Genomic DNA, 113,122 nt, shown 5'->3' with positions numbered 1-113,122 from the left:
TTTATAGTCAAATTAAAAGGTCGTACAAAGTTTCTTTGTACCACTGATAAACTACATAAGATTCAATTCAAAAATTTATTTTAGTTTCAAAAATTTTTATCATTGTAAGTCAACTAAATAGAGACTGAGTCGCAACACAACAAAAGAATGGTCACCGCTACATTTCATTATTTCTGGAAGTGAAAAAAGATAAGTACCCCATCATGGTGATCCTTTATGCCATATCTACTATGTCATTGAACTCGCCGAAGAGATCTAACCCGTCAAACAATGAGGAAAATCATTGAGAGGCTACTTCAGGTATAGATCATGGATAAAATGATGTCATAGGAGGCAAAGTGCGCATCATGAATCGACTCTTAGGTTGTAGGAGGATAGTTGATCTCACTGTATATGTTGGTACTCTCCCACCTTTACCATTTTTTGGTTTTTGCTTAGATGCCTCAAACTCATTGTTATCATATTGTACTTTTTGGTGTTTTATTTTAAATGCTTTTGTTTATTATGTTGCTCTTTCATTAAGGTCTTTGTTGTTGTTGTTATTGCATTTGTTTAGAGATGCTTCTTCTTCTTTTTTTTTTGAAATTATTTTGTTAAATTTAAATTTGTAGTTGTAGATGTTCAAAGATAAAGAATTTTGGATTATCAATTTTATAGGATTTGAGATATTCTATAACAAAAAAAAAAAAAACTTTAAAAATCTCCTATTAAACACACATGTAATTTCTTATTTAAAACATCCAAAAGTCCTAAACACATTTTTAAATAACTTTGAATAGACCATTTACTTCTTGCTACAAATCTATTGTCTTTTTTTATTTTGTCAATTTAAATTTTTAATTTAAATATTTTAACAAAATGACCTTCAGATATTCTAAAATATGAATTTGTTGATGTTTGAAATATAGTTTTTTGGATTTTTTTTTTGTTTCTTTAAAAATTTCGGTTTTTGTAGAGTCACTGCTAGTGATGATCAATAATGATGGCTAGTGAAAGGGTGTAATAAGAGTTAGATGTCGATTTAGAATTTTCACAAATGATGAAATTCAATTTCGTCAATTAAATAATAGATTATCACAATTCAAATTAAATAATCGAGAGTTTTAAATTTTAGGTCGTTCTCCCATAAAATTACAAGCGGGTGTACATATCTTTGACTATAAAGGAAGTTGATAACAATAAACGGAATTAAATGACAAAAAATTAAAAAAGTAATGCAATAACTAAATATCAAGGACAATTAAACTCAAAGCAATTAAAACAAAGGAAAGAAAATTAAAATGTTAAAAAGATCTTGGTAAGGGTTAATAGTCAATGATCACTATCCTTCTCATTGATCACAAACATGACAATCATGAAGAGTTATTCCCACTTCTTCAACTTCTAAACATCGGAGAAAAATCAAGCAGGCATAATTGATCTCAATTCACAAATTCTAACCAACTTACCAATTAAAATAAGATTAAAACCTAAAACTAGAAAGAAATTAAATTAAGAAACTCTAAAAATCCTAAAATTCTATAGAGAAGTTGGAGCTTCTCTCTCTAGGATCATATAAATTATAATAAAAACCTAAACTAAGACTACTTCTACACTACTTGCTTGATCTCTCTTAAATTCTTGATTCAAATGCTTCAGAAATGAGTTGGATTGGAACAAAATTGGATCTGAAATTGCGATCTACGTGTTAACTTAAGTAAGTCACGTGCTGCGAGTCGTGCGTACGCACAACTACCAGATTTTCAAAAATTCAATTTCTTCATTAACTTTCTATTTTTCCATGCTTTCTCTTTACTTCTTCAAGTCATTCTTGTCTTCTAACCCTTAAATCACTCAAACAAACATATCAAGATATCGAATGAACTAAAAGTGAATTAAATTTGACAATTTAAGAAATAAAAAGCATGTTTTTAATAATTAAGCATAATTATGAAAAAATTCATGCAAACATGCAATTTCAATAAATAAAATGCAAGGTAAGTTCATAAAATCTACTCTTTTCAAGCAAAAAATACTCATAAAATATGAATTTATCAATTCTTCCATACTTAAACAATAGCATGTTCTCATGCTAAGCATCAAGAAAGACAAGATCAAGAAATGACATACTTATTAAAAGTAAATTATCTATATATATTTTATCTATTTCTGTCTATCTATCTACTTGTATCTATTTATATCTACTTGGTCAAAATAAATTTATTTTCAAGGAAACATATAAAAATAAAGGGATCAAACAATATAGCAATGAATGCAATTCCATGAATCAATTTGGGTTGTAAAAAAAGAATATGACAATTTACAAGATAATAGATCACAAATAAGTAGAAACATAGAATTGAGCAATCGAACTCCTCATCGAATATATATACTCTCTAATCGCTCAAATGTATAGGATTGATTTACTCAATTCTCTTCTAATCTTGTTAATTTTTATCTTGTTGTACCTTTTAATTTATTTAATTTTTCTGTATTTTATTTTGTAATTATATTATTATTTTTTTGTTTTACTTTATTAATAGTTATTGTACAATAAGATTTTATTAGTGTTTTTCTCATGATTAGATTGTTGAGTATTTTGTATTCATACTTTACTTTTATATTTTTTGGGGTGAATAATATTTTTATAATAATATTATATTTAATATAAATTTATTTTTTTAGTAATAAAAAAATATTTTAAAAGAATATTATTATTGGAGGTTGGATCACAAAACAATTCATCAACCTCTTCTAATAACAAAAACTTTTTAACATTTAAGATAGAAAATTTTATAGACAATGACTAAAAATTTTAAATTATCCCCCGAATGAAAAAGATAAAGTTAAACTTGCATACTTATAAAAAGGTCATTGTCAATTAACAAATCATGATTTTTCTTAAACTGCTTGTGGATCTTCCGTTTAAAGATTTTATCCTAATGGATTTGATAATTATGGCAATTGATTCAAGTATGGTATATCGAAAGATACTCCTTTTTTTTATTTGTGTTGTTATATTATGAAACATGAGATTAAAAGTGGTGATGCTTTTGTAGCTAATGTATTTTTAAATTGGAAAAAAAAGTTACAAACTCATGTTAAATGTCATAATAGCACTCATAATCAAGTTTGGAAATCATGTAAAACACTTATGAAGCCATTCGAGGAAATTAGAAGAAATTATCATATTCACTTTACGACAACAATTAATTACATTAGATTTCTCTTGCAATAAGAATTGATCTTTCGTAGTAACGATGTATTAGATAGTTCAGTTAATCAAAAGAATTTTTTGAAATTTCTAAACTTTTTTACACAACATAATAAAGAGATTGACCGTATTTTTAAAAATTTTAATGAAAATCTTAAACTAATGACGCCCTCAATTCAAAAGTACATTGTAAAGGCTACTGCAAGTGAAACAACAAAAATTATTGTTTAGGATCTTGGGATGAAATGTTTGCTGTTTTGATTGATAAAGCCCGCGACGTCTCTATCCTTAAACAAATGACAAAGAAGGGCATGTTGGAGAGCATTTTTTTGGCCTTGTTTATGTTTCTAATACCGGGTTAAGTACCATTTTCGTCCCTAATGTCTTGGATTAAAATTAAAATTGTCCTCGACTTTTTTTTATTAATATCATCTTCAACGTTAGAAATCATTTTAAAATCATCCTTTTTACATTATATGGCAATTTTGCCCCTCACCATCGCTCTCACGAACATCGCCGGCTACTTCATCCTTTCAGGCCTTCGAAGCCATTTTTCCAAAGCTACTCTCCCTCACACCCCACCGCTGCATCATCTTCTTCCTCCTTTCTTCCCTACCAATATCCCTCCTCTGACTCAACGTCTTCGCCATCCTCCTCTCCCTCCACCAGCACCTTGGCATTGCCATCATGGCACGTACCTACCTCATCTTCTCCCTCCACTTCTCCCTCTACCCAATTCGCATTTACTTTCGCGCACAGGGCATCACACACTCTCTCACGCAAGCCTTTTTCACTGGCACCCTTCTCCATCTACCCTTCAACTACATCCCCGTCACGCACCTCCGCCTTGGTATTGTCTGTGTCGTCACTTTCGCAACCTCCTCTAACCCCTCTATCCTTCTCTCCCTTGTCAGACGCATCTGGATCACCAGCCTCTATTGGCGCACGTGATCCCCACAATGACTGCCTCGCCGGCTGGAAGCCCTTCCTCTGCCTCGCCACTCTTAGCTACCCCTACGCCTTAAGTGGTGGTGGTACAAGATAATATTCCTCCTCTGTGAGATTCTCATAGACCATTTATCTACGTGTTTCCAGCATTTGGTTTGAGTTGTTCCAATTAGTGAGTGAGTGTGAGAAAGGAGGCAGATTAGGGACTTGGACAATACTTTGTGCAGAGGCGGTCAAGTGATATGAGAGAGAGAGAGAGAGAGAGAGAGAGAGAGAGAGAGAGAGAGAGAGAGAGAGAGAGAGAGAGAGAGAGAGAGAGAGAGAGAGAGCAAAATCATCATATAATTAATATTTTATGTGAAAAATATGATTTTAAACATTCAAAATGATATTAATAAAAAAAAGTTGATTTTGACCCAAGACGTTAGGGACCAAAAAAAAGTGTACTTAACTCTTTCTAATACTAGTGGTTTATCTCTATTAGCATTGTAGTCAGTAGTCACTATTGAAAACATATAATTTAAGTTTATCAAGAGTCTCTTAGCAAGGATATAATGGGCAAGTAATAAGCAAAAAGAATTTAATGGCTTAAAAAGTTTAATCTTAAAAGAAAATTTTTATGCTTTTTTGTTTATTATTTTGCCCGTCAACTTCAATTAATTCTAGTCAATGTTGCAAAAAATAAGTTAAAATTATTTTACTTTTCAACTTATTAACTATTTTGTGCTATATTGTTAGAATTTTTTGGAAATACAAAAATATAATTTGTGAAATTTATACTATAAAATTAAATTTAAATTAATTTTTGTGTTTTTTCTATAATTAATTTTCTTGAATATGTTAAAAAAGATGAGAATAATTAAATAAATAGCCGAAATATATAATGTATTGAATACCATTCAATCTTTTAAATTCATTTTTAACTTACACTTAATCAAAATAATATTAGGAGTTATTAATAAATTATCTCAAGCACTAAAAAAAAAATAATTATTAAAATATTATAAATGCTATAGTATGTCTACTGCAATCTTTAGTACGATGTGTGTTGACCCTTGATACCTTCTGTCCTGGAAATTAAAAAAAAGGATATCGATTAAAATTAATAATATTAGGTCATACCTCTACTAAAATTGTTATTAAGTTTGAAGTGAAGTAAATTTTTTTCAAATTTACCATTTTTATCATTTTAGTTTTTTAAATTTAAAATATATTATATTAGTCTTTAAAATTTAACTTTAGAAATTATATTAGTCTTTGAACTATTTTTAATATTGAATTAGCAAATAAAGTATTGAATTAGTTTTGACTTACTACTTTAGATGCATAGTTAAATGATATCATTTTATTTTAATGCTTAAATAAGATCAAATAAAAAGACAAAGATAAATTTATATGGTGTAAGAATTGTTTTATCTCACCTCATTCTTTAAAATAATTTGATTTTGTCTTATTTAAACATTAAAACAAACAAATATCATTTAGTTTCAGAGGCGGATTTAGAGGAACCAACATGGGTTATGGTCCCCTTAAATTTTTAAAACTTAAAATATATTTAATATAATGTCTACAACCTTTAACAATATACCTTCTAGTTTAATTGTTAAAGAAAGAAATTTTATACTCCAAAATATGAGTTCAAATTCCATTTCATGCATTTTAAATTTATTTTCTTTCTTTTGTTTTTTCAATTTTTTTATAATTTTTTATCTGTTATCGTATAAAAATACTTTAATTTTTATAATAATTTCTAATTGAATGTAATACATAAAAGTAAATTAGATTAAATTTTATTTTTTATGATATTAAAATCAAAATATATTAAATAAATTATTTATTAATATGAATATATCTTATATATTATATTTATTAATTTATTTTAAATACATGTATTAAAAGTATTAGAGAAATAATTTTATATTATTTATATTATATCTTTTATAATAAAGATAAAAATTAGAATTTTATGAAAAAAATTTAATATAAATAATTTTTTTAAAATTAATTTTCTTAATAATTATTTTTTTATTAAACCTTTCAATTTTAATATGACACTTTTAATTTTTTGTTTTTGACTCCCTCTTTATAAAATTTCTGGATCTGCTATTATTTAATTTTATGTCTAACATAATAAATCAAAGCTAATTCTAGAGATCAATATAGTACATGAAACTAAATTTTATGGAGTATTATAATAAAATTTGGATTTTACAGTCTTAAATAATAAAAGGCAAAAATCTCAGAGACTATAGAAATTATTTTTTTCAATTTAGACAGCAAAGAAGTCCGTTCTGATTCGCAACGTGTCGCACACCCATTGGTGCAGATGACGAACACAGGGTGCTACCATATAAAACGACAGCTCCCGCTGCGTATTATTCCCAACACCCAAACAGAAAACAGTCACTCTCCAAAGACGAAACATAGCAGCTGCGAAGCTGAGATCGTAGAAGAAACAGAAAGAAGCCTCAGATGGCGAAAACGACGTCGTTACTCCTCTGCTCTCTTCTCCTCTTTGGAACCCTAGCTCTAATCCAGGTTTCATCTCTCTCGTTTTTTTATTACTTTCCTTTTTTCTTCGGATTTCTATTACTTTATTGGATCGTGGAATTGCTGAGTGATTGAGCTTGATATTCTAGATCGAACTTCATTTCAATTTTCTATGTGAACAAAGAAGTCACTATTATTAAACTATGTTAATTGGAAAATCAGTCCAAAAATAAAACGAAATGATAGAAATTAGAATCAGAAATAGTTTACCTTGCAATTATTTAGCTCAGGATTCGATTTTTCAAATCAGTAAATTTAATTTTATGATCAATGTCTGGGTTACAGGCGAAGAAGGATTTGAAAGAAGTCACACACAAGGTTTACTTTGATGTTGAGATTGACGGAGAGCCTGCAGGTTTTTTATTTTTTATTTTTGTTTTTGTTTTTGTTATATATGAAATTCTAAGGTAGCTTAAGAAACGACTCTCTTATTGATTATGATTTGAATAAAAAAGTATGATCATAAATCTTGTATTGTAATCTTCTCTGTTCTTTTCCTTTGATGCTGCGATTCAAAGTCAAATAGTCAAATTAGGTGCAAGATGAAATTATCTTTTTGTCTGTGAATAGTATGTTTTGGATTTCTGCCTACCATAGTTTTTACAACTCAAATTGAGTAATGCTCTTCCGGCTTTCACAATCATCACTTCACATGTTCATATTAATCAAATATCAAACTAAGTGGTTAAAATAACAGGGAAATTGTTGGATGAATTAAGTTTGGCATTTTGTTGATGTAGTGAATGTGTCTCGAAGTGCATCTTGACTTATTTGACTAATTAATGTATACATCTATAGCAATAATCAGAATCCTCAGTCTATATTTCAAGGGACTTTTTATATGTAGATTGCAGTCATATAAGAAGTGTAATTGATAGATGCGGTTTGTGTTTCCCTGACTTTGGGTATCAACGTTTGACATATTGATGCTTTGATCATTGACTTCTCAGGTCGAATTGTAATGGGCCTTTTTGGAAAGACAGTTCCTAAGACAGCAGGTTTGGTCATTAAATTCTTCATCTTTTAATTTCGGTGCTTATCATCTTTAAAGTTAGCTGAAACTATGTTTTGAAATTTTTTGATTTGCAGAAAACTTTCGAGCTCTTTGCACAGGTGCGCTGTTTTTGCTGCTGTTGTGCATAGTTATTTAATCTCAGAATCAGAGAACCCGCTCTTTGTAATTCTTCTTGCATTGATTTGAAGAAATGATTGAGTAAAAAATTTAATATTTATGTTTAAATATATTAGGTGAGAAGGGAACTGGAAAAAGTGGAAAGCCTCTTCATTTCAAAGGTAGCTCATTCCACAGGATCATACCTAGCTTTATGATCCAGGGAGGTGACTTTACACATGGGAATGGAATGGGTGGAGAATCAATTTATGGAGAGAAGTTTGCTGACGAGAACTTTAAGCTAAAGCACACTGGACCAGGTTAAATCCTTTATCCTTTTCTTCCCTTTTATTATTTTCATGCTTTTTGATGACCAAAATTCATATCTGAATGTATAATGCAGTTAACACGTTTTGTTACTTTCCTTGTGAACAGGACTTTTATCAATGGCAAACGCTGGTCCTGATACCAATGGTTCACAGTTCTTCATTACTACTGTTACAACTAGCTGGTAATTAATATCTAGCATCTATATTAAGAACTTATTATAGATGAAAACAGATAACTACTGCTTGCGGTCTGTTTTCCCTTAATTTTTTTAGTACATGTTCAAAGGGCATGAAATCACAAATTTTTTTGTGCCATAAACTAATGCGAATGGATGCTTTCCACCAATGACTAGTACACTTGTTTGAGCTATGCTGGGCCCACCTTGTCAATCAATGATGGAAATCTACACTTAATCCATTCAAGTGGATGTTTCAATGATCGATTCCCTTCTATGGTTATTCTATGATACACTCCTGCGTCAAAAAATATAGGTCACTTTTCACCAAAAAAAAAGAAGATAAAACACCAACACACGTATTAAGAAATCACCAACTTCAAGTATATTTGAAGTGCTTAGACTGAATTACCTTGTATTTTCTCACCTTAAATTAAAAGCTTAGTGCGCACTTATTAGGAGCAGTTTAACTATGAATATAGTATAAGGGGAAGAAAGTTATTAACATCCTTGAACCATTCAAATGACTTATGTTGCTGGACAAAATTTTGGATTAAAAAATGACTTATATCATTTGACAAAGGGAGTATGAATGAGTTTCTTGTTTGTTTCATTAGTAATGCATGCTTCATTGCCGTAAGACTGTAAGAAACAATACTAATTAACACATTGATCTATTTGATAGGTTGGATGGAAAGCATGTTGTTTTCGGAAAGGTGCTTTCGGGAATGGATGTTGTATACAAGATTGAAGCTGAAGGAAAACAAAGTGGCACTCCCAAGAGCAAGGTCACAATTGCTGACAGTGGTGAACTACCTCTATAAACAGCACTTCCAACACTTCTCAGTTCCCAAACCAGTGTTTTTTTATGGTAGTGTTCCTGTTTTCGTTTGCATTGTATACTGGACTTGTTATCTTTCCTAAGCATGTACTTAATTGTTAACTGTATCTTTTGTTATATTCAGTAGGACCAATCCTTTAATGCGAAGTATGTTGAGGTAAAAAATTAAATTAGGACCGCATCAATTTATGCTTTTGTACTATCACTGTATGGTTTTTCCTTATTTTGGCATCATCAATCAAGGACAAAAGATGGGAATGAATACTATCACTCTTATTTTAATAATGTTAAGTATTTTTTTTTTATAAATTCATATAAATATACAATGTAAAAAAATTATGTATGGTTACATGTGGAGTGACATTATAAAAAAGAAGTGTGATAATATCATTTTTCTGGAATGATAATAGATAAATATAATGAGGAAATCGGTGTTTGTTTCTGGTTGATAAGTTTTAGATCCTGCAGTTGCTCTAACAGATATAAATTCAGCTCAAAATTACTTACTTCTTTTCATGTAGTATTCGGTGATATTCATATTCAATGCTTGGTTTGATAATTTCCCTTGAATCTGCACTTCACCTGCCAGACTGTCCAAATTCTGAGTGACTTTTAAATGGTAGCGACCATTTTTTCCATTGATCTTTCTATTGTTATTTTTTGTCTTAAACATCATAATGGGTCAAAAAGTCAAAATCAAGTTAGAGATATTAGTAAAGGTTTGAGCTCTGTTTATTTATATTTTTCCAAATGGCGGGTGTTAAACCCATTGAATTCGAAGGATGCTTGTCAAATGAAATGAAGAATCTCTGCTGATGTTAATTAAAGGGTTGTAATCCATAACTTTGCTCTAATACTTCATCTAGAACTCGTCAACTTTATTTTAAAGCACTCCTAGTCCAAAAGGGGGCTTCTTTTTCTAAGAAAATCAAATAAAGATTTATATAAGTCTAATAAAATCGAAGAGGGAGCTTCATTTGTAGTTAGTGTAGAAACACAAAAAACATGGTAGGACAAAACGTTTGTTGCAAATGTGCATATATAAAATTTTAGGTAAAAATTCACATGCAGTTGTGATGACAATTTAGTCAAATCTATAAAATCATTTAACGGTTTTCAATTATCAACTTTTTATGCGAAGAAAATAGTCGAAAACCATTAGATGACAATTTAGTCAAATCTATCAAATCATTTAACGGTTTTCGATTATCAACTTCACATAAAGACAACTGTACTTAAGTTTTCACCTTAATTTTCTATCTCTGAATTCGCTGTGCGAGGACATGGTTTATTTGTTCTACCCCAGTTAAATTTTGGTGCTGCCAATTTCGTCCTTGTCACAATTAAACAAACTCAACCCATTCTCCTCTGTTCCCGTGCCCCTAAATCCTCATTGCCATACACCTTTGCCGTCCCCTCCATGCCCCTCTCCTTGCCACCACCACCTCCCCATTTCCCAAGACCACTAGTCCCCAGTTCTAGCACCCATGTCACTTCACTCTTTTCTTCCTACATCGATTTTGCTTTGTTGGTCATTCCTCAATCCTAGGGTTTTAATTTCTATCGCTCCTTTTCTTTGATGTGTTTTATGCTGGTTCTGTACTGGCAAATGTATGGATTTAATCTATGCATTTCTATGGTGGTGGATGGTTTTGTTTATCTCAATGATAGTTGGTGGTGGGTGGCCTTGGTGGTAGCAACTGTTGGTTTGAGTTGATGGCAGTAATTGCCTCAATGGAGGTTTTTTTTTTTAGTTTAGATCTTTTAAAATTAAAAAATAAAATTGGTAACGTAATAACGAGAAAAATTAATCACTATTGAATATATAACTCCTATCATAACTCCATTATCTTAATGTAAAAATGATTAATCCCTCACCTTACCACTTTAGAAGAGTTTAATACTTTTTTTTAATACTAAAATCTTAAAAATTGTTTTTCAAAGCCGAATAAACAAATCAATCTAAACAGCAATAATTTAAATCAGATTATATACTTCAAATCAAATTGACTTTTCTTTCAAAACCTCAATTTGATAAAAGCTGCACACAAAACACCCCTACTTAAGTGCAATGAACTTTTGTGACCAAATAAAAAAAATGAAAAACGATGACATTGCATTTGATCTTAATGCAACAACCATAGCACAACTGTTCTAGAAACATGAGCATTAAACATTATCTTTGCATATTAATATGTACAGCAGTGATAGCATCTGAGGTCATTAGCCTACTCTGGGAATGTAATTCTGGCTCAACTTAGAATTTTAGAGCTACATGTCCTGCTTCATCATATAACACTAAACATGCCAAGGATCTCTATGCCCTCACAAACTATGGGACACCTAATAATAATAATGTACATGTCAATGCACATCTATAATTTACTTAATTTTTGTTTGCCAGTGTACTTACCTAATATTGGTACAAAGTAAAAGTTGACGATAAGCCTCTGGTTAAAAGCTTTAAAGCTTATGCAACCATGCTGAAAATTAATTGCTATCGCTATCACTGTCAGTGTCCAGAAAGCTAAACTCTCTCCAACCATTAAGTTTAATCAACAAAGTTCCACGGTTCTCTTCACACCATTCCATTCTCTCGTTGTGTAAAAGGTTTACAACCTGCATTAAGCAAAATTGATGAGGAAAAACAACATAGAAAGAGTTCCTGTCCCCCCAAAGAGACAATTTCTTTTCTTTATTGATGAACATTACTTTAGGTGGGTTTGGCATCAATCAGCCTACTAGGGGTAGAACATGCCTCCAGGCACAGTGGTTTTTGTTCCTCCAAATGGACAAAATGATCATTTGTTTCAAGGTTAAATTGAAAATCATAACTTGGGTATACAAGTTTAAGGGCACATTTGTTTAAGGTTACTTTGATGAAAGAAGTGAGGTTTTTATCTTTAAAAAAATTACATAAGCTAATCATTTCATCTTTTATTTAAAAAAATACAAAAGGCTTTTAGATTCTTAGTATAACATGAGATGAATCGCTCCCATGAAAAATGATTTTGTTAAAAATTACTCCTCCATCCAAATAAGCTTAAACAAACACACCCAAAATCATGTTTCTCACAAGCTGCAACTGAGATGGTAAATTTAATCCGACATGTACCACTTTGTTTAAGATTGGATAGAAACAGATGGACAAACATACTGATTGTTTCAGCTTCGACTTTCCAACACCATGCGATCCACACCCCGTGATAACCCTTAGTGTTTGTACAGCTTAACAAATAATAATTGAAAAAAGCATCAGGTAAAGAAAACAAATGCAATGCAAATGCAAATATAATTCAATAGAACATGCCATTTTAGTCCTTGGAAAATGCTTACATGGAACGTACGATCCAAACAGAAGGTGAAGTTTCAGCATTCTCATTGCCGGTTTCACGTGCTGCCCATGCAAATCAATAGTTATAACATTCTCTATACCCTTGTTTCTGCACATCACTAACAATAGCTTAATACAAGCAAGAACACATATAGGGCTAATGTGAAAAAAGAGGTGCTTTATGAATTTGCTATTTACAGAAGTCCACCCACCTAGCTATAAATATGTCATGGCTTGCCTTAGTATCTGCTTTCTGAGCTATTTTAGTTTGTTCTTTACCCTGATGAGATGAAGAAACAGTTAGCATTGTATCATAAGGTGAATTCATACTATAAGGTTCCATTTGATAATTGTTTTAGGGCAGAAATACAGAGAACTGGAGATATAAACCTATTTGTAAAAGGAGACAAATACAAAAACAAGCAAAATATCTCTATTTTAAGAAAAACTGTCCAACTTACTATCCACACAAAAATTGCGGACAGTAGGGATAAAGATAGATATATATCTGTTCTAGCTTGTCCCTATCTCCTGTTTATTTATTTCTGTCATAAGACACTTGAACACAGCTGAAGATCCCTGAAAGATAGAGGTAGTCTATACATAAACCATAACACAATACAGCAATCCATAGTCTAAGCAAACCATAACACATTGAAGAAAAGATGCTTAAATAAGTTTTTGGTTCCTATAAAATTTAAAGGTCTCTAATTAGTTTGTTCTGATAAGAGTTGACGTGATAGGTTAAATGCTGACCTGACGAGCTAAAACGTTGACGTACACGACATGTCACATCAACATTTAACCAGTCACCTCAATACTTGATGGAACAAACTAATGATAGAGACTAAAATAGAGCTTTTAAGTTTTATTGGACCAAAACCAAAAGAAAATCTTTTAGGACCCAAAGAAATAGAGTGGTTTCTTCAGTAGCCCTTCAATTTTAAGTGATTTAAAGCCCCTCTTATGTCACCCAATATAGTCATCGTTAAAATCCTTTTGTAACAAGTCTTTTCCAAAATCTCAAAAAGAAACAAGAAAAGGGTCCTAAATGCCGAACATCAAGCCTATTTGATTATTCTTATTCCCAAACAGTGAACATTTCATTTGCCACTAATTCTTCGTAACAAGTGCCTAAAATTTTTAAAATCATAACTATTTCAACTAAATTCACAAACCCAAACTTGCCAATCTCAGCAAGAACACTTACCAGCCTTAACACCATCACCATCACAGCCTAAACCGAAAAAACCCTAATTTCCCATTCATTGCACCTTCAATAAAGGCCTCACAACCAGAACACCACCTAAACAAATTAGGTGCTCGAAATATTATACAATTTTAATTAACAGATTGGTTAACATCCAAATTTCATTCATCATTGAATGTAAAGATATGATTAAACCCTTCAAAATAATTAGAATGTCACAAAGTTTAGTTTTTCCCTTCTGCTGATCCAATATATTGAGACTGTTACCTTGTGTAGAAGACCCGAAAAAGCAAAAAAAATCTAGATCAGTGTTCTAGCTGCAATGGTAATTCAGTGGAGATTGAGAATTTAATGGTTAAGGCTCTTGAGTTTTTAGTTCTTTTAAAGAGATCGAAGAGAAACATTGTAAAAAAATTGTGTCGTATTGATATATAATTGTTCAAATGCACAATTAGTTACCACATTTTCAGATGTAGTTGGGTAACATAAGAAGAGTTTCAAACCTCCTTAATTGAAAGGATCAAAGGGTACCCAGGAAAGAACCAAAAATACAAGTAAATCATTATCATTTGCATATCGAGCAAGCAAGTATGTTACAACTTTAAGGGCATAAAACAATGGAAAAAGAAATATACAAAGGAGGCAAGGAAGCATCAGAGCAAAACATTTGAATAAAACCATCCAAGCAAGGCGGGTCAATATTTAGGAGAGGGAGAAGGGTGTTGGGAAAGAATATAACAACCTAGGTGATTTCAATTTTCATTTCCCACCATCGTTTTCAGAATTTTGAAAAGAAAAAAAAAATTGATAACAGTAAAAACAATAATCTTGTTTTTTACATGTGTTTTCAGTTTTTTCCTTAACAAAATACTGGAAACAGAATGACTAAAAATGATAACAAAAACCAGACAAGTTCTAAACTTATTGAATATATATCAATTATTGACCAGAATTAGCAGCCAAGCTTTGAGCTATATCAACAAAGATATAGCCTAAGAGAAGATGAAAAGATAATTAATTATAAACAACCATCACATAAATTGCATGCAAAACTAGTGTCATTGTCACAACAAAAATCATCGTCTACCCAAGTTACAAACCTGGTCAGAAAGATATGCAGCATATGATCGATCTCCTTTGGCATATGCTGTTGAAGCCTGCAGAAAATGTCACACCACCTTTCATGTTCTCATCCTCAAATCTCAATAGTAACAGGCTTTTGGAGATCAGAAATTTAAATACATCAAAGTAAGAGACAGTCTGAAAACTTACTTTCTGAAAATAAGATTTCACAGAATCCCAATGCTGCTTTGCACCTTCTCTAAACACATGATATTCAGCCCCTTTAGCTATATAGCAGGAAAATTAAAGTAAATGATTTATTATGATTTGACAGCATAACTAAAATGATCAAATTTAGACATTCATTTGAGAAAGATAATACACAAGACTAAACAAACAGGAAGATATAACTAAAAGCAAACTGAATGTTAGTGAGATCAATAGAACCACAGGATATAATAAAATGGAACCACAAGGCACAAACCACTGGATAGTATTTAAGAGGCAATAGATGTAAGCATAAGTATTTCAAATTAAGTACCAAAAGTAGGTTGCTGAGATTCTGAAACATGTGGAGAAACATCAAACTCAGGTCCCAAAGACTGCATTTTCTTTACTACATTTCTCCAATTCATGGTGCCTTTGTCATGTTCAGAGCTTTTGGGAATGTTAAATAACGACTCCAACACCTTTTGAGGAAGTTCTGACTTTGTAATTCCTGGGCTAATATGAGAATTAGCTTTAGAACTAGTGAGGGCGTCCGCATAATTCCTAAAACCAAGAAACAACTATGCTAGTGGAGTTAGGTTCCAAATACTACGATCCTTTTATTAAAGACAGTTGATATTCAAACAAACAGGCCATGCAAAATTAAAAACTTTTATATTAATGTCATTTCTATGAAATCAAAAGCACATATATGTTTAAATTTATTATGGCGTGTATATCTGGTCAGAACTCATTTTACTACAGAGCCAAGCTAGAGCCTAGAGCTAATAGTATAGCACAGGTTCAAGATTGAATGTGACAGTTTAATTTAATTATACAAGGTGTTGAGCTTAATACCATTTGGCTCATGTAGCTTGAATAGAACAATGACTAAGATGATTCTAATTGATTCCCACATTACTGAGGATTTCAACATGACAATATCCATTGATTTCTATGGAGTCACTTCTTTGAAACTTAAAGGATGCAAATGTTTATGTAAAATGCAATCTAAATATTTTGCACCAAAACATTCATATTTCATAGACAAAATTCAATTTGTAACTTCTAATTCCACCATCCATAACTCTGATTTTTCCCGCAGAGATTGGTAGGGATAACACAATGATGACCAAAACAGTTAGATTTATTACATCCATGACTCTGAGAACCTTTATCAAGCAGTTTCCTTTTGGGGGATCACCGGGTTTTTTTTGGGGGGGGGGGGGGGGGGGAGATGAGAATGCAAATAGACAAATCCATAAGTTGTAGATAATGGTGGACTATGACTTGGTAGAAAAACAAATCCATCAATATAATTTACCTGTTAAAAGATCCCAGAGACCAAAAATTATCAGAAACTTCACTTTCTGATGAAAGAGATGTGCACTCTGATCTCCTATCTATCAACTGTGACAAAATTTGTCAATGAATGAATGAATACAATGTACCGTAAGGTAGGATACACACTGAACAAGTTAGAAAACGATATTCTTAAAGGTATAATTCCAGTAAATAAAGTCGTATATTGTCACTCACATTGTCCTTGTGGCCAACAAGGAACCTCATGTCATAAATATTGTCATTGTCATTGTCATTCCTCGGTTGCTCATTCATGGATGCAGTTAAATCAAGCAATACATCCAATGCCTAGAAAATCATTTAAACAGTAAGTAATATAAAAACAAACATAAAATTTTATTGATTATTATAGCACTCCAAAAATTAATAAATAGATGCAAAAGAAGTTACCGCAACTTCAGTGCTATCCATTTGAATTAAATGTGTTGATGAAAATAGAAGTATAATATGAACAGATACACCAAATAACCAATTGAAACTGAATATTTCTCGCTCAATCCAGCATCCAATGCAAGAATAAACAATAAAAAGGAGAGAATTAAAACAGAAATATCGCATCTATATGTTCATACAGATTCTCCTTTAATCTGAGATAATAAGCAGAGTCAAGATTTTAATATGAATAAGAAAAAAAGTAATTTAAAATTTGAGTTCCTCTACAACCCCCAATTTGGTGGAATATAACATTGGATGAAGAGTGGTTTTAGGGTTGATCAAACCCTTCTATACCTCTGATCCGTTGCTGCTTTAAGAACCAAAAAAAAAAAAAAAAAAAACAGAAAAACAAAACAAGAGTTTGCCTCTAAACCCTGCCCATCCCCCTCAAAATGGAACTTGCAAGCATGATACAGATAAATAGGAGACATAATCCCTCAAAGAATCAGGGACAACCATCGTGGTCTAAATATGTGCACACTTACCATGAAAAAACAGCAAACGAGAATGATTTTAAATGAAGTCCAATTTCAGATTGTCATCGTACCTTTTCAATATCATATCCACATTGACCTGCAAGTGGGGAAAATGCTACAAGGTCAAGAGTTAAATTTACAACAGCATAAATAATAAGCATCTATATTTTATTTTATGCGTAACTTTAAAAACTATTTGAGGTAACCCCAACAAAAACACCAACAACAAACAATGATCAAATAGATGAAAAATTTAGAAACAACCGTTAAAGTTACAAAATTGTTTATATGTTCCTCTCTCCACCAAAACCCACTAACAAAAACAGACCAAACCAATGCATTTTTCTAGTATCTTAACAAACAAAGAAAAAGAAAACAAATAAGCTGAAAATAAAAAATCACAAATAAATAAAACAATGTACTCACAGAAAACATCCCTAACAACACCTAAGTTAAGGTCAGAATCATTTCCAAGCATTGAACAAAGGAACTGTTCTGCCTTGTCCTTATCAACAACACCGTTATTTTCAAACCCTTTGTTCTTATTCTTGTTCCTCCTCACATATTCCTTCCCTATAACCGTCGAAACCGTTCCAGTAGCAGCAATCACCTTCTTCTTCTGTCTACTATTTCCCTTGAAGCACCCCACATCTTCACCATAACCTACATCCACAAAACCTTCGGAGGAACCCGAAGTTGAACCCAAATCGGAAACACCACCTCCGCCACCGGAGGACGAAGACGAAGTTGATGAAGTGCACACCGAAGAAGGATCATACACCAAACCCTTCTTCCTTAAGATCTCCGAAGCCCTTTCGGGATCATCCTCCATGGATGATAAATTGAAAGAGTTAACGAGATCGTCCAAACCGGTGATCTGGTTGCCCTCTGGTTGTTGTGGCTGTTCCTCTTCTTCGGATTGAAGAGGTTCCTTCTTCTTCTCGTCGAGCTTCTTCGGCGAAGATTTCTTCTTCCTCCTCCTCGTGTTCTTCATGGGAGAAAAACAGATCTGGTGAGAAGCGAAAGGAGGAAGAAGGTTTTAGAAGAAGCTGAAAGGATTCAGGAGGGAGCTGAGATTTTGATGAACAAACGGTTGATTGTTTTCAATGGAGACTTTTGTTGGTTCGGCTTTGAAGAGAGAGAATCTGAGCTTTGAAACCAAATACCAATAATTATTGGAAGAAAAATAAATAAATAATTGGCATGCATTAATGGGCTATAAGATTTAGATATGGAAGTAGGATTAATAATATATCTTTAATATTGTAATTTATGTTGTTTTTTAAAATTATGGGAGGTATAAAAATCGGAGAGTTTGACTATAAAAATCGGACGATTCGATATGTTAACTCTTTAAATTAAATCGTCCCACATTTTAAAAAAATACCATCTTAAATCACAATTCAAAAAAATAACATTATTAATTCAATATTAAAAATAAAAATGTGGCTTTAATTACTAGGGACTAATTGTTTTTAATATTAGGATTTATTTGAGCGTTATTTTTGAAAAATATTTTTTAAATGATATTTTTTTAAAAGATTTTTTATAAAAATAAAAATTATTTTATATTTGAATATCTTATATAAAAATATCTTTTTATTTATTAATTATGTTTGAATAAAATAAAATAAAAATATTTTTTATTTATTTATTATGTAAAAAATCTTTTTTTTAAGAAAGAAATTTTTTAAAATATAAATTGTAATTTCTCAAAAAATATATTTTTTAAATATTTTTATTTTTATTATTAAAAATTTGTTAAATACACTTTAAAATAAAAAAATCTTTTTTATCAATTTAATATCTATTGTTGTGATATAACCGTGTGTTTTCCTGATATATTGAAGACATGAAAAAAACAAACATTGTGAACGATTTATGAAAGACAATGAAAAATCTTAACAATGCGAACAATAGATTGAATGTTTAACTCAATATATATATGAAAAACAAAAAACACTCTACAAATTACTTAAATAAAAAAGTTAATTCAATTATCTTAAAAAAATAATAATTTCAAACCCTAATTTACTAAAATATTTCACTCCAACATCCTTTTCTTTTCAAGCGGCTGTCATCTCATTTTCATTAATAATTATCCCATTCCACTATCACCGATTTGCTTGCCACACGCCGCCCCTGGCGTCGCTCACCTATAGTGAAAATAACCATCCACTTAAGGATAAAAATAATCATCTGAATATCTAATAAATTGAACATTTAACATATTTTAATTGTATGTAACTAACACAATTCAATCAAAATAATCATCCACGTAACAATTCTCTAGAGATGGCGTAGCATCATAGAAAGCAGGAAGGTGTTGGAAAAAAAGAATTCTCTGGAGAGTTGAAAATGGCAGATCAATTAGAATTAAGGAAGATTCTTTGGTCATGAACTTTGTGGCTATTACCCCTAATCCTACCCCAACCTCAGATCATGCTCCAAAATGGGTGTCTGAACTAATTCAATCAAATGGCCAGTGGAATCAATAAAAAATAACAGAGACATTCAGCCTAGCAGTAACAACAGCTATTTTACAAACAAATATCCAGGAAGGAGAAGATAAGGTTACCTGGATGATGAACCGAACTGGTGCATACACGGTTGCGTCTGGATACAGTATTGCTTTCCAATTCAATCATCCACCGCTTGAGTTTCTTCCGGAACAATGCCACTCGAAATCCCTTTGGTCTAGCATCTGGAATTTGAAAAGCCAACAAAAAATTAGAAGCTTTCTTTGGAAATTACTACATAATGCCTTACCGGTAAAGCTCAAAATTAGTGCCAGAATTGAAATAGTGAACTCGACCTGTCCTAGGTGTGGTTCGGTGGAAGAGTCAATCCACCATTGTCTGTGATTCTGCACTGATTCGTTGGAAGCTTGGCACCTAGTGGATTTCCCCATCCCAAACCCATATGAACACCCTTGGCGATGTTGGAAAGAAGTTACAGAGAAAATGGAAGCTTTCAGTGACAAATCAAATCGAATGGAGCTAGCAGCTAATCTTCTATGGCAGCTTTGGAAGGCCAGAAATCGCTTCATCTTCAATGGATACAGGAAACCTCCATCCCTTTGTGTTGAAGAAGCCTGTACTATGCAACAATAACGAATGGGATGAACTGACTTTACCTTTTCTTCATTCTTCTTTAATGTAATAAACTTTAACTAAATTCATTTGGTGGAACTTTTCCTTATGTATCATTTTAGTGCATGTAAGTCTTTATTGAACCTTTTTCTAGTAATGAAATCACTATCTTGGAGAAAAAAAATCATCCACGTAACAATTAAAATAACTATCTGTATACATACTAAAATGTTCATCCTAAACTGAATCATTGAAATAGTTTCACTGAAAAGTTATGTTGAAAATGACGCAACGACTATAGTTGATGAAGTGATAATGGAATTAAATTAATGAATAAATGGTATGTATGTAGTAAGATCTAATAATCAATATAGGAAGTAGTTGAATAATTCTATTGTTGGAATTTGTGGTGAAACATAGTTTAGTTTTGAAGGACTAGGCATGACGAAAATGGTACTGTTGTGAAGTATAGGGCTCAAATCATAAAAGAAGTTAATTATATCTGGATCCGAAAAAGAAGAAGAGCATGGTAATATTATCGGTGAGAATAAACTTGAAAGAATGGGAGAAAGCGAAGCTGGTTCGGAAGAGAGGTGCAAAAACAGCGGCAGTAGCGTTAGGCTAAGCGTCGGAGGGCGAGGCGCGTCGGACTGACCGACAGAGGTGAGGGTGGTGTCAGTGGGAGGATGGGGCAACATCGGTATGGCCGGCAAGAAATTTAGATGACGGCGAGTTTTGAAAGTGTATTGGAAGTTATAATAAGATTAGAAATAACTTTAAATGTTAATCTTAATTTTTTAAATTTTAAAATTTGAAATTAAATAATTAATTAATGATTAATTTTTAATTGTAAATTTACCCCTTTTTAATTTATTGTACAGATTGTACGCACAAAAAATTCTCAAAGATGCTATTATTATAAAGGGTAGTGCTAGGGAGCTAATGGTCTAAACGTACAATGTGTACAATAGGCTAAATCTTTGGTCTATGAATAAAATGAACATCACCCATACTATCCAGAATAACCATCCGGATACCATGGATAATAAACATCTCATGTCATAAAATTACTCATCCCAAAAACTTAAGTTGATTTTAAAGTTCACCAAGGATCGAACCTTTGACCTTTCGGATTTATAACTCTAATACCATGTCATGAACCCACTCATCCCAAAAACGTAATCTGACAGGACAATGTAACACTAATGGTCATATCTCTAATACTTCCTAAACCTCTATTGTACACATTGTATACTTAGACCATTAGTTCTCTATACTTTTTCTATTATAAAAGAGGAAAAACAAAAAAGCCTTAGGGATAGTAAATACAAATACTAGTAATTTTTATTTTGACAATGTTTAATTTGCTCTATTTAATATTCATTAATTGTTATAACAATTAATAAATACTAAATAAAATAAATTTTGCGTGTTTTTTTATTTCTCTAATATTATTATTTTTATGAGGCTTGCTATACATACAAGTCTTTTTGACTTACAAGTTTTACAAGTTGCTACACATTAGAGTCTTTTAATGCGTTATTTAATTTCCAAAGCGCTACACTCACCGTGAATTATGAACGACTCTTCTTCCTCTTCCTCTTCCTCTTCCTCTTCCTCACTCACCGTGAATTATGAACAACTCATCTTCATCTTCCTTTTTCTCTTCCTCTTCCTCTTCTTCTTCTTCTTCTTCTTCACTCACCGTGGATTATGAACAACTCATCTTCCTCTTCCTCTTCCTCTTCCTCTTCTTCTCCTTCTTCTTCTTCCTCCTCCTCCATGTATTTCTTCGTTATTCTCTTTGCCTTTTCATTAGTTGTTTTATTTGCGTTTATTACTGGTATTCTTGCTTCGTTTTTTTCGATTTTCATAGTTTTCTGAAATCAAGCTTTGAAACGTTTGAAGATAATGAAACTTCAGAAATACACCCAAACGATTACAGAAAATACACCCAAACGATTATAGAAATACACCCAAACGATATTTTCGTTATTTCTTTGTCTTTTCATTAGTTGTTTTACTTGCATTATTACTGGTATTCTTCTTCTTTTTTTCGATTTCATGGTTTCTGAAATCAAACTTTGAAATCGTTTTGAAAATAATAGAACTTCAGATCAAGCTTTGAAATCGTTTTGAAAATAATGAACTTCAGAAATACACCCAACGATTACAGAAAATACACCCAAACGATTATAGAAATACACCAAAGGACACTTTATGCATAATTCAGAACTCTTTCTCTTTCTCCTCCTCATATTCTGCTGCTTCTTCTTCTTCAAAATGATTTCAGAGCTTGATATCAAAAATAATGGAAATCAAGAATAACGAAAAAAGAAAACAAAAGAGAAAGCACGTAAATGAAGAAGGAGAAAGAGAAGGCAAAAAACGAAAAAAAAAGAAGAAGAGGAGGAGGAAGAGGAAGAAGAATGTGCAAGCAAGAAGAAGACGGTGCAGTGAAATCTTGTAAAGACTTGTATAAAAAAATGCTTGTATATGGAGAATTTCTCTATTTTTATTTATTGATTTATAGACACTTTTATGCAAAGCACAAGATCAAATTCCCAACACACAGAAGAGAAACGATTAAAATAGCTTGTTAAAATTTAATTATTAGTCAAATTAATTTTCTAAGTTTTCACTCAATTAAACTAGCTTTTAATTATTTATATTCCATTATTTTTCATTTAATTGTATTTATACTGGTTAAAAATTCTCATGAAACTATAAACTTGTTTAAATGATTTTTTTTTTTAAATATTTTTTTAGGTATTTTTAAATTAAAAAATAAAAGTAATTTAATGATTAGATATCTTATGAAGAAATATTTTTTATCAATTAATTATATTTGAGTATAATAATATAAAAATATTTATTTATTTATTATTTTAAAATATTTTCTTTTAAAAAACATAAAATTTGTTTTTTTAAATCTTTTTAATTTTTCTAATTTTTTATTTTATTTAAAAAATTTATCAAACACATTAAAATTAAAAAAATATATATTAAAAAATGATTTTTTTCTCTCTTAAAATTTGTTTGGATAAGCTTTAAAAAAAGATATTTTGTTGAATATTTTTTAAAGATTTTTTAAGAAAATAAAAGTAATTTTATATTTAAAAATCTCATGTAAATTTTTTTTATTTATCAATTATATTTGGTATAATAATATAAAAGTATTTTTATTTATTTATTATGTAAAATATATTTTTTAAATAAAAAAAATATTTTTAAAAAAGATATAAATTGTAGTTTTTAAAAAATTTTATTTTTTTAATATTTTTATTTTTACTATTAAAATTTATCGAACTCACTAAAAATAAAAAATTATAAAAAATTTTTTGTCAAAAACTTAACAATGCTCAAACAAACTCTTAATGATACACAACAAAGCACCAAGAATATTTTAAATCTTCTATCATAAGATTTTAAAAGATATTTTACACAACTAAATAATTTAAAGTTTAATATTACTCAAATGCAACAAATAAAAAATGATTATATTTAGGTCCTGTTTTTAATCTATAAAAACCGCTACAACTTGCTATTATGCATCGTGCCTTACCTAAAAAAATGAAGAAAATTCATGTACAAAATTCATGCATGAATAAACCGCTATAGCAAGTTATTTAATGAAAAAATGAAAATATATCACAAACTCGAATGGACATGTAGTTTACGCACAAAACCTAATCCTCTACTATGTACAGCGGTTTTATAAATATCAATTGCTCTATAAATACCAATAAACCAAGAATATGAAAAGTGATTCGTTTGTAAAAATTTATGTTCTATAGTTTGACCAGTAGATAATAAGGGTTTAGATCATGACAAATTGAAACTTAGTTCGTAAATTTTTGGAAGAGATTTTTTTAACCAAAATATAATGATATATAATACTTTAATTATGAAGAGAAGATAAACATTAAAAAAATCTTTTATAATTATATATACAGTGTAATTTTCAAAAATTTTGGTAATGACAATACTGGAGAGAATTTTAGAGAATTCTATCTTATTTTATTACCTTTTATGGTTTCCGATTGAAATTTAAAGATAAAAATTCTTATTTTTAACAATTATTAAAAACAACATTTTATAAAGAATGTATGATTATTTTTTTGTGCTTTGTACAATTTATAAAAAATGTGGACAAAATCTTAGATAATAATGTCAAAAGTGTATGAGTGAAGTGGTTGTATATTTTAATCAGGTTTGTATGAACTTGATATTAGTCTTTGTTTTTTTTTTTATTAAAAATACAAGTACACCTACTAAATTAAAGAATTTGTTTATTTGTGTAGTTGAAAGAAACACTTCTCCAAAAGCAAAAACAGTTGAAAAAGAATTATATTTAGATATATTTATATAAATACTTTTTATTTAACTACAGAATAGTTTATTGTTTTGATATGATAAATATATAAATATTTTTTATATATAAAACTATAATTATGGGCCGGGTATGTAGAAAAAAAAAAACTTATACAAATCACTTTTCATATTCTTATTCTATTGGTATTGTCATTAGTATTTAACTAGTATTTTTATTCATAATAATACTATTAAAATATAATTTTTTTAAATTACGGTCCACTTTATTCTAACAATATAAATTATGTATGACACAAAAATTTTATAGAATCAAACTATTTACAAAAAAAATTGTAAATTGACAAAAATTTTCAACTAAAAAGACTAAGATATCTGTAGATAAAAAATCAAATAATAAAATTTTTAATTATTATTTTTATATGAAAAAGTCTACCTTTTTATTAATAATTAATTTTAACATTCATTATCTAAAATTTGAAACAATTTAACACGCATACTTTTACATTTAATTATGTGCTAAGTCCGTTGCACAAATATAAATAATTAATTTTTATACTTACAATTTAAAAAATAATATTTTTTCTCTCTATGTATATAAAAATATAATTAGATATTAGCATAAAAAAATCATATTGATAGTTATAAAAGTAACTCAAAATTAATTTTTTTTAAACAATTGAATCTTGATTTCTAACTTTTAATTATAACATTAGTATTTTCTCTAAATTATATGTAATAAATATTTGAAAGAAGAGAAATAAAAATATAAATTAGAAAGATAAATGGTCAAAAATTTAAAACTAAATAAAAAACTAAAAAATATGTATATAATAGTATTATTTTTTATTTGAATATTATTTTGTTATTTTTGTTTTCTGTAGATAGAAAAAATAGAGAACAAGAGAAAATAGAGAGAAAGATACAGATGAAGAATAAGAGTGAGAGTTTGTTAATTTTTGGAAGAAAAAATTTTATTTTAATTGTAACAAAAAATATTGGATGATATATTTTGGTTTGTCAAATTACTAATATAAAATATAAATTATATATATAGAGTGAAAATGGTAGAGAGAAATAGAAAAATAGAAAGAGGTAGATGAGAGAATTTAGGAAGGGAGTTTATTAATTTTGGAGAAAAATGTTTTCTCTCAATTTTAATAAGAGAGTATCATGTGACATATTTAGTTATTAAATTAGATAGTAATATATGATATATAATACATAATATAGGTATATTTTAATTTTAATTTTAATATTTTAATTTTAACTTTAATACAATTAAAGAATGTCATGTTGCATATTTTAATTGTTAAATTCATAATTAGTCATTGATAATGATATATAAAAGAAATAGAATGGTTGAAGAAACGAAAAAGATAGAGAAAATAAGAGGGATGGGAAAATAATTTTTTAATTTTAAAAGAAAAAATTTAATTTTAATTATAATAAAGAAATGATATATGACATATTTTAATTATAAAATTAGTAAAAAAAAGAAAAAATTTCTTAATTTAAAAAAAATGTAATTTTAATTATAATAAAAAAATAATATATAATATATTTTAATTATAAAATTAGTAATATAATAAAATCATTAATGTTTATAAAATTGCTATACATAATAGAAGATTACGTTTTGTGCGTAAAATTTTATAAATTGCTATACATTAATGTTTATAAATTTTATAGAACCATTAATGTTGATGCATGTATTTGTTTTGTACATAAAATTTTGTTGACGACTATGAAGTATAAATATTTTGTTGAGTTATTATATTTGTGTATTGGATATATTTTAGATACGATATTAATTGACACACTTATTTGATATGCGTGTTTAACTGTGTTTTAATAAAAGATAAAAAAGTTTTTAGATACATTTAGACATATTTAAATACTATCATGTATTAACATATCTAATCTTATTTTTAATATATATATTTTTTAAATAAATTTAGATATAGTATATATATTATTTATTAAAATAAAAAATATTTTAAATACTTAATATAATTAAAATAAAACATTAAAAATGATTAAAAAATAATTTATATTTTAATATTAATAAAATATCAAAATATCATTATAATTATTTAAAAAATACTTTATATTTTATATGTATACATATCTCTATATCTTATAAAATTTTAAAATTTATGTATATAGACATATCTCGTGTCATATCTTATCCGTATGTATGTCAATATTCGTGCATCATGAATTAAAAATAACAATTTATGCTTTTCTTCATTCTTCGGGTAAATTGCGATCCAGAATAGCAGTTTACATACAATTTTTGAAAATTTTAAAGATTGTAGCAGTTTTTATAGATTAAAAGCATATTCAAGAATAATCATTTTTGCATTTGTTGTATTTGTATAATATTAAATTCTAAATTATTTAATTGCGTAAAGTATCTTTTTAAAACCCTTCACAAATTTGCAATAGACGTTTAACATAAATTAAAATCCTCACAAAATTAAATTGTTTAAATTTCTGAGAGTAGTATTTTGAAACCCCCACACTTAAATCAGAATTTAAATGAAAGAGGGAAAACAAAACCCATGCAATGGAAAAAGGAAGAAAATAAATGGTTAGTCATTAGTGGTTAGAGCGAGTATAATGGTGAAAAATATGAGAATAAGAATAGTCAAAAAACAAATAAAAATAAAACATTTTTCATTTATTGTAAACAAATTTTTCAAGAACTGTAAACACATTTTTTTAATAGGATTTTGACATTAATATTGTATAAAATAAAATATTTTTCAGATAAGAATTAAAGTCTTATTTCAATCTATTTTTTATTTTTATTTTAAAATAGATAATTTTTTATTTTATAAAAATAAACTCAGTAAATTAAAACTGCAGTGTTAGAAAAATTTAGAATATGCAATATTTTCTTTTGAACTTTTTTGTTATTTCATATAAATTAATATTATATATTAAATATATTTATTCAACTCAAAATTAATCTTGTATATTTTCTTTTGACTTTTGAGTTTTGACCCATTAATATTATATAATTTACTTTTGGTAACTAATCTCGTATAATTTTGAGATATCTGTGAAAATGATTAATTACCAAAAATAAATTATCGATGAGTTATTCATTTTTAGATTATTTTATGAGTAAAAAAATTATTTTTCAAATTTTACTTGTTAGTTAAACTAAATTTTAAATTTCCATTTAATTTAATTAATCTTCTATTTTTTCAATATCAATCATATTTGTTTTTAGAGTATTTTTAATGTTAATTCTAATTTTAATTTTATTTTAAATTTTATAAAATAATATATAAATATTTATGAGACCCTATCTCATAAATAATATTTTTTTTTGTTCTTAAAATAATTAAAATATTTATGTGAGTAATGTTTGATTAAGTTGTCTGTATAAGATTGTGTTTAAAAAAAAAAGAGAAAAAAAGAAGAGCAGAAATTCTTTAATAACTTTGTTTTATTTTTTTTTCCTTCAAATTTTCAACTCGGACACACAACTTAAAAAATTAGAAAAAACAATTTGCACAAAAAATTATTTAAAAATTCATTAAATCACAATAATGGTCACTTTTAAGCAAAAAAAATAACTCAAACAACAAATAAATTTGTGTAACTAATAAATTTAGAATAATTTTAAATTTGGGGACGACACAAATCTAAGGATCACTTTAAATATTAATTTTATAAATTAATTAAAAAAATTTAGAAAACCAACTACATTACGAATCAATTTAAATTATTTTTTATATTTTTAATTTTAAAATTCAAAAAATTAAAATTAATGTAATTGTTTTTTTAATAATAAATTTTTTATTTTAAAATTAGTTAACTCTAATTAAGTATAGCCCTAATTGGTTTTCTGACAGAACCGATTAATTAATTGTAAATTTTCTTAACTAATATATAAATGATTAACTTAACGGATATAAAAAAAATTCCATTGTTTCTATGGAATTTTCATGGCCACGAATTCCAAAAGGCTATTAATAATGTGGGACCAATTTGGAGACATTGGTGGGTGGTGCTGCCTCAGTGTATGGTGAATTGGTGATCATTTTGATTCTTGTCTTTTGTATGTCTCTTGTTCCTCTTTATTATTGGCTGAGGAAAGAGACCGCATAACTAACCTCAGCAAAAAATAAAGGATTTATCCATCTTTTATTTTAAGAGCATATTGTCACGGTAAAATTAAAAAGGTTGGATTTAATGGTATTTATATAATTTTTTGGAGTATCTAAAAATATTTTAAAAAAATTTAAAAAGTTATAAAGTATTCTATAAGAGTTTTAATGTATATAGGAAGTATGAAGAGTAGTATGGAATAATCTAAAAGTATTTAGAAAGTTGTGCTAGAATAAATATTTATAATAAAGATTCTGGATGATTAATCTAGACCGTTGATTATATTTAATTCTAACCATCTATTAAAGAAGTGGATGACTATAAATAGGAGGTGAGAATTAGAGTTTAAGTGTGTGAAATATTTGTAACAAACACTTGAATAATAAAGTGTTCTTTCCACCAAAACTTCATTTCTCTTGTGTTCTCTTCTGTTCTTAGTTTTCTTACTAAGTATTGAGGATTAGGCTGACTTGATCTTAACTCAAGACGTTGAGTAAGTTTGAGTGACAGCACGGTAGCGTTGGAGTATGTTTAAGGTTATGACAATTTGGCATCAGAGCAAGGTTCGAAAGAGAACACAAGTGATTTATGGGTGAGACTTCTAGTGTAACCATAGACCATGTTGAGTTTCAAAGAAAAAAGTGATGCTACTCCTTCTCAATGGAGGAGAGGCAAAAAGACCCGTTCTTCAAGTGAGCCTAGAGGTAAGGTAAGGACTATAACTTCTTAGAATAGAGAGTTTCTATGTTGGAGAATGTCCTATCCTCTATGGATGAGCGCTTCCAAAGGATAGAACATGACAAGGAGACCATCGAGACTCACGTATTAGGAGAACTAGATGCTTTTAAAGAAAGCATGCTCCAAATCGAAGAGAAGCTTGAGAATTCCTTGAAGTTATTTGAGGAAGTTTGAGTTTGGTTTGAGAAGGCGAAATCTCGACCAACCATTATAAGGGAGACGACAAAGATTGATCTCGCAAAGTCAAAGGAGTTCGAGGGCGTGAGGGACGCTCGAGAGGTGGAGAACTTCCTATGACATATGGAAAGGTACTTTAAAAGGCCAAGGGATGGTCGAAGAAGTAATAAAGATACGCACTACAGCTCTCTACTTTTTTGATAATGTTACTTTATGGTGGAGGAGAAAATGCGCAGATATAGAAAATGGTACTTGCAACATAGTCACATGGAAAGATTTCAAAAGAGAGTTGAAAAGACAATTCTTCTTTGAGAATGTGGTTTATGAAGCAAGGAAGAAGTTGAGGGTGTTAAAACACAAGAGTATGATTAACGACTATGTAAGGGAGTTTACTACTCTTACGCTTCAAATCCCCAACTTAGCATCAAAGAATGCATTGTTCTTCTTCATTAATGGACTCCAACCATGGACAAAGCAAGAACTACAAAGAAGAAATGTTAAGGATGTCGATGAAGCCATTGTGGTAGCCAAATCACTCACTGGGTATCATAGGAGAGACTCTAAACTCAAGTCTTCCTCCAAGTCTAGTTCTACTAAAGGTGGGAGAGACAAGGGAAAGAGTTTCTCAACAAAAAAGGAAAAAATACTCTTCAAATAAAGAGTACAAAAAAAGAAGGCTTTGGTGTCCAAAGACGGATGCTTCGTATGCAAAGGACTACACCTAATGAAGGACTATCCTAAGATAGGGACTCCGGCATCTATCGCCGAGGAACGAAAGGCTCAATCTCAAGTAACCGAGTGTGTTGTACAACTCGTGAATGTTGTGAAGGATAAAAACACAAGCACTACAGAAATAAAAGACTTGATGTATATCAAAGCCTTTTATCAATGAAAAATCTATCATGGCTATGATCGATACTGGTGCTACACACAACTTCATCACGCCTGACGAAGCAAAGAGGCCTGGATTGAAAATCACCGAAAAGAATGGCTGGTTCAAACCCGTGAATACCAAGGGTGAACCTCTTAAGGAAGTAGCAAAAGGGGTTGAAATGACTCTTGATTTTTAGAAGGGTCTTGTAGATTTCTCAATAGCACCAATGAACGATTTCAAAATAGTTATCGGGCTCGATTTGCAAAGGAATGCAAATATAATACATATGCCATACTATGACATAGTATGTGTCATGGAGAAAGTGTCTCCATGCATGGTTCATACAGTCTCTAAAGTTAAAGGACTACCGATGCTTTCTGCTATGCAACTCAAGAAAGGGTTCAAGAAGGGGGAGATGATATCTTTAGCTCTACTACAAGAGGAGTCAACATCCGAAGGAGAAGTTGTTTCCCCTAAAATCAAGGAAGTCCTTAAAAAAAAGGATGTGATGTCTCCCGAGTTGCCAAAATAACTACCACCTAGGAGGAAGGTGGACCACAAGATTGAATTAGAGTTAGGAGCGAAATCGCCTGTCTCAGCACCATACAGGATGGCAGCCATTTTTATGGTCGAAGGAGATATTTTGCATATCATTAAGGAAGGGTTGCATCATGATCCATTAGCCAAAAAATTGGTGAAATTAGCTAGAGAAGGTAAGACCAAACGATTTTGGCTAAAAGATGACCTTCTCTACACCAAAGAAAGAAGACTATACGTCCCTAAATGAAAAAATTTAAGGATAAAGCTAGTGAAGAAATGCCACGACACCAAATGGGTTGGTCATCAAGGCCACAGAGGACCTTGGCATTTATTGAATCTTCCTATTATTTGCCTCAAATGAGGGATGAAGTAGAGAGTTATGTGAAGACTTGTCTTGTGTGCCAACAAAATAAGATTGAAAACAAGACACCAAGTGGATTGTTGGAACTTCTGCCACCGCCAGAGCGACCATAAAAAAGTGTGTCTTTAGATTTCATCTCTGCCTTACCAAATTTCGAGGAGTTTGGATCTATTCTTGTGGTAGTGGATTGATTTTCAAAGTATGCTACCTTTATACCTGCCCCTACTGACTGCACTGCAGAGGAAGCAGCACGACTATTTTTCAAGAATGTGGTGAAATACTGGGGATTGTCTAAGAATATCATTAGTGATCGGGACCTACTCTTCACAGACGACTATGGGCAGAGTTGTTCAAATTCTTTAGGTCGGAGCTTCATTTCTCAACAAGCTTCCATTCTCAAACCAATGGGCAGATCGAGTGTTACTTGAGGAATTTCGTAAGCGCTAATTAGAAGGATTGGACAAAATTCCTAGACATTGCTCATTTCTCATACAATTTACAAAGGAGTGAGTCCACGGGAAAGAGTCCATTCGAGATCGTAACTGAACAACAGCTGCTTATACCTCACTCTCTTTTTTTCTCTTACTCAGGGAAGAGCCTTAAAGCTTATTATATGATCAAGTCATGGGAAAAATAAGTAGATGTCACTCGTTCTTACCTCGACAAAGCTGCAAAGAGGATGAAGAAATGAGTATATAAGAAGAGGAGGCAGGCAAGTTATCAAGTGGGAGATAAGGTAATGATTAGACTTCTTCCACAACAATCCAAAGCCTTTCACAAGGTTCATAAGGGCTTAATCTGCAAATACGAAAGGTCATTTAAGATCATTGGACGTGTTGGGGAGGTTGCTTACAAAGTACAACTCCCTCCCTCTATAAAGATCTACCCGGTCTTCCATGTAAATATGCTTAAACCATATCATGAAGACCAAGATGAATCGAGTAGATGTGACTCGAGTTGTGCTCCGCCTGTGGTGATTAGATCCTTTGATAAAAAAAATCGAAGAGATCTTAGCTAATCACATCATGCAATGAAAAGGAATGCCACCAAGTATCCAATACTTGATCAAATGGAAAGAACTCACGATAACCGAAACTAACTGGAAAGCTCGTGAAGATCTGTGATAATTTCAAGAACACTTAGAGCGCTATCATGAACAGAACGCAACGAGGACGCCTGCGCATTAAGTGGAGGAGAATGTCACGGTAAACTTGAGAAGGTTAGAGTTAACGGTATTTGTATAATTTTCTGGAGTATTTGAGAATGTTCTAAATGGTTCCGGAACGTTCTATAATGTCTTAGAAGGTCTCAGAATACCTTAGAAAGTTCTAGAAGACTCTAGAAGGTCATAGAGTATTCTAGAAGAGTCTTGATATATATAGAAGTATGAAAAGTAGTATGGAATAATCTAGAAGTATTTAGAAAGTTGTGATAGAATAGATATTTGCAATGAAGTTTCTAGATGATTAATCTGGACCGTTGATTAGATTTAATCCTAATCATCAATTAAGGAGGTGGATGGCTGTAAATAGGAGGTGAGAGTTATAGTTTGAGTGTATAAGTCATTTGTAACAAACATTTGAGTAATAAAGTATTCTTTCTACCAAAGCTTCATTTTTCTTGTGTTTTCTTTTGTTTTTAACTTTCTTGCTAGGTATTGAGGGTTAGGCTGACTTGCTCTTAACTCAAGAGTTTGAGTAAGTCCGAGTGCCGCCGACACGGTAGCATTGGAGTGTGTTCAGTGACGGATCCAGAAAATTTTGGTAGTGGGGGCAAAATTTATATAACATTATAATAATTTTTATAATAAAAATAATATGTGTATATAAAAAATTAAATATTAAATTATCTATTAACAATTATATATATGTATAAATATATGTATTGTTTAACTTATTTTTAATGTGTATTTTATATTTTAATATATATTTTATACAAATAATTATTTTTTATGTACATATAACATGATTATAATATGATTATATTTTATTATTGTAAAATATGATTAGCCTTCAAAATATCTAATATATAAATTACAATACTAAAATAGTAATTTAAATAATAATATATAATTTAAAATTATATTGTTTTAGGTTTTATATTTTAAAAAATTAAATAATTTTTCTCTTAACACTACCATCATAATTTCTCTCTTTTTATATATATTACTAAATAATTATTTAGAAATTCACTTCCCAACGCAATTAGAAGTCGACTCTTATTGATATTTATAGTTAAAAAAATTTCTTTCAATTTATACAGTTGCTATGCAAAAATTAAAGCTAATTTAAAAAGAAGATAAATAATATTCTTTTGAGTTGATTTTTAAAAAAGAACACTAATTTTGTTTAAATTTGAGAATTAATCATTCTAACAAATTTTTAGCATAAAATTTTTAAATTGACGATTAAGTACAAAAAATTGAGTACAAAATTATTGTGGGGTCAAATTTAATAATATAATGGAGCAAATAAATATTATTATCATATACTACTAAAAAAAATTTTAAATCGCAGTGGGGGTGCTTGCCCCCACACCACTGTACATAGAACCGTCCCTGAGTGTGTTCAAGGCCGTAACAACATGCTAATTACAAATTAATTTTTTTATTAAAAAACAAAAAATATAAAATTTTAATATATTTATTTACTTTTATTAAATAAAAAAATTTAAAATCTTTTACTACTAATAAATTTATCATATACTCTTAAAATACATATTAGCTAAATCCAAAAAAAAATAATAATAAAGATGCTCAAAATAAAAGATAATTCCGTTTAGATAAAACTACACTTGTAGTTTAAAAATAAATTGGATTGGATTAAATTTATTGATTTTTTTTAGTTAATCTAACATAATTCAAGTTATACCATTGCACCAAATACAAATATTATATTAGTATCCTTTTTATTAATATTAGTCACTCGCGGGGGAATTAGAAATGAGCGAAACTTCAATAAAAATAAGAATATAATTCAATTTTTTTTTAAATTAAGAAATTTAGTTTGGATGATTTTTTTTCTTTTTTATTGTGTAAAAGTAGATATATTAACTAAACTCAAAGAATTGTCAAAGATTCAAATGCGTGCGTGCAAACTCTTAAAAGTAATTATGAAATAACTACTGTCAAAACTAAAAAGTCAAACTTAATACTTTGAGATTATATTCCTTATCCGTTCCTTAATCATTCAGTTATAATATTTTTTGTATTTATTGTGTAATATATATAATGCAACTGGAGTGGAGTGGATCTGAACTCCTCCAAAAGCTTAGTGGCTGCATCAAAGTCCAAAGGTCTCTCGTGGGTTGATGAATTTTTTGCCTTCTAGAATCTGCTCCGTTCTACTTCTATGGATAAACTTCGACAAGTATAACACATTATTAAAAATCATTCAATAAAAAAACTCGCTTGTCATTCGTTTTGCATGAACATCCTTGATTAGCTATACATTCACGTAAAGATAGATATTCAGAAGCTAAGGCAACGCAGAAACTATGCATAGTATCTACAAACAAGTTACGTCTTTCTTAATGGAGAATCTGATCCAACCTTTGACACCAAAGAACATGATTTCTATTTTCCTCATGCAGCTCAAAATACTAAACAAAAAATTACCTTTCTTTCTTTTTATTCCTCTCTCTAACTACTTTTTGCCGCTAACACAAGAAGCGTACAAGGAGAGGGATCCAGAGAAGGCACAATTTCAAACTTAAAAACTTTTATTTCCCAAATATAGTTAACATAACCATTAAAAATATAACTAAAGTATCAGAGAATAAGAAACATAGCTAACCTAGCGGATTGCATGACATATATCCCTTGCCACTAGTTGGTTATTAATGTACAATCTACAAATCGACATTCCCTTAACAAATATCTTGTGCTGGTAAAAATTGAAGGGACTTGGATTTCCCACGCTTCAAATTCTTTAGAAGTTCTTATGAAGTAGATTATCCCCCAAAAAAAGTGATTCTTGGCATCAATGCATAATTTAGTTTTTCAAAATCATACCGCGAAAGGCTTGCCCTCTTTAGTTACAAGTCTTCAAACACTAGTTTCAGTTTTTTGAACTTGTGAGCAGCTCTTCGATACATGACTTAACAATTAATTGAGTTGGAAATTACATACTAGCCGTCGTAGCAGTGTTTAAGAAGTCAATTCACACACTATTCCCTATCCAAAATATCAATTGCAGCGGCAAAAATATCAAATCCAAAGTATTGTAGAAAGGATAAGGAGCTGCATTGAATATTTCTTTGCTAGAATGTTCAATAATTTATATGCACATATTTAATAACAGGCATTAGAAGATTGGCAAATGCCAAAATTATGTCATACAATCATTCAAACCATAGAGTGCATTAAGACTTGTCTTAAAGAAGTCTAACAAGAGGGAGACAAAGGGAGATTACATAGATTATTTACCATCTGATAATTATCTCAGAGAAGGTTCACGTAGATGATTCAACAGCAAAGATTATCAATCTGAACGGATTCCACCCATGAAAGTCCTTGGATCAGGACAATTTCCACTGAACTGAGCTTGCGAAAAATCAAAACCTGGGTTCTGCAAAAGGCACGACAATAATCATGAGGGTCTGAGGTAGCAATCATCCCACTAAATCCTAAACAATGTTATGGACATACCGGATTAATGATTATCATAAATTTATAAGCTGTCTTAACACAATTTCATTATCCATTTCCTTTTATCTTGGGTATGAATTTGGCCATAGATGGACAAACTCATAAAACATATTGTAATTCAATATATAATAGACCTTTTATTTTCATTTTGAAATCAATCCAACAGGCTGAACAATATGTATCCTTTTAATAATATCAACGCAAAGTTCCAGATACCAAGAACCTCGGAAATCATATCAATAATGCACAACAAAATCTTAATTAGTTCATGTATGAATTATCAGCCAAATTCAGAATATGTATCCTTCAAAAAGTCTCATTATATCGCAATACAAGTTCATTAACAGCTCAATGCAAGATAACCTTTAAAGGTTTTAGTTTGTGAGAATAAGATAAATCAGATTGCTGCCTCAACTTGCCATATAGCACCAGTGTGGAAAATAATCAAATACATCCCAAAAAGTAGAAAAGTCTTAAGAGGTAAGAAATTTCTATCATATTGTCAACTGTGTCTACCAAGTTCTTGCTCTTAAAGGCACAACTCTGTCACACATCTTATTCTACAACTCGCTAAAAGAAAGTTTGAAAGTCATCAGGTAGGTAACCAACCAAATTCCAGCACATGAAAAAGGAAGCTAACCTCTTCTTGAAATCTCTGCAGCATGAGACGCTTCTGTTCAAGATCGGTGGCGTAAGGGTCCAACTGACCCTGGCCAAGAATGGGGGAAGCCCATGTCTGCCCTTTATCTCTCTTCTGAAGTGTTATGTGCATTATGCCATCCTCTACACATCGAATTCCAAAAAGCATCATCAAAGAATAAACATCTCAGTTTCTTATATATGCAATTTCATTTCCTCAATTCTAATCCCAAGTTAACAATTAACATTGTTGGGAAAAGTAGGAAAAGCTAACCAAATTTTGAACCCTCCAAAACAGGATTAAGAAAATCAATAAAGGAAATCAATAAATCCATTTTAACCAAAAAAAGAAAGCAGTAATAACAACAGCAGAGGAAAGTTTAAACCTTTACCTAGTGTCCAAAATGAAGAATCTGTCTTCACTGGGCAGGTAAGATCGTGCTACAAAATGATCAATGGCAAAGATAAAAAATAGTGTGTGATGAATATAGAATAATAAAAGGATGAAAAAAGGGTGGGGAACTTTTGGATTACATTGAGATATGGTGGATTGCCTTTGATGCCAACTTCAACATGCTTGGATTGAATCTTGCAGTAGAATTGCTTAGAATGAACATTGGGAGGTAAACTGATGTAAATATTAACCTCTTCTAGCGTTTGATCCCACTCAAACACCTTTTGACCTAAATTGAAAAATGAGTTCGATTCATGCTAATTTAAAGAATACACAAGAAACAAATTGGTAAAAAGGGAGATGAAAGTTACCATCGTGGACGAAGTTGTGACGCTTCTCAGGGGCTAATTTCTCCGCCATCTTTTCCAAGGTTTCCAGGCACGCACCTTATTCTTCTTTTTGTTTGATCTGTGTGACAAAATCCCAACTCAAATTTCAGTGCAACTTAAAAAAATAAAACCAATTTTGTAACAAAGAGCAAACAAAAGGTGTGTTTGGTTCTGCTTTTCCCGAAAGAAAAACCAGCCTCACATATTTAAACAGAGTAGCTTCTGATTAAAATCCATTTGCATTTCTTTTTCAACTATATATAAAAGATAAGAGTAGTAAAAGCATTTTCCTGATACTCCAATCACACATTAAGAAGTCCGATTAATTAGTAATCACCATTCACCAACCAGCAACATATCAACAAACAATAACCCTTATACAACCAATTAAACCACTCAGTCAAAAGTCAGAACAACCAAAAAAATGATAATAATAATAATAATGAAGTATGAACATAATAGCTAATGAAATGAGCTCCTCCAGTTGCTATGAAAGTGAATATAGTGACAAAAGTGCCTTCTGCATAACCTCAATCATGAAAGAAAAGATGAACATGGATTATCTATCTAACCCAGCAGCAACACAAAACAAAATAGAAATGAGATGCAAGGAAAAGAAGCATAACCAAAATTCAAGAAGTAAGTGATAATCAAGTAAGTGTTCAGATCACAATTGGACGATTGGGAATTAGGAATTTTACGAACCGAACCCTAATTTGATAGAGAAATTCAGAATTTTCTAGTAAAAAAGAAGAAAAGGGATTTGGAAACTGAACAGAATGACAATGCAGCATCATACTCTTACGCGAATTCTGGCGAATATCGGCATTGAATGGGAATCCCCTCCCAACCAAGAATTGGATGATTTGATTTGACGCAAGGTTTTGAAACTCGGGCCGGTCATAAAACCCGGACCGGCCATCGAACTATTCTGGCTTACCATTAATTCCGAGGTTCAATCGACTCAATCAGAATTCAACCGGTTCAACTCTCACATATATCTCATGTAAATAAAAAGCAAGCCATAAGATTGAATAATTTGATCATAATTTAGAACAGCAACAACTCAAAAACACAGCAACAGCAAGGCAGAAAAATACAAACACCAACATGAATAACTCAAAAACAGAGAATGCAGCAGATTAAGGAAGCCAAAAACCAAAAAGAAATGGTTACTTGGGAAGTTTGGATATGAACCAGAAACCGAATGGAGGCAGGGAGGCGACGACGTGAGGAGGCCAAGACGGGAAGCAGGAGAGAGGGCGGAAGGGACGGCGGCGGCAGCGTCGGCGTCGGATCAGACCGCAGGAGCGCGAGAGGGCAGAGACAGAGATGTAAGGGGAGAAGAGGAGAAAGGGTTCACGGTTGGTGCGCTGGGTAAAGGATGCTTTTTGTACCCAACGACATCGTTTTGAGGTCCAACCGGTTTTCCATTTTGAAAAGCTTTCAAACACCGCCGGTTCTCGGGATCGGCTGGTTCTCCGTTCTCGGAAATTTTGCAACAAAGTCAGCAAGTCAGGGGTTAGGCAAATGGTCGAACCAGAGTGAGATCGGTTCAAGTTTTCCAGTTGGTCCAGTCCAGTAAACATTAATTTGAGCTTTTTTGTCTATTAGATACATCAAATCAAACGGCCTCCAATCCTATCCTAGTTATCACAAATTCGTCCACACTATGTACTCACATATATTTATGGGTTTTATCCACTTCACTATTGCTAAGATTTGAATTTTGAGTGTAATATATTAAAAAATATCATATATTGCCACTCAATTAAAATTTTTTTTTTAAATAAATTAGATAATCTCCAATCTTAAATGTTATATTATAAATTCACACCCACTATACAGTCACATATCTAATATTTTTAAAAAATTTTATTCACTATTTAACATTGCCAAAGTTTAATATCTATCTCAATTAGACCTCTACTCCCACTCAACCAAAGTCTTAGTTTAGTTGCTAATTTGAGTTGACCTCAGATGACGCAGAAGGTGAAGTGAGTAGTGACGCCCCAAATACATTAATGCAGTTGTGGTTTTCTTTTTGGACGGACAGAGGAGTGTATATAGGTTAGGTGAAATTAGATTTATTGTGATTGATTCGAAATATATGCTAAGTCTATTTGTCAAATTCGAACTCGATTATAGATTCGATAAAATCTATACATTTTTGGATCATGATTATACTGGGTAAAAATCTGAGTAAAAATTGGGTTAACATTACATTATCTTAATACCTTCTTGTAAGTTAGCATATGAAAATATCCAAAATTTTAATACTCAAATCATTATTTGACATGGTAAAATTCACTTAGAAAAATATAACAAGAACTAACTCTTTTCTAAAATTAAAGTATAACCATAATAAATACTAATATTGTCTAATAACACTCAAGTCACCAAATATTTAAATCAATACAAATAACACAGTATTATGCATTAGTCTAAAATCTTATGCATTTTAAACATAAAACATTAACTTATAGTCTTATAATGACTAATAACACAAAATATTAAAATTTACAATACTTAAATTCTACATAAAAATATTCATCATTTATCACTAATAACACAAAATATTATTTGTGTATGATGACTGGGTCACCGGGTCGAGTTCAGGCGACCCGAACTATGGTCCAAATCCGATCCAAAATAATAATCGAGTCTATTTTTAAGACTATTACTCAATCCTAAATTCGGTGAAATCACACCAAATTAGTCTTTAAAATATTCAGAATCAGACCAAAATTTCGAACCGAATCAGATCATGCACACCCCTAACTGACAGTAATGTTTGTGTGTTGTTTTTGGGCGAACTGGAACATTTTCTTGCTTTCACTTTTTGTCGTCATTCTAGCTGCACTCGTGTTTTTTTTTTCCTTGGGTCAATAGTTGTGTTGTTTTTTGGGTTCTTTACTTGTACGTTGTTGGGATTCAGATTCTCTCCCATATTCAAAAATAACAAGTGAAAAGACATGGATTTGCTGTGAAAATGGATAACGATACGACTATTGAAGCAGAGATTAATGCTATTTTTCAAGGCATGGAAATAGTTTGGAAGAAGAAGATCAAGAAGCTTATTGTTGAATCTGATTTTAAAAGTGCTATTGAGATGATTAAAAATCCATTGATAACCATCTTACTCTAACGCATATTATTAGATGGATATCTAATCTCCTTAACTATAACTAGAGAGTCGAACTAAAATATATCTAATGAGAAGCCAATCAAATAGTTGATGGACTAGCCAATTTCACTCTATACTTAAGTCAACATGAAACCTATTATGAACAACCCCCCAGCCAAATTGTCTTGCTGGTTTTAGCTAATTGTAATGGAACGTATTTTTTTAGATCTTGCTAATTTTTTACTTTTTCGACCTTAGGGCTTTCTTTGTATAAAAAAAAAAAGACAAAAATAAAAGAGTATATTTCAATTATTAACAAAAATCCTGATAAATGAAAATTATGAAAAAATTATAGGATTAGCTAACATGTGACTTTAGAAAAAGACATATAATAAATTTATCACTACTAAAAAATTTTAAATATTTTCATTTAATGAATACAAAGTAAATGCATTACTAAAAAATTTTAAATATTTTCATTTAATGAATACAAAGTAAATGCATTAAAAATTTAAATTTTTTATATTTTCAATAAAAAAAATTTTGTTTCATAATTTTAACATGTGTCTTAAGAATACATGATAGATAAACCTAAAATTATACAAGATATTTTTTATTAGAGAAAGTTCAATGACATCGTTTGATTCATGTAGCCGACTCTACTTAGTGGGACAAGGCTTCTTTGTTGTTGTTGTTTGTTGTAGTTTTTATTAGAGAAATTCTTAGGAGACAACAATTTTTAATATTTTTTGTTATTATTTGATCAGTACAAATACTAAATTATCTTTAACCAATAAATTTTACTAATTCATGTGTGTAAACTTCGAAAAATATAAATGCAAACTGTATTGATTCATGTGTGCGAACTCGTAAATATTGTGCTAACTCTGATAAATATAAGTACAAACTATATACTTCTTGTATGCAAAATCTCTATAAATAAAATATAAATATAAATTATTGTTGACTAAAAATAATAATATTTACTGGCAATACAATATTGGATTTTTTATTTTAATAAGTAAAATAAATGTAATATTTACCAAAATAAATAATTTTACGAGTATTTACTGATTTAAATTCTCTTGCCATATCTCGTTTACACTGTGAACGAGAAGATTTTTCACGTATCTCGTTTAGAGTGTAAACGAGATATAGCACGTCAGCGTGACACGTGTATATACATCTCGTTTACACTGTAAACGAGATAATAAAAGACAAATATTAAACATCTATAAAAGGATGTGTAACTCTTGGTATTCTCCACACACATTTCATATCCTTTCTCTGTCTCGTTTTTCTCACGAAAACAAAGCTGAATGACCAGTAACAATCCATTCATAGTTGTGCTTGTTTATCCCAATTGTTGTATGAGAAATGGCGACAACGGGGTGACATTTGAGTGTCAGGATCCGATATTGTTTCGTACTCAACGTGTGGAGACGTTGTCGGATTTGAAGAGTTTGATATTGAGCAAGTTCGGTGGTACACAAGCGAGGGAGATAGGTAGGGTGGGATATAGGTTGTTGGCACCCATAGGAAATGGAGTCTTCCAGTTTCAGGCGCTGCAGAGCTGTTTCCCTAGCACCATATGTGACCTACGCGTCAAACCGTACTACAATGGACATCTCATGGTGCGCGATTGCTACATGTTCGACAAAGTATTTTGAACTTTTCCATCATGTGTCGAGGCCTTCAAGCATTGCAAGCCGTTTGTATCCGTAGACGGCACGCATCTGTATGGCAAGTACGGTGGAGTGTTGCTTATTACGGTGGCGCAAGCGGGAATAGCAACATACTGACAATTACTTTTGCCATTGTTGAGTCTAAGAGCACCGAGTCATGGTCGTTCTCCCTTACTAATTTGAGGTGCCACGTCACCCCACAAGACGACTTGCTGGTTATATCCGACATATCTCTGGCCATCAAGGCCGCCCTAAACTACGATGATATTGGTTGGCATCTCCTAGGGCGTTCCATGCTTACTGTATCAGACACATGGCTGCGAATTTCATGAGCCGATTCAAGTCAGCCGAGAGCAAGCGATACCTCATAAACGCTGCTTACAGTCCAAGTCACTCCGGGTTTGAGTGGTACATGGATGCATTGAGAGGCATCTCCCCGGCGATGGCAGACTGGGCTGGTCGTTTCAGAAAGGAAATTTGGCTTTAGCATTGCGACAGTGGACAAAGGTTTGGACACATGACCACGAATCTGTCTGAGTGCATCAATGCTGTGTTGAAGGGGACACGCTACTTGTCCATTTCGGCCATTGTGCGGATAACGTACGAGAGACTGCAGAAGTTGTTTGTTACGAAGGGTAGGGAAGCGCAGAGCCAGTTGGCGGCCGGAAATTGCTTCTCACAGAGACTCTTGGCAGCCATTGAGAAGAATATGGAAGGCATTCCAAAGATGCGTGTGACCCATTGCGAGACGGGCCTCCATGTTTGTTGTGGAGGAACTAGAGCCATTCGAGGAATGGGGGCATGGTTCCTTTCGAGTTCGGCTTTCGAAGGGTACATGTGATTGCGGATTATCGTGTGCGCGTAGGCCTAGGTGGTATGCCACGTCCTGCAGGGTGATAGTGACCTCACCCCACGGGAGATGAAACATGTGCGTCTCTGGACGCCATCACTCCACCGGTGCCGAAATTTGGGAATTGTCAAAAGTAAAATTTCTTAGGGGCACCATGTCGCTGAATCTGGCCTCAGCCAGATACGGGACGATGGCTTCCGGTGGAGGTAAAGTATGGCTCACTCCTCGAGGGAGTAGGAGGCGAGGCCTCTGAAGAATGAAAAAAAATAGCCTTAAGAATACAATATTTCAACTTTCTGGCCTACACATACATGTCTCTACATTATATATTCGATAATAGGCAAATCCTAACTACAGTGTTATAAATACTAACAACGTAGCACAAGAATAACAAAGTTCCAAACTAATAATTATGTCATACTAACCTAGCACAAGCAAATATAGTTCTAAATTTCTCCTACAGACCTAACTCCTAATTCATATAACTACGCTCCAATTCTTCATGACTACCCTAACAATTGCCACATCCTTAAATTAAACAAACATAACAAAACTAACCTCGAAGTCGGCCGTCCCGGTGTAATGTGTCATCTCGTTCAGCCTGTTGATGGCTCCGTCATTTTTCGCTTGGCGCGCCATCACCGATTCGGTCAAAGATATTGTCAAAAAGGGTTAAAAGAGAGGAGAAAGGGGTTGACAAACTCAAATTGAAGCCCAAAACTAAGCTGTGAACGACTTTTATATATAGGCGCAGACAGGCCATATTTCGTTTACACTGTAAACGAGATACGTAAAAAATCATCTCGTTCACAGTGTAAACGAAATATAACAAAGGAATTTAAATCGGTAAATACTCGTAAAATTATTTATTAAAATAAAAAATTCATGTAATATTCCTCATCCCATTATTATATAAAAAGGTATATTTCCATTATATTATGCGATGTTTAAACTCAAACAAATCTAATAAAAAATGTTTTTTTAATTTAATTCAAATTGAAAATCAATCTATATATTGTTTGAAAGAGTGGAAGGAGCTTCCAAGCTTTATGAATTTGGGAGACTACTTTCTCAAATATCACGTATCAAGCCGCGAGAGCAATTTATAAAAACATTCTGATACTTATCTTAGTTGAGTGTCTCTAAATTTTTGTGTGTGATTGAACTTACTCTTGTTTTGAGATGCCTTTCTCTCTTTTACAGAGCTTTTTAGCTAGTTACTCATGTGGTGACATTAATCGCATGAATTGGTGCCGTAAGTTGGTTTGTTATGTCAATGTGTAACATAATGTTTTTGTTTCTACTAACCTTTATAAATCCTTTAATTGGAAGAAATTTGAGGTATTGCCTTTACTAGGATGTGAGGTTCTTTATTTCAGGTGGAATCTAACGTTGCTCGATCTTTTTTCCTTTTTCTCATGATTTGTTTGTTGGGATGATGGTGTTTTTAATGGGGTTTTTTATGAAACCATCTTAAAATCTCATAAAAGAAAAAAATTTAATCAACTAAGTAATTAATAGCAAAACAAACCTGCATCATTACTGCAATAATAATCAACAATGAACCAAATTTATAATCAGTAAAACCAATTTAATAATTCACAAAATTACTGCATAATCAACTATTAAATCCTAGGAAAAAATTTGGTAACCAAACTTTTTCAGCCATAATTAGCCAAAACTTTCCATAATTCACTTCATTTATATTATTTAATATCAGTTTTATTTTTTATCCCACTCTCTTATCATTCTACTTATCACCGTTCTTATCAAATCTACTTATTAATGATATTAATTATAAAATTATATCCGTTTTTATTAGGCATTATTATAATCAATACTTAATATTCCTTTTTATAATTTGATTTTTATATATAAAAACAATGGTTATAATATCAATTACATTAAATAATTACAATTGATTCTTTGTCCATTATGGTATTTATCCTCAATTATTGGAGATATGAAACATGAAACCTATCCTAATATATACTTTATGTTAATTCAATCATATTCATTCAAAAATCACAAGAATAGCACCATTACAAGCACGATAGTGTATCAACCAAGAAATTTTACATGAAATTGTTTTTATCATTGTAATTTGTATGGCAATTGATTTTGACCTTAATACAGTACCTATGGTAGAAGGTGCTCTGATGAGGTATGGTAATAGCCTGAATTATTTTTTATGTATTTTTTAGCACTTTAATTATATGCGTAACATTCTTGATCATTATTTGTTTGCTATTTATGTCTAGAAAAATAAATTTTTTTATTATTTTTGTTATATATTTTAATTTTTAAAAATAATTTTATGAAGATAGAAGCATTTAAAATTATTTTCGTAACATGTGAATGATATACTTTCACCTTTGATTTATTTTTACATCTTTTTTTCAAATTTTTATTTGTAGTATCCTTAATTATATTTTGGATCTCTTATTAGTAAAAACTTAATTTTTATAGAGACTAAAAACTGAAAAACCAATAACTATTTTAGAAGAATGTTTTATATACCATTTTATATATGTTTCAAATGTATACCTTCAATTTTTATATATGTTTAAAATGTATACCTTTAATTTTTTAAAATAGTTTTATGATGTTGATCGCTAAAATAAGAAGCTTTTTTTAATATTTAAACTTTCTTTTGGTAATTGGTATTTAAATATTTTGATTTTATTCACTACTTTTTTTAGTTATATACATAATATTTGTGTAAAGTTCATACTTTACACAATTAATTAGTTTATATGAATAACATCCATAATTACATGAAGTTAACATCCACGTTAACATACGTAATAAAACGAAATTAGCACTTAAAATTACGGAAAAAGTTTGGTAACCAAAATTTAACATCCATAAATTTATCCACATATATAACTTCTATAATTTCATATTAATAACATCCATAATTTATACTCATAATATTCATAATTTCATACCTTTAATGTCTATAGTTAATAAATTTTTATAATTAATATTATCAAATTTTAAACTATACGTCTTATTTTATTCTTCAAATTATCTCATATGTGAACTAGTAGGTCGTGATTTTAATTATTTTAATATTTTTTTAATATTCATATGTATGCTTATTTATTGATTTTAATATGACGAGTTAATATTATTTTTAAAAAATTATTTTTAAATTTTTGTTTATATTTTATATTTTATTTTTATTTTTTAATAGTCTATATGTAAAATATAAGTTGTATAGTAGAAGTTGTTAAAATTTTTTAATTATTTAACTTTTATAATTTTTGCAGAGAGTTATTACATTTAATGGATAATAATGTGATTGAAAGATATTAAAGATTTGATTTGAGAGAAACTGAAATTGATTTTGGAAAGAACATTAATGACTCTAAATATGTAGCAAAATGATAGGTGATAAGGAGGATAAGTGATAAGGAGGTGTATATCACTTGCTTATCAAGAGAATATAAATTTTTACATAAAATTTCTATATTGTAATTATTTTTTGGCTACCTAGCATTACCCTTCAAATCCTATTCATAATCAGTAAAATCCCTGCAAATTCATAAATCAACCTCGAACCCACGATTTTTAAATGAATATGGAGAGATTATATCATTTGAGTTATAACTCATGGATGAATTTAAAGTTTTTTATTTTATTTTATAGGAATATAAATCATTCTCTTTTTATTCATAAATGCACAAATTAATGATAAAATTATATAAATATTTGTGTATAGATACAGACTTTTTTAAAAAGAAGAATATTGTATGCATTAATTTTAATTTATATATTTTTGTTTTTAGTAATAAAAATGATTAATAAAAAATAAAAATTTGTCTATATATAAATAAAAATATATGATAAAAAGTGTACAGAAAAAATGTTGCAAGGATTTTTTTTTATTTGGATCCTCTAAAATTTAAATTTCATTTTAGAAAGTAAAATGTGATTTCTCACTATTTATTTTATAGGTAAGGCCAAGAATAAATATAAAATAAAAACTATTTAAAGGTAAAAAATCATATTTTACTCTTTAAAATAAAATTCAAATTTTAGAGAATTCAAATTTTTTTATCTTCGGAAAAGGGTAATCGTAAATGCCTTTAAATATAGAGTATGGACTAAAAATATAAAAAAACGAAATTGGATATTATATAAATATATACATATCATGTCATGTATGCCTATATAAAAACACCTTATTGAGTTGCTTGGGAATTGGGCAATGTTAGTGAAGTTAGTTATTTGGTGAAGCACGTTAATATATAATAATATTATTTAAACTTTTTGCAACGGGCATGGGGCACAACCTGCCGGCTTAGTTTGGAACTCAACACACCTTGATGCCTCCACCTATTTCCAATATCCAAGTGAATATATGGTCAAAATATATACCATGATTTAGAAGGGAAAAAGGGACATAATCTTCTAACAGAAATTATGATATTTGTTACATAAAATGGGGTACTAATATGATTTATTTAATTTATTCATTTTAGAGTTAATACCATGTTTTTTTTCAATTTTATTACAGTAGTTAGTATTGCAATTGTAGTAGACAAATTGTAGTGCAACGTAAATAATAAAATGGCTATATGATATATCATAATAAACTACAATAGACCCAAATTAAAATTGTAGAATAGATTAAAACGAATTTGGATCCTCTAAATTTTAGATTTTTATTTTAGAGGATTAAGTGAGATTTCTCATCATTTAATATTTTTTTTTATATTTTTTCTTGGTTCCACCTATAAAATAAGAGCAATACTAGGGACCAGTAATTTTTGTGATTAGTAGCCATCAAATAGTCATCAATAATGATTTAATGGTGTGAAATTTGTGTAAAATTTTATCCAATAACTCACTTTTCTCTGTTGATTACATGCTGGCCAAAATTTAATAAAATTGTTGGCCTCCTAAATTTTTCCATAAAATAAATAATAATAAATTATACTTTATTTTTTAAAATAAAATTTAAAATTTAACAGGATGTTTTCCGACGAAATGCTCTTGATTTTAGGAGGCAGAAGTTCCCGGGATCAGTAGATCTTCAGCTCAGGGTGATTGGAGGAAACCAAGAAAGATTGAATCTCCTAAACCCGGTGTCAAGCAGACTCAGGGTACCTCATGGGTTCGTAGGCAGGCAACAGATGTTCTCCCAAGTGATCCGCAATCGCACTGCCAATTCTCATAAAACGAAATTTGTCAAATCAAATAAAAACATTCTAGCAGCTTCTGAAATGAAAACCCGATCCAGTTGACCGGCAAAAAGCAGATCTTAGCTTAGGCTCGATTAAAACACACACCACAATGAATATATTACACATTACAACTGACGCAATAGTTAGTCTAACCTGTTTGAATTATTGGTTCATAAATTTAAATGTTGTTTTGTACCTATAGTAATCTGTTAAAACATAAAACATAAAATTATTGACTCATTAAATTTATAATATTAAAAAATTTTAAAAGTTAAAACTAAATTCTAACTACTATGTCTGTGTTTGGATTTCAGTTTGTAAACGGAAGTTTGCATAAAATTGATTTTGCAAACTTGATTTTGATGAAAAGTGAATTTGTGTTAAAGTGATTTATGTTTGGTAATCTTTTATCAAAATGGATTATAGTAAAGTAAATATTGTTTGAATTACACTACTCAAAATTACTTTTAGATAAAAAATTATTAAAATAGACATCAAGTTAAATAAATTTTTTATATTATTCTATCATTTTAATTTATATATTTAAATAAATATTATTAATTAATTTTATAATAAAATTAATATTTGCTTACTAAAATAAAAATAATATATAAAAATTGACAAAATATATTTTTATATCAAAAGCAAAAATAATATATGAAAAATATATCAAAATATACTTTATTAAATTATATTACTTATAATTTTTTTAATACTCTCAGTACTCTTTTATTTAATACTATTTTAAACTATAAATTTTAATTATTCATGACTTTATTCTTAGTTATAATTAATTTTTTATTTATTTTATTCTTTTTAATGGGATCAATAATTTATATTATAACAAAATTATAATAATAAATTAATATACAAAAATTACACTTACAAATTTTAACAAAGCCAAACAAAAATATTTTTTTTATACAAAGTCAAAAGTAAAAATTTAATAAAAAAATATAATTATATATTTGAAATATTTGAATACTAAAAGGACTACAAGCAAAGAAGTAAAGGGTAGAATTGATAAATCAAAATAGATCCAATCCTAACGTGATTATCTAAACGCAGAAGCTACAATTTCTAGCTTCTTATAAACGCACGTTAAGAACTTAAAATCACGTTGGCGTTTAAAGAAAAAAAGTATCTAAACAAAAAGAGGAAGCGTTCAATGCACTCAAACGTGCTTCTCTTCCTTCTAACGCAAAACCAAACACACCCTATATTGTTGGAATTCAACCAAGACGAAACACAAGCACATGTTATTATATTAGGGTAAAGGATGAAATTCGTCTTCAAAAAATTATTTTTTTAAATTTGTCCCTAAAAGATTTTTTAATCAAATTTATCCTTTAAAGATTTTAAATTAATCATATTAGTCTTTCTATTATTTTTTTTTATTGACGGCGCCAAAATTTGTTAATATGACACATTAAGTGATACTACAACACACATAGGAGTCTTAATTAACTATTAACATGATAAATTTATGAAATTAGATCAAATCAAAACCTAATTAAAGGGAGAACTTAAAACATCGAAATTTCTCAATTTGGGGTTGATTTGATCCTATTTCATAAATTTATCATATTAACTGCCAATTATGACTACTAGGTGTGTGTTATGGTGTCACTTAACAAATTTTGACGTCCTTAGCAACGAAAGTGACAAAATGACTAAAATGACTAATTTAAAATCTTTAAAAGATGAATTTGATTAAAAAAATCTTTTAAAGATTAATTTAGAGAATAAATATTTTGTCGAAAACTAATTTGACCATCCTCTATATATTATTTAGTTAAATGGTTTCTCAATCATAAAAGTAGTTATTTGTAGCGATCCTTGAAGAACTCAATAAAATAACAATGTGTCACACTCATGTCTCTTATCTTGTTAACAACCAGCATCTGAATTCTAATCTCACTTGAACCACAAGCATTATTACAATTTCAATTTCACAAACACCAATTGCCAGCCCAGAAACACTCCTCAAAAGAATAGCAATAGGGACACACCCAACTTGATAATCCTTATTGTTAGGACAGTTAGAGAAAGTCCACATCATTATTATTATTATTATTATTATGACCCCATTCACATTATTCATTCATTGCTATAAAGTGGTTGAGTTTGTATTGAAAATACACCACACTACCCTCTTCCAAATTATCCCAATCACAAAATATGGCAAATGATGGTGATGCTAATAGAAATGTTGCAATCATATTTGGGGTCACTGGGCTTGTTGGGAGGGAACTAGCTAGGAGATTGCTTCTAGAACCTTCTTCTTCTAATTGGAAGGTCTATGGCATAGCTAGAAACATTGTTCTTGATGAGTCACTTCCAAATTATCCCTCTTACCATTTCATTTCTTGCAATTTGTTGAACCCTTTGGAGACTCAAAAGAAGCTTTCATGTCTTCATGATGTGACTCATGTGTTTTGGGTCACATGGGCGAGTCAATTCCCATTAGAGACACAAGAGAGTTGTGAGATCAACAAGGTAATGATGTCAAATGCTTTGAGTTCTTTGTTCCCAAATGCAAAGAATCTAAAGCATGTTTCACTCCAAACAGGGACAAAGCACTATATTTCACTTCAGGGTCCATTTGATAATACTAATAATAATAAGAAGTTCTATTATTACCATGAAGAGTTTCCAAGAATTTGTAAAGGTTTTAACTTTTATTACACACTTGAGGATCTTCTTATGGAGAAATTGAATGGTACTAAGGTATCTTGGTCTGTTCATAGGCCTGGTTTATTGTTGGGGAGTTCTATTAGGTCATTTTACAATTTCATGGGTAGTTTATGTGTTTATGGTGCAGTTTGTAAGCATTTGAATCTCCCTTTTGTGTTTGGTGGGACCAAGAAATGTTGGGAGGAGAATTACATTGATGGGTCAGATGCTAGGCTTGTAGCTGATCAACACATTTGGGCAGCAACAAAATGTGAAGGCTTTTTCACAAATGGAGGAGAAGCTTTTAATTCCATTAATGGGTTTAGTTTCACTTGGAAAGAGATGTGGCCAATTATTGGTAAGAAGCTTGGTGTTTATGTTCCACAAGAGATGTTTGTTGAGAACTTCTTGTTTTCTAGGGCTATGGCTGAGAAGCAACATGTTTGGGAGGAGATTGTGATGGAAAATGGGTTGGTCCAAACAAGTATTGATAATTTGGCTAATTGGGAATTTCTTGATGCTTTGTTTAGGTTCCCTTTGAAACTTTTGGGGAGTAGAGATAAAGTTGATAGGCTTGGTTTTGGTGCAAGGTATAAGACATTGAATTCAATATTGTATTGGATCGATTGTATGAGAGATGAGAAGCTTATTCCCTAGGAATTAGTATAAGTGTTTATGGAGTAATTAAGTGGATTATGCTTATGTTATTATGAGTAATTAGTGAAATGTTATTTTTTTTAATGATAAAAATTCACATATTTTTATGTGAAATTAATAATTAAATATTATTAAATATTTTGTATATTTGACTAAATTATAATTTAATATGATTTTTAACTTTTCACATAAAAATAACTACATGCGAGTTATTACTTTTATTCTATGAAGCACGGACATTTTGCTGAGTTATCGTGTCCGCGTGTCGGACACATTTCGGATACGACACTAGTCCGACACACATGTCTATTATGTTCAACTGTGTCTTAATAAAAAATAAAAAATTATTCTTCGGACACGTCTGAACACATCTAAATACTATCACGTGTCATCGTGTGCAGTCTTATTCTTAACATATATTCTTAAAATAAATTTAGATATAGTATATATTATTATTTATTAAAATAAAAAATATTTTAAATACTTGATATAATTAAAATAAGATATTAAAAATAATTAAAATTTTTAATTTATATTTTAATATTAATAAAATATCAAAATATCATTACGATTTATCTAAAAAATACTTTATATTTTATATGTATATGTGCCCATGTCATATAAAATTTTAAATTCGCATATCGACATTTCTTATATCGTGTTGTGTCTCATGCATCATAGCTTTTATTAATACTATGAATTTAGGAGGAAATTGCAAATAATCCTCTTATACAATAGTTAATGTATAAAAATAATTATCCCTTTCATTAATGTGTTCTATTTGCAAATAATTTCTAATAGCAGAGTAACTTTAAAATATAAGTTGGTACAAAATCTTTTTTAAATAATTTGATATCATATGGTTGTTAGGAATAATACACCATTCTCTCTTGAGAAAATACCTTTGACAGAGAAATAAATGGACGCAATCACAACACAAGAATTTAACGTGGAAACTCCAATTACTGGAGAAAAAACTACGGCCGTTGTCAAATGACAACCAGAGAATATCACTATGTGAAAATTGTTACAACACATAGACTTCTTTTCTCTAACACCGGCACCCCAGTACACCCACACTCTCTCAAAGCAAATATCTAACTGCACCTCACAACACTCTCTAATCAAAGAGTACAGAGGAAAAGAAAAATCAGATACAAGCTTAAAGTGTTTCTGACTGGTGCAAAAACAAATGGAGAACTTAGCCTCATATTTATAGCCTAGGCCACCCACTCTATTTGCTAGCCTAGGCCACCCACTCCATTTGCTATTCTAAGCAATGTGGGACTAATTCAACCAAATTCTAACAATCTCCACCTTGATTGAAATAGTCACACATCTTCAGCTTCCATTGTCAACACCGACAATTATTTGCTGCCATTGTCTATACCGACAATCATAGTTCAGAGAACTATCATACTCCACCATGAAAGTATACTCACTTGGAATTAGACCACTCCAAGCATTTCGCCTTGGTACAGATCGAAACTTTGCTGAAAATTCATGGTGCAACTTCCAAATTGGCTTTTCCTGGAAGTTCTTCAGCGATCGACCTAACTCCGCCACACACCTTTCATCTCAACGCCAACCAATGCCCGTGTGCAATTGTGGACCCGATGCCACAACTTATCCTTATCCATGGCAGTGGGGTAATACCATGAGGATACTTCTTGTCTTCTAGAGAACATCATCTTCTCTCATAGAGAGAGCAACCAAAGATCTTCTCCTTCAACACCTTGTGCAAACCTGATTGTATCAACACATCCTTGACTTGTATTTGCCACAAGCCAAAATTGATTCTTCCATCAAATTTATCTATTTCAAGCTTCACAGCACTTGAATATCCTGACATTGTTGCAACCGTATACTGGAATAGTATAACTCAACTGTAGACCGTGCACTAGGAAGGATCCCCAGGAAAGAGAGGTGGGTCACAATGGACACACTTAAATACCAGGTCTTTCCTTAGCCAGAACCTTTCCAAACTGCACTCTCACAGTGTCACACTGCCTTCCAGCAACAACAACAACAACCAAAGATCAACCTCAAGCTACAGGACAATTTTTTTCTGATGTGGAAGGTCAGACTAGGCTGCAACCACAGAGCATACTAAGAATAAATCCCACCAAACCGAAGCTCTGATACCACTTGTTGGGAATAATACACCATTCCCCCTTGAGAAAATACCTTTGATAGAGAAATAAATAGACACAATCACAACACAAGAATTTAACGTGGAAACTCCAATTACCGGAGAAAAAACCACAGCCGTTGTCAAATGACAACCAGAGAATATCACTATGTGAAAATTGTTACAACACATAGACTTCTTTTCTCTAACACCGACACCCCAGTACACCCACACTCTCTCAAAGCAAATATCTAACTACACCTCACAACACTCTCTAATCAAAGAGTACAGAGGAAAAGAAAAATCAGATACAAGCTTAAAGTGTTTCTGACTGGTGCAAAAACAAATGGAGAACTTAGCCTCATATTTATAGCCTAGGCCACTCACTCCATTTGCTATCCTAAGCAATGTGGGACTAATTCAACCAAATTCTAACAATGGTGTGGAACATGTAAGCAAAAGTTTAATGGAATTATTTGCATTTTTTGTTTCTAGATACAATTCACATTGATACTTTCTAAATACTTTAGCTTTGACTTCAAAATTGGATATCTCTTTTGTGACGATGGAGACAATCACGTAGCACAACAAAATAGGTTTCCATTTTTTATTATTATTTAATAATGAGTGGCAGGGTGTTCTATCTTCTATGCATGTGATGGTGGAGTTTGACCACCACAATTCAATAATATATATATACCTTCTTTTGCACAACAATGTTCCCTGGCTGTGTTATTTTTTTATGGAGATAACCCTCCTCTTTATTTTTGGTGATATCCTACTAACATAATTAAAAGATAAATAAATGAATACTATAGAAGCACTTGAATCACAAGGTGCATTAGACTAATGAGATATACATACAAGTAGTATTTTATTTATTTTTATTTAGCCATTCTATTATTATAAGGCCAATGGCCAATTAAACCAACACGGCAGAAGATTTCCCACCAGCACTATCTCAACAATAATATAGGCAATCTACATCAAATCAATGAGACCTAATATCTACAAATTCAATATATAGTTTTGTGAGCTTATTAGTCCACTTAATTAAGAAGACAGGTATTTGTTTCTTAATTAAGAAGAAGGATATTAATATTATTTCTTAAATAAACAATTAGTAGTGTGTATATATATATTGACAAGTGCTCAAATTAAATTAGATTGGTTTAGTACTTAAGTATGTACCGAGAATTTGAATTTTACATTGTACATACAGCAACTTATTAACTAGCAACAAACTTTTAAATGGAGTTAGGCATGGATTAATTAAACAAAAAAAACCTAACTTATTTTTTTAATTTTTTAATTTTTCATCTTTTTAATGTGTTTTTTAATAATTTATATATTTGAAATTTTACTCTCAAGACTAGTTTCAAGGCTTGTTGTTTCTAGAGGGTAGAGCATACCTAGCACCTCATTATTCTCAGCATACCATCCAATTTACAACTCATTCAAAGTCAAACTTTGCTTAGCTTCGATTAGGAATGAAGGCATGATCTGTATTCTTTCTACCCTCATTGATCCTCTTCACTTCAAGTTAGGAGAATGATTTTCTACAATATTCTATCTTTGAGTGAAGTACCAATCCCTCAAAATAAAATTGATTCACTTTGGTCTGTGTTCCCTGATTCCGTCACACAACGCGGTCCTTGTGGGTATTTTTCCGTCAACTCTAAACGAAAAATGCTGACGTGTCAAGTTTAGAAATGGACAGGGTTCTAATTGTCTCTAAATTTAATTTGGTTAGGGGTTTATTTGTCTTTATAATTTTTTAAACAATATTTTTTAGATTATTTTTTTATTTATTATATTAATATTTTTTCCAATAAATTATTAAATATATAGTATAATAAGTACAAACTAATTAATAAATTATTCAAATTTAAAAATATCATTTATTATGAAACTAAATAAATAATTCTCAAATATAATTTTTAAATACATAAATAATAAATATTAAAATTTAGTTCATACATTAATAATAATAACCTTATGATATACCATTAGTATTATGATCTAGATAATTTTTCACAATAAAGTGAAAACTAATGAACACATTACTTGATATATAGTAAATACTAATTGAAATAATTCAGTTATTACTCAAAAATATTTTACTATATATCAAGTAATGTATTCATTAGTTTTCACTTTATTCTTAAAAATTATCTAAATCATAATACTAATAGTATATCATAGAGTTATTATTATTAATGTATTAACTGAATTTTAATGTTTATTATTTATGTATTTAAAAATTATATTTGAGAATGATTTATTTAGTTTCATAATAAATGATATTTTTAAATTTGAATAATTTATTAATTAGTTTGTACTTATTATACCATATATTTAATAATTTATTGAAAAAAGAATATTAATATAATAAATAAAAAAATAATCTAAAAAAATATTATTTAAAAAATTATAAGGACAAATAAATTTCTAACCAATTTAAATTTAGAGACAATTAGATCCCTGTCCATTTCTAAACCTGACACGTCAGCATTTTCCGTTCAGAGTTGACGGAAAAATATCCACAGAGACCGCGTTGTGTGATGGAATCAGGAGACAGAGACCGAAGTGGATCGATTTTATTTTAAGGAGTCGCGTTGTTATTCTTGAAAATAAACAGGGCCGGGTTGGTACTTCACTCCCTATCTTTAGCCCACACCGGAGTCTCTTCTCACGAGTCGTTATGGGCCTCCATTTATTGGGCTTCTTCTTCAGACTTCTTCCTCACTAATTGGGTTAGCAGCAATCTCTGCCTCTCCCATTGGGTTTTCGGGATTATTGGACAAGGTGACGAACGGTAAACTTTCAGGGGCTAAAATTGGGTAAAATTTGAATGATCAAATTGGTCCTTATATCAAGACAAAAAAAAAAAAAGTCCTTTCCATATATGTCAAATTTGAAATATAAAAAATTAAATTAAGTTAGTCTAATAGTTAGTTCATTAGTTCGTTTAAATAAATGTTGGGAGTTCAAATTCTGCTTCAAATTAGATTGGAAGATACGCGAAACACCAAAAAAAAAATTTTAAATCTTAAAATTTTGAAAAAAATTCAAGCGCAAACAAAATTTATTATTTTTAGCTAACATTTTTTTTATTAGCTCAATTTTTTTAATCTAATAATTCAACATTATAATTTTAGTCCACACTTTTAAATATTAAATATTACTGTTAATTGTGAGTAGGAGTGTTCATGGATCAGATCGTATCCGCAAATTCGAGGTAAATATTTGCATCCGATTCGAAAATTGCGGATACGATCCGATCCGCAGTCTGATCAGCTCGGATAGGATCCTATCCTCACTTTTTACGGATTGGATCACGAATATCAACTCTACATCCGTGTATCCACAAATTCGTACAATAATAATTAAAAAAGTAAATATATATATATATATGGTATTATATTTACTTGTTTGTATGTTTTAATTAGTAGTTATTATTCATATATTATTTTATTTTATTTTTTTATTTAAAAAATTAATTATATATATTTTAGGAATAAATAAGTTTAAAAGTGTGAAAGAAACATTTTTATTAAATTTCTTTTACATAAAAAATATGATTAAAAAGAGAATGTTGAATTATGCGAATATACTCGATATTCGATCCGATCCGATTCGCAAATATGTGGATAGGATCTGATACTAAAAAGTGCGAATACCATATCCGATCAGATCTGATTGAAATCGAACTTTCGGTCATATTCGATTTGCGTACACCCCTAACTATGAGTCAAAAATAATAAATTATACTGATATTTTAATATATTTATAAAATTTTCTTACAAACTAAGAAATTAATAGATAGTAGATACTTGATAACAAAGAAAAATCAAATTAACCGTATATTAAAAACCAAAATAGACTTGTTAAGAATTATTTATTTATGATGAAATTAATTGATTAAGGGAACAAGCAACTCTCGCCTTTATGATACGGATACATCATACATGTGACCTTCCTTTTTCGATACTTAATCAGTTCATTAAGCAACCCAAACTTAACAAAAAAAAAAAAAAGAGAGAATACATGTGAGATTATTCATTTTTAGCATATAATTTATATAAAAATATTATATGCATTCAAAAATTAATTATCAAATTAATTATTATATATTTATGTAATTGTAAAAAAGGAGATATATATAACATGGATAATCGGATATTTAATAAAAGATTCCTTTATGAGTAAAATTAAATTGAATGTATACGATATATTTTTAAATAAATAAATATAACAAAACCAGCGAGTGAAAAATGAAAAATCCGTCAAAGTTCAGTCATTACTCACAAGTCATATCAAATTCAAAAGTCAAAACATTATCGATAAGCAAATGTAGAAATATCTTCTCCCTTTTTTACCCTATATTTTTGGGATAAACACAAACACATCTAAGTTGATCTCCTAATCAATGCTGTTTAATTAACAAAAGAACAAATCGCTACGTCAAACAAGCAAAGCAAAGTACAAAAAGTCAAAAAGTCTCGAATGGATAAAGTTAGGGGCAAAATTGTCTTTTCCTGAATACCGAAATCCAGTTTAGCAAAACCATTAGCTACCGAGGCAGAGGCGGAAAGAGAAAACTGTGAAACTGTCACTGTCACACTCACTCTCATATTGCTTCATATATTCTCTCATATCAATTATTTTTCTCATGCAAAAAGATTTTCCGGGAAAAACATATCAAACAATTTTCTTATTATGGGAAAGTGCTCCTTTCAGGATTCCCTCAAAACTTTGGAAGCTGATATTCAGTATGCTAATACACTGTAAGTCTGTTTCTCTCAATTATTCAAATCTCCGTTTTTGTGTGATCCTAGTACTAAATTCTCTCTTCCATTGGTTTAAAGAAAAATCTTGTTTGAATGAAAATTTAGCTTTATACGGTGCTTCGTAATAATGCCGTGGTGATTGAGTCACCTACTTTTTGTCTAGAATTGAATGTTCGGTTCGCTTTTTGGCAATTTTTGTTATTTCAAATTTGAAACTGAAATTTTGTTTCCAGAAAGCTGCAAAAACAAGTGAAAATAAAAATTCTGCAGTTATCTGCTAGCCTACCATGTGTTTGATACATTACCTTTGTTGAAAATTCAGATAACATTCTTCAGTATATAATTTTTTCCTGAAAACTTTTTTGGGTTCTTCCTGCTACCATTCATGTTCTTTTTTAGCAGAGTTCTAGATTATTGTTTTCATGTGCTTTTTGTTCTTCTTTTCTTGTTTGAATTCAGGGCATTAAGTAATCCAAGGGATAAAGATGGAGGATGCTATCAGATGAGACTATCATACAGTCCAGCAGCCCCCATTTTTCTGTTTCTTGTTCAGTGGGCAGATTTTCGCCTTGCTGCTGCTCTTGGTCTCCTCAGAATCCTAATTTACGTGGTATACATTTATCATTTAATTTCTATGCATTTACTGTATAAAATAATTTCATTCTTTCAATCAATAATAGAAATTCATTAAATTTAGGGTTATAATATATAGGACAGGGTGTATACTTCATCTTAATCTTATATGCGGCTTTAAACCCTTCAATTCAAACTTTAATGGCATTCTAAACCTCTCAATTTGACTCTACTTAACCTTATTCGACTCACAAAAACAAATTTATTTTTCACTCAGATACCATATTTAGTGTTTTCACATTTCATAATATATTGTTAGTAAATTGAATTACTAGTTTAGTGTGCTAAGTACTTATACAAAATAGAGGAATCTGGATTCAAATATCTACTAGTTCATCATATGTATATTTCCTTTTATGAACATGTACATTATATATTAAGAGTGAAGATTGGGTGAGTAGGGTCGGGTTGCTAATTCGCTATGACTGGGTGGAAGCAGGTTGGATACCCACATGTGGGATCACAATCCCTAATAAAAGCTTCTATCATCCTAAATAATACTTGCTATTATAATTATCTACTATGTGTAAAAATATTTTAATTAAATCATGTATTTTCTACATTAGTGAAATATAATGCTACACAGCCAGAATAATAGCATAATTCATATACATTTATGCAGAACTGTGGAAGTGGGAAGAATACCATGTCAATATATGAAAGGAAAGCAAGTATTAGGCAATTTTACTGTAAGTAACTTGTGATAAATATTAGTGTGCTCGTTTATGATCTCGAAAATCAGAATATACTACATAGTACACACATATTTGCTGATTTTTTCTATTTGGATGTTCAAACAGCTGTGATATTCCCTGCTTTATTGCAACTCCAGAAAGGGATCACGGATTTGGAGGAAAGAAAACAGAAGGAAATGTATTTGCTTAGGTACCAAAGTAAAAGTGATTTTGAAGAGAAAGGAGGAGAATATGAAATTGACAATGAAAGAGAAGAGGAATGTGGTGTTTGCTTGGAGGTGAAAGGGAAAGTTGTGCTGCCTAATTGCTGCCACACTATGTGTTTGAATTGCTACAGATCTTGGTAAAAAATTCTTTTCTTGGTCTTCTATTGTTCATTTAATCTTCCTCAATATTGTTAGATTTTCTATAATAAAAGTCGAGAATTTTAACCGAACTAAGATTATCTCACCCAAATTATTTAACTCGAGCTTAATAATTATGTTTATATCTGAATTGTTAAAGTCACATTTGCTTGTTGGGGTTTAAATTTATCTATTTTTCTATGTTGCGTATTTATTCTCCATTCAACTTAAAAAAAAAAAAGAAATCAGAATAATCATTACCTTTACAAGCACTTCATAGCATCTTTGATATGAATGATAAAAATCTTTTTTGTGGCAAAATCTAGTAGGACTAGTCCTTTTTGGGGACCCTGAATTCCTTATGACCTTATCTATCTTTATTTCAAAGACATTGTAAGTGTCGATTTAGAAAATAATAAATGAAAAGTCAAGATAGTGATCTCTCAATACAATAAAGTCATGAATGTTATCTTATCTAATTGCTTCTTTATAAAAAGCATAAACCATTGACAAGAATGTTTGCTTTATTACTGCTTTCAGGTGCGTGAGGTCTGAGTCTTGCCCCTTCTGTAGGGATAGCCTAAAGAGAATGGACTCTGGTGACCTTTGGATTTACACAGACAAGAGTGACATTGTTGATCTTGGCACAATTTACAGAGAGAATTCCAAGATGCTATTTCTGTATATAGAGAAGTTGCCCCTTGTAATTCCTGACCCAAGACATGTATCCTATGATCCATTCCTAAGGTGAGAGGGCTGGCTAAAGAATTTTGGAAAAATGTGAATGTAACCTGAAATTTGTAGTTGTACATGTGTTTTAGTCTTTTAGACCATAATTTTATTTAATTGTATATAATTTTGATGGCTTGTTGCTATGTATTACCATATTCTGTTGTGCCAACTAAAGCTCTCAGTTGCTTAGGATAGGTTTGGTTTAAACTTTAAAATACAACTTTTATAGAAAAAAAAAAAGAAAAAGAATTTTGCTTCAAAATTTTCAATACATTTTAGATATTTGCTATTAATAGTAACAAAAACTTGAGAGTTGTGAAACTTTTAGGTGTAGAGAACAGAAGTGGGAAGATTTAAGAGAAAGGTTTTGTCTGTTGTATTAATTAGTTGATGTCATCCTAAAATTTTATTTGCAGACTATTGAACCTAAAGTTTTGTTAAAAGGGTTCTAAAAATACTAATTAAGATATTTAATGAAAATTTTTTACAGATAAATGAAATAGTTAGGATTTTAATATATTTATAAAAAATGTAAATTTTTTTATTAATGATAAATTTAACTAATACTCAAAGTAGTTGGCAAATTAAACTTTGGATTATTTAATAAAAGTAATTGTATATTGATGATAATTAGAATTAAAAATTGTGTATAATTTTTTAGCATTTTTTTTATCGCTCTTATTTTTAATTAAAAGTTAATGTATACATTATAGGGTTTAGTTAATATGTGTCCTAAAGACACATGATAAAATTACAAATTAAGAAAGTCTTTATAAAAAATGATGTAAAAATTAAATTTCTCAGTGAACTTTTTGTGTATTTTAAAATAAAAAATTTAAAACTTTCTATTACTATCAATTTTAATTTGTGAAACTGGTTAGCTAAATTCTAAATTATATATAAATACTATATATTACATTGATTTCTTAATAAAAATGGTAATTAATTTAAAATGTTATTAATACGGGAATAAGCTTATCTTCTTAGCACTAAAAGTTGGGTTGAGCTTGACCAAAGCACGGGTGAGTCTGACTGTCTGAGTCATATGGTTGGTTACATGCACAAAATTAAATGATATGAAAGATGTGTCATCCATTTATCCATAACGTGTACACAATGCATTGGATGGATAGGAAGGTGACATTTTAATGCTGTCACTTCTGCCAACCCCACTTGGCAAGATTCCATGCCATTCATGATAGTTTGGTGTGCGACTCAAGATAGGTTCATCTGCTTCTGAACCTTCATTTTTCAATGCTGTTTTCTTGTTTCAATTGACTAGGTAGCAATTAGCATCCTAATTATCTCAATGTTTTAAATTAGAAATATTAAGGTAAATGGGGAAAATGTTTTTGTACATCAAATGTAGACAAAATGGTTAGACATTTTTTTTGTTTATTCTTTGTTTTAATTTTGTTCTTAAAAATTAAAGTTAAAAAAATCCTAACTAAAGAATTTGCTTTGCTTCGAATTTGAGTGTCCATATAACAAATTCGGAATTAGCAATTCATTTAAGTTTTATGATAAAATTGGTATGTGGAATCATTCTAACAATTTAATATATTAATCAAATCAGGAAATTAAAATTAAAGAAGAAAAAAAATTTCAATCTCCGAATCCATACTCAATGCCAAATGTGACATATTAGTAACTAGAGATTCCAACTTTTGTGATTGTATTCTTAGATAAGGTTTTACACAACTATCACCCCCAAACAAAAACTATAGGGGCAATTCCTAAAACTAGTAGAATCATAAAATCAAACTTTGATTGGTCATCTTGAATATGCATATAATCTGCATGAGAATGAGGATCATTATTCTCTTGATGAGCATGATCATGAGCATAAGCATACCCTCCATGGCTTTAGATATCAAGGCCTAAATCTTCCTCATCAATGGAGATTCTCAGCAATTTAAGCTTGTTCAAGGCATAAAACATGGGCCACATTGTTGCACTAACCCGTACAAAGATTACAAAAATATCAATAATTTGGGCTCCAATCAATCCGAATCCACCTCCAAGTATTAGACCACAAGGTCTTACCACTCCTGTGGCACCTGAATTGTAGGCTTGGATTATTGGATCACAAATTTTTCTTTGGCAAACAACCCTGTAAACAAGAACCCCCTTGTGCCACACCCACCATGCAATTGGGCTACCTCTAATGGGTGGTCATAGTTCATTTTTAATGCCAAGATGTTTAGCCCAATTAAGATCGAGCCGAGACGAACCCACAAATAATGGCAGCCATGGCTCCACAACTAGGGATGTCAATGGGGCGGGGCGGGGGCGGAGGATGCTTCCCTACTCCCCGTCCCCGCCCCCAGAATTAATCTCCGTCCCCGCCCCATTCCCCGTCATGGGGGGATAATTGTCTCCATCCCCGTTCTCTGCATTCCCCGCGGGGCCCCATTCCCCATCTCCCTATGTTTAACATTCATATGAAAATTATAGTAAAAAATATCAAAAAAACAAAAAAATAAACTAAAAAATATTATTACAAACACACAAACATATCTTATCTAAGATTATAAGTCCAGAAATACAACATAGCAAATCATAGTCCATAAAATAAAATCTTAAAATACAACTTCCATTATAAAGAAAGCAATAAAACAAAGTCTTTAACATCAAATATTCTTTCATTGTCGGCATAAAACTTCCAACAAACATCTCCATGTTCTCTGTTAAAACAATAGAGACAAATATGTTAACATACAGTGACGAGAATGGAAGCAAACACGCAGACGCAGAAGTGGAGAGGAGAAGGACGCCATGCCTGAGGAGAGAGAACGACGCGGTGAAGCTGCTAGGGTGACGGCGCAAGAGTGGCCGGTGGCTAGCTGTGAGGGTTTTGAAGTTTGAACAAAGTGGAGAGTGAGTGAGTGACTGGAGTCTGGAGAGTTGGGGTTTGGATGGGAATAGAGAGTTAGAGAGGGCGCAGCAACAAAGGTGAGAAGGGAATATAGGGTTAAGGTTTTTTAATGGGTGAAATTACTAAAATACCCCCTATGTTGGAAATAAAGTAAGAGTATTTAAATAAGTTTAACAATTCGGGGAATTATCGGGGATGGGGCGGGGATCCCCGCTCCTGTCTCGGGGGAATTTTGCTCCCCATTCCCATCCCCACGGAAAAAATTCCCCACCATCGGGGCCCCATTTGGGGCGGTCCCCGCGGGGATCCCCACCTGGGTACACAAACCCACCAAGAAAGAATGAGAAAACAAGATATGCACTAAATTGGATTTTCTCAGCTAGCTATGGACCCACTTACGATCCCTGGCATATCTATAGCAAAAGCCCATTGGTAAAGGAAGAATCTATAAACCAAGTTGGATTAGTCTAACGGTTAGTTCATTAATCTGCTTAAATAAGTGTCTGAGATTAAAATTTTGTCTTGTATATACACAGTAACTCATTGACCAACAATAAACTCTTAAATAAAGCTCCAATCCAATGCATTAGTCTTTAGCTGGTTGGATTAGAGATACTGTGAACAATCCAAAAAAAAAAAAAAAAAACTATAATCACATGTGCCATTTGGAATGTTGGCTAGAGCAAACAAACTAGTTCCAATGAAAGGATTGGAATTTCCATATGCAAATGCAAATCCAAAAAGGTAGAATGAGATGCTACCAACCACAACATCAACCATATTGGTTAGCATTATGTTCATGGCATTCCTGGCACGTACGGATCCATCCAGTACATATCATTGCAAAACTAATTTGCATTAAAAGGAAAGGTGGGCAGAGAAAGTAGGTAGATTGTGTTGATAGAATATGTGACACTTTGTTCCCACGAAGCCTCCATGAAATTGTGTATTATTGAAAGATGATGAGTGAATGTGTGCATGTGAACTTTGAAATAGGAACTAATTAAGGAAATCGTAACACGTGTGTGATATAGAAATAAGATTTAACTTATGGAGAGGTCCTGAAAGAATATAAGGAATAGGTTGGATAATGAGTATTATGAATCAACGAGGACGTTTGAACAAAATATTGCGCAACGTCTATCATAAATTGATAAAGAGTATTGGAGGTGGTTTTTTGAATATTGCAATAAACTTGATACAAAGATAACTTATTTTAAATTTGTCAAAAACGGATACCATTTATGTTATATTGATATAGACAAATTTAGTGTGTAACCACTCTTATTTTTTAAGGCATAATAAGAGAAGTACAGAAAAAATACTATGAATCGATCAAAACAATTATACACTCATATTAGCAGTTCGAAAAGTTTGGTGAAGCAAAAAAAAAAGAAAAGGTAATTTATGTTTGATTTCACTTTGAACTGTATTTTTTACTACATTTTCTTTTTTAGGATAGAATATAGTGATGATATAAACTATATTGTTTTCATCGGAACTACAAGGAAGAAAAGATAGCAGAGAAGAGTTATGGAACTTAGTGCACAAATGAAGTGATGGCTCTTATATACATGAAAAAGTTTGAGCCATTGGTGTAAGTATTACGTTGAGATCTTTATGTTGTTTTTCGTTGGTTTTAATTATAAAATTGTGTTGAATATACTTTAGTTCGTAATTGTTTGTGTTTGCTTATTTATGCTTATAGAAAAAAATTGTGGAGATTGAACAGCCTGATAAATTCTCTAGAATGTTGTCTAAAAATGATTCGATTCTTCAAACTCTCGAAAAAGAACACTCGGGTAGAGTGTGTGACATGAGTTTCGTACCGACTTCGCATCTGTTGGGCGATGGAGCTCAAATAGAAAAGACCTAAATGGTGTTGTTTGAATTACAGGTAGAGGTGACAACCAAAAAATTAAGAAATTGAAAAAAAAAAGGTAGTGGAGGATGAAGTAGCAACAAAAAAGATAAAGAGAAAAGCAATAGAGAGTGTTCTAAGTTATCTAATTCAACGATAAAGTAGAAAACTACCACCAGACATTACTGTACATATGAATTTCTTAGAGGGATAAAACAGAAGATATATATTAAGAGTTGATGTTATTTTATTTGAAGTGCACATTTTTTTTAATTTAACTATGCAGCTTTATTAATTAGAGATATAATTTATTGATATTATTTTAAATATATTAGTTTGTGTAAGAATGATATTTTCATAAGTTTTCACCCTCAATTTAAATTTTTATTAAAAATTAATAAAATTTTTAATATTAAAAATAATTACTAACAAACAGAAAAAAATATACCTAAAATATCTAAAGAAAAATAAATTAATATATTTTAATTTAAAAATTAGCAGCACTAAATAGTGACGGTTTGTAACCAAAAAAAATAGACTAAAAAAATTGCACGATTTTTTGAATAGCGGTAGTTCATAATCACTGAAAATAAAAATTAAAAAAAATTAGCAATACCTAATAGCAGCGGTCTGTGTTTATCGTAAAACAATATTGTTATCCTGTTTAGACATATTGCGGCAGTTTAAAACCGCTTTTATACAATCCGACGCAAAATATCTTAATAGCGGTGATTATACCAGTAATTTCTGGAAACTACCGCAATAACTAACTCCGTGCGCTATATATTAAGATTTTACTCTGTTCATATATTAAAATGATTTGGATATGAAACTATTTATATATTTATCAATCATGCTACGTGTACACCAAAATCAACAATCGGTATAAAATATATGTTAAAATACAAATACATATTAAAAATAAATTAAACTACAAATGTATTTATATACAATACATTAGTGACTGATTTTGTTATACAAATAATATTTTTGTATATTTATTCTTAATCATTTAGATTAACTTTTTTACTTTAGACCCGCCAACTTTTTTTTTCATTTTATTACTTATTTTTTAGCATGTTATCATTTAATTTTCGACACAACATCAGCACATAACCCACTAGAGAAATAATAATATCACAATAGTAAAATAATATGCCCAGATTATCGTTCAGGAAGATCTTATTGAAATTAAAATCCCAAATATAGTGGAATTGTTACATCTTGTTTATGAAATATAAGATTCTCATCAACAAAACTTTCTTTTTAATATATATGGTTGAATATATTGTAAAGATCAGACTCCTAGCTTTGGTGGTGCGCAAATGCAACCGCAATGTCCACCAAGGCATCCAGGTACGCAAGGCCTTGGTGGAGAAGGTGGAACACTGTGACAAATCAAATGCTTGCAATCTCTATCGTTTCCACATTTCTGAGCCATACCTGACAAATCATTTTATCGTTAATATAAATTCTCAAATGTTAATGGGAGAGAGGGGGATAATAATATTTTATTTTAGTTTATTTCATATAAAATTTTAGTTACAGACAATAAATTAGCAAATTACACTCTTATAATATATATACTCACAGTATCCCTAATTTATATAAAATTAGAAAATAAAATAATAATTTAATCTCCAACCTAAGACAAAGACACATTTTATTTTAAAAGATTTAGTAGTTAATTTTTAGATATTTTTTATATATAAATCGTTCTTGAGTGGCATGGTTAACATATTATATAATCCTCATGTCCCTGGAACCATTTATATAATAGTAGAAAAAGAATATTTACGTTTTAAAATTTAATTTAGGAGAATCCAATAATTTTAATATTGGTTTATTTTATTTAAGTAAAAAATCCTATAACTAATAAGTTTCTAAAAAATTTTTTATTGAATATTTTTTCGCAACAAATTTTTTGTCACTAATAAGTTTCTAAAAAATTTTTTATTAAATATTTTTTCTCAACAAATTTTTTGTGAAATCAATCTCTAAACTTTTATTTTATTAGACAAGATAGTTTTCATACCAGGCTATTAGTACAAGGACGGATATGAGAATTTAAAAAATTCTTAATGTACTGTTATGTATTTATTAAATAATAACAATGATTGATTTGTTTAATATTTTTATCAAAATTAATATATTTAACAAACTAAAATATTTTACATTGATTTAATTGATGTTTAAAATTTTTTCAAAAATAAATTGTCTGACTAAAAATTTTTTGACAATGATTTAGGATATTATTCCATATATTATAAATGATACTTATTTTCAAATGGAAGAATTAATAGAAAAATACTAAAAAAGATACTGACATTGATATGATACGGAATATGACACATTAATTTCAATTTTTATAAGACATAAAACACGACTTATATATAAATTATAATAATATTATTGATATTAAAATAATTATTTTTTAATTATTTTTAAATTTATTTTTAAAATATATGTTAAGAATAAAATTAAATATATTAATTTATGATAATATTAAATGTGTTTAAATATATTTAATGATTTTTTTATTTTTTATTAAAATATGATTTGACTAAAAAAATGCATGTATTAAACAAGTATTAAATGAATATCATATTTAAAATATATGTACTTCGTAGGTAAGAACCAAAGAACGAAAAGTGAAAAATAAAAAAATTACTAGCCCTAACAAACTATTAATTCATAGCAATTTTCGAAACAATATGTATAATATTTTAATTTCAAGCATAAATTAGAGAGACAAACGGAAACACTATATTGAAGAAAAGAAAAATAGAGGATGGAAAATACCAGATTGAGATGCTAGGAGAAATAAGAAAAGCAAGCAAGGAAGCACCATTGAAGCTTTTGCCATTTTGAAAGTCTTTTTGAGAAATTTTTGTTTTAATTTAATTGACTATATGGCATGGTAGATATTAGAATAAAAAGCTTGATTGTATATTTATAAGGAAAACTGCATTGATTTTCATTGCAGCAAATGACGCTATGTCAAACGCATAGTCAAAATTTTTTTCACGTGTTACCCAAATTACCGTATTTAAAAAAAAAAGAATAATTTACTAATTAGATTTTTTATATGAGACATTTAGCCTTATTTAAATAGATATTACATGCAACTAACTTTTATGGAAAGAATCAAACATGAGATACACTTAGCTTTATTTAGACAGATATATTTGAAAAAAAAATTGAAATGTTGTTTTATAGAAATATTTGGTAACAAACAAAATTTAGCTAAAATTAGCCAGAATTTATTTTATTTAGCATTTATGAATTGCTGCAACAATTAATAAATACTAAATAAAATAAATTTTGACTATTTTTTTGTCTTCCTAATATTATTTGAGAGAATATATAGTTTATTCTTTAAAATTTTAAGCATTTATTAAAATAGTCTATAACACATACAAAAATTATCAAATGATCTCTAAATTTATTAATTTAATTTTTTAAATTTAATTATTATTAATACAGTACTAATATAAAATTTTACAATATCAATATAGCATCTCAGACAATAAAATGACTTAATTAAAATTTTAATATGATCAAATATGTTCTAAATTAATTAATTCACTCATACGTATTCTTTGCGAGTTCTTTTTGGTTTATAAAATTTAAACATAATTCATGACCACACTTAATATAAAATTGGTAATTATATGTATAAAAAAATTTCAAAATGACTAACGAAAAAGTACTATTAATAATACGAGAGAATTAGTAAAAAGATAATTGGAGAGTTTTCAAATTTCAAATCAAAAAATTGAATTAATTATTTTACCAGCTCAAATTATTTAATTGACATATCGTTCCATGAAAATTAATGTGTTACCACTTATCATACTTAAAAAAAATTAATTTAATAATTAACTTTTTTTAAAAGAGATGTCAGTTTTTCCAGTTTCCAATATAAAATTTGAGATCTCTGTATTGAAATTCCTTATTCAAATACAAATTATATTAAGATACATTAATTTGTTGATATATATGATAAGTTTGGAAAATTTTAAAATTAAATTAGTGATGATCGAATATTATTAATATAATTAATTGTAAAATTATTAATTTGATTTTAATTCATATAAGTTAATTAATAATTTTGTTTTGCAGATTCTACTATTGGGCCAAAAAAATAACAAGCCCAAGATGTTGGAAATAAATCAGCCTTGGTTATAAAAATAATGAATGTTGTGGCTGATTTGTTCTTATTTTTGTTGGGCAAAATTTGATTATTATTAGCCCAAATCAACTTTGATGGAGAGATCCACTAGTTTGGTCCATATTAAAAAAATTGAGAAAGAGAGAACCATGCATGCTTTCACGGATGTCATATTCATCTTTTGATAGATTTCAAATTATGTTTTAATACACTTAATGCAGACATTGGAAATAGGAAAGATAAAGTGAAAAAGTGATTTGATTACCTTAAATGTTCTACACGCTTCTAGACTTGGGTTTCGAAATAATTAATTCATTTCATTCTCTTTCTTAGTTTCACTAAAAGCATTTCTAAGTCTTCTCTCTTCTCCCTCATCTTTCTTCTTGCTTTCAGTCACTTCACAGCAACTATGGAAGAAATTTTAAGCTACTATCTGAAAGAAGAGGAAGCTAGAAGAAAGCTAAAGACCATTGTAATGATGGCAAGAAAAAAAAAAACAAAAAGTATGTTGTGGTTGAGATCTTCACTAAAAAGGGGTAAGATTTGGTGAAGTAATCTCAAGCTCTTCATACCAAAAATGGAAGAAGATGATCTCAGTCAGAGGAAGAAGATTCTTGGAGGTATGACTTGTCTCTGCTTTTGATCAACCATCACAGGAGGTAGCTACAGTAGCTACGTGATGGAGGATGCAGAAGTTAGAGCAGAAGAAACTGTCATCATCAAGAGTGCATCAAGGGCTAGGAATCTTTCTTGAAGTGCAAGTCAAGATGGAAGGCTCAGATTGATGAAGTTTGGTGTAAAAGAAAGATACAGAAGTAATTGCATGTTGGGTTTTACATTCGGTTATCTCTCCTCTCTCTCTGGCCGAACCGATTTTGCATGAAGAAGAATAAGTTTAGCTTGGTTCAACAGTTTCAACCGTGGAGGCTTCCCCCTCTATAAATAAGGGAGAACAGCCAGGACTTGAAGTAAGGAGAAAAGAGTGAAATCATAGAGTTCTCATAGCTACCCAAACGAACAGAAATTCTTCTCTTTCAATGCTCTTCATTTTGTATTTTTTCTGTTTAATTTTGTCTGTCTTGAGTCTCATAGAAAAAGGCAAACCGTGAGATTTGTAAGAAAAAGCCATAGAGCGAAAAAAGGTAGAGTGCACAAAATTAAAAGAAAAAGTCATAGATGTCCTTAGAGGTCCTTTGTACATCTGTGTTGTGTTTCATGATTCTGTGAGAATTTCCTTACAAGTTGGGTTAACACTTAGCAGTTGAAAGTTTGGTGGGATACCAAGTTAAGTTCAGTTTTAGGAATAGATTATGGATTTGTCCTAGATAGGAAGAGTAGTTTCTAAGGAGAATTGGTGTTTGTAATAAAAAATGATTATAGTGAAATTCCATCATTGTTGTGATGGAGACTGGATGTAGGTTACATTGTACTTAGCAGCTGAACCAGGATATATCTTGGTGTAATTTTCTCTCTTTTCTACTCCATTTATGATTCTGTTGCATATGAGACAAAACTGAAAAATATCTCTTGGCTGGTCACGAGACAAAACGAAAAAGTCTCTTGGCTAGGCACGAGACAAAAATAAAAATATCTCCTCAAGTGTTCTGAATGACAGCAAGAGTTACTAAGCGAAAAAGGGGCTAAGATTCAACCCCTCTTTCTCTTAGCCACTGATAAACCATCAATATATATATAATAATTATTAAAGAAAATATTAATTTAATTATTGAAAAATAAAATTATTAATTACTGAATTTTTTGTTATTGTTTTTAATATTAGTTCTAAGTACTATAGATAGGAATTAATCTATATATCATATAAAATACACAAACACTTAAGATTAATAATAGTTCAATTTTACGTCTTTTATTTTTTTATTGTTAAACTTCTTTTCCTGTTTTACTTTGTTCTTTGAGTTCCTGCACAAAATTCATTTTCCTTTCAATCATTATCATCATATTATATTATTATTCTAATAAAGCGGATAGATTATTGGTGGGAGATATGTTATAATGATATACTAGTGTATTTTTTATTTATATTTAAAACATGTTTTAAACAAAATTGATCATGAACATATTTAACTTAAACAAAATGATTTTATATATTTTTTTTGTCTTTTACACAAATACCAAATAATAATAATAATAATAATAATAATAATAATAATAATAATAATAATTGTATTTTCAATGTCTTGTATGTATTATACAAATTTATCCGAATTATTATAATTTAGCCAATATATGTTCTATTCAATGATTCTTTTATTTTTTTATTATTTGTTGTCAAAATGAGAAGTTATTCTATTTGCGATTTTGTATAAAATATTTGAAATAGTTAATATTATTAAAAATATTTCTTTTTCTCTTAATAATTATATGCTCCCAAAACACCCATGCACATGTAGAGAAAAAATAAAGAGCATCAAAATAAAAGAATACCTAATATCTTAGAAAACAAAATCTCAAAATACCTACAAAAGATAAACTAATAATGAGATTTTTAACAAAAAATAAATAGAACATATTATTTTTATTATCAAAATTTAATTTAAAATTTTGTTTAAAAGATTAACATATTTATCTCTTTAGGTAAGTCTATGCATTTAATTATAATACTTTTTAAATTAAGAAAAAAAATATTAATTAATGATATAATAATTTAATTTTTTAATTTAATAACAAATAATTATGTTTGATTGTATTATAATTTATATGATTTACTTTTACTGTAATTAATAATAAATTAGAATATTATGTTTCTCCTAATAACATAATCATATACATTATTCTTACCATTAATTGATTTAAAACATTATTACATCATGCATTTTAATTTGAATATTATATAAATATTTTCCTTCTCATTTATCATGTATTAATATACACGTTTCTTCCATAAAATCACACCAATATATCAAAAAACAAAATCTAAAAGTAACTACCTTAGCTTAAGCAAATTAGTTATGAAATTTTCAACGATAAAAAAATTTGAAATATTATTTATTCTCAAAATTCAATTTTCGTTTAATAGACTAATATATTTATCCCTTAATTAGAGTCTATGCATTTAATTATATTTCTTTTATAATTAGAAAATAAATTATTAATTAATAATATAATAATTTGATTCTCTAATTTAAGAACAAATAGTTTTGTAAGATTATAGTATACGCTAATGTTAGGGAGACAACAAAATCAGCCGAAACTTATCTTATTTAGTATTCATTAATTATCATAACAATTAATAAATACTAAATAAGGTAAGTTATGACTGTTTTTGGTTAATTTTCTTTGGTTACCAAACATTTTTGTATAATTTGTATAATTTATTTTTGACTTTTGATATAATTAACAATAAATTAAAATATTATCTTTCTTCTAATAATATAATCATATAAATTGCTATCGTTAATTGATTTAAAACATTAATACACAAATTTTAATTTTCATAATATATAAATATTATCTCTTATAATCATATATTAATATCTACGTTCTTTTCATAAGTATAATACTTTTAAAATTAGGAAAGAAATTGAGAAAATTCAATGAGATTATATGCTCCACTTCAAAGATTTTCTGAATGTAAAAAGCTAAGTATGGAGGGGATGAAATTTAAACTTAGCCTGTAAAACTCTTTGGATGTAATTGTTCAATAAAAAATCGAACTCCTCCTATGAAAGCTAACTTTATCCACATTTCATTAGATTTGTCATAATATATGAGTAGATCCAACTATTCTTCAATAAAATGGAATTTACTGCCTTTTCTTTGAACTCTTACATCTATATAATTAGAATCTGGATCAGTGAATACAATTGGAGGTGGTATTTAATGGATGCGGTACATTATAAACGATTGCGGCAAAGGACAATTTCGTTGTAACATTGGACGAAAAGAATAAGTTTGAGTAAGAACAACCATCAAATTATTAAAAAGAATAATAATAGAATGGCTACATAAAAAAGATATCATAAAAAATTATAACTTGTACCTTTAAAAGATCAATTTCGATAAAAAACGAAAAATACCTTCTTATTCTACAAAGTAATAAAAAAAAAAAACAAAATATAAGAATAATACAAATATTTTTTTTCTTAAATTTAAACTCATGAACTACAAAAAAAAATATTGTATATAATCTTTAGTAGCTTGAAATTAATTATTAGAATAAATATCAAAATTATATATAATTATGTGACACACGTGCATGAGTATGAATTTCAACAAATTTATTAATAATTTTAGGCACAGTTTGGATAAATAACTTAAATAAGTTCTTTTGGAAAAGGAGTTTAAAACATAAGGACTTTTATTAAAAGCAACTTATAAATAAGTTATTTTGTGTTTGGATTTTTAGTTATAAAAATACTTATTTTAAAGTTATAGCGTTTGGATAAATAACTCAAAAAATAAATTTTTTATAAAAGAGAATGAATATTAAAATAACCATGATAACAAATACTTTCCAATATTGAATGTTGATTTTACATAACCTAATCATTAATATTGTGTATGATATGATAGGTGAAAATAAAAAATAAATATAAAATGGGTATTAATGTATATTTTATTGCTGTTTTTTATTTTTTATTTTTACTCCTATTAGAACTCTCTTCTCCTTTATTGAGATCAAGAAGTTGTTATAATTAACTATGAAAATAATAATAAGCTATAAAATTACATATGAAAAAAATAAAATTAAAACTGAAATTTCATACCACACTTGAATACAAATTTAATAATAAAAAATAGTGATAAAATGATAAAAAAAATATTTAGAAGGAACATATGCAGTAAGTTGTTCAGATGTAATATTGTCTGAAAATGTGGAGTATCAATACTTTCATCAGATGTTAAGTAAAAATGGTGAGACTTGGAACATTGCGTGAGAATGATGGTGGAATGCCAGTGCTTCTAGCAGACCTTGTGTGAAAATGGTGATGAAGGGTCAGTATTTTTCATAGAGTCAAGAATGAAAGTAGATTTTTTTGTTTTAAAATTAATTTTTTTTAAGTAAGTGGTAGAATGACTTCTTCAGAAACAAGAAGTCATATATTTCTACTTTTTCAAAAAGCTACAAATTAACTTTTTGGGAAATTAAAAGTTTTTTTAAAATAGTACCAAACACATAGTTAATCTTATTTATTTATGGCTAATTATTATGATTGGTTAAAAATATAATTAGAATACGTGCATGAGTATGAATTTCAACAAATCTATTAACAATTTTGATCTTATTTATTTATGGCTAATTATAATGATTGTTTAATAAATACTGATTTTTATATAATTAAAAAATATTTTTTTAAATAAATTGAGAAGAGAGAAGTATATATATTAGCACTAAAATACGCTACATAAGCATCTTTTACGTCAGAATTTGAGTGTCCATATAACAAATTCGAAATTAGCAATTCATTTAAGTTTTATGATAAAATTGGTATGTGGAATCATTCTAACAATTTAATATATTAATCAAATCAGGAAATTAAAATTAAAGAAGAAAAAAATTTCAATCTCCGAATCCATACTTAATGCCAAATGTGACATATTAGTAACTAGAGATTCCAACTTTTGAGATTGTATTCTTAGATAAGGTTTTACACAACTATCACCCCCAAACAAAAACTATAGGGGCAATTCCTAAAACTAGTAGAATCATAAAATCAAACTTTGATTGGTCATCTTGAATATGCATATAATCTGCATGAGAACGAGGATCATTATTCTCTTGATGAGCATGAGCATGACCATGAGCATGAGCATTTTTTTTTTTTTTTGGACCTGGCCAAGGTCAGATTACTGACCCGGCCCTTCAAACAGAACCCGATTCACCCCAAACCCCGTCTTCCTCACACTCGACCCTAACACTACTATCTTCTTCGTCGCTTTGCTCTCTGGTCGAGTTTCTTGTTGTCTGGAGCATTCATGTCTATTCTCCTCATCCGTCCGATACTGACGCCGCTGTTGGAGTAACCGCGTTGGATCTTCTGGGTGGGTTGTCTCGGTCTCATCAATCCTCTGCCCCGAATCTTCCCGCCAAGGTTCATAGCCATCTGCACTCCTTCGTCGATCTGCTCTCTCATCTTTGCCAATGTGGTTGCTCCTCTCCATGGTTCGCCGCTGCGACGCAGTGGGTTGATGCTTCTCTCCCCGTTCAGCTTGATGCATCTCTCGTATATCCATTGCTCCCCTCAGAGGTATGTCCTGTTCTTTTTGCATTCTTTGCTGATTGGTAGGGGATGAATGCCCAACCTGTTGATTTTGCGCCCATTGATTATGGTGGGACATTGCGAATCTGGCTTCTGTTCTAATTGAATTCCTAACTGGATTAGGCATATTGTAAGTCCACTGGATCGTGAGAACATTCCCCATTGCCATCGCTGCCAATTGGTGAGCTACTATGTTGCCTTCCCTTGGAGTCCAGGTAGCTCCTACAGTTGGCGCCTCTTCAAGCAATTGCAGAATGTCTCTGAGAATTGCGTCTGCCTCCGCTATTGGCGTTCTCGCCTTAACAGCTTGGACCAGTTGTAAGCAATCTGTTTCAATTATACAATTTTCTATTTGTAAATTCTTTATTAGTATTAGAGCTTCTCTGTATGCCTGAGCTTCTGCTGCTAGTGCTGAAGTTGTGGTAAATTTTGTTGTTGTCCCAGTAATGACCATGCCCTGCCAATTCCTAATGACGACGGCTGAAGCTGCCTTACCTGTATCTTTCTGGAACGCTGCATCAGTATTGACCTTCAGCCTGTCTTGTGGTGGGGGTCTCCAGGTAATTCTCTTCCTATCCCCAATCCTGCCTTTGCTTGAATTATGTTGTGTGCTACTCCCGCTTGTTGTGTTGTGGTATTCTGCTGCTAGTTGTTCTGCATTGATTATTGCCTGTTTTGGATTGATTGTTGCTTGCTTGAATATGTATTGGTTTCTTGTCTTCCAAATGTTCCAACACACACACCCCAACTTACATAGAATTCTTTCCTGATCCTTCCCTGTCTCCCTTCTTATTTTCTGTACTGTATCCCATATCCATCTCCCAAACGATGCCACATTATAGGCTGTAGGTGTTATTTGAATACTTGATCCGAACCAAACCGCCCTCGTCCACGGACATAAGAGTAAGGCATGTTCAACAGTTTCATTCTCATCCTGGCATATGCTACATGACGGTTTAACTGCACATCTGCGCTTATACAAATTGCTGTTTACTGGTAGAATACCTTCCACTGCTTTCCATAAGAACATTCTGATCTTTTGTGGCACCGGTAGTCTCCATATAGTCCCCCAAATCTCCCTGTGATTCTGGCTTGATGAAGCTTCATTTGATTTTATCTCTTCTTTTGCATCTTTCTCCTCTTTCGCAGCCCGGTAACCTGATTTCACTGTGTAATGTCCTTCGGCTGTGTATGGCCAGATCAGATTATCCTTTTTGTTAATCAGGCTTATAGGTGTTCTTGTGATCGATTCTGCTATGTTTCTCGGAAATATTTCCCTGATTCTGTTCTCATTCCAGCCCTCTCCATACTTTATAAGGTCACTCACTTTTCTGACTTGATCTTCTCCATATCTCCTCAATTTCCCAATTCCTGCCACCTAATTATCCTCCCATATATCTATTTCCATTCCACTCCCTATGCTCCATCTGCCTTTCTTTCTAATAAAATCCCTTCCCTCCAACAAGCTTTTCCATATCCATGACGCATTTCTTCCTTCTTTCGCTTCCCATAAACTACAATTAGGGTAATAAATTGCTTTTAGCGTCTTTGCCCAAATAGCTTCCCCCTCTTTTAGTAGCCTCCAAGTCTGTTTCGCTAGATGCGCAATGTTTTGACACTCCAAATCCTTGAACCCTAAGCCTCCATTTGTTTTACTCTTAGTCAACTTTTTCCAGCTTTTTCAATGGATACTTTTTTCCCTCCCGTTGTTTGCCCACCAGAATCTCGCTATTGCAGCCTCGATTTCTCTGCAGAATGATTTTGGGAATTTGATGATGTTCATAGCAAACGCCGGGATCGCTTGAATTACTGCTTTTATCAAAATCTCCTTTCCAGCTTGGTTTAGCAGCTTCTCTTTCCATCCTTGCATTTTGTCAAGTATTTTCTCCTTTATCCACTCCAACGCCCTATTTTTGGATCTTCCCCATCTTGCAGGCAGCCCTAAATATCTTCCTGGATCATCCCATGACGCCATTCCAGTTATCTCTTCTATGTTCACCCTCTTTTGTATAGATACTTGGCTTCCAAAGATTAGCCCGGATTTTTCAGTGTTGATTCTTTGTCCTGATGCCTCCGTGTATTTGTTTAAAATCTGGATTAGTTGATATATCTCCTCCTCTTCCGCACCTGCAAAAATTATGCAATCGTCAGCAAATAACAAATGAGTGAAGACCGGTGCAGATTGAGCTAATCTTATTCCAGAAATCAGCCTATCCCTTCTCGCCTTTTCCATCAGAATAGTGAAGCTTTCAGCTGCCAAAATGAAGAGGTATGGTGATAATGGGTCTCCCTGCCTAAGTCCTCTTTGTGGGGTAATTCTACTGGATAGCTTCCCATTTATTTTAAATCTGTAAGTGACGCCTTTAACACAGCTCATAACCAGCCTCACCCATTCATTACTAAATCCAAGTTCTTCCATGACCCTTTGCAAAAAATTCCACTCCAATCTATCATAGGCTTTATTCATGTCCAATTTTATCGCTAGGTCCTGACTTCCAGCATTTCCTTTTTTATTTAGCATATGAAAAGCTTCTTGCACTATAATTATATTGTCTTGTATGAGTCTTCCTTTGACAAATGCACTCTGAACTGGAGATATGATTTGATCTAACACTTTCCTTAGCCTTCCCACCAAGACCTTAGTTACTATTTTATATGCAAAGTTGCAGCAACTTATTGGTCTGAGCTGATTTAGGCTTTCAGGTTGGCTAACCTTGGGCACCAAAACCACAGTAGTTTCCCCTAGATCCCCTGGTATACATCCTTCTTCAAAAATTTGCTTCACTACTCCACAGACTTCTTTGCTTAAGATCTCCCAGTGTTGTTGGTAGAAAAGCCCATTTAAACCATCTGGCCCTGGAGCTTTCAGCCCTCCCATACTGAAAACAGCCTCCCTTATTTCCTCATCTTTAATTTTTGCCATTAGTCCCTCATTCATCTCTCTATTAACTCTTTTTGGTATGTCTTTTACACACTCTTCCAAGTTTCTGTCCCCTTCGGAGGTGAATAATTTAGTGTAGTACCTTTCCACTAACCTCATTATGCTTGCCTCTCCTTGTATCCACTGACCTGTTTCATCTTTCAGTTTGTCAATTCTGTTCCTAATTCTTCTCTGAATGGTTGTTGCATGAAAGAATGATGTGTTTTTGTCCCCCCATTTTAGCCATTTCAGCCTTGATCTTTGCCCCCAATATTTCTCCTCTTGTTTCCATAGTTCTGATATTTGGTTCTTCAATTTCCTCTCTCTTCTTTGGTCTCTTTCTGACATATCACTCTCTTGGATGTGATGTAATTCTGCTTTCTTTTTTTCTAGTTCTTTATCTGCTCTCTTAAACTTTCGTTTGCTCCATTCCATCAGCTCCCTTATGCATCTGTTTCTCTTTCTTATGAATTTGCCCCAACAATTCCTATTTCCCTCATCTTGTTGCCAGCCCTTCTTGATCACCTCTTTGCACTCCTCATGCTCAGCCCAAAACGCCTCAAACTTGAATTCTCTTTTTATCCTCCCTCTCGGTTGTAAATCCAATATGAGCGCACAATGATCCGAGCTTATGGCCGGAGCTGCTTTTAGGCTAACGTTCTGGTATATCTGCAACCAATTCCAATTCACTAACACCCTATCTAATCTTTCCCTAGTTATGAAGTTGTTTCTAGGATTATTGAACCAGGTATATTTACTTTATATTTACTTCCATTTTAAGTCGACATCCATCAATCCATTTCCATCTACAAACCTCCTAAACGTTTCTAAACAGATTTTAGGTTGTGGGAGCATACCTGCCTTTTCTTCTTGGTTTAGAATGTCATTGAAGTCCCCCAAATAAACTTGAGGTTCCTCCTTGCTTATATTACTTACCGTGAGCTCCTGCCATAGTTTCCTTCGCTTCTTAAAAACAGGATTTCCATACACAAAAATGCCCTGCCATTTCAAATCATTATTAATGTTAATATTGGCTTTAATATAGTTGTCACACCATTCATAAACATTAACATTTACATTAGATTTCCATAGGAGACATAGTCCACCGGACAAGCCCCGGGGTTCTACGCAAAACATATTATCAAACTTCAGCTTTCTATTAATCCTATTCATTCTGTCTCTACTTGCCCTAGTTTCCATTAGATATACTATAAGCGGCTTTACTTTTTTACATAAATTGTATAGCTCAGAAATTGTCGGGGCAGCCGCTATTCCCCGACAATTCCAACTTATAATACTCATGGCTGAGGTTGGGGCATGTTAAGGCCCGCCTCCTCAGCCTTCTGTCCTTCTTTGAGAGTTTCAGGGTCTTGTATTGCTGGTTGACACTTCCATGAATCCCGAGCCGTGTTGCTGCTCCTCATTTTCTTGGTTTCCTTGTCCTCGCACTCCTCCCTCCCTTCTGTGTACGTTAGCAAAGGCACTTGTGATAGTTCTCTCTTCCTTTTCAAATTCAGTTTTATTTCCAGCTTCCTTGCAAGCTGTGTTTCCCAATCTCCCTGAGCTTCCATTCCTTCTTCTTGATCTTCATCACTTGCTAGTTCAACATAGTAGTCATTCCCCCCTGAGTGAGCATGCTGATTCTCATACTTATGATCCCTCCTCTGTGTTTCCTTCAGCTGTTTCTTTTGTTTGTCATTTTTCCTGTCACCCTTCAGTAAGGCTAGATTATCATTGCCTCCTAATCTGTCTTCACAGATTTGTTTGCCCTTGTGTCTTGCTAACATCAGCCTTTTTAATTCCTGGCCTATGATCTCCTTTCTTACTTCATTTTGCAGGCCCAACCTCCCCTTCTCAATGCTGTAGCTGTTTACTTCCCCCTCCTCTATTATATGTTGTTTCAGCCCATTTGTTTCCCCATATTCTCCATGTAACATGTTTGCCTCTGTATTTGCCCCATTTTCCTTTGTTGGGCCCTTTCTTCCCAACCTCTTTGCCCCAATCATTTCCCCTTCCTCTTGGGCCTTATTGCTATTGGCCCATTCATCTTTCCTCTCCCTTATCTCCTCAATGAGTCTTTTAAATTTATAGGCAGCTTCTAGGGCATTCTGCCTATTCCTAATTCCCTGAAAATCAGGGATTTGTTGTACTTTCTCTACCTGCTCGTCTGCCTCAGCCATCTCTTCCTCTCTCTCAGTTTGGTTTTCCCGGATACTTTCTTCCCTGATTTTCTGCTGAAACGCCTGTTCCTCCCTTATCCTGCTCTCCTCCGATTTCTGTTTCTCCCCACTCTCCCTTTCCTGGTTTTGTTGCTCATGCGCCAACCTCTCTCCCTCCTCACTCCAACTTTGTTGTTTTGAGCTCCCTCCCCCCGTCGTTGATCTTGATTGTCAATTTCCTGTTCCTAGGCCTGGTGCATACCTCTTCTTGGTAGGATCCCAACTTGCCATTGCTGTTGGGTTCTTGCAAGTCTTCTTTTCATGTCCTAAGATTCCACAATTAAAGCAGTAGCTATCCGGTAGCCTTTCGTACCTGAAGAAGACCCACAGAGGAGGCAGGTCCTCCCTGTCTAACCAGAAGCCTGTTGGTAGCGCCTTGGTGATGTTGATGCTGACCCTGATCCTCAGGTATGATCTCCTCAGAATTCCATCCATCTTTGGGTCTTCCGCCTCGGCTAGAACTCCCAACATGTCTCCTATTCGCACTCCTGTTTCTCTATCCATGAGGTCAAGCGGGATGCCATGTATTTGGATCCAAAATTCCATGAAGTCATGATCTACCTCGAACACTGATTCACCCCTCCCTCCATAGTCTCAGATTCACCATATTTTCTCTTACATTCCATGGCCCGTTTTGCATTATCTGTAACCCTTTCTTTCTGTCCTTAAAGCTGAATAGCATCTTCTTCGAACCAATATCAATTACTGCCACTCCCTGTGGGTTTCCCCACATTCCCAGTAAGGCATTCTTGCATGTTTTGAAGCTTATTTCTTTATCACTTATTACCTTTCCTACTACATTTAAGCATTCTTTCTTGTATCCCAGCTCTCCTGGTTTATTCAGCTTGATAACTTTTCCTTCTATGCTGCTCATGCTGTACGTTGCTCAGTATTTGTTGTGTTTTGCAGGTCTTTTGGCTGTTTATAAAGTATTGGGGTGGTGAGAGATGTGTTGTGGGTGTTGAGATTGAAAAGAGCTCCCTGTTGGAGAAGAACCCGAAGTTCTAGGACTACTCTCCTATTTGAGAGAAGGAAGCTCCCTGTTGCAGAGCGAAAGAAACCCCACAGCCTTTTTTTTTTCTGACCATGAGCATAAGCATAACCTCCATGTCTGGAGATATCAAGGCCTAAAACTTCCTCACCAATGGATATTCTCAGCAATTTAAGCTTGTTCAAGGCATAGAACAAGGGCCACATTGTTGCCCTAACCCATACAAAGATTACAAAAATCTCAATAATTTGGGCTCCAATCAATCCAAATCCCTGTAAACAAGAAGCCCCAAGTGCAATCGGGCTGCCTCTAATGGGTCATCATAGTTAATTTTTAATGCGAATATGTTTAGCCCAATTAAGATCAAGCCGAGACGAACCCACAAATAATGGCAGCCCATGGCTCCACAACTGAGCACCCAGAGGTAATGGCTACAAACCCACCAAGCAAACCATTGCATACATCCATTACATCCCAGTGGCCGATTAATAATCGTCGGCCGAACAAGGTGACGGTGCAGCCGTCGATCCGGCCAATGTGGTGACAATAGCCGTTTGACCAAGTGAAGTCTTTTTTTTTTTTTTTGTCAAAGACCAACTGAAGTCTAGTTATCACAAGAGTTGCATAATGGCCTTGAAGAGGAACCCAGCTTGCCAAAAGCATCAAAGCATCTATGATGATCCCCAAAAGCCCACAATGGCACCAACCAAATGGACTACTCTCACTCCCAGCAAAGTCGATGGCTCATGAGCCCAAGAACAGCTCACTTGACCCTGGATTTGGCTAACCACTGGATGACCAAACCCAATGGGCCACACCTGGGTACACAAACCCACTACGAAAGAATGAGAAAACAAGATATGCACTAAATTGGATTTTCTCAGCTAGCTATGGACCCACTTATGATCCCTGGCACATCTATAGCAAAAGACCATCGGTAAAGGAAGAAATTATAAACCAAGTTGGGATGGTATAACGGTTAATTTATTAGTCTGTTTAAATAAGTATTTGAGATTAAAATTTTGTCTTGTCCATACAATAATTCATTGACCAAGATAAACTCTTAAATGAAACTCAAATCCACAATACATTAGTCTTTAGCTGGTTAGATTGGGAATACCGTGGACAACCCAAAAAAAAAAAAAAGAAGAAACTATAATCATATGTACCATTTGGAATGTTGGCTAGAGCAAACAAATTAGTTCCAATGAAAGGATTGGAATTTCCATATGCAAATACAAATCCAAAAAGGTAGAATGAGATGCTACGAACTACAGCATCAACCACATTGGTTAGTATTATGGTCATGGCATTCTTGGCACGTACGGATCCAGCACATATCATTGCAAAGCCAATTTGGATTACACAGACAGGGTAGGCAGAGAAAAGTAGGTAGATTGTGTTGATAGAATGTGTGACACTTTGTTCCCACGAAGCCTCCATGAAATTGTGTATTGTTGAAAGATGATGAGTGGATGTGTGCATGTGAACTTTTGAAATAAGAACTAATTAAGGAAATCGTAACACGTGTGTGATATAGGAATAAAATTTAACTTGAATAAAATATCAAGGAATGTCCGTCGAAAATTGAGAGTATTAGAGATGTTTTTTGAGTATCGCAACAAACTTAACACCTATGTAACCTGTTTTAAATTCGTAAAAAAAAAAATCCTATTTATATTACATTGATATAGACAAATTTAGTATGTAATTATTTTTATTTTTGGTGGCATAATAGAAGAAGTGTAGAAAACACACTGTGAATCGATCGAAACAATTATACATTTATATCAGTAGTTCGACAAGCTTGGCGAGACGAAGAAAAGAAAAAGTAATTTACGTTTAAATTCAATTTGAACTATATTTTCGACTACATTTTCTTTATTTGGGCAGAATATAGTGATGGTATAAACTATATTGTTACCGTCGGAACTACAAAGAAGAAAAGTTAGTAGAAAAAAGTTACAGAACTTAGTGCACAAACGAAGTGATGGCTCCTATATACATGAAGAAGCTCGAACCATTGGTGTAAGTACTACCTTGAGATCCTTTATATTGTTTCTCGTTGGTTTTAATTATAAAATTGTGTTGACTATGCTGTAGTTTGTAATTGCTTATATTTACTTATTTATGTCTATAGAAAAAAATTATGGAGAATGAGCAGCCTGATGAATCCTCTAGAATGTTGTATGAAAATGATTCTGTTCCCCAAACTCTCGAAAAAGAGCACTAGGGTAGAGTGCGTGGCGTGAATTTTAGACCGACTCCAAGTCAACTCTTTTGTCTGAGTTCGCATCTGTCAGGGGATGGAACACAAACAGAAGAGATCCAAAGGGTGCCGTTTGAATTATAGGTAGAGGTGACAACCGAAAAATTGAAAAAAAAAGATAGTGGAGGATGAAGTTGTAAACCTCGTTAGATTAGTAAATAATTAGTCAATAAATTAGTTTTAATAAAGAAAATTAGAAATACGAATATTATATCAAATTAGGATAGAGCTCATCGAAAAGAAATTTTGACACTAATTTCGAAGAAAACGGTCTAAGATTGGACCGAACGGGTCAAACCGGTTAAAACAATCCCAAACTGGACCGTGGGCCCAACCGGCACAGCAATTAAAATGAGCCACGGGCTCTTCTTTCTTCCCACTTTCACAACGAAGCAGAAATCCTTCTAGGGAGGGAAAGAAGAGAAACCCGAACCCTTACGATAAATCCAATTTGCCGTAACTCCTCCGTCCGAGTTTCGATTGCCGCACCGCTTGCGGCCACGTAACCACTGCGTCGAGCTCTACGTTTCTACCAGAATAATTTCATAGGTAACTTGCTATTTCACCTCAGCCTCTTCTTTCCCAATTTTTGGAAAATTAAGTGGAGATATTGAATTTCTTTACTCTTTGATGTTTTAGGATCCAAGTAGCTTGAAAAAAACGTTTACTCTTATTTATGTGAAGTTTGGGTAAGGTGAGGATACCATAATTCCATTTTAATTTTACTGAATCTATGTTTTGAGTATTAAATTAGGTATATATGTGTTATAAATGTGTATTAGGTTGTGAATAAATAATTGAAACTTGAAATTGTGAATATTGAAACTTGGAGGAAGTTGAGCCTAGTGTTTACTGAATTTTGGAAGGGCTGTGTTTGTTTTAAATAAGTTGCCTTGATCACTACGAGCAAATCGGTTAAGGTATGGTTTAGGTTTCTTTCATTTAATATATACTGTTATGTGAAAACTTAGACTAGATGACCGTAGGATAAGTTGGAATGTATGGAACTATGAGATGCTTAGTGTTCTTAATATTTTGGATGAGAATTGGTTATATAATGGTGGTTGTTGTTGTATGAGTAGTTGTGTGATTAATGTTGAATAGATGATGACATGATTGTGTGTATAGTGATCAAAAGCATAGTGAAAATTGTGAGTTGTGAAAGTGTGCTATATGATTGAATCTTGGATGATGAGTTAGTGTAGGATCTTGTGGTTGGGCTGTGGTAGGTGTTAGTATTGATTTTCAGATATGTATGGTTGTTATGTGAATGAAGTGAGTAATGAAATAGAGGTTTTATGAGTTGGAAAAAATAAGTTTTTGGCCTAAGTTCGGCGAAGTATAATTTGGATTTCGGACCCCTAATTTCTTTCCAATTTGTTTTAAAGTAAAATTTGGGTTCATGAAGTTTATGTCACTCGAAAAATGGGTGAAAAATATTTTAAATCGAAGAAGTTATAGTTGTTAGAAGATTGCATGTCAAAACTGTAGTTTTACCATTCTGCAGCCTTGCTACCGAATCTGTTTCTTTTCAAGATCGTACGCCCACGCATACGCGTGGCATAGTTTTTTGGCAACGCGCACGCGACTGGCTCCATTCGCACCCGTGACATGAAGTTTTTACCTACGCGTACGCATGATAAGGGACGCGCGCGCGAGCTGCACTTTCACACTCCCACGCGCACGTGTAAGCCACGCATACGCGTGGCCCCTATTCCAGCAAACATAATTTTTAAGTTTTTAAACCCTATTTCAAACTTATAAACCTCTATTTTCATTCCTTTAATCATAAATGGTAGTGTTAGACTTGATAATAAGATGAAGCTAGGAAAAAGGGATAACTTGAAGGTGAAGTAAAGCTGAAAAGTGATGAATTGATTATGAAATATTATGGATGATCATGTATGATACTTGGCTTAATAATCAAATGAATGATCATGTATGATACTTGGCTTGAATGATTAAATGATCTGAGATACGAGATTCTCTGCGCAAAGTACCGTGGCTTGCCACCATGTGTACCAGGTTGAAAACTCGATACTCTATTGACCCTACAACGTAAGAGTGACCGGGCACTTATAAATTCCCAGGAATATTAACCCCTATTGAGCAATATTGATTATTTGAGAAAAAAAACTATGCATAGACTCTTGGGAATGCACGTCGAGGGACAGTCTAAGGTTTTCGGACTTGTCGGGTTAGCTGGATAACCGACAGATGAGCCTCGTTAGCCATAGGACAGGCATGCATCATATGCATACTACTTGAATTACTTGCTTGTGCATTAACTGGGTGTGCCTAAGTGTATTTGCCATGCTAAATGTATATTTGTTACCTACAGTATTTGTAATCTTCTTGTACTTGCCTTTATCTATTTATTTGTCTGTGAAATGTTGACGGAGATGGAGGTATGGAGGAATTGTAGTATGGAACTTGGATTTAAGGTTAAGTTAAGTTAGGTTTAAATACTCTTAGAAAATCACATTTTATGACTTCTGTTTAATACTTTAAGCTCTATAATCTGAGTGTCGGCATTTTAGGATTGCCTCTAGCATTCGCAGGACCTTATATATTTTGTGTGTGGCATCTTTACCATATTGAGAACCTCCGATTCTCATTCCATACTATGTTGTTGTTTTTTTCAGATGCAGGTCGAGAGGCATCTCGTTAGGCGTCTGGACACCTGAAGCGAAGTGGTTACTGGGTTATTTTATTGTACAGTGATGTATATATATATATACTTAGCTTTCTCTCCGTATAATTTATTCTTTTTGATCCTCTTAGAGATTTATGAGAGGCAGGATTTTGTTTATGTACACTTGTGTATTGGATATGTATATATGTACGTGTAAATATTCTCCGGCTAGCCTTGTCTTCGCAGGTTGAGTTAGGAGCTTGTTATTTTGTATCTTTGGCACTCTATTCCTACTTTTATTATCTTGTGCTTGATAGTTATTGTTTTCTTAGCATGCAAGTTAACTCGTTCCCTGAACGTTGCGCTTTTACTTCGCGATTTTTATTTCACCTATTTCTCAAGGCTCCTAGTATATTATAATCTTTCTGCTATTATACGTACATATTATATTTAGAAGGTCGTAATACCACACCACCTTTGTTTTACAACTTAAGTATAAAGCAGAGTGTAGTAGGGTGTTACAGAAGTAGCAATAGAGAAGATACAGAGTGTTTTAAGTTATCTAATTCAACGGTAAGATGGAAAGCTACCACCAGACATCATTGCATTGCTGAATTTCTTGGAAGGACAAAATAGAAGATAGATATTAAAAATTGATATTATTTTATTTAAAATGTACATTTTTTTAATTTGACTATACAACTTTATTAATTAGAGATATATTTTATTGATATTAATATAAATATATTAGTTTGTTTCACAATTATATTTTCATAAGTTTTTACCCTCAATTAGATTTTTAAGTAGAAAATTAACAAGATTTTTAATATTAAAAAATAACTCCCAACAAACAGAAAAAAAACATACCTAAAATATTTAAAGAAAAATAAATTAATATTTTTAAAAAAATTAGCAACACCAAATAACGACAGTTTATAACGGACAAAAATAAACTAAAAAAATAGCGCGATTTTTGGAATAGTGGTGATTTTTAATCACCGAAAAAAAAATAGCAATACCTAATAGCGGCGTTCTGTATCTGTCGCAGCCCAATATCGCTATTCTATTTGGACATATTACGGCAGTTTAAAACTGCTTTCATACAATTCAATGCAAAATGTTTTAATAACAATGATCTGAATCTACCACAATAATTAATCCCGCGCGCTATATATTAAGATTTTATTCTGTCTATATATTAAAATAATTTGGATATAAAACTATTCATATATTTATCAACCATGTTACGTATACACCAAAATCAGTTATTAGTATAAAATATATATTAAAATACAAATACATATTAAAAATAAATTAAATTACACATATATTTATACACAAATATATTAGTAGCTGATTTTAATGATTGATTTTGATATACAAATAATATTTTTGTATATTTATTCTTAATCATTTTGATTAACTTTTTAGCTTTAGACACGTCAACTTTTTTTTCATTTTATTACTTATTTTTTTAGCATATTATCATTTAATTTTCAACACAACATCAGCACATAACCCGCTAGAGAAATAATAATATCACAATAATAAATAATATGCCCAGATCATCGTTCAGGAAGATCTTATTAAAATTAAAATCCCAAATATAGTAGAATTTTTACATCTTATTTATGAAATATAAGATCCTCATTCTAAACTTTCTTTTTAATATATATGGTTGAATATATTGTAAAGATCATACTCCTGGCTTTGGTGGTAGGCAAATGCAACCGCAATGTCCACCAAGGCATCCAGCTACGCAAGGCCTTGGTGGAAAAGGTGGAACACTGTGACAAAACAAATGTTTGCAATCTCTATCGCGCACACATTTCTTAGCCATACCTGACAAATAATTTTATCCTTAATTCTAAATGTTAAATGGAAGGAGAGAGATAATAATGTTTTATTGTAGTTTATTTCATATAAAATTTTAGTTACAGACAATAAATTAGTAAATTACATTCTAATATATATATATACTCACAGTATCTCTAATTTATATAAAACTAGTATTTTTATCTATAATAATATTACGGGAATATAAATTTTTTAAAATTATGGTTTACTTTATTCTGACAGGATAAATTATACATGGTACAAAAAAATTATAAAATAAAATTACTTTTATAAAAAAAATTTGTAGGTTGACAAAAATTTTTAATTAAGAAGACCAAGATATTTGTAAATAAAAAAAATAAATAATAAGATTTTGTTATTATTTTTATATAAAAAATTCTAATTTTTTATTAATAATTAATTTTAATATTTATTATCTAAAATTTAAAATAATTTAACGTGTATACTTTTACATTTAATTAGGTGTTAAGTCTGTTGCACAAATAGAAATAATTAATTTTTATACTTGCTATTTAAAAATAGTATTTTTTCTCTCTATGTATATAAAAATATAATTAGATATTAGTATAAAAAAATTATACTGATAGTTATAAAATTAACTCAATTTTTTTTAAAACAATTGAATCTTGATTCTAACTTTTAATTATATCATTAGTATTCTCTCAAAATTATATGTAATAAATATTTAAAAGAAAAGAAATAAAAATATAGATTAAAAAGATAAGCGGTGAGAATTTAAAATTAAATAAAAAACTAAAAAAATTATATAATAATATATTTTTTATTTGAATTATATTATTTTGTTAATTTTCTTTTCTGTGAAATAGAAAGATAGAAATAATAGAGAATGAGAGAAAAGAAAAAAAAGGATAAAAATAAAAAATGAGAGTGAGAGTGAGAGTTTGTTAATTTTGGAAGAAAATTTTTTATTTTAATTGTAAAAAAATATCAGATGACATATTTTGATTTGTCAAATTATTAATATAAAATATAGATTATATATAGAGTAAAAATAGTAGAGAGAAATAGAAAAATAGATAGAGGTAGATGAGAGAATTTAGAAAAGGAGTTTATTAATTTTGAAAAAAATATTTTCTCTCAATTTTAATAAGAGAGTGTCATGTGACACATTTGTTTATTAAATTAGATAGTAATATATGATACATAATATAGGTATATTTTAATTTCAATTTTAATTTTAATACAATTAAAGAATGTTACGTTGCATATTTTGATTGTCAAATTAGTAATTCGTCATTGATATTGATAATGATATATAAAATAGATAAAGTGGTTGAAAAAATGAAAGAATTAGAAAAATAGATAAAGGAAGATGGAGGAGGGGAAAACTCTTTAATTTTGGAGAAAAAAATTTGATTTCAATTGCAATGAGAGAATGACATGTGACACATTTTGGTTGTAAAATTAGTATGAAGGGGGAACGAATTCTTTAACTTTGGAGAAAAAGATTTAATTTCAATTACAATGAGAGAGTGACATGTGACACATTTTGGTTGTAAAATTAGTAAAGGAGAGAGAATAATTTCTTAATTTTGGAGAAAAAGATTTGATTCTAATTGCAATGAAAAAGTGACATGTGACACATTTTAATTATAAAATTAGATATATATATAATAGATATAATAGATTAAAAAATAAAGTAACTAATAATTTAATTTCCAATATAAGACAATGACACATTTTATTTTAAAAGTTTTAATAGTTAATTTTTATACACACGAATAATGATTGTTAAAAATATTATTGTAATTCTTGTTAAGTTTAACTTTAGAAGTAAAATTATAAAAATAAGTTGTAACTCATGAGTCGATCAGATCACTCGTAAAAATAAGTGAATTGAATTAGTAAAATTACCACCGTTTAAATAGATCAGTTTGACTAGATTCGTATAATTCACGAATTAATCGGATTTGAATCGAATAGACACGAATTAGTTTGTTGGACTTTTTTTTAATATATAAAATTTCTTTCGTATAAACAATTTGTTTTTTGTTAATTAATTTTTTAGATATTTTTTGAAAATATAAAAATGTACATAACTATAAATTGCTTTTATTTGTATGAATATATTAGTAATATATTTTACTTTACCGGGTAAGTTAGCAGGCTTAAGTTTTGAGAGCTCGGAGCATTAAATATTAGTAATATTTGTAAAAAAGTTTTAATTAGTAGAGGTTACAAATTATTAAAAACGAAATAAAAAAATTAATAAAAAATTACAAAAATTTGGGTTCTAAAAGCCTAAAACACAACAGACTCCCTCCTAATATTCTAATCTTTTTTATTTTTTGAAAACAATTACATTATTTTTTATTTTAAACATGACACTGATATTACCTTTTGAGATCAATTTAAGCAAAGAATTCAACAAATAACGGTACCATTAACTTTGTCTGAAAATATATATATCACTAATAAGTTTCTAAAAAAAATTTTATTGAATATTTTTTCTCAACAAATTTTTTGTTAAATCAATATCTAAACTTTTATTATGAGAATTTTAAAAATTCTTAATTCATTGTTTTGTCTTTATTAAATAATAACAATGATTGATTTGTTTAATATTTTTATCAAAATTGATATATTTAACAAAATAAAATATTTTACATTGATTTAATTGATGATTAAAATTTGTTCAGAAACAAATTGTCTGACTAAAAATTTTTTGGCAATGATTTAGGATATTACTCCATATATTATAAATGATACTTATTTTTAGATGGAGGAACTAACAGAAAAATATTAAAAAAATACTAATATTGACACAGAATATAATAAAAAATATGCAGACACATTAATTTCAATTTTTACAAGACACGAAACACAACCTATACATAAATTATAATAATGTTTTAATATTTTATTAATTTTAAAATATAAATTATTTTTAATTATTTTAAAATAACTTATTATTTTAATAAATAATAATATATATTATTTTTATTTTTTTAATAATATATGTTAAAAATAAAATCAAATATACTGATTTATAATAGTATTTAGATGTGTCTAAATATATTTAAATTTTTTTAATTAAAATACGGGATAAAACTTAATAAAAATGTATGTACTTCGTAGGTTACCAAAGAATGAAAAGTGAAAAGTAAAAAGATTGCTAGTCCTACCGAACTATTAATTCATAGCAATTTTTGAAACAATATGTATAATATTTTAATTTCAAACATAAATCAGTGAGACAGACGGAAACACTATTAAAGAAAAGAAAAATAGAGGATGGAAATACCAGATTCAGATGCTATGAGGAATAAGAAAAGCAAGCAAGAAAGCACCAACGAAGCTTTTGCCATTTTGAAGGTTTTTTTGAGAAATTTTTGTTTTATTTAATTGCCTATATGGCATGGTAGAAATTAGAATATAAATAAAGCTTGATTGCATGTTTATAAGGAAAACTGCATTGATTTTCATTACAGCAAATGATGCTATGTCAAAGGCATAGTCTTTTTTTTTTTCATTTATTGTTACCCAAATGACCGTATTTAAAAAAAAAATAGTAATTAGATTTTTTATAAGAGACATTTAGCCTTATTTAAATAGATATTACATGCAACCGACTTTTATGGAAAGAATTAAACATAAGATACACTTAGCCTTATTTAGATAGATATTTTTGGAAAAAAAATTGAAATGTTATTTTATTTGAGATCAATGGACTATTTGCACAATGTGTACAATGAGCTATTGAGTTACAAAATGAATATCCACGGTACTATCTAAAATAACCATCCGAGTACTAAAGATAATTAAACTGATTTTGGGGTTTACTAAGGATTGAACTCTTAACCTTTCGAATCTAACACTCTAATACCATGTCATAATACCACTCATCCCAAAAGTTTCAGTTGATGGAAAAAGGTAACCCTAATAGTTATATCTCTAATACTCCATAAACCTCCATTGTATGCATTGTATAAATATTCCATTGACTCCTCATACTTTTCTTTTATCAAAATATTCTATAACACTAAGAAATTATCAAATGATCTCTAAATTTATTGATTTAATTTTTTTATTTTTAATTTAATTACCATTAACACAGTACTAATATAAAATTTTACAATATCAATATGACATTTCCAACAATAAAATAACATAATTAATTTTAATATGGTCAAATATGTTCTAAATTAATTAATTGACTCATACGTATTCTTTGGGAGTCTTTTTTGGTTTATAAAATTTATGACAATTTTCTTAAATAAATAAAATGGGTCTCAAAATTACTTGATTACACATTTTGGTAATCGAAGACACAATTGTATTTTTTTCATGAATCTATAGAAATCGCTACTATCAGCAGCGGATTAGGGTATAATGTAAACTGCTACTGGCAGTCGCGATTTACGTGTATTGAGAGTCAAATAGAAATCGTTATAGGCAGCAGCGGTTTCTGTAGAGCATGATTTCACTATAAATCGTTATAGGCAATAGCAGTTTATGCATTGAGGGCATTGAGCGTAAACCGCTAGAGGCAGTAACGATTTACGTGACTGAGCACAGCATGCGATTGCATGGCAACAAGAGTAGTGCAGGGCTTGAAAATTGCCACAGTCGCACGTATGATCTCTAAGCAAAACTCGGTACGTTCCCAATGAAAAGTTACCCGTAGGTGTAGTCTCTGCAACAGTATACACGGACTAATGCCTATCGAAGAGTGTCACCGTGAAACACCTTGAATCTCTCAAGTTTCGCTCAATGACTTTAACAAGTGCCTGGCAAAATTAGTGTCCAGACCCCAGTTGTACCTCTGCTGACTGACCCCGAACAACAAACAGCTCTGCAAGCCTTAAGTATGTCGACTTGACCAACGACATCACTGGTAGATTCCTGGTTCCCTTCAAAACAGAGTTGACACACTCAGATATGTTGGTCGTCATGTGACCGTATCGCCTGCCTCAATCCTTGTGCTGTGTCCACCTCTCATACTCCATCCTATTTGCCCAATCACACATAGCCAGATTCTCTGTTCTCATGATATCGAACCAATACTTGAACTCGGCCTCCGTCTTAGCATAAGCAGCATTCACCAGCTACCTCCTAGCATCCTCCGTCTTAATCGTACTACCTCAATTCACTCGAGGGGTAAATTCACTCGTATATGTGTGAAGATCGACCTGGCAAAACAACTAGTACCGAAAATCTCACTACTTGGCTATGAACTACACCTCGAATATGAAGGCTTGAACCAAATTTGCTTTTCCTGTGACAAATATGGCCACAGATCAGAACAATACATCAAAAATGGTGCTAATAATGCCGACCTTATAGAAGAGAACTGTTCCAGTGATAATCTGCAGGGTGAGGTGCCGGCCGGCAGTACCGGAGACGAAAATGGAAAGGCCATAGAATTACAAGATCACTGCAATCATAGCAACAGTAAGTCCAACCTGGATTTCGGGCCTTGGATGATGGTGCAAAGATGCAATAATAGAAAGAAACCCCAAGTAGGAAAGAAATATCTTCACGCCAACCAAGATGCAATTACTATCTACAGCCCTGAAGAAGGAAACTCTCCAAAAAAGAATAATCCCAATTCGGGACCTTGCTTTGATATCCTGCAGAAAGAGAATCCAAAAAGTATACATGAAGATGTGACTGATCATGAAGTAAGCCAAGGTATTTTGGGAAGGAATGGGCCTTAAGTGAACCAAGCCCAAGTCACAACAAGTAAGATCCAAGTGCAAAAAAGGACCATCAAACCGGGTGCTAGGAAAAATCCACAAAACCAGCAAAAATCTGCTATCCGCCCAAAATCCACGATCGAACCGGGTAGGAAGGAAAATATTGGTAAAAACAAATCTAAAACACCAGGACCCTCCACGGCAAACCCTAAAGGGTAAGGGAACCCCATGGAAGCTGCGAAGGGGAAGGAAAACAACTTTGAGCTTGAAGGTATGGAAATGGTGGTTAGTGACTACATGAAAAGGATGGAGCGAGACCAATGGGATGCCCTTAATGCTTTGAAGGACTCTCGAAAAAATCTGGAGAAGCATGTGATAAGAGAGAATTTGCTTTTCAACCCAGATAAACAACAACAACCTACAGATGAGCCAATGGAGAACACAGAGGCCAGAGGTAACCAAGTGAGACACCTTGACGATGCCATGATCGATGCCGGTGGTGGTGGAACCTTGAATGCATCATCGTCTCAAGACTAGGTGGGTCCGATGCTTGGGGCTCGTTCCCGTTAGTAAATATGGCCGTGTGGCTTCCTTTTCATGCTAGGTCTGATGATGAACATCATTAGTTGGAACTGCAGGGGGTAGATAGTAAAGCCTTCCCTTCACTCATCCGATATCTGCGACAACGAGTATGGAGCAAATTTGTTCTTTCTTTTGGAAACACATGTGAGTGGTACCCAAGGAAATCAAATTCAGGACAAGATGAGCTTTGATAAATCCTTTGTAGTGGATACAATGGGGCATGCAGGAGGAATTTGGTGTCTCTGGGATTCCTCTATTTGGAAGGTAGACGTTCTGGAGCATGATAAACAGTTTGTTCACCTTAAAATCTATGGTAATAACTCAACTCTCTGGCACATCTCTACTATATATGGGAGCCCCCAAAGGGGGGCTAAAAGACTGTTATGGCAACACCTTAAAACCTATGCTGCTAATGTTAATCTCCCCTGGTGTCTGTTGGGCGATTTTAACATGATGCTTCATAATCACGAAAAAAGTGGAGGGGCACTGAGTAGTAGTCACAGGGCCTGCAAAGATTTTTAGGATTGTGTTTTGACTTGTGGCTTGGTTGATTTGGGATTTACAGGTTGGCCCATCACCTGGAAAAGGGGTATTCTTGCTGAAAGATTAGACAGGGGATTAAGCAACCTGGATTGGCAACTTAAATTCCCAGAGGCAATTATTAAACATATGCCCATGCTTAAATCAGACCACTCTCTTATCTGCCTACAACTATCTCCAACCTTCTGCCGAAATAGAGGGAGACGACCATTTCGTTTTCTTGCGGCATGGATCACTCACCCATATTTTGTAAATGTTGTGGATGCTTCTTGGAATATTTAGGGATCCTGGGCTGAGGGAATTTCGAATTTTAAAAGCAGGATTAAGGAATGGAATAAGTCAGTTTTCGGCAACATTTTTCATCGAAAGCAGAGAATTCTTAGACGACTCCAAGGTATCAATTCTAGATTGGGGCATTCCTAAAACTCCTTTCTTGAAAAGCTGTAAAAAGATATGTGGGTTGATATGAACAGATTTTAATCCAGGAAGAAATGCTTTGGTTCTAAAAGTCTAGGAACAAGTGGATCGAATTCGGGGATCGCAATACTAAGTTCTTCCACGGTTCAACTATGATTAGAAGATGCAAAAATACAATTGTTTCCCTTCAGAATGACACCGGTGACTGGATTACTGACAAGGCTACTCTAGAAAATATGGCCACTTCCTTCTTTGCTAATCTCTATACTGATAGCCCTCCCCACAATTCCTTTTTTATACAAAACATGTTTCCCACTCTGAGTAACTCAAATTTTCATACATTAGGCTGGAATGTATCTAACGAGGAAATCAAAGATGCCATGTTTGACATTGGCAGTTGGAAGGCCTCAGGCAGAGACAGTTTGCAAGTCATCTTTTACTAAAGTCAGTGGAGCAAAATAGGTAGTGACATCTGTAATCTGACCAAGAGTATTTTTCAACAACCGGACAAGGTCAAAGAGGTGAATGAGACGCTCATTACTCTTATCCCGAAAGTTGAACCTTTCTCTCACCTGAAGCAACTGAGACCCATAAGCCTTTGTAATGTTTCATATAAGGTGGTTACAAAAATACTGGCTAATAGATTGGTTAGGCCGAATAAGTTGGTTAGGCCGAATCAGTACAGCTTTGTTCCTGGTAGACAGAGCTCCGACAACATCATCATCACTCAAGAAGTCATTCACTCTATGAGGAATAAAAAAGGGGAAAAGGCTGGTTGGCCATCAAGATTGACCTGGTAAAAGCTTACGGTAGACTTAAATGGAGCTTTATCAAGGAGACCCTTTTGGATATCGGTTTCCCTCAAAACTTCATTAATCTAACCCTTTCCTGTATCTCGATTGCCAAAATGAGAGTCCTTTGGAATGGGGAGGAACTTCAGGAATTCTCCCCTACCAGAGGCATCAGACAAGGAGACCCCATCTCTCTCTATATTTTCATTTTTTGCATTGAAAGGCGCTCCCAACTCATCAGTACAGCAGTGGATCAAGACGTTTGGAAGCCTATCTGCCTAAAGAAGGATGGGCCACCTATCTCCCATCTATGCTTTGTGGATGATATTATTCTCTTTGAAGAAGCCAGAGTTGACCAAGCTAACATCATTAATAAGTGCCTCGAAGCTTTCTGTCAAAGCTCCGGCCAGAATGTTAACAAAGAGAAAACTAGAACCTTTTTCTCTAAAAATGTGAGGCACACGGTTCGTACAGAGATAAGTAGTGTCCTGCAGTTTGCCATAATTGATGATTTGGGAAAATACTTGGGTGTCCCCGTTCTTCATTCAAAAGTAACAAAGCATACCTTTCAAGGCATCATCAACAAACTCCATGCTAGACTAAATTCTTGGAAAGCTTTCTCTCTCTCCCTGGATAGAAGAACAACTTTGGTGAAATCCGTCCTTTTTTCAATGCCTTTGTATAATATGCAATCTACTGTATTACCTGCTACTACTTGTAATACTATTGATCGTATTTGAAGGAATTTTATTTGGGGTGACACAGATCAAAATAAGAAGATACACCTTCTTAACTGGAAGAAGATCTGTGAGCCAAAATATTCCGGCGGATTGGGCATTAGACATGCAAGCCATAACAATCAAGCCTTTATGATGAAGGCCGGTTGGGGGCTTATAGCTAGAATGGACGACCTTTGGGCTAGAGTCCTCCGTTCAAAGTATGGTTGCGGTAATGACATTATGCCCAGAGTGGAGAAAAAGAGAAGTAATTCTAATCTTTGGAGGGGGTATCTGTGCTTCCTGGGAGAATGTTGAACGCAACTGAATTTGGAGAATTGGAGATGGAATTCGAATTCGCTTCTGGGATCATCAATGGGTCCCAGGTGCAAGACGTTTGAGCGACCCTTCAATTTAGGTGAGTAGTGGGTTTAATTCTTCTAAGATGCTGATGGACTTTTGCGATATTTCAAGACAATGGGATGTGGAAAAGCTGCAAGGGATGTTGCCAGAGGATATAGTCAAGAGAATTATTGCCATCTCCCCCCTGTCCCCATGGAAGGAAGCCGATCATATAGCCTGGAGGCCTTCCTCAGACGGGACTTTCAGTACTAAAACAGCATACCAGGTGACCATGGAGGAACAGCACACTCAAAACCAGAACATCTGGTTGGTGTGGAATTGGCAGGGTCCTGAACGGATCAGAACCTTCCTATGGCTGGTGACTCATAACGCAATCCTTACGAACTCAGAAAGGAAGCAGAGACATTTAACTAGTGATGACTCTTGTCCACGGTGCCGATGTCAAGAAGAATAAGCCATCCATGTGCTTCGGGACTGTTTTTATGCCAAAAGCATTTGGCAAAAGCTCTTCCCTCCAAATGGGATTAATTGCTTCTTCAATACCGACCTCAACGAGTGGTTGCTTCAGAACCTGATGATGTCCAACAACACTTGGAGTTGTTTATTCGATGTAGCAGTGTCAACTATTTGGTATCTTCGAAACAAGCTTATTTTCGATGGTGAGTCAGTTCTTGTCACGACAGCCGTAAACCATATTCGAGCGCGATCGGAGGAGTTCGGTAGAGTGGCCAGAAGTAACTTACTAAAACTACGAAATACCCAAAATGCTGGCGACTGTCCTATAAGATGGTCTCGACCTAAGGATGGGTGTATTAAGGTTAATGTTGATGGTTCCTGGTTTAGCCACAAAAACAATGCTGCTTGTGACAGTGTCTTCAGAGATTCGGAAGGAAGATTTTTGAAGGGGTTCTCCTGCAACCTGGAAATTTGCTCAATTATGCATGCGAAATTTTGGGCAGTCATTCATGGGCTTAATATTGCTACAACTAACAGTTATCATAACCTTGTTGTGGAATCCGACTCAGCTGCTGCCATAAACTTTATTAAACGCGATTGCTCCCCAGCTCACCCTTGTGCTCCGCTGGTTCAGAATATCCATATTTTGGCGGCCCGGGTCCAGAGAATTACTTGGATACACTCCTTTCGTGAAACTAATCCTATGGCAGATCTCCTTGCTAAGAAGGGACAAGGTCTCCCTGTTGGTTTGCACCTGTTTGACCAAGCCCCCCTTTGTATTAGTTATGTCCTTCTTTGTGACTGTTTTGAAACCATTAAGTTAATGGGGTCTTAAGCTCATGCTCTCCTTTTGTTGATTGGCATTTTCTTTTTTCGGGGTCCTTGACCCCCCTTTGATCACCAAAAAAGGGTTATTTATAAAAGAATATAGTTTATAATATTTAACTTTTTACTATTTATTTTCAAAAAATCATAATTACTTAACGATATTTAATTTTTAAATTCACTATTTATACAATTTTACTTTTTTTTGACAAAATTCTACTCGTAATGATATTTTAATGATGTAAATACAGATAATTATATTTTTACTTTTTGATATAATCGATATATTATTAATAATGAATAGTAATTAACCCCTCATATTTTTAATCAAAGTATTTTGACGATAGTTTTTATTTCTTGATGTTAATGATTGATTGTTTCTTTAAAAATAAAATGCATTATGATTTTAGGTTATTTCATAATTAATAATAATGCTTGATTATTTGATTTATTTTTTTAAAAATAATTTGTATTATAATTTTAGGTTATTTTACAATATATAATTAATGTTCATAATATTAAATTACTCAAAATCTTTATTTTTTATGGTTAGTAGTTAATTTTAAATTGAAAAGATTTTGTTAAATAATGCAAGTATATATATAACTGGAGTTAATTTAATTTATTTGTTTATTAATATAATTGGTTAAAAGTATGAATGATAAATAAGACAAGAAAATAATTAAAAAATATATAAGAGAAGAAATTCTTTTGACTTTGAAGAATTGTCCTATACCAATCATGATTGCTTCTTGTGTGTGTTCACTTGATTCATAGAGATTTAACTATCCCACATGATGATGATGAGAAGTTTCTTTTGTTGATCTTCCTAAATGTGTTCCCAATCTTAATCTTCAACTTGAACATTCTGATCCTCATCATAACAAATCATGACGACGCTTCCTATTAATAGAATCTTCTTTGTTTAACTCTTTGTAGATTAAGAACTGGGGCCTTGTATACATTTTCTCTTCAGGGTCTTCCTTAATCCTTATCCAACTTTGAGTAATAATCATTTACCCACCCATTTTCATGCACAAGATCAATTATGAGGCTACACAATATGCAATACAAAGCTTTAACAATTTTGTTAAGTAATTAACTAAGGTATATCAATTAACTCCTGCTAATTATTATAAGGTAGGTCCTAACAAAAGGTCAATAACAAAAAAAAAAACCCCACAATATTATCAAATTATTACAAATTTTTTTATTTGTATTTTTAGATTTTATATTTTTATATTTTAAATTTTTGTATTAAAATTTTTAAATTAATTTATAGAAAAAAAAGAAAATATCTGACAATTGAAAAGACGGAGAGCAATAACGCTAATTAAGTAGTAATAATATTAAAAAAAATTAGATTAAATCCCGTAAATCAGTTTTTCAATCATTAATTTCTATCACATAAATTAAAAAATAACAAAACTTAACGTTTTTAAACAATTTAAAAGATTAAAATATTAAATAACTACTATATATATTTATTTAGTGAAATCTAAAATTTAAATTTTTTAGTACATAATTAATAATAATTTGATAAAATTATTTAAATAAAAAATTTTACTATGAAAAACTAAAATTTAAAAATACAAATAAAAAATAACTTTGTAAGAATTTAATTATTTTAATTATTTTATATGAAGAGAATTTTATTTATTAAAGTATAAAAAAATAATATTAAGATTAGTAAGATTAAGAAAAATTAAGAATGTAATATTATGAAGAAAAAATAAAAAAATTTATATAAAGATTAATTTGATCAATTTTTAAAATTTTATAAATGAAAATAATTTTTGTGTATATTTTCAAGGATTAATTTCAATAATTTGACTTTAAATAAATTTAGGACATATCTAAGTGTCATTAATATAACACATTAAATAATTATCTTGTAATATGTGATATTAATATGTTATGATATGACACTTAAAGTGATATGTTATTATTTTACCGATGAAAATTAAGTTAATTTACCTTTTATCTTTTAAAAATTAGTATGAATAATTTAATTATTTAGAAACCAATTTAAAGAGTAGGTAATTTTTTAGGAACACATTTAAATATTAACTTTATTACATATTTATATAAATATATGTGCTATTTAATTTATTTTTAATATGTATTTTATATAAAAAAATATAAGAAAACAATGATACTTGTAAACAATGTGAACAACAAATTAAAAAAAAGTAAAATTTAAATTAAAAATTAAATTATTAATTAATTATTTTATTTTAAATTTTAATATTTAAAAAATTAAAATTATCATTTAACTGCATTCATATTACATACGGTTATTCCTAATTCCACCATAATCTTCAATATAGGCACAAAACTCGGCATCATCGTTCTTCATTCTTCATCTCGCGCTGTTGCACCTCTTGGCCGGCCGCCGCCGACACCGCCAAAGCCTCCCGTTGTAAAGTTTAGGATAATTTTTTTAGTAGGTATGAGGATGGTTATCTAAAACCCTTATAATGTTTAAGATAGATATTTTAGTAGGTATGCGAATGGTTAATTCATTAAATATGTGGATAATTATTTTTATCTTTTAGTATATGATTATTTTCACTAGAGGATGAACAATGCCAATGATAGCGTGTGACAAGTCAAGCCCGAGGAGGAGTCCGATACGACGGCGCCGTTGAAGATCCTTGTTAACGAACCATTGGCGGTGAGGAGAATTTGGCTACGACGGGCCCATGACAATGCTGTGAGGAGGAGATGCGATGGTGCGATGCTGTTGGGGGGTTCTGGCCGAACCAGCGACAGACGACAAAGCTTGGTCGCAAGGTTGGTGTCGGACGGGGTGGAGAGCAACGCCCGGTTGGGGATGGTTAGCGAAGCAGCGACCACGCCCACGAGCGCAGCGGCGAGGAGGATTTCCGTATGAAAAAAAAAACGATGCCACACCTAGACTGGTGATAATAGCGTCCGACAATGAGGAGAGAGCAACGATGTGGGGGGCTGCTTGGGGTAGGAGACCGCGCTGGTAGTGTTTTGAGAGAGGGAGGAGATGGTTAAAATTTTTAAATAGGGGATAAATATTTTTTTTTTTTGTTATTTGAGTTGGGAATTTTGTTTTTAATTTTTAGTGGGTCAAAAAATTAATCTATTATTTATATTGCTTAAATTTTTCATTGTTTATTTAGCAGATATTTTATATATACTTAACAGAAGAGAAATAATCTCACAATATTAAAATAATATCTGATTTTATCACTGTTGAGGAAGATTTTATTAAAATCAAAATCCCAAATATAATGGAATTTTTACATCTTATTTTAAACAATAGGGTCCTCAACTAAACTTTCTTTTTCATATATAAGTCTCAACCAAAGATCAGACTTATTTCATTGCTGGTGGATGGCAATTGCAACCGCAACCTCCATCAATGCATTCCTTTGTGCAGGGCTTTGGAAATCGGGGACAAAACAAATATTGGCAATCTCGATCACTCACACATGAATCACTTCTCTCAATCATGCCTGACAAAATTAAGATTTTAGTTACAGACAAATCATAATACATACAAATAAATTACATTCTTATAGTATAATTTGTAACATATGCTACCTTTGTCATAAAATAAAGCGCATGTTATATATATATATATATATACTAATACTTAATTTAGTAAAATTTTTATTTTCTAAAAATAATTTATAAAATTAATTTTTAAAAGATAATTTTTTAAAAATTATAAGATCTATGTTTGATAAATTAGATTAAAAATAATTTTTAATAAACAAAAATAATAAAAAGGTATATAAAAATAACTTTTAAATTTTAAAAATATTATAATAAATATTAATATAAAAATTAAATTTTGACATTAATTAATATATGAAATTATATTAAATTCTTTAATTTTGATAAGCGCAACTAATCTTTAAAAAATTTTATTTTAAGTACTTCTTAAAAGTATTTTATATTTTAAAAATTGTGAGGACAAACACATAATCTTCTTAGTTTACAACACAAAATAAAAAGTATGATAAGTACCTTTTTAAAAAATTTTTACTAAATCAAATCAAAATCAATTTCTAAAAAAATTTTAGTCAAATATTTTAATGTTTAACAAATTTTAATTACCAAATCAGTCTTCAAATTTTTATTTCGTTAGATAAATAATCAAAGTTCATATCAGATTGTTCATTTATATAGAGACAAATATAAGAATTTTAAAATTTTTTAAAACTGTTATATTTTAATAAATAACGATAAAGACTAATAATCTATTTAACATTTTATTAAGATTTGAGACAAAGTTAATATATTTAACAAAAATAAAAAAATTAAAAACTCATTTAGCAATTAAAATTTGTTAAAAATCGAATTGTCTGACTAAAAATTATTCGGACATTGAGTAATGAGTAGTAATATTACTCTATATTATAAAGGAAAAATATATGGAACCAACTAATAATCAGCCAAGAATAGAACAACATAATTAATTATAATTAGTTTTATTAATTTATAATTTAATTTATTTTTTACGTCCAAAACATGAGAGAATATACACTAGTGATAGAAGAGACTAACGGAACAGATGTTTTAATCATTCATTAGTTGATTCCATATAATTAATTATATTTTATTAATGCGTAATACATAAAACATAGAAATCATATCCAAAACCATCCAATTTACAAGAAAAAGAAACATCCGTGTGCCTATCAGTAGCAACATCCGATTAAAGTCACCGGTATCTCTGGTTTACCAGTTGGCTGATTTTTGGCTTATATAAAGTTGGTTCCCTAGCATTATTGTATTATAAATGATACTTATTTTTAGCGGGAGGAACTAATAGAAAAACAGTGTGAAAAGAAAAAAGTTTCCCAGCCCTGCCGAATTATTAATTAATACCAATTTTTGAAACAATATGTATAATATTTTAATTTCAAGCATAAATCAGAGAGACATATAGAAACACTGAAGAAAAAAAGAGAGCAAGCGAGCGAAAGAGAGAGTGTGAGAGTGTACCAGATTTCCGAGATTCAGAGACTACGATAAATAAGAGAAGCAAGCAAGGAAGTAACAACGAAGCTTTTGCCATTTTGAAAGTAATTTTGAGAAGTTTTTGTTTTAATTGCCTATGGCATGGTAGAATGAATATAAAGCTTGAGTGCATATATTTATAAGGAAACTGCATTGATTTTCATTACAGCAAATGAGGCTATGTCGTTGAAGGAATAGTCATTAATTATTTTTTTTGTGGTGGATTAATTAATGAGTAATGTAATAATGTTATATATTTAAGTTTTGTTATGAATCTATCAACTTAAATAATAAAATTTAGAATAATATTATTTATAATTAATTTTTATTAATATTAGAATGATTTAATTAGTTTAATTAATAAAAATATTTAGATGTGTTGTATTATTTTTAGTTAATTACCAAAAGCTTGGGATCGTTGTTAATATATCTTAATTCTCAGACATTATATGTTACCCAAATTACCGTACTTAAAAAATTAATTTTTAATTTAGTAATTATTTTCTGAGAAAGTATTGGGAAGTGATACTAATTGTGTATAATGTGTATAATAGATTAAAAAAATAAAATTATAATTAAAAATTAGATCATTAATTAATTATTTAATTTTAAATTTTAAAAGTTAAAAAATTAAGAGTAGCATTTAAACACATTCATACTACGTACGGTTATTTCTAATCTTATCCTAACCTCTAATACACGTCCAAAGCTCACTGTCATCTTTTTCGGTCCTCACCTCGCGTTACTAAGTTACTCGTCGGCCATACGGACGCCGTCGCATCTTTCTACTGACACTGTCCTTACCTCCGCCGGTCATCCAATGCGCCTCGCCCTTCGACATTCAGCCTAACGTTGCTATCGCTTTTTCGCGCCTCTCTTCCGAAACGGCTTTGCTTTCTCCCATTCCTTCAACCCTCTTCTCACCGATGATACCATCGTACTCTTCTTTTTTTTCGGATCCAAGCATGGTTAGCTTCTTTCAGATTTGAGTCTTATGCTTCATAACAGTGCTGTTTTCGTCATGCCTAGTCCTTTAAAATTATGTTTCACCACAATAGTTTTTTTTCTGTTTATTCATCATCTTCTTCTATTTTAATGGTCAATTTAAGATGGTCATTTTAGTAGGTATGCAGATGGTTATTTTAATTTTTATATAGATGATTATTTTAATTAGATTGGGTTTAGTTATATATAATTAAAATATGTTAGATGTTCAATTCATTAGATATGCGGATGATTATTTTTATCCTGGATAGTTATTTTTACTAAGAATGAGTCGCGTGTGATAAGCCAAGTAACGACGGTAAAATAAGATGATTATTGATAAAGATAGGTGACTACTAGTTAAAAAAAAAAGAAAATATTTAAATGAAATATTTTAGTAAATTAAGATGTCAGATAATTTTCTTTTAAAATAACTAACTGAAATTTTTTCAAATTTAAAATTTAAAATTAAAAAAATTTAAAATTTAAAAATTAATAAAAAATAACTGAATAATAAAAATTTTTAATTTATTATTTATTTTTATTAGATTAAATAACTAACTTATTATACTCATGCTCAAAATTTTTCATTCACTCCCTAACAAAATTGTTAGTTTTTTTTATAAGAGATACTTAGCCTTATTTAGATAGATATTACATGCAACCGACTTTTATGAAAAGAATCAAACATAGATACACTTATCCTCATTTAGATAGATATATTTGGAAAAAGTTAAAAATGTAATCAGCTAGATATTTTATTTGAGATAATGTCCAGTTTATTCTTTGACATTTTAAGCATTTTTCAAAATAGTCTATAACACTAAAAAATTATCAAATGATTCCAGAATTTATTAATTTTTTTAATTCAACTACTATTAATAGAGTATTAATCACTGTAATACACAGATACTGATACAAATATAGAATATAATACGAATATACGACACAATACGAAATATGCGAACACACGATTTTAAATTTTTATAAGACACAAGGATAAAATATATATAAAATATTTTTTAAATAAATTGTAATGATATTTTGTTATTTTATTGATATTAAAATATAAATTAATTTTTAATTATTTTTAATATTTTTTATTATATAAAGTATTTAAAATATTTTTTGTTTTAATAATTAATAATATATATTATTTCTAAACTCATTTAAAAAATATATGTTAAGAATAAGACTGAACACGCTGACACGTGATGGTATTAGATGTGTCCAAGTATATTTGATAATTTTTTTTATTTTTTATTAAGATACGATTAGACACAAAAGACACGCATATCAGATTTTTTATTTTTATAAATTAAATTCGAAATAAATAATTTTAAAAATATTTACCGAAATAAATATTTTTCTCTGATCTCGTTTATACTGTAAAAGAGATAAGATATTATTCATATATGTAAAAATTAATCTAAATTTTTTATTGAATTATTGATATTATTAATATTTTTTATTATTTTCAATTTTAAAAAAAATACATGTATTTTATTTACACTGTAAATAAAATATACATGTGTCATATCCACAAAATACATACAAAATTATTTCGTTTAGTAAACGAAATAAAAAAATATTTATTTCGATAATTATTACATTTATTTAATTTATAAAAATAAAAAATTCCACGCATATCTCCTTTTCAGCTTTCTTCTTAAATGTTTCATTTCAAGCATTTGAGTTAGTCTTGGAAACATAAAAATATTAATGTAAAAAGGGTTACTGAAAATGCTGAACCTCAAAACATGTCTTGCATAGAACATGTGTAAATGTGTAATGTATAAGCATTGAAGACTCATAACTGACTAATAAGGCACTTGGTATTTTCTGCACTTGAACGTCATGCTTCACAAAACACACCCGCGTTTCTTTCCAACTTTTATGGTAACCACTATGCTTTTTATCTTCTCAATTCGCGCAATTTATTTGACCCAAAATATGCACTATATAAAGGAATGAAAATAATTTATTATAATAGTTTTTTATATGATCCCTAATACTTTTGTTGTAAGAATTATTTTTTGGTCTTCTATATGTAAATAGTCAAAATTAATTTTTAAATTATTAATCAAATTAATTATAATTAATTAATTAATTATAATTAATTAATTAATTAATTAAACTAGATATTTAATATCTTACAATTAATATAATTTAATTTTAGAAATACTTTTTATAAGTTATACTTTGTTCTGCATATTTAACTTTTAATAATAATTTTTTATTTATGAATATATTATTTTCTATTTTAATATATATGATAAATATTTAATTTTATAATTTTATATTATTATATAAATATAATTAATATGATCTTATTTCTATTATTTGAATATCAATAATTTTTCTATGAATTTTTTTATTGCATAATTTACTTCGACAAAACATAATAAAATTTGATTTATGAAAATTTAAATTTGAGAACTTGCTATTATTAAGCTTAAATTTCAATTTATTTTGTCATATTATATAAATATTAAATTCTTTAATTAAACACTTATTTGATTACGATATGATATTATATATAACTTTTATATTGACAATCAATTTTCAGTTGTCACACAAATATTATATTTTGGGTAACTATATATCTTTTTATTATTTTGAAAATTATTATATATTTTTAGGATTATTTAATTATATTTATTTTTTTAAAAATAATGTCATTATTGAAAAGCAACTAATATTTGTGACAGTTTAAAATTAAAAAAATAAAAAATATAAGATATTAATACTCTAAATTTTTTAAATATAAATCTTAAAGTAAATATATATGATTATGATTAATGATCATAATTAGAGGCCTTTATTTTATTTCAATTCGTTTAGAACATATTTGTATTACTTAAATTTTATTTTTTATTAATTGTTAGTTTTTTTGGTACACTTAACTGTCATAAGTTTATATCAATTAAAATTTATGACTTGAAAAAATAGATAGATGTCTATAAAATTAAACAAAAAATATTTTTTTAATAAAAAATTTATATCGCTTTAATTTTTTTCTGCATCATATCTTACATTTTTAGTATAATTAAAAATTTTACAGATACAACAAATTAACTGTTACATTATTAAATGTATTATTAGAGATAAATTATTAAATATAAATTATTAAAAAATATATAATACTTAATTAATTATCATAATCACATTTAAACGTGTCTAAGTTATTTACTTATATATATATATATATATATATAAAAGTGATATGCTTCAAAAATATTTGTATATAGTTTATTAACAAATATATGTGATATTTATCATAATTTTTATTTTTAATAAAAATATTATTGTATTAAAGTGATGTATTTTAAAGGTGTAGTGATTTTTATTTAAAAAAATAGTAAATATTATTTTGTTTTAATTTTATTTTTAATATTTAATTTTAATTTTACTCTTAACGTGTCAATATGTTTTAGTTATACCACTAAGGTGAATAACATTAATTATAACTAATCAATTATATTAATTATTTGATTTGACCAAAATAAATATTAAATTATTTAATAATAAATAAATAAATAAATAAATAAATAAATTTAATTTAAATTAATTTTTTATTATTTTTTATATATATGAATCCGAATGTAATTTTATATATTTTGATTAATAATTTTTTTAAAAAAATTATTATTTTATTTACTAATATTTTAAATTTTCTATAATGTTTTCATAGAACTAGATTCTTCTTCATAATATTTTTCTTAAAATTTTTTAATAAAAATATATCTTGATTTTTGTCTTTCATTTTTTATATTCATGAAATATACTAAATTTTTTTATACATATTGTCTTTTTTTGTTTTCTTTTACTTCTTTTAATTTCTTTTTTACTTTATTTTTAATTGTTTATTTTATTTTTACTCCTCATATATTTATTGTATTTTACTTCATCTTAATCTTAATTTTATGGTTATTTTTTAATTATATAAAATTCAATTATTTTTTTAAATATGCTTAAATATATTATCTATTATATACAACTGTTAGGATAAATAAATAAACATATATTGAATATATAATTTTATTTTGATTTAAATTAAAAATTGAATGAATTGTCAAAAAAATATCAACTAATTTTATTTTTAATTTTTCTATAATTTCATTTAAAGGTAAAAGTCTCTTTATAACCACTAACATTATCAATAAAAAAATTATAAGTCTTTATAAAATAAAATATATATAGATAAATAACATATATGTAATTCAAAGATATTAATCATAGACTATGAATAAATTTTTAAAGTTTTTTAGACTTATCAATATTTAAGTTGTCTATACATCACTTGTCAGAATATTATGATTTCACGAGTTATAATATGTAATATTAGTTATTGTTATATATATGAAAAATGTACTCATTTAGAGCTTATCCATTTATTTTCGATTAATATTGTTATAATAAGGATACACGTGACTTTATGAGAATGATATAACCTAAACTTTGGTTATCTGAAAAATTACTGACTGGTTGGAATAGCTCCATGTAACGAACCAACGAATGCTAGTAATAGTAGGCATGATGAAAAAATAGCCGAAATGAATATTCGTCGGATTACTTGAGATTTAGGACTTGATGAAGATCTGTATAATTCCCACGACCCGTCCACGTGAAATGGATGGGGACAGAGACATAAGTACCCTCCTCATGAGACCGTTAAATTCACGTGAATATAAAATTACTAATTTATATACACATAAATCCATTTCTTAAATTTATTGACCCTAATTTTTGCTTTCAATCTCTCTCTCTCTCATATATATATTATGTCGCTAAGTATCGCCTCAAAAATAATGTTATAATATTATGTTGGAATATGTTTAATTTATATTTTTTCTTTTAAAATGTTATTTTCAAGATGAATATGTTATGAGTTGTGTTGAATTATATTAAATTAATTATTTTATAATTATTATATTATGTCTTTTTTATTAAATTTTTTCAAAAATTTTAAAGAATATCTATAGATACTTAGAGGAATTTGTGCTTTTTAAGGAGATAATTAAACACGAACTTGCAAAAATGGAGAGGGAAAGGGGACATTTTTCAAAAAATGGGAGTGATGGACAGGAAAGGGGCTCTTCACGCTCCATTGAGTATCCATTACTATACCTAACTAGCAACTGAAATTCAATCTAAGCCGATTTGAAACAGGACACGTAGGCTTCATCTGCATTGCGCTTTAAGAAAAGGGGTTCGTCACGCTCCCTTAAGTACCCATTATTATAGCTAACTAGCAATTGAGATTCAATTTGAACCAATTTGAGACGGGACACGTAAATTTCATCTGCATTGGGCATTAAGGTAATGAACCTAAGTCGAATTTGGGACCTTAACAATGGACTTAGGTTGATCTTGCTTGTTTTGAAGTCTTAGTGAGTCTAACTATATTTTGGATTAATATTTTGAGTTATTGTTGTATAAACACTATATTATTAAATATTATAACATTTAGTATATAAAAAAGTTAGATATATTTACAAAAAGGTTTTAATTCAAATTAAAAAAAATTAATTATCTTTTTTTTTCTTTTAGTTTTAAATATCATTCACTAATGTAATAAAAAATAAAAATAACAATAATTACTCATATAAATAAAATAGATAATCTTTATATATATATATATATATATATGACACTACATATATCAATGATTATTATATATAATTTTTTTATTTTTTATAAAGACTATTTATATGATTTATTGCATAATTATTCTTCTCTTAATATTTAATAAATTTAAGATACAAGATATTATTTATATTATTTAACGTACAAAATAAGTAAATTAAGTCATCATCTAGAACAATAAGTATAATAGTACAAATACCTACTTACATATTAGTATTAAAAATATATAAATTGTATAAATTGGTATTTTTTTACTAAAAAAATAATAATAAAAGTTATTAATTAAGTTAGTTACATAAAAAAAATTATGAATAATTTTTTAAATAATAATAAAAATAATATCACTATTTTTACATATTACAAAATTTATAAAAAAAAATTTAGACAATAAATCAATCCTCAATAAATTATACATTTGTCTGTCAAAAAAATAAATAATCAATACATTAGATATTATTATTTACATATATATGTATTATATTAATTATTAATTTATAATTAATTTTTAACTAAATTTTGGTAATTAAAATTTAAAATGATTAAAATCATTAAATGTTGAATATTTTGTCCCTAATCAATTTTATTTTTGTTATTAAAATTAAAAAAAGATGAGTTTTTAGCTAATTCTGAATTCAAATTTAAATTTGAGTAAGAAAATAAAAAAATTATTTTGGCTTTTATGTTATTAACCTGAATTAATTTTAAGATAAAAATTACTTTGTACATCATATTGTAAGATAGTGTGATCATTTACTATTCTTTAATGGCAAATATTATCAAATAAACAGGGTAAGAAATTGGAAGAAAATGTATTTACTATTTTAGAAAATACTAATTTATTTTCAATAGAATAAAGAGTAATATTACACATTCACGTCTTTTTATGAACAAAGTCCAACCAAGTTAAACAATAAGACTTGAAATAATGCTAGTCATAACTAATTTTCGTGATGTTTGACCAACTTGGTTAGACTAGGTTAACAAAAAAATTTGGATGTGTAGCATTATTCTAGAATAAGTTATATATTGAATAATAAAAGTTATTATTGGTTTTTCTTCACACTAACTCATACTCAACAATGGTGTTCCGATAATATTACCAAGAAATATTAATCAGTCTAATAGCTTTTGTAATGACGTAAGTCTATATATTTAAAAAATTAAAAATCATGTCATAAAATGTGAAATTTTAACATGTAACAATACCGATTATAATGTTTTATCTTAAAAAATGAATATGATATCAACAAATAAAATTATCCTACATAAATTTTAACAAAGACAAATCTCTACAAGTATTGCTATCAATGAGAAATTGTTTTACTTTGAAGACAAATACTATTATTTTTACGATATTTCCTAACTTGACAAATTGATTATTAATATTGATACTCCATTTATTAAAGATCCGCTATACACAAGACGAGATTCAAATTCCTATACTTACTCAAACAAATGAGATGACCACTCAACCAATCCAAATTAATTAAGACAAATATTAATTATTTTTAATAATTTTAAATTATAATATATATATAATATATATTATATATATATATATTTTCATCTTTTCAATACAAAATTTTATATAATTTTATGTTTATTATCCAGTGCACGGAACATACACTAGTACTACTAATGCGAGAGAATTAGTAAAAAGATAACTCAGAGTTTTCAAATCTCAAAACAAAGAATTTGTTCTTAAAATTTCTTGAGGATTCAATGCGAGTACTTAATTTTGACCTTTCTTTGAGTATCAATCACATGATGAGACAATAACACTGTAATATTAAAAAGCGTACTACTATTACTAACAAATTAAACAATAAATAGTATTCTTAACAGCATAAATACTATTTTTCTTAATCCATTTATCAAATAATCTTTCCCTCAAAATTGCACACAATTCACAGCATAGTACCTGAACTTGATCAAATCATTCCATTAATTGCATAGTAAACAAGTCATGCACTTACATCACCAACAATTGCATAAGAAAATATAGTTCTATGCTCAAAGTCTCAACTGCAACGGTTCTAATATGAT

General features: G+C 30.3%; 6 protein-coding genes and 1 pseudogene across 15 annotated transcripts in view; 3 read left to right on the top strand and 4 right to left on the bottom strand.

The window, feature by feature from the left end:
* The first annotated feature begins 6,518 nt into the window (after positions 1-6,518).
* Positions 6,519-9,433, top strand: LOC130966505 (peptidyl-prolyl cis-trans isomerase CYP19-4). The gene is made up of 7 exons (XM_057891317.1): positions 6,519-6,679; positions 6,977-7,046; positions 7,642-7,689; positions 7,781-7,804; positions 7,940-8,122; positions 8,238-8,313; positions 8,993-9,433. The coding sequence occupies exons 1-7, from the start codon at positions 6,614-6,616 to the stop codon at positions 9,129-9,131; spliced, it is 606 nt and encodes a 201-aa protein (XP_057747300.1). The 5' UTR covers positions 6,519-6,613; the 3' UTR covers positions 9,132-9,433.
* A 1,867-nt stretch (positions 9,434-11,300) lies between these two features.
* On the bottom strand, positions 11,301-18,421 carry LOC130964645 (SMR domain-containing protein At5g58720). 3 transcript variants are annotated; one of them, XM_057889894.1, is made up of 11 exons: positions 17,661-18,421; positions 17,306-17,331; positions 16,501-16,611; positions 16,286-16,371; positions 15,296-15,525; positions 14,965-15,041; positions 14,793-14,849; positions 12,695-12,762; positions 12,485-12,591; positions 12,264-12,376; positions 11,301-11,767 (listed from the first exon to the last, which is right to left on the bottom strand). In XM_057889894.1, the coding sequence occupies exons 1-11, from the start codon at positions 18,226-18,228 to the stop codon at positions 11,639-11,641; spliced, it is 1,572 nt and encodes a 523-aa protein (XP_057745877.1). In that variant the 5' UTR covers positions 18,229-18,421; the 3' UTR covers positions 11,301-11,638. The 3 variants fall into 3 exon arrangements, with proteins under 3 accessions (XP_057745877.1, XP_057745878.1, XP_057745879.1); XM_057889895.1 differs by having other exon boundaries at positions 12,306-12,376; positions 17,661-18,420; XM_057889896.1 differs by lacking the exon at positions 12,264-12,376.
* Positions 18,422-35,764: 17,343 nt separating this feature from the next.
* On the bottom strand, positions 35,765-38,942 carry LOC130959943 (uncharacterized). 6 transcript variants are annotated; one of them, XM_057885463.1, is made up of 6 exons: positions 38,723-38,942; positions 37,529-37,625; positions 37,298-37,446; positions 37,156-37,204; positions 36,765-36,907; positions 35,765-36,044 (listed from the first exon to the last, which is right to left on the bottom strand). In XM_057885463.1, exons 2-6 carry the CDS (start codon positions 37,575-37,577, stop codon positions 35,958-35,960), a joined length of 477 nt encoding a protein of 158 aa, XP_057741446.1. In that variant the 5' UTR covers positions 37,578-37,625; positions 38,723-38,942; the 3' UTR covers positions 35,765-35,957. The 6 variants fall into 6 exon arrangements, with proteins under 6 accessions (XP_057741446.1, XP_057741419.1, XP_057741379.1 ...); XM_057885436.1 differs by lacking the exon at positions 38,723-38,942 and adding an exon at positions 38,352-38,409; XM_057885396.1 differs by lacking the exon at positions 38,723-38,942 and adding an exon at positions 38,346-38,404.
* An 11,638-nt stretch (positions 38,943-50,580) lies between these two features.
* On the top strand, positions 50,581-51,772 carry LOC130945019 ((S)-8-oxocitronellyl enol synthase CYC2). Its single transcript, XM_057873674.1, has one exon. The coding sequence runs from the start codon at positions 50,585-50,587 to the stop codon at positions 51,734-51,736; it is 1,152 nt and encodes a 383-aa protein (XP_057729657.1). The 5' UTR covers positions 50,581-50,584; the 3' UTR covers positions 51,737-51,772.
* A 6,775-nt stretch (positions 51,773-58,547) lies between these two features.
* Positions 58,548-61,333, top strand: LOC130980945 (E3 ubiquitin-protein ligase AIRP2). The gene is made up of 5 exons (XM_057904589.1): positions 58,548-58,657; positions 59,120-59,270; positions 59,916-59,982; positions 60,094-60,331; positions 60,873-61,333. The coding sequence occupies exons 1-5, from the start codon at positions 58,590-58,592 to the stop codon at positions 61,081-61,083; spliced, it is 735 nt and encodes a 244-aa protein (XP_057760572.1). The 5' UTR covers positions 58,548-58,589; the 3' UTR covers positions 61,084-61,333.
* A 14,264-nt stretch (positions 61,334-75,597) lies between these two features.
* On the bottom strand, positions 75,598-83,771 carry LOC130974260 (ammonium transporter 1 member 3-like; annotated as a pseudogene).
* Positions 83,772-113,003: 29,232 nt separating this feature from the next.
* Positions 113,004-113,122, bottom strand: part of LOC130967978 (PHD finger-like domain-containing protein 5A) — a 2,727-nt gene continuing 2,608 nt past the window's right edge. For all 3 annotated transcript variants that reach the window (XM_057893065.1, XM_057893050.1, XM_057893059.1), the window contains exon 2: positions 113,004-113,122. This exon is cut by the window's right edge and continues 446 nt beyond it. The gene's annotated coding sequence lies outside the window, so the exon portion shown is untranslated.

This window comes from Arachis stenosperma, chromosome 1, assembly GCF_014773155.1.
Source record: "Arachis stenosperma cultivar V10309 chromosome 1, arast.V10309.gnm1.PFL2, whole genome shotgun sequence".
Taxonomy (NCBI): domain Eukaryota; kingdom Viridiplantae; phylum Streptophyta; class Magnoliopsida; order Fabales; family Fabaceae; genus Arachis; species Arachis stenosperma.
This window is presented reverse-complemented; position numbering and strand designations above follow the sequence as displayed.

Excerpts from the sequence above, each read along its gene's own strand:
- LOC130959943 (XM_057885463.1), bottom strand. The coding sequence starts at position 37,577 with ATGGCGGAGAAATTAGCCCCTGAGAAGCGTCACAACTTCGTCCACGAT. Across the intron at positions 36,908-37,155 it reads TTCTTCATTTTGGACACTAG|AGGATGGCATAATGCACATA; the intron begins GTAAAGGTTTAA and ends TTCGATGTGTAG. Across the intron at positions 36,045-36,764 it reads TGCAGAGATTTCAAGAAGAG|AACCCAGGTTTTGATTTTTC; the intron begins GTTAGCTTCCTT and ends TGCCTTTTGCAG.
- LOC130966505 (XM_057891317.1), top strand. The coding sequence starts at position 6,614 with ATGGCGAAAACGACGTCGTTACTCCTCTGCTCTCTTCTCCTCTTTGGA. Across the intron at positions 6,680-6,976 it reads GAACCCTAGCTCTAATCCAG|GCGAAGAAGGATTTGAAAGA; the intron begins GTTTCATCTCTC and ends TCTGGGTTACAG. Across the intron at positions 8,123-8,237 it reads GCTAAAGCACACTGGACCAG|GACTTTTATCAATGGCAAAC; the intron begins GTTAAATCCTTT and ends CCTTGTGAACAG.
- LOC130980945 (XM_057904589.1), top strand. The coding sequence starts at position 58,590 with ATGGGAAAGTGCTCCTTTCAGGATTCCCTCAAAACTTTGGAAGCTGAT. Across the intron at positions 58,658-59,119 it reads ATTCAGTATGCTAATACACT|GGCATTAAGTAATCCAAGGG; the intron begins GTAAGTCTGTTT and ends GTTTGAATTCAG. Across the intron at positions 59,271-59,915 it reads TCAGAATCCTAATTTACGTG|AACTGTGGAAGTGGGAAGAA; the intron begins GTATACATTTAT and ends ACATTTATGCAG.
- LOC130945019 (XM_057873674.1), top strand. The coding sequence starts at position 50,585 with ATGGCAAATGATGGTGATGCTAATAGAAATGTTGCAATCATATTTGGG.
- LOC130964645 (XM_057889894.1), bottom strand. The coding sequence starts at position 18,228 with ATGAAGAACACGAGGAGGAGGAAGAAGAAATCTTCGCCGAAGAAGCTC. Across the intron at positions 16,372-16,500 it reads TTGTTGGCCACAAGGACAAT|TTGATAGATAGGAGATCAGA; the intron begins GTGAGTGACAAT and ends ATTTTGTCACAG. Across the intron at positions 14,850-14,964 it reads TGAAATCTTATTTTCAGAAA|GCTTCAACAGCATATGCCAA; the intron begins GTAAGTTTTCAG and ends CATTTTCTGCAG.